Consider the following 144,179-nt stretch of genomic DNA (forward strand, 5'->3'; position numbering starts at 1 on the left):
ATGGTATTAAAATTAAATTTTGGTTAGCTAAGTAATTAATGAAAACCTTCTTTTTCTAGTTTCTTAAAGTAGGTTATTAGGTCACTAATTTTAATCTTTTCTTCTTTTCTAATGGAAGCAACTAAAGTTATACAAATAGAAACATGGTAGCTAAAGCTCAAGTCACCCTTAACCAAACACCGTACCTTGTACTTCCACCAATCCTGGTACTTGGCGCTTCTCAGAAGTTATCAGACGGGTGTGTTTTCTGCCAGTTTTATTTTTATGTATTTACATACCTGTGTATGTTTTTATAGAAAATACATAGTATTTTGTGTGAGTATTGTTAAAATATTATAAGGATCCACAACTTCTTTGATTTCCTCAAAAATACATCTTGAAGATCTACCCATATTGGTTTGTGTAAGTCTACTGCATTCTTCTATTTTTGAGGTTTTGCCTTCAAGTTTAATATTTACTGTAGTTTTCTAGTAGGTATACTTTATGAAGTTTTTTAAAGTTCTATTTTTGACTTTCCAAAAATTTTTATTGTTTTAAATTTTAAATGAATGATAAATATCAAATGCTTTTCTCTGCTTATTGAGATGACCATATAGTTTCTATTCATTTATTCATGTAGTGAATGATGACACATTGTCAAATGTTGACCCATCCTTGGATTTCTGACATACTACTCAGTTACGAGTACCTCTTTGGTCAGATCCTGTAGGTTTTAATATATGCTATTGTCATCCCACATTTATTTTGAAGTATGTTTTAAAATTTTTTAGATTGAATTTGCCTGTGAAAACATCTGGGCTTATAATTTTCTTTGATAATAAATTCAACTTATTTTAAAGATATAGGGCTATTCATAATGTCCATTTCATCTTGTGTTGTTTGGTAAGTTATATTTTTATGGAATTTGTTCATTTTGTCTAAGTTGTCAAATATCTTGGTATAAAGTTGTTTATAAATACTGTCTTACTAACCTTTTAATGTCTGTATGATCTGTTGTAATAGCCCATTTTTGTTCCTGATTTTGGTGATTTGTGTTCTCTTCTTCATCATTGTAATTGAGGGTTTGTCAATCTTTTCAAAGAAACAGCTTTTGGCTTTATTACTTTTCCGTGCTTATTTTTTATTTTGTTGACCTCTGTTCTTATCTTTTTTCTCTCTTTTTTTATTTTTAGTGATGGGGTCTCACTGTGTTGCCTGAACTGGTCCCCAAGTGACCCAACTGCCTATGCCTCCCAAATCATTGGAATTACAGGCATAAGTCACCGTGACCAGTCATATTCTTATCTTTATTATTTTATGTTTTCTACTTAAACATAAAGTAGTTTATTTTTCTCTTCTTTTTCTAGTTTCTTAGAATAGAATATTAAGTCGCTGATTTTGATCTTTCCTTCATTTCTATAGAAGCATCTAAAGTTATAACTATCCTTCCAAACATTACTGTAGCCAAATCTCAGGAATTTTGATATGTTGTATTTTCATTATCATTCAGTACAAAATATTTTTAAAATTTCTTTGTTATTTATGTTTTTAATCCATGAAATATTTAGAAATGTGTTTTTAATTTCCAAATATTTGGGATTTCTAGATATCTTATTGTAACTGGTGTTTAGTTTAATTCTGTTGTGTCAGAAAACATGAATGATTTCAATTCTTTTAAATTTATTGACTTGTTTTGTGTCCCAGCATGCACTCCATCTTGGTGAATATACCGTGTTCAGTTGAAAGGAATGTATATTCTGTAGTTGTTGGGTTTAGTGTTCTATAAATATTAAGTAGGTCGTTGGCTCATAGTGTCTTTTAAATCATCTGTCTTTATTGATTTACATAACATTTTAAATACAGATGAATGAAGAATGACAATTTGACAGACAGTTTTATAATATATCATAGATAGCAAACAAAAGATTGGCCACGATGGGCATGGAGATATGCTGCTATCCAAAATTACCCTCTTCTTCTGACTCTTTTTCCCACTTGCTGTTGTTTCCAGTTTCCCCAAATACTCTACCCAATTGAATATAAGAATGTATGTGCTGTGTTTTCCATTTAAAACCCATTTATGCTATGCATCACAAAACTACTGTGTAGGAAAAATGTTCTTTTTTGAGACAGGGTATAGCTCACTGCAGCCTCCAAACTCTTGGGTTCAAGCAATCCTCCCTCCTTATCCTCCCCAAGTAGCCAGGATTACAGGCAGGCACCACCATGCCTGGCTAATTTTTTAATTTTTAATTTTGTAGAGATGGGGTCTCACTATGTTGCCCAGGCTTGTCTTGAACTCCTGAGCTCAATCAGTCCTCCTGCCTTGGCCTCCCAAAGTGCTGAGATTACAGACGTGAGGCACTGCACCTGGCTGGTAAAATCATCTTTAACATCAGTGTCCTAAATATGTATAAATAAGGCATGTATGCCTGGACAGATTGTAACTTCCAGAGTTCAAAATGAGATTAACTTGATTTTTAAATAATTTATTGAACTTCTATTATGTCCCGAGCTCTAGTGCAGGAGACAGATACTAAGTAAACACATAAATAATGTCAGACAGTGATTAATGCCATAAAGAAAACAAGGCAGGATAATGAGAAGAGAGTGGGCTGGATATCTTATGTAGCCTGTCCAGATCCACTGTCCACACCCTGGGGATTGACTGGCTTGCACATCAACAAGGTCCCTCATCTTCCTGCTTCCAAGTGGATTCAACCAGTGGAGAGCACTGGCAGGAAACTGCAAGAAGAGAGAAGAGTGAGGTGCTGGTCTCTGTGTACTGGCTGTATTCCAACCTAAGGTCCTCTCCATGTAGTCTTCTGTGTTTCTGGGTTTCATTCAGGCCTATGGATGGTAACAGCACTCTATTATTGCCAACTCCACAGTTCTGTGTACTATCCTTGTGGTTTCCCTTCATTCTGTCCATGCTGTTACACAATTATTTTCAAATGTCTTAATTTGCGTGTGTTATCTGTTTTCTGCTGGGACCCCGCTCTCTTTATGTGGGTCACATGGTGTGGGATTAGGGGTATCAATTTTCGATAGGGTGATGACATGAATGGCTGAGACCTGAATGATAAGAAGGCAACGAACTTGAAAATATCCACGGGGAGATTCTCCCAATGGGAAATGCAAAGGCACTGAGGTAGTGATATGGTTTGGATGTTTTTATCCCTCCAAATCTCATGTTAAAATGTGACCTCCAGTGTTGGAGATGTGCCTAGTGGGAGGTGTTTGGGTCATGAGGGCAGATCCCTCACCTATGGCCTGGTGCTGTCCTCACCTCAATGAGTGAGTTCTTGCTGTGTGAGTTCATGCGAGAGCTGGTTGTTGAAAAGAGCCTGGCATCTCCTCTCTCCCTTGCTCCCTCTCTCTGTATGTGATACACCAGCTCCCCCTTTGCCTTTGGCTATGATTGGAAGCTTCCTGAGGGCTTACCAGGAGCAGATGCTCCAGCGTCACACTTCTCATACAGTTGGCAGAACTGTGAGGCAAAATAAACCTCTTTTCTTTATAAATTATTCAGTCTCAGGTATTCCTTATTGCAATGCAAATGGACAAGCATGGGTGGGGAGGAGCTTCACATGTTCAAGCAGGGAAAATAAGGTTATGGAACAGGGTAAGTAAGAAAAAGTGAAAGATGAAGTCAGGGAGAAAGAGAAGATGCCAAGTCCTGTAGGTCCTGGTGAGGAGTTGGGATTCTTAGTGTAATGGGAAGCCACTGGAGGGTTTTAAGCAGGAGGGTAATAGGATCTGATTCATGTTTTAAAAAGATCACTTTGGATATTATGTGGTGAAAAGGTGGGCAATCACCACACCGGTAAGGCCAAGTAGGAGGCGAATACAGTAGTTTAGGCAGAGATGATGGTAGCTTAGACTAGAATGGTAACTGTGGAGATGGAGAGGGTGGATGGATTAGGATTCTATTTTGGAGGAACTCACAGGACTTGCCAATGGATTGGATATGGGAAGGTGAAGTTTTGAAATGCCTCCAAGAAATGTCAAGTATCTAGTTGAATATTGTCACATCTGGAGCTCCGAAGCCATAGCTGGTGATAGAGTCTTTAGCCAGAGCCCTGGATGAGATCACCTAGGAAGAAAAGGGGTATGGCAAAGAACATAGATTGAGCAGTGACCATGAAGTCACCTGTCAATAAATGCAGACCCCTCATAACTTGGTCAAAAGCAGTTTTGGTGATAGGTTTGAGTGTGTTTGAGTGCGTTGAGAAGCAAATGTGAGGTGAGGAATGGGAAACAAGTGTGTGTGTCTCTTTCAGTAAATTTTATGGAAAGAGAGGAAGAGAAATGGAGCCAAAGGCAGAGAATAATTCAGTAAGATAAAAGATCTCATAGCGTATTTATGTGTTGATGGGAATGACCCAACACAGAGAAGGAAAATGTGTGTGTGTGTGTGTGTGTGTGTGTGTGTGTGTGTTTATTTGGTGTCAGGGGGACAGAGGAAGTAGCAGGCACAACTTTGATTTCACAATTCTGTGCTGGAAGAGAGATAATATTTAGAGATAGTGGATATTCTGTAGGCTATTTGAATAGCTATGTAGTCTAATGTGGGTAACATAACTGGCAAATATTTATTCATTGAAAACTGTATGCCTAGGTACAACTTTAAAAGATTACAGTCTATTTGGGAAAACATATAATTTCTAAAAATTAAATATTAATTACCATAGAATTTCAGTGTGAGCTACTGGAGTTGGGGAGTGCTTCAAGGAGAAATAAGTAGAAGAGAAGTGGAAGGGATTAACAGAAGCCAGCAATTCTCAAATGTGGCCTGGGGACCCTGGGGGTCCCTAGGATTTTTTCTGGGCTCTATGAGGTCAAAATTATTTTCTTAATCATACTAAGTTGTATTTGTCTTTACTCTCATTCTTTCTTGAGGGTACAGTGGAGTTTCCAGAGGTTACATGATGTGTGATAAAACAACAGATTGAATGCACAAGCAGATATGAGGATCCAACTGCCTTGTATTAAGTTAGAAATTATATAGATTTGGCCAGGCACAGTGGCTCACGCCTGTAATCCCAGCACTTTGGGAGGCCAAGGCGGGCGAATCCCTTGAGGTCAGGAGTTTGACACCAGCCTGGCCAACATGGTGAAAACCTGTCTCTATTAAAAATATAAAAATTAGCTGGGCATGATGGTGGGTGCCTGTAATCCCAGCTACTCGGGAGGCTGAGGCACGAGAATTGCTTGAACCCGGGAGGCAGAGGTTGCAGTGAGCTGAGATGGCGCCACTGCACTCTCGTCTGGGTGACAGAGTGAGACTCCCTCTCAAAAAAAAAAAAAAATTATATAGATTAGAAAAAAATATAAAACATGCCACTCTCCTATTTTTTGGGGGGTGAAATATAGCTATTTTCATAAAGATATGTTACCTGATTTAACATGTAATAAGTTTTAATAGTTATTTCTAGTGAATTAATGCATTTTTATGTATTTATCAATTTTAATATTGATACAGTAAATAGCAGCTATTAACCACATAAACAAAAGGTCCTTGGGGGCTTCTGATAATTTTTTAAAAGTGTAATGGGGTCTGAAGACAAAAATATTTGGGAAATTGAGTGTTAGAACCACATATTGTGATTCAAAATTTTGAGAAGGAAAGTATGTGACACTTCATTGAATGTTGTAGTTAATACCAATTCTATGAATTATAGTAGTATGTTACATATTGATGATATTAGACAAAGTATTTTAAAATAATTTTGTGCTGCAGGACCTAAAATACTGCATAAAAAGGAGGAGAAAATGATCTCTGCTAGTCTTTGTATGAATTAGCAAAAGGCACCTTTTCCTTTGGCCACTTTACTGCCATCGACTGTAAAAAAATGTAATAAATATACAAATCTATTAGGACTATACTGTGCAGCATGCCCCATATAGGTATGTAGTACACCAGCTAGTTTTGGCAGTGTTGGGAATCGACTGGAAGGTTCTGTGGCAGCACTTCTTGACTGCTCTGAGAACAAAAAGTTTGAAAACCACTGGTGTGAGGGAAGGTGCAGAGGTGGGGTGGAACACAATGGATTCAGAGAGCAGGAATGTAATGAAAGGAGTAGAACAGAAATTTTGTATTAAGGATAGTAGGAAATAAAGATTTAGGCAGAATAAGGTCAGACCATTAAAAAACATGGACATTTGAGGTAGTCAGCAGTAGATAGTCATTGAATGTTCTAGTAGCAGAGTACTAGCTGGAAATAGAGTTTGAAAAGCTCAGAGGAACAGTAGTTGGCAGGATGCATGGATGGATAGATGCATGGATGGATATGGATGGATGGATGGACAGATGGATGGATGGATGGATGGATGGATGGATGGATGGATGGATGAATGGATGGATGACCCTGCCAGCTGAGAGTAGAGTGGTTCTGAGAACAAGAGACCAGGAAAGGGCATCAAGTATCTTGCTACAGCCTCTCCTTTTGTTGTAGACTGTTAGAAGCGGGTAGAGGGACTAGGAACACCCTTTTATGCAATAGATAAGCATAGAATCTAGGTTTTAGAATGGAAAAATGCAACTCTTAGTGATAGTTTTGAGTTTTTTTCAGTATTCTAAGGGGGAACACTGAGATTTCTGCTCTATTCCTGAGGAAGGGGTGAGATAACCTTTGATTTTCAGATATCTGGCAGTCAGTGCAAATTAAAGAAAAGTTTTACTCTGCTGCCCTCTTCTGGATGTTGCATAATTGGCCAAATAATTCTTCCACATTGTTCCCTTCACTTTTGCTCCTAGACAGACTTCTGGACAAAGTAGGCTATGCACATCATCTCCATGACCATGCTTGCCCAGCTATGATCATGTTTCCTTCTAGTCGGCTTCACTGGAATGGTCCTTGCCATTCACCTTGTGAGACTTAAGTTCTTATCTTACCTGACGTCTGTGGCTTTTGAAATTACTGACCTTTCTTTAAAACATTCTCCTCTCTTGATTTCCCTGACCCTGTGCGTTTCTAGTTTCTGAAGATGAGCTCTTGTCTCCTTTATCTATTCTGCTTCTTGTCTATGCCTTAAATCTTGGTCTTCATCGGGGTTCTGGTCTTGGTTTTTTCTCACTGAACATATTCTCCCGAGTATTCTCCCCCGTTTCCCTTGTGACTCATTGTGGTAGATGCTGTAGAGTTGCCTGCTTGATGTCCATTCTTCTCAGACTTCCTTATAGCTAGGGAGTTCTAGTCAAACGAAATGTGAGTGAAAATCTCGTAAGCATTTTAAGGAAAGTTTCTGTCTTCCTGACACAGGCACTACCTTTTTATTCTCCTTTTTCTTTCCCTGATTGTAGATTGGAGATCAGAGTTGGAGCCTGAGGGTGAAAGCCTCCTGCTGAGTGGAGCGGGAAGATAAAGCATGGCAACATTGATGACACCCTAGGCCTAATACACCAGCCCTGACCTGCTTACCTTCTCTCATTTGTAGGCTATGTAGTCCAGTCACTTTTACGTGCAGCTGAGTACAACCCTAAATGATATATCAATCGCTTCAGTGACCATTTATATGTCAATAGCTTGCACATTTATTATTTGCAACCAAAGTATCTCTGGAGGTACTGATGTGCATATACAGTATTACTGGAAACTTCTACTTGGATATCCTCCAGGCAACTCGAATATTTTAACATGTCCAAAGCACATCTTGTCCTCCAACCTACTCCCCCTGTGATTTCCTTGTATCAGTAATGGCACCAGCGTTCACACAGGTGACCAAGCCTGGATAGCAGACGCATCCTCGATGTCATTCTCCATCCTCCGCATACCCTTCCCCCAAGATCATTTCTACAATCTTTCAATTCTGCTGTTTAATATCGCTCAGATTTGTCTCTTCCTCCTCATTCCCATGATGCTAACTTCACCTAGGTTCTGAATACTGCAATTGCCTTCTGACTTTCTCCCTGCCTTTTGTACTGGCCCATGTAATTCTTTCTTCAAGATACTGCAAGGGTGCTCTTTCTAACGCACAAATATCGTCATGCCACTCTCTGCCAAAGATTTTTCAGTATCTCCCCATCTTTTTATTTCTCCTCCTATCCTTTCTCTCCATTTCACCCTAGTTACAACCCTCATCCTCTCAGTATGTCTACATAGATGTTGAGAAATCTTATTAAGTAAATTGACCTTAAGGGAAGCTATCACTTAGTTATCTCAAAAATAAACTCTAACAGGAATCTCAGCATTGTGGGAAAAAGAATTTTGGGGCATGAAGGGTTTATCCCTTGCCACATCAGCTTAGGCTGGTTTTACCTCTACAGATGTAATAAGTTACAACCTAGGGCCATGAGGCATGGGGTATAGAGATGTCAGGTTGCATACCAACTAATGAGACTGGCTTCAGTCATCGATGGAGTTCTTTTGGTAACGGATTGTGCAGACAGTTATCTATTGCAAAATAAAACCTACAAAGTTAACTCTAACATCGACAACATATTTGAATGCTACATATGCATATTAATATTTTGTAACATGATACTTGAGCTGTAGTGGTAAGCATTTCACATTAGTGTGTGTAGTTAAGACATTAATTTTCTCTTCAGAGGTAAGCTGTCTAGCATCTATAATCAGCATCTCCACTTTTGTTCATCTCACATCTTGGAAGACAAAAGTCTTGGCCAGGAATGGTGGCTCACGCCTATAACCCCAGCACTTTGGGAGGCTGAGGCAGGCAGATCACAACATCAGGAGATCGAGACCATCCTGGCCAACATGGTGAAACCCCGTCTCTACTAAAAATACAAAAAAATTAGCTGGGCGTGGTGGCACGTGCCTGTAATCCTAGCTACTTGGGAGGCCGAGGCAGGAAAATCACTTAAATCAGGGAGTTGGAGGTTGCAGTGAGCCGAGATCACACCACTGCACTCCAGCCTGGTCACAGAGTGAGATTCTGTCTCAAAAAAAAAAAAAAAAAAAAAAAAAAGACAAAAGTCTTAGATCCAATTTCCCAAAGCTGAGATTCCCGTCTAATTTTCTACCTTTTTTGTTTTCTAAGCCTGGGCACAGATCAGAGGTCAAAAGGTAGTCAGCCACAGGACAGTAGTCTAGCCCAAATAGTTTTTATAGTTCTTAATAAGGAAATTAGTTTTTAATGTTTAAACATCAGGGAATTGCACCTAAAATCCAGATTTCCAGCTTCTCTTGAAAATTTAGAGGATTTGACAATACTGGGCTTTCATTCTGACATGGTAACTATGACCTCCCTTGTACATGAACTTGACGCAAACTCTTAGGTCCGCCACAAGCCTTGCTGGGGATCTAGTCCCATGGGTGGTTTGAGTCTGTGACCTTTGGGTCATTCATTCATAAAAACACATCTTGTGCATTCACTACATGCCAGATACTATTCTAGGCCATTTATATAGGCTCTCACTTCTCACGACACTGTCACTTTCATTTTATAGATGCAGAAATGGAGGTTCAGAAAGTCAAAATGGGGGTCACGTAGCAGGTAAGTGGCAGAACCAGATTTAACCCAGGTTGTATCTCAGGTCCTGTAGTCACTGCATCCGTCATTACCTACTTTAAGAGGCCCATCCTTTCCTTTTTAATCACAGCTCAACCTGGCATTTATGCTTATAATTTAAAACGGCCAAACCATGTCATGACATAGAAAGACAGCAATTTGTATAAGTTTCCATTAGTCACTGTTTTCCCTTACTGAACTTATTTCATGCATTGTTTTATAACAAATGACTTACATCAGCTCATAAATGCAATCACTGGCATTTCTATGAGCACAATACCCCAACATTTTTCTGGATTCTGACATGAAGACTGTCACCCATTTTATAAAATTATTAATATCATTTAAATAGAATTAAGGAGCAATAGAATTGATTCTATTACTTCATCCGGAAAAAAAACTTTTCTCCAACTTAATATTTTTAAGTGACAGAAATGTACCCTTTTGTAAAAATACCCAAAACCTATTTAAAAGACATACATTTAAAATCAAATTATACTTTGGGAGGCCGAGGCAGGTGGTTCACCTGAGGTCAGGAATTCGAGACCAGCCTGGCCAACACGGTGAAACCTTGTCTCTACTAAAAATACAAAAATTAGACGGGCATGGTGGTGTCCACCTGTAATCCCAGCTACTCGGGAGGCTGAGGCAGGAGCATCCTTTGAACCTGGGAGGCAGAGCCTTTAGTGAGCTGAGATTGTGCCAATACACTTCAACGTGGACAACAGAGTGAGACTGTCTCAAAAAAAAAAACAAAAAAACAAATCAAATTATACAGAAACTTGAAACCAATGTAGAGAAACAAAATGGCTTCTGAACTCAGCAACATTAACCATTTTGCATGGAGATCGGTTACATGGGGGAGGGACATGAGGAAGAATTAAGCAAGTCAGTCAATATGTTGGGAATAATCAGAGTCATGATTCTCACTGCCTGAGAAGAAAGTTACAAATTTGGAAAAAGGGAAAGCTTGAATGAACCCTGTTGGTGTTGGATTGCAGTTGGAAGGTTGGTGTGAGCTCATGGTTTTTATGTGTGTATGTAGGTAGGTATATGTATGCGTATTTTGCAAGTGTGTACCGAACTGTGTATATTCATATATACATTCTAGCTCTACCAAGAGAGCCAAGGAGTGGTGACACCTAGTAGAATTGAGCCTATCTAGCACCCAGATGTTGGTTTTAAACATACCATTCTCTATCAAAGGAATCAGGGCTCTTTGGGAAAATGGCTGATTCCAGGGCCAAAGGAGACACTGCGTAAGATGGGGCTGAAAGTATGGAAGTGTTCAAAGAATAATGGTGCTTGCCAAGGATAGAGAAGCTAGCTCTCAGACATTCCCACTGGGCAAATCCGCAACAAGTTGAGCAAATATATGATGATACATGATAAATAAATGGGAGAAGGGAAAGCTCTTCTTTGCAGCAAAATGTTGCAAAGAAAAAGTGAAGGAATTACGTCACCATTTGGCAACCATCAGAGTAATATATTCAGGCAAAAAAGCTAAGAGCAGAGAGTTAAAACTGGGCAAGAAACATCATATTTATGTAGTCTCAAATATCACCCCCAAAGAATACTTCCAATTATAAAGGTGGATTTTAATTATAAAAGGAAAGACTAACTATACAGTGTTACTATCAGTTATCACCAGTGACGGGGCAAACGACCTCTATGCCTCCTGACATGACACACCGAGAGGAGCACAGCATCACCTCTGTGATGTTCCTGCCAAAAGTGCATATTCTGAATCTAATCAAGAAGCAGCACCAGACAAACTCAATTTGAGGGGCTTCTATAAAACATTAATCTGAAATCTTTAAAAAATTAAGGCCATTAAGGTCAAGGAAGAACTAAGGAATGGCCCTGGATTCAATGAGACTGAAGAAACATGACAACTGAGAGCAACCTGTGATCCTGGTTTGGATCCTCTTGCTATAAAGGACATAAATGGGCAGCTGGTGAAACCTGACTGGGGTCTTTGGGTGAAGGGTATACAGAAGTTCTCTGTGGTATTCTTGCAACTTTTATATAAGTATGAAATTATTTCAAAATAAATAAAAGTAACAACATTTGTTCAAAAACTTTTATTTACTATAAAGACAAAAACACCAAAATAGGTACAAATACTATAAAATCGGTTCAATGGGGTAAAAATTTTAATTAAAATATCTCAATATATTTAAAATAACAAAGGATACATTTAAGCCAAATTTTCTTAACCCAGAGATTTTTTTTTTTTTTTGTAACATTTGCTTACACAGTAAGGTGCTAATAGAAGTTAGCCCTTAAGCCCTGGAAATCTTAGGAATCATAGTCACACAGCAAATATAATTTCATTGTGAAAGTGAACTTTGGTAGAAGAAAAATCTATAGGACACCTGAGGTAGTAGAAACTGGAATAAACAGTAGTAGACGTTATTTACAACTTGAGTACCAAATAACATTAAGAACACAAAAATAATTACACAATTTCCAGTCCAGCTTTGATCCAAAGAAAATAAGAATATTACATCACATTTGCATTGAAAACAAAACAAAAAACAAAACACCACAATTACCAGCAAGCTGAGGGAACTGCAAACAAACTCAAACACAATGGATTTTGAAATCTACAGATAGTTTGAGTTTGAAATGTGGTGGGCATGGTGATCTACAAAGTAATACTGATTAGCTGAGGTTCCTCAGTTTATACAGTTTACATTTTTGTCAGACACAGTATTCATCTGACCAATGATCTTCCAGTACATAAAATGGCAAGAGTGCATCCTTTAAAGCTTGCACATGAGAGACTTGGAAACAATCTTATTAGAATTGTGAAAATTCTAAGTAGTCAAAAAAAAAAAAAAAACAAAATAAAAAAGAAAGTCAAGTACAACACATTTAGAGCTACCAAACTTCACATTTCTGTACTATTTTTAACTCTTCAAATATCGCCAATCTTCCAAAACAAAGGAATGTAAAATTTCACTAAGAAACATATTCACATAAAAAACAAACTGCCTTTTAAAAATTATAAGCAATATATCCCTGTAAACTTATCTTGTAACTTATTTTATTTCCAATTTGTGTTGTACATTTTAAATGTACTCTATATATAGCTTATTTAGTTTATCCTGAGTCTTTGAGAATAACCAATTCTATTTCACACTGGCTTCTGAAGAGTTAAAACTAAAATCTCAAAGTTGTATTTAATAGTTAATCAGTACTTGATTTAAAAGACTCACACACACACAAAAAGATTAAAAAGCTACCATTTTCCTTCAGGATTCCATGCATCTGAATTTAACTCCAGACTAAAACCGTTAGGTAACTGTGCAAAATCCAAGGAATTAGTGTATAAATGAAATTCAATTCCATTTTTCTTTCTGAACACATTTTCCAAGTTCAAAGCAAATGTACTGTTTAAAAACATTACTGATTGGTAGTTGAATAATCTTTTAAAAAAATGATCTGCCAGGCCTACTGTAAAGAGATGATGCATGGTAAAAGGAAAATGGCAGCTCTATGTTATTACCAGTAGTGAAGGTGAATGATGGATTGTTACATACAGAGTAAGACTTAAATGTTGTGAAGTTTCCTACAGTTTGACAACCATCTAAAAAATTCAAAATAAATTTTAAGGTAATCTTGATCTTGGTTGTGAGTTGCACCAGAGAGGACAGTTTATTTTTAGTTAACTTGTACTTAACCTGCACAATAAGAGTGGTGACTGACTCAAATGTAGGTAGTACTTTATTGTATTCCAATTTAAAAAAACAAAATTAAGTCTATATTTTAAAAACTCTGACAACAGCAAGATATTTAATGAACTCTACTTCATATCTAGTTCATTTTTTTTTCTGGTTTGAAAAAAAGATCACCTTTCCCTGAATAAACAAAAATGAATGTAAATAAAAATGAAAATACAAAACCATAATTTCCAAAAACGAAATGAATGGGCCAACAGTAAAATGCACAATGAGCCACAATTGCCCTGGTATTTAAGAAAATAAAGGTCAACTGTAGGTCATAAAGAAGTATCAACTTTTAAAAATATATGTATGTATTGCTACTCATAGCATACTCTGACCTAAAAGAGGCAGATACTGATTTTATAGCCAGTGACAAAAAATTTGAACGGAATTGCAGAACCCCCTGCTTGTGATCACTATATGAAATGGAAGAATAATTGAAATATTAAAATAGATCCTGAGCCCCTCAGCCGCTAATATTGCTGAAAAAGTGCTCCAAAAAATAAAATTATGCTTCTGCAATTTAGTCATGCAAACTTCATTGTTTTCCTGTTCACCTAGGGCCAGTTCTTTGAAAGGCACGGTTTACAGTTTCTGCACTAGTTGTGGGCTTTTGCATACTGAGCTTAGGTACAGATCATGATTTGTCAATCACATACTTAGGTAAGGGTTCCCCACGGGCCTTGTTCATAGCTGTTCAGTGGCATCATGGCCAGTAGAATATCAATGTGGTTCCCCACAAGTTTTTTTCTCTTGTTGAGCATCCTGTTTCTATTGTAGTTGATCTGCATAATTGGCTACCATGTAGTACGAAAGACTGGATGCTTCAGTAGCTCTCTTGATGGAGGTCTGTCCTGAGGTTGAAGTTCTAAACAACGAAGAGCCACATCTCGTAAACCAGGAGACAAATGTGAAGGGATCGATGGAGCAGTAGTTGCACTAGCAATCTGTGGAGAAAAGGCCAGAGTGTTGAAGCTTTGCACAACTGTAACTTCTGATACAGAAACACATGTGCATAGACCTCATAACCCTTACATTTACATCCTGAACAGAGAGGAACTGAAGCAGAAGTGGGAGGATTTTCTGCTATCAAAAAGTCTATGAAAAAATTCATCCACTGGATGGGAGGTTTTCTCTAACAACCTTTCAAATTTTAGGATTTTAGGATTTGATCAAATATATCCTATTCCTTATTATTTACATCAACAAGGCTAAGTACATCAAAATGTTCAGGTAGATAAAGTATTCACTCAAATGAATTCTGCTGTCCTCATATTCAGTCTCCGAGATGGTTTGTTCTTACTGCACGTTTTCTATTTCTTCAGCATACAGAGCTATTTAGATGAAGAAAGACTAAAACTGAAGAGTCAATTTAATACATAGAAAACACAACTGCATTGTTTTTTTCCTTCCGTGTTGGACAAATTCTGATTCTTAGTATCAAATACACTATGAAGAATAACTTTTTTATAAAAAAATTGTTAAGTCTGAATACCTTCTTTTTTTAAAAAAGAAATTTTATTTGGTCTTATTTGTAGTTTTTCTAAAAAATTCAAAATCTGATAATTATTTTTAAATTGTGATACACTCTTTACATTCTAAAATTTGTGCTGCAATAACCATATTTTAATTTCAAGTCATATATAAAAAAAAGTATTAGTTTTCTAACAAACAATTTTTGAGCACCCATTATGAATCAGAGCTGACTCCAGGCAGAGATAGTGTCTTTCTTGCATATCTGCCTATTTGTGGTATCAATTTTCTTCTTCTTGAAATGCATTCCTAAAAATAATATTTTTCAGTGAGTGTCTGCTGAAGGTAAACTTCCACAATTCTCATGTGTCTGAAAATATCTCTATTTCATTCTTATTTTTTGATGATCATTTAGCTAGCTATGAAATCCTAGGTTAACTGTTATTTTATTTCAATCACTAGAAGGTACAATTTGTCTTTCGAATTCTCTTGTTGCTGCTGTATTCTGTTATCTATATAACTGTTATCAATTTTTTTTCTTGTAATTTGTCTTTTCTCTTTGGTTACTTCTTGTCTTTAGCATTCTTCAGTTTCATTAAGCTGATAAGCAACTTCAGCAAAGTCTCAGGATACAAAATCAATGTGCAAAAATCACAAGCATTCTTATACACCAATAACAGACAAACAGCCAAATCATGAGTGAACTCCCATTCACAACTGCTTCAAAGAGAATAAAATACCTAGGAATCCAACTTACAAGGGATGTGAAAGACCTCTTCAAGAACTACAAACCAGTGCTCAACGAAATAAAAGAGGACACAAACAAATGGAAGAACATTCCATGCTCATGGATAGGAAGAATCGATATCATGAAAATGGCCATACTGCCCAAGGTAATTCATAGATTGAATGCCGTCCCCATCAAGCTACCAATGACTTTCTTCACAGAATTGGAAAAAACTACTTAAGTTCATATGGAACCAAAAAAGAGCCCACATTGCCAAGTCAATCCTAAGCCAAAAGAACAAAGCTGGAGGCATCATGCTACCTGACTTCAAACTATACTACAAGGCTACAGTAACCAAACCAGCATGGTACTGGTGCCAAAACAGACATATAGACCAATGGAACAGAATACGGCCCTCAGAAATAATCCCACACATCTACAACCATCTGATCTTTGACAAACCTGACAAAAACAAGAAATGGGGAAAGGATTCCCTATTTAAGAAATGGTGCTGGGAAAACTGGCTAGCCATATGTAGAAAGCTGAAACTGGATCCCTTCCTTACACCTTATATAAAAATTAATTCAAGATGGATTAAAGACTTAAATGTTAGACCTAAAACCATAAAAACCCTAGAAGAAAACCTAGGCAATACCATTCAGGACATAGGCATGGGCAAGGACTTCATGTCTAAAACACTAAAAGCAATGGCAACAAAAGCCAAAATTGACAAATAGGATCTAATTAAACTAAAGCGCTTCTGCACAGCAAAAGAAACTACCATCAGAGTGAACAGTCAACCTACAGAATGGGAGAAAATTTTTGCAATCTACTCATCTGACAAAGGGCTAATATCAAGTCTGAATACTTTAAACTCACCTATCCACTCCTAATCACAAGAAAACTCTCTTTTCCCCACCCCAGTAATTTCATAAATGCTTTGGGTTAAAAAATGCAAAGTAATATAAAGAAAAATCCTCTAAGGTCTGTGATCCTATATCATGATATACTCAGCTGATATATACACATCTTACACACCACAAAAAGGAAAAATACAAAACAAAAAAAGTCCCTCTTCTTTTCCCCAAATGTAACTTACTGATGATTTGTGTGTGTGTGTGTGTGGGGGGGGGGTGTGTGTGTGGGTGTGTGTGTGTGTGGGTGTGTGTGTGTGTCTGTGTGTGTTTTGTGGAGGAAAAAAGGCCAATATATTCACAGACTTAAGATTTTCTAAAATGTCTACAAAAGAGAAAACTTAATTTAGAGACAGGGTCTCTCTCTCACTGTCACCCAGGCTGAAGTGCAGTGGTGTGAACATGGCTCACTGCAGCTTTGACCTCCTGGGCTCAAGCGATCCTCCCACCTCAACCTCCTGAGTACCTTGGAGCACAGGTGCGTGCCACTATGCCCAGCTAATTTTTTTTTTTTTTTTGGTAGAGATGGGGTCTTGCTATGCCCAGGCTGCTCTCCAACTCCTTGGTTCAAGTTTTGTTCTTGCCTCAGCCTCCCAAAGTGCTGGGATTACAGGCATGAGCCACTGTGCTTGGCCAGGATCACTTTATATACCTTGCTCTTTTCACTTATTAATGTATCTTGTAGCACTTTGTAAATCAACACCAACAGCTTTATACTCGTTTAATTTCTGTATAGTGTGGATAATTTAATTACTTTCTTGAGTAGAGTGAATAATCCTGAACTTGGCACTTGGTACTTCTGGAGGTAATCTTGAGTAAATTCCTAACAATGGGCATAGCTGAGTCAAAGAATAAGTGCATTAAAAATTCTGGCAGATATTGCCAAATCACTCTCTAAAAAAACATGCTACGGCAATTTATACTACCATAAACAGGGTATGGAAGTGTTTGAGAAAGCTTTGGGGTGCTTCCAAAAAACTCAAAGTATTTACTCCAAGTTAAGGAAACTGAAAATGTTACAGTACAATTCTCTTTAAACTCTACCTAGGAAGGAGAATGCAATGAAATCTGTTAAAATATGAACTGTGCCAATTTGAAAATTATTTACAATTGTTTCCTGGGTCTCACCAAAACTCTTAATTTAAAATAACATCAAACTTTCAAATTGATCCTAGCCATGAGTATTTATTGAGCAACTTCTGTATAAGACTCTGGGAAGAAAAAAATGAATCAGACATGAATGGACCTCAAGGAGAATTAGTTTGAAAAAGGAGGCAAGATAGGAACATAACTAGCAAACAAGAAACAAAGTGTCAGAAACAAGTATGTACTAAAATGCTATGAGAATCTGGAATGAGTAAAAAGGGGGTGCCCAAGCAGAAGCACAAAATGGGGGCCTTAAAGAGAATAAGAATTTGAACCACGTAGAGAACAGACATGGGACGTCTGAAAGAATAGAGGAAATGAGGTGATAATACGAAACAGGTATTGTCAGAGAGGTGACTGAGGAGGTTAGATAATAAGTGTGGGGAGCACTGGAGGAGGTTACGGCAGGTGGAGCTGACTGTGTGGGCTGAGTGCTTGACTAAGGCCTAGGTGTAATTTTGTTTATCTTCATACTAATCCCACAAAGTACATGCTTCATGGGGTTCTTGCACCAATTTTACGTATGAGAAAATGGAGGGTAGACACAAAAAATAATTTTCCTATGATTACATGGCCATTAAGGGGTAGAGCCAGAGTTTAAAACTAGGTCAGTGTGACTCCAAAGCCCATGATTTCAACCATCACATCTACTGAAAAGCTAAGAATCTCAACCATTACCTATTCTATGGTGGAAAATGAGAGAATGGATTTGTGAGTTATAAAAAGGTAGGAAAGGTAGACAGGACTGAACTGACTTGGGTGTGAATTTTTAAAATATACAAAATAGTAAATTAGGCCAGGTGTGGTGGCTCACGCCTGTAATCCCAGTACTTTGGGAGGCTGAGGTGGGCTTGAGGTCAGGAGTTCGAGACCAGCCTGGCCAATATGGTGAAACTCCATCTCTACTAAAAATACAAAAATTAGCTGGGCATGGTGGCGCGTGCCTGTAGTCTCAGCTAACTGGGAGGCTGAGGCAGGAGAACTGCCTGAAGCTGGGAAATGGAGGCTATAGTGAGCTGAGATCGTGCCATTGCACTCCAGCCTGGGCACTGCAGCGAGACTCTGTCTCAAAAACAAAAACAAAAACAAAAAACAAACGAACAAAAGAAAATGGTAAATTAGATTTTAAGATTTTTGAATTATGTAAAATGCATGAATTTCACATTTTTAAAGTGATGGATGGATATATATACACACATACATATACACATAAACACACTACATATTTCTTCTAGGAGCAGTGTTTTAGTATTTGCTAATTCAATATTTGTAGCAACTTAACAGAGCATAACTACCTCAAATAACAAGAAGTGACTATGTATGTCACTAACATTGACAACACCATTGACAATATCAACTCCTGGAAATACACACATACACAGATGCTCTTCAACTTACGCTGAGGTTATGTCGTGATAAACCCCTTTTAAGTTGATATTTTTTTAAGTTGAAAATGCAGTTAATACACCTAACCTACCAAACATTATAGCTTAGTCTGGCCTACCTTGAATGTGCTTATAATACCTACATTAGCCAACTGTTCAGCAAAATCATCTGACAACACAGTCCACTATAGAGTATTGGTTGTTCACTCTCGTGATTGTGTGGCTGACTGGGAGCTGTGACTCGCTGCCACTGCCTGGCATCATCAGAGTGTATCATAGTACATACTGCTAGCTCAGAAAAAAATCAAAATTCAAAGTATGGTTTTTACCAAATTTGTATTGCTTTTGCACCATCTTAAAGTAAAAAACTTGTATATCAAATCCTCTCTGAATAAATATACAGACTATTTATTTACCTTCATGCTAGATTGTTAGGGAGAACCCATCAAAATTTGCCTCCTGCCAAATTCTGCTGTACTCCTTTTAGCACAAAGAAGTAATTTTTATCTCACAATTACCTTAAATATCAAAGCAAGATGATTGGAGTGTTTTTCTGCATTCCATGGTGGTTTTGCACAAGCCATTTCTATAATAGCACAGCCAACACTCCATACATCACAGCTCCTTCCATACTGTTGACCTCTTAGTACCTAAAATAAATCAGAGTTAATTTGGAAATAGGACTCATTTGAAAAAGAGAAGGCCATTTTGTAGTTATAGATTCTACTTTCTTACTTTAGGGAGAAAACTGGTACAAACAGCAATTCTGTGGACTACCTAATATCTAATTTATTTCATTAATGAGCTTAATTTTCTAGGTAGCACAAAAATATTTTGGAGAATTGTGAGATTCTGAAGCAGAGTCCCATCACAGAATTTTGCTCTTAGCAAACTATGTGGCAAGAGGACAACAGATCATTACTACATATGAACATGAAGAATTATGAACACGACAGAAGAGGCTGAGTCAGAAGAACAATGCTTAAACTCCTTCCACTACAGACAGGACCTGCCTCTGTACGCTCATCTCCTTTTAGAATAGAGAGAGGATATTTTTAAAAATTTGTTATGTGCACTTTGAGTTTATTACAAAACAACTGCTATAAATTACCCCAAAATTCTTTATTAGTAACAGCCGTTAAGCAAATCTATTAAAACCTATTTTTTGAATATTGCCAAGGCAAAGAAAGGTCGAGAATAAGGGTCTGAAACATATTATTAAAACCGTATTTTAAGGGCCATGGACTTCTAGTTGGTAAGTACATACTGGATACCACTGCAAGATAATTTAGTATAATGCTGTTACACAGAGTTCCAAAATATTTTCTGTCATCACACTCAAAGATGCTTCTCACCTCAGGTGCCATAAATGCAATTGTCCCCAGTAATTGTCCCTGAAACTCTCCTGCACCAGTTCCTTTTGATGCCAACCTGGCTGCAGCTCCAAAATCTGCAATTCTTAGTCTCTGACCAGTGCTGTCAATTAGCAAATTGGCACCTGTCAACAAACACAGCAAATGACCTTGTATGTTAAAAACAAAAATAAGGACAGATAAAAGCCCAGTACAATACTAATGAACTAGGACAATGACAAAAGAAAGAAGTGAACTACATGCCAGAGGTGCAAACAGTTATTCTCTTTTCCTTCCACTTCATTCTTGCTAAAGGCACACAGCTCTCTCTAGCGTACGCTAAATTTGTAATTAGAGCTTAATTTAAAAAGTTATAAAATTACTTCAACACATTATGTCAAATACTAGCTAAAAAGACTAATGACAGAAAACCAAATTTGCTCTTGAGAAAAATAAACTGAGGCCAGGTACGGTGGCTCACGCCTGTAATCTCAGCACTGTGGGAGGCTGAGGCAAGTGGGTCGCTTGAGCCCAGGAGTTCAAGACCAGCCTGGGGGCAACATGGCAAAACCCCATCTCTACAAAAAATATAAAAAATTAGCCAGGCATGGTGGTGCACACCTGTTGTCCTAGCTACTTGGGAGGCTGAGGTGGGAGGATCACTTGAGCCCAGGAAATGAGTTACAGTGTGCCAAGTTTGCAACACTACACTCCAGCCTGAGTGACAGAGAACCTGTCTCCAAAAAAAAGAAAAGGATAAGAAAAATAATGGGACCTACAAAGGATTTGAAGGAATTTTTCTTAAAAGAAGTTGATGATATCCCAATATCCCAATTATTCTAAATAAAACCAGGAAAAGGAACTTTCTGGGAGTCAGCATATCATGAGGCCAAGACAGGGAATCTGGAGACCTGTGTTGTATACTTTCTGCCATTAACTAGCAATAAAACTGTAGAAAAGGCACAGCCTCTCTTGTATTCAATGTACTTTTCTATTAAACGAGGAAGGCAGATTAAATGACCCCTAAGGCTCATTTCAGTTCTAATATTCTGAATTACTCAGAGAAAAAATCCCACAGTTAGAAACTATCAACAAAGGTCCATTTTTTTTTTCTTCTTTGAGACAGAGTCTCGCTCTGTCACCCAGGCTAGAGTGCAGTGGTGTAATCTCAGCTCACTTCAACCTCTGCCTTCTGGGTTCAAGCGATTCTCCTGTCTCAGCCTCCCAAATAGCCAGGATTACAGGCATGCGCCACCTTACCCTGTTAATTTTTGTATTTTTAGTAGAGACGGGGTTTCACCATGTTGGCCAGGCTGGTCTCGAGCTCCTGACCTCAAGTGATCCACCTGCCTTCACCTGCCAAAGTACTGGGATTACAGGTGTGAGCCACTGTGCCTGGCCCCAAATTTTAAAATTAATTTTTTTATTGTCACTAGATAATAATTAGAAGAATTCTCACCTTTGACATCTCTGTGAATGATTTGGTTTTCATGGAGATACGAAAGGCCACGGAGTAACTGTTCAGTGTAGTTAATAACTACTGATTCTTTGAAGGCTCCATATTTACTCAGCAAATGAGCCACCGATCCCCCTATAAGACAATAGAAATAATTATCATAAACTTAAGACAGAATTAAAAGTATTTATTACACTTTGGTTTCTAAAGTTTTCACTGCATGAACTCACATTCACATCTGAAACAGAAGAAAAACATTTCAAAACTAACATATTCCTGTACCATCTCAAAAACCTACTAATTAGGAGACATTTTCACAGAACCCACAGGGAACCAGTTTATTGGAGAGTCAAGATTTCAGAAAGCTGTAAAAGTTAACAATTTCGGATTAAACTATTTCTGAAACGTACAATTCAATTCTCTGTCTTCTCAAAACACACAAAACAACTTTATTAATGACTAAAGTAAACAATGTTAACATATTATGTAGTAAAAGGTGGAAAGAATGGGAGGAGGAACAGAAAACCCAGAGTTAGGCGTCATATTCTACCATTTACTAGCTCTGACCTGGAACATGTCTCAAATTTAGTCGCTTTTAAAAGTGTTTATAGTAGTCAACCTATCTACTGTAGTGTAAATCTTTATTAAGACCAACAACAGATAACGTACATAAGAACTGACTGGTAAAGAGAAATGCACTCTTAAATACACACACAAATCTAAGAAGTTAAACCAAACAATCTGTTCATCACATCAGGTCATTAATTTTATTGTATACATTGTATAATACAAAATAAAACTCAGTCTTCATTTATTTCAGCAGATGACAAGGTTCAACTTTATGCTTCAGTGCTAGTTTACTTGTAGTAAGTTTTCAAGTTATATGTTAATTTTGTTTGTATATTGTTATGTTAAAACACTTCCTCATCTGTCCAATTTATCATGGCTACCTGGAAATATATATATCTTATACATATCAAGTATTAAAAACAACGCTACACAATCATTTAAAAACACACTGGAAAAATTTAAAAGGTAGAGGTAGTCAATATTTCATTTATAGTAAATGAAATACAAAACGAAGTATTTGTGGTTCATACTAATATATTGGGGTGATTTGTTTTTAGAAACCCAAACTATTTGATAAAAATAAATTTTAATTAAACCGGTTTTTCCTAAATTGCAGAAAGTTAAATCCACGTACTACTATTTTGTAATTTAAAACATTAATATACCTGCCATCCATTCAATGAAGAGATTGTAATTGCTCTTCTCACACGTGGCTCCCAACATCCTAATGATGTTTGGATGATTCAGATGGCTCATCATTCTTATCTCTTCTCTTAGTGCTTCTACTACTTCTTCTTGCTCAGAAGATGTGTTTCTGACATAAGTCACCTGTTTCAAATAAACACGTTCACAAAGTTTTGCATATTTTCACTAGCAATCTGATCTAAAATGAACAAATGCAAACTAGCATTTTATTAGCAGCAGATGGCATTTATGCTTATGGATGCAATGTACTTTAAACAAACCCAAGTCAAACTCTTTTAAACACTAAGAATCTAGCTTAAGCAGCAGTAAACATCAGAAAAATGACAAAAATATTGGGATATAGTCAATATTCCAATAGTCTCAGAGTAAAGATGAGAAAAGCCCAAATATGGGAGAAGAATCAACATGATTTAAAAATGAAAGTTTGATAATTTTCCTATCCTGATTAAGTATGCTCGTTATAATAAAAAGTAAACCACTGAAACCCCAAGATGGCACTGCACAAGTACACTGTTGAAAGAAGTACCTGAAAACCACCTCTACTACCTACGAAAAGCAAAACCAAAAAACCTTTGTAAGGCCCATCTTGATACTGTAGTCTTACAATAATCATACTTCAACTTTTATTTTTTTTTTGAGACAGTCTTGCCCTGTCGCTCAGGCTGGAGTACAGTGGTGCGATCTCGGCTCACTGCAACCTCTACCTCCTGAGATCAAGCAATTCTTCTGTCTCAGCCTCCTGAGTAGCTGGGACTACAGGTGCCTACCACCCTGCCCAGCCAATTTTTGTATTTTTAGTAGAGGTAGGGTTTCACCATGCTGGCCAGGCTGGTCTTGAACTGCTGGCCTCAAATGATCCAACCACCTTGGCCTCCCAAAGTGCTGGGATTACAGGTGTGAGCCACCACGCATGGCCTCAACTTTTAACAATAACAGAATTCATGATGTTTCTGGTGCTTTAGAAACATCTACTTTGAAACGTAAGTTTCTCAAAGTTTAAAGAACTAAAGTATACACATGTGGACATATCCTTTATTCTTTTTACTGAACATGCTTCATTTTGTGATTTGAGTCACTTCATTTATATGCTCACTAGATATTTACCTGTTTAACAGCCATTAAAGTTCCAGTTCCCACATCTTGAGCCTGATAACAAGAAGAAAATGCTCCAAGGCCTATCTGTTGACCTTTCAGCCATTCAGTGTCTTCTCTATACGGTTGTTTTGCTTTGGTATGTCCTGGTAGAGTCTCTGGTGTCTACATATTAAACGAAAGCAATCTTTTTACCGTTAAAGGAGTAAGATTTTGTGAAATTAGTCTGCAAGATATTATTCTTATTCAGTCTGGCTTCCCAAACCACCTATAAATGTGACCTCTGAATGGAAGGTATTTGTGACCGACAGCAAATGCAAAAGTGATCACCATTATACAATTAACAGGAAGTGCCCATAGGCAAGAATTATTGCTGTTTAAACAGTACAAACATTATTGTTGTGTAAGTAATAATTTTATGTGGAAAACTCTGCTTCTGAATGTTAGAAGCAGCATTTCTGAATTAGGTTTATTTTAGTATGGTCCAAGGAAGCTCTCTGTGAGAGAGTGTCTTGCTCTGTCATTCAGGCTAGAGTGCAATGGTGTAATCACAGCTCACTGCAGCCTCAAACTCCCAGGTTCAAGTGACCCTCCCCACCTCAGCTTCCTGAGTAGCTGGGACCCCAGGTGTACACTATCATGCCTGGCCAATTTTTAAAAGTTTTTGTAGAGACAGGGTCTTGCTTTGTTGACCAGGCTAGTTTCGAACTCCTGTGCTCAAGCAATCCTTCGGCCTCAGCCTCCCAAAGTGCTGGAATTCCAGGTATGAGTCACTGTGCCCAGCCCCAAGTAAGTTTTCTAACCTCTTAAAGAATCTATACTTACATCCTGTTGAATAATGATGATATCTTCTCCATTTTCAACCTGCAGCTGAGGAACTATGGGGAGGGCATCCTGAGACGCTGACATTGCCATGGCAATTGCTAAAGCTTCTTCTTCTTCAGCTTCCATCTTCTCTTTGCACTTTTGATTATGATTCACATCATCTTTGTAGGTATCATCATTTTCAGCCTTTTCAGGAGACAGGACAGCAACTTCTGACTTAAAAGTTACTGTTGTATCACTTGAAGGCATAGATGCTTCAAGAAGGTCCTCAATACTGGAGTTGAGCTCTGTATTGACATCTAATCTGCATTTCTCCTCCACTGGGGTGAACACTGTCTCGTCACTGGGTATAACAGCATTACTACTATTGCTGCTACAGCCAAAGCTGTCATCACATTTGGAACTACTGTTCAGATCAAGTGTCATGCTATTTTTTGAGGGATCTCCCTGTTTACTTGTATTACCTGGGGTAGGTCGAGATGGCTTTGGCCTGTGTATGTTACTGGAGGGCAAGGGTCTCGACTGAGTAAAGACTGGGGAAAGTTTATCTGAGTCTTTGTTTTCAGGACAGTTTCTGTGGAATTGTAGAGAAAACTTGCGCTGTGTTTGAGGAGATGCAGAAGGTATTCTGCAGGGAATGAATCCCTGAAGTCTATGCTTAGAGACATCTGTTGCAGTGCCAGCTGGTACAGATGGGGTCGAAGAAGAAGGGGTTGACAAGGCTGGAAACATTAATTGGGAATGATGAGATAAAGGAGAGGAGTTCAAACACTGACTGTGGGGTCTGCCTTTTGTTTGAACCATTGGCTTTGGTTGCTCTGTTGTTGTTGAACTAGAAGGTCCTACTGAAATGCTGGCCAGTCTCTCAGAAATGTCCTCTGAACTGGCACTCAATTTTGTAGCACATAATCCTTTTCCAGTTTTCTCTAAATGGATTGTGCACTCAGGGGTACTGTTCTCTGTGGTTTCCAGATAGTTGTTGGGAATAGATGCCTGCAAGAAGCTGTCCTGTTGACCATCCAAAGTGTCTTCTACGCCCAACTGGATGGCTTCGGCAATTTCCACCTCATCTGCAATAGCCATCAAACGGCGACGCATCCTGGTGAAGTGAGTGGAACTGGAAACACTCAGCATTTCTAACAGTTTTGAAAACACATGGGGTACTGTAGTAACCATTCTTGCAGAACTCAAGTAGATCCTTCTGGAAAGTTTGCCAACCATTGAGTGGGAATTATCAATGGACTGCAAAGCAAAGGTTAAGAGGGACAGCAGCTTCTTATACCTGAAAGAAAAAAACATTCATTACCATATAAGTTCCAATTACTGAAAAATACATGAAAACTTAAAAAATGGTAGTAATTTACAGCATGTATACTTCAAAAACCATTTCAGCATAAAGTATCTATAAATTTTTAATTAAAGAGCCCAGACTTTGGGTTTTCATATGTCAATCAAATATTAAGGTATCAGCAACCTATTCATGCTCTGTATTTTCTGAGTCTTTCAAAAATCTAAAATGTGTCATTCTTGAGGAGGGTGTAGGGAGGGTAGGAAGATACAAGTAATACATTTTCAGAAGAAAAATTACCTGATTTCAACAGGCTCAGCTTGTGAAACATCAGTACTGACAATATGAGGATAAAATTCAGCAGGAAATTCCAACAACAGTCTATCTATAAGACAAAGGCGGCCAAGAAGTTCTTGCCAATTGTTTGATTCAGTTTGGTTTCCAAGAATACAATTTAAGACATAATCAACACCACCAATACCAATGGATCCTACAAAAAGGAAAGTAAAAATAAATGATTAAAAAATAGTGATATTAAAATCTAAAACAAGACATGATTAAATGGTGCAAGGCCAACAAAAATATTCTGAACTATTTTAAAGAATTTCTCTCTCAGAGTAATTCACATTTCTAACTGTAACAATTTTGAAGTAATTTATAAAATTACTTCAAAATCCTGTAAACTGCCTCATGAGAGATTATGAGATTAGACAAGGCTGCTCAGGAACATGATAAAATATGCTATATTCATTTTAAGTGAAAAGTTATTACCAGCTTTTAGTATTTCTCTGCCAATTGCCAACTCTCCTGCTTGGCCTTTGCACAGTTCCAACAGTGTTGATATGGACAGCTGACTTGTGCGGCTAAAAGCAAAGGAAAAGCAACATCAATCCCGGATCTTGGCTAAAATACTATACAGTATTAGAGGAGTAATGTAATGCCTTGTGAAAAAGTGGAGAAATAATGTTTTCAGGAGTGTTTACTTTTCCACCACTAAAATCACATTAACAATGTCACCATAAGTAGTAATATTCATTTATGAGGTCTAATTTCGTAAATTTAACATATCCCCTATGTTAAGCACAGAATTTTCAACAATGGCTCTTTGCAAGTATTGATTTAAATACCAAATCAGATAAAAGTCTTATATTTTGTTAAAAGAAAAAACAAGGACCTTGATATTTTGATTTCTGAACTTTCACTAAGAAGCTCTTGAATTAAAAACAAAACCTTCCTATCCAAAAACCCTCCATTTCCTTACATAGCCAAAATGAGGTCTGAATATTATAAAATCTCTCTACAGTATTTCTTATGTTCAGTCATTCAGGTGACCAGGTAAACAACCTAAGTTTAGAGTTTCAAAAAGTGAGCAGCATGACAAATACCATGAGAACCCTGAATTCTCAGAAATATACCTATTCTAATATTTAAAAATGACATTTTTCCTATGCATTTTGCAAATTACTTGTTAATTTGCAATATTTTACAGATATACAATGTTTTCTCTAAGCAACAAGGAAACATCCAATATTTTCAATCTATAGAGAAAACAACAGAGGCAAAAGACAGACTTCATGATATGAGAAATTCGTTAAAGGTAGGTACCTAATTTTTGAGATCCTGTGCAAACTAAGTCATTATGACTTGCAGAGGAAGAGAAAGGCTGTACTGAGAGAGTTCTAAATGGGTGAAATGGAAGAGGCAACAGAAGGGAGATTCAACACTTCTTGCTAACCAAGATCTGCTGGGATAGAAAGAAATAGGAACTACCAAATAACTGTTCACAGTAGCTGTGATTATTAAATGAAAATTGATCTTTTCCTCCTATTTTATGGAAGGGGAAAATAAAAGAGAACCACTGGTCTGAAAAAAGCATGGCTTGTACTCATCTTTACTGTCATTGTACCTCAATTCTCTACTTCATATTTTTCTTTCCAGTTAGGGTTATTCTTGTTCCCTGTCAATTTTTAAGGATATTGCAGGAATACATAAAATCTAAAAATTTTTTGACAAAACTGTCATAAGTAGAGTAAAATTCCACTACACTGAAAATGAGATGGATTTGTTAATTTTTTATCCTGATAATAAGGCATATGCAGGTGTAATGATCTTACTGGTTCCTATCCTGTGTAACCCATACTCTAATATGAGATTATAACTTACAGATATAAATGTCAACTACTGTTCTTATCGACTGGTCTTCAGATTATGAATGTTACTAAAGAGAGTAAATCACAATACAATAATGTGGAGATCCATGCAGTCTGTTTGCCTGGCTTTTACCTGCCAGTAGTTCTTTCCGCCAGTCCTTAAGAGCTTTAAGTACTGCATTTTCATTTTAAATTTCACATTAAAAGACAATGTTCAAAGACTCATTTAATAAAATGTATCAGATATTCACACTAGGTGTGAGGCTTGCTGTGAGGCACTTTTAAGACAAGAGGGTTTGAAGTGGTTCATCAATAAAGCCTTACCTATTGGCATCTGCACATTTGACTAGGATGGTGTCTACAACTGGCTGCAGAAGTCTCTGAAGTTTGATTCTTTCCGCTAAACTGTGGCAAGGAGTATATACCAGCATGGCTCTCAATGTTTTCTAAGGAAAAAAATCTGAAGGTCAGTTTATGTACACTTAAAAAGCATCAGAGATAATGGCCTAATTTGAGACAATTTGAGCAATAAAATAAGTAGACAGGAATGGATTATAACCCATAGAATAAAATAAGAATTCCATGCTTCTGTAATAATACAACTAACTAACGAAATAAATGAATGGGGCAGGAAGGAATTTTCTGAGCTCTTTTCTCTGCAATTTTTAAAAGTCTGAATTCATTTCAAGATGAAAAGTTAAAAAAAATTATTTTAAAAAAGAAAATGAGAACAGGGGCCAACCTGAAAGAGCTCCCAATGGTCAAGGCTGGAATAATTAGAGCAACAAAACAAATGATGGTAGTATTGGGTTGCAACCCACAGAACAAAATGAATACCCAGGAGCCTACACCAATACAAATTAAAAATTGAATAGGTATATAAATGGAGAAGCTCTTCTTTATAGAATAATTCCAATTAATTAATGTAGAAGGAATGAGGAAAATAGAAAATCACCACTAGAACACCATTTTTTTAAATTATACTTTAGTTGTGGGGTACATGTGCAGAACACGCAGGTTTGTTACACAGGTACACACATGCCATGGTGGTTTGCTGCATCCATCGACCTGTCATCTACATTAGGTATTTCTCGTAATGCTATCCCTCCCCTACCTCCCGACCCCCGACAGACTCCGGTGTGTGATGCTCCCCTCCCTGTGCCCAAGAGAGCACCATTTTTAATGGTGTAGTAATAACTGCTATAGGCAAGATCCACAAATGCTTTTAAAATCAGTGGACAAAATTTTGAGGTGAAATAGGGTATTTGCATAATCTCAAAGTAACTCTCACAAGATATTTAGGAATATTAACTTTACAGCAGGGAAACTTGGTAGACATTACCTTAACTGACAGCATCACCAATAATAAAAGCCATGGGCATATGTACCCACTGATATGATGCACTAAGAAAGGCCTTTCACCTCTGTGGCATTCTTGTGAAAAATACGTAACTTCCATCTAATCATGAGAAAACATCAGATAAACCCAAATTGAGGGATATTCTACAAAATAACTGGCCAGTAAACTTTGAAAGTATCTGTCAAGGTCATTGAAAACTAGGAAAGGCTGAGGAACTGTCATGGATGAGAAGACATTAAGGGGACATGGTGACTAAATGCACTGTGGGATCCTGGATTGGATCCTGGAACAGAAAAAAGACAACAGCAGAAAAACTGGTGAAATCTGAATAAAGTCTGCAGTTTAGCTATGAAGGGCACTGTTGGGCAACTGAAGAGATTTGAGTATGAACTTTATAGTACAAAACAGTATTGTGATTAATGTTAATGTGCTGACTGTATATGGAAGAATAAATGGAATTATGTATTTGGTTTTAAGAGACACATATTTAAGTGTCATGATGCCTGCAAAAAACTCTCAAATGGCTCAGCAAAAAAAAAAAAAAAAAAAAATTATATATGCAGAGGGAGGGAGAGGAAAAAAAGGAAGAGACAGAGGAAGGGGAGATAAGAGAAAGGGAAAGGGTGAGCTTTAACAGCAGGAGCCATTTCTGCCTCATGGAGCCTGGTATCCTTTATACAATCTTTGTGCTCTAGGAACTCATAAGCTAGTTGGGAAACAGTCTGAACTTAAGAAGAAACAACCACAACAGTAAGGCAGTTACGGTGTGTACAAAAAGAGTAACACAGCAAAGGCTTTGCAGAAAAGGAACTAGCAAAAAGAGGATTTTATTTAGTCAAGTATGCCTGAAGGTTTGTGTTGGAAAATACTAAGTAAGAGGCAAAATATTGGGCCAACTGGTCTTTATTCTATAGTATGCTGGTCCCTCCAGATGCTACATGAAAAAACAGGGTGTAGCAAAATAACTCTGGGAAACAATGCATTCTATCCTTTGATCCTTTAGGTTCACAATGTACATTAGGTTACTGAAGGATCCTAGAAGCCTTTCAGTCAACAGACCTAGTTAACCTTGTGTAATCCAGTGTTCACCAATCTTAACTGAATACGGGATTCTTTCTTCAGGGAACTTTTCACAACCCTGCCAAACTTCCACAGAATATGCTTTAGGAATGTCAAAGAAACAGAAACCTCTAAAGGTTTCTAAATGATTTGGGGGATAATCCAAGTTGTGTTTAAGAAATAATGATAACTATTACATAATATTAAATGTTCTTACAATGTGCCAGGCATATGGTTGAAAGTTTCTACATAATCTAATTTCAAATCTAAGAGTTATTTTCATTATTTTATGGGTGAGAAAACTGAAGTTTATTTAAGAGAGGTTAAGTAACCTTCGTAAAGCCATCGTGCTAGTAAAAGGGAGAACCAGAATTTGAATCCAGGTCTGTCTCTATGATCTTGATCATGTGTTCAGATTGCCTAGGCTAGTCCAACTTTAACCAGCACATTATGCAAGCATTGTGGTTGGAATGATAAATTATGAGATCACTCAATTGTGACTCCAAACTCATGTTCGTAACTGTCATGCTGTATTACCTGTCAAGATGATTCATTAGGCCCAATCGGTAGAGGATGCATTAGAAAAAGACTGAGGGAGGAAGCCTACAGACTGCTCATGAATTTTAAAAACAGACTAGATAAGAATTAAAGTAGTGATTCTGAATTGGGGGCAGTTTTGACCACTGGAGACATCTGGCAATGCCTGGAGACATTCTTGGTTGTCATAACTGGGGGCATGATCGGGTGGGGGTGGGTTTGCTCCTGGTATCTAATGGGTAGAGGCCAGGGATGCTGCCACAGTACACACAGGACAACATCCCTGGCCCTCCCCCCACCCTCCAACAAATAATTATCTAACAAATGTTAATAGTACTGCGGTTGAGAAGCCCTAAAGAGACATATACGCAGAATGGAGAAAGTCCAGCTAGTCTCCTAAATCACCTCCTTGCCACTCTATTCCACCCATGAAAGAACTTTTAACAGGCTAAACTGGAAAACAACTCAATGATCTATGTCATGGAACCCTTTTCTTTGAAAAGGCTTTTGAATCTCCACATGACAATGTTTATTAAAAATCAATCAAAATGTTTATTAAAAACATATCTTCCTTAATATCTGATAAATTTTTAAAAAAATCAGAATAACGTTGATGACTCTGCCATCTCAAAAAGCATTTTTAATTTGGTCATGTATAAGGTATCTGCTCAGAAAAATGTACAGATATGAACAGCAAGACATTAAAAAAATCTTTAAAAATTAGCAAGCTTGTCTAGCTCACCCTATTTGTTGTTGTTCTGTTTTGTTTTGTTTTAGGCTTTAGCAGCCTGAAGCCATGGTTTTTAGTCTGTCTCTAGTGGTAAGTGGAAAAGGAGGATGAGGAAGGAGCTTTACTGGGCCCAAACAGAAACAGAAACTAAGAAACCATGACTATATTCTCTCCCTTGGATACCCCTGCAAAGCCTTTAAAACAATGAAACTAAACAGTAAAACAGTTATATAAGAAACCTTGGACATCATAAAAATCAGTAAAATTCAAATAAACAAAAGAAAAGCTGTAATTTCCTGGAATTATGGAATAAAAATAAAATTTGGATTTTCCAAAATTAGGTAAAGTAGCTTTATTGTATCTTAAAAACACTATCTACAAACCATCAAAAAACCCCAAACCCATAATGATATGATTATGGAATAAAGCTACTTACTAAAGCAGCAACGTACACTTTGTAGACAGGGTCAGCACAGACCATTGACAGAACGCTGCAGCATGCCTCCACCACATCTCCTGAGATACTGGTCTGGGAAGACCCACTGGTGGCTCCCCCACTCGGGCTGCTTCCACTGCTGCCCCCAGAATTTCCAGTGCTCTCCCCATTTGCCAACAGCAGGGCCCCACTGACATCATGGGAAAGACGCCTGAGGGCCATCTCTCTCACATTCCAGTTTCTAGAAAATAAGCAGCCAACGAGTTCCATTCCAAACACCTGTATCAAACACACACGATGAATTCAATGTAAAGAAAAGCTTATGGACCCAGAGTATTTTGAGTTTAGCATCATTTTTGATTACTACGTAAAAACTGGACATTTCTGAAATCTTTACCATCCTTCACAACTTCAAATATATCCAGCCAGTTAAGCATCATCAGGAAGAATTTTATACTCAAGTTTAACTGGTAATTATCCAAAGTCATTAATATTTATTAGCTCAGGTAAAATTAATAATAAGCTCCATTAAGTCACTAGATGGCTATAGATACATTCTATGCCTCTATTGTCCCACATGCTTACCAAAACGCCAAAAAACTGTGAAAACCTCAACTCTGTATTCATATTAAGGTAGTTTAAAGAGAAAAACTGGAGCAAGATTAAGAAAACAAACAAACAAACAAACAAATCAAAAAAGGCACCAGGAGAAGGTTTCAAGAGATATAGAGTATTTCTCTTACAGACAAGAGCAATAAGCAAAACACATTTAATTTGTTTTTGTCTGTATAAAAAGGTTTAAAAAACTAGACAAAACAGGTAGGACTGTAAAACGAACGGAGTGGACAAATCAAACAAATGAAGAAAAAATTCTTGTGTTCGAGTAAGCAAAGGATAATTGTAGATGTAGAATTATAGTATATGCTGTTATTGTCATCAATACCATGCCCCAAAAGCCAGAGTCCCTACAGTGAGTAAAGGGTGAATGGTCTTGACATTATGGGCCAATTAGCTAAAAGTAAGCTTAATACCTAAGATAATTCATTATGTGAAAAATGTCTAAATATTAAAGATGAATAAACACAATTTTTGGAAAAACATCATAACATACTTATTTACACGTTTTGTTATAAAGGGATATTATGGGAGAATGAACCAACTAGAATATAGTGAGCTTCTGGTACTGTTAAGTAGTGTACCACTACCTATGTTTTAACTGTCTTACCTAACATGCTTAATAAAAAGCTAGGAATGTAGAGCCTAGTCTGACCTAAAAAGCTTAGGCAAAACAAACTAGACCATATGCTTGAAAGAATGAACTCTAACAGCTCAGAATCAACTTGAGAGTTCTTTGATGGGTCATGAAAGGGCAGGTGAGGGCCTATGTTCATTAATAGTTCATTAAATTTCATTAATGAACTAGGTACAAGAATGTGTTTAATATTTTTGCAGATTTTATTAGATTCATAAATGGGTTGCTAATATGCTAAGAGAATTCCAAAGCTGCAGGACTGTAATGGTCACAAAAGAAAAATGTAACAAATCCTAATGATATATAAGCTCAATGTGTTAATGCACCTGTTCACAAATTTAATTCAACAGAATTTGACAGATTATTGAAAATAATTATTTTACTTTATTATTGTCTACTGGAGACCCGTCTGGTTTTAGATCCTACATTTAAAAAATAATAGACTGAGCATTCAACAATCAAGAAAATCATTACAAACCAACTGACAAAAAAGCCCTGCTTACTGAGGATGAAAAAACATTCAATCAGAAGAGATGGTAAAGGGATGGGAAACTGTTCTTACAAATAAAAATGATGAACTCAAGGTAACCATCACACATTTTTTTCTTATTCATCTCCTCTGCAATTATTAAGCACCCATTGTATGCCATTAGGATATGAAAAGAGAAATTAATTTTAAATGGCAGCAAATAAGAAACATGATAAAAATTCTTGGCAGGCATGGGGATTAAACATTGGGAAAAGTTAGCATTGAAGGGTTCTGGTTTCTATCCTTCTATCCTTGAATAACCCCGTATGTCCGTTAGTTCAGGAAGAGATGTTTCTAGATATGTGAAGTGAAATCACAAGAAGTTCTGAAGTTGAAGCTGTACAATAAGCAGTATAGTATTAATACCAAAAGTAACATTAAAATTTCCAGTGGAATAAAGGTCATGATGGAGGCAAGTAAAAGTGTTTTTTTAAATTATAAACAACTGAGGGAAGGAGACAAATACATTAATTGATCTATAAATATTTCTTTGAGAAATGAAAAACAAAGAACTACTTACCTGAATCCATGGCTCAGCTAAATCTTTGTAAGCAGGAGGGATTTGCTGAGTTCCATAATGAGTAAGGTTAAAATTGCTCTCTTGATTCCTTCTTTGTGATCCAGCCAAAGGCTGCTGCTGTATGGTTTGCTGCTGTGCAGCTCTGAGGGAAGAAGGGGAATCCACAGGACTGGACAACTCGTGGCTAAAATGAAAAATAACAAAACTTGCTTTAAAAAAATTAAGACTTAAACCACACTTTGAGAAATTTTTAAAAATTAAACATATCCGTATCATTTCAAAATTATTACCTGTAGAAATCATGAGATCTCCACTTAGATCTACAAAGGGGACATATTAAAGGTTCTCTATTTCTTCTACACTCTTCTGCCCCTGAAAAATTACAGCAACAAAATCTTACAAAAATGTAAATGCTTAACATTATTATTATTTCATAACTGTTTATAATTATAGAATTTATATAGAAGGAACTTCAAAAATAATCTAATTAAATGTTTATCTGAAAGCAAGTAAACACAGCAGGTTAAATGATTTTGATTTGCAAATGCTATTTTATTAATTCTGATAACATGTACTCTGCTTACTATTTTTCAAAACATTCTGCCCTGTTTGACTACCAGGTAAAGTCCTTCCAAACCTTACTTTGATGCTAGCCCTTTCCGTAATGCCTGCCCAGGTCTTCTTCCACCTCCTTCCCTTCATGTATACCTTCCAGATTGAAATTGTTTCTAATTCTGTGCACTTCTTCCATTATCACATATGTCACACACACTTTATTGCATTTCTTTGCTCACACAGGTCATCTCCTAAAGATCCTACATTCCTATTTGTTGAAAACTTTTCACATAGGACTTAGGACTTAGATATACTTTTTTTATTCTCTCACCAATTTCCCCTCAAGCCATGTTACACTCTTAAATAACGTAGTTAGCTCAGAGAGCAACTGTGTTGAGTAAGCATAGGGAGAAAAAGAGCCACATACAAATTGACATGCAGTGGTGGTGCAGCTTGTTCCTGCAGCCGTCTTCACAAACTGTAAGACTTTCTTCATCAAGCATGCCCAACAAGCAAATAGGACACATCTGTTCCTCTTCATCCTTTATGCTATAGAAAAGGGGAAGAAAAAGTATTAAGCATAAAAGAATATAAAGTAGAACGGATATGCTAAAAACACTTTCTGCTTGCTTAGAATATAAATACATTAGAAATTCTTGTTTAAGAGCATCTTATATAACTAAGAGATACATATTTATGCTATTAATATACAGTAATTTAAAATCAGATTAACACACGAGTACTTATAGATTGTAGGTGTGAGTTAACTTTCTTTGCTATGAAAACAATTCAATACACAGACTGCAATCTTAGAAAGAAACATTTGTATCCCCCAAATTCTGCTACTTTACCTTTTGAATAGACCAACAGGTTTGACTATGTATAAAAATACACTACATGGTACCAGTTTCAAGATTTTAAGTACTGGCAGACCTTAGAGCTCAAAGATTCCACATCCTAAATTTAAATGCCTATTTCAGAAATTTCTGGTGGCAGTATGAACTGATCCAACTTTCCTAGAAATGAATCTAGGAACACATCACATTTTAAGTGTACACAATCTTTCACCTAGACTTCTAGGAATATATCATAAGAAAATAAAAAGATAAATATATAGAGATATATGTATGAAAATGTCCACTGCAATATTATTTAGAATAATGAAAAGAAATCAAAACAACCAAATGAATGCCAAAAAGAGGCTAAACAAATTATGGCAAACCCAGACACCTTGAAGCCTTTAAAACGGAACAGAGAGATCCATAAATGAGGTCAAAATAAAACTACCATGTATAGGATGATTCCATTTATGGCAAAATCGCAACATGATGGTTAATTATATTGCATATACTTGAGTATTTCTAACATACAAAGTACTTTTAAAAATCAGTTAGAAAAATACTAATAAATAGTACAATGGACAAAGGAAATAAAATAGATTGGTAACATCTGGCCCTGATAATGGCACAGAAAACCAGGTTCTCATATAGACTGCTGGTAGGAGTAAAAACTAAAATCTCTGGAAGGAAATTTTGTTAGTATTTCTTAAAATACTACATGGTATATATTCATGACCTAAAAATCCTATTTTCTAGGATGTCATCGCTACATATTTTAAGCATGTAAACCAAAAAGTGGAGGTGTACTTAATGTACATTAATTAAGACAATGGCTAAATATATTATGGTGTACCAACATAATCTTATACAGCTATGAAAAGAAAAAAGTATGTAATTTGGTGATGATGTGGAAAAATATTCTTGATATATAAAGTAAAAGTAAAAGAAAATTGCACACCAGAACATATGGCATGACTTCGTATTTGTTTAAAAACAGAAAGAAAGTTGAGAGAAACATGGATGGGGGAACGTGCGTGCATGTGTTTGCTGAAGTACGAAGTGTGCAAAGAAGAGTTTCATTCCTTGATTTATGTAATTTTTAAAAGTTGTATTAAATAGTTAACAGTAGTTATTTTGTGTGCAGCCAGGCTAAAGAGGGCTTTAGTTTTCTATTTCATAAATGTTTTTATTTAAACCTTCATGATGTGAGGGATGGCTTTTAAAATCAATAGCCGTATTTCCATTATAATATAAAGACAAGGCTCTGGGATGTTAAATAAGTTGCCTCAAATCATAAAATCAGTTTGTGGCAGATCTATCATTACACTTTTATCTGAGAAGAATATGCCATAAACTTACAACATCTATAAGTTTCAGAGTCTGCTAAGCTAGGCCCAATATTGCACTTCTACTATCTTAAACTATTAGGTTGGTGTAAAAGTAATTGCGGTTTTTGCCATTACTTCTAATTTTTTTAATTCTAATTTTGCCATTAGAAGTAATGGCAAAAACAGCAACTACTTTTCCCTGAAAAACAGATCTGAGTAACTACCAGCAAAATAACCAGCTCCCCAAATGCACAAAAAGCTTTCCAAAAAGCTAGTCAAACAAGTCAGCAAAGTCATAATGCGTGATTCCTATGATGAAGGCACACTTACTAGTCTGTCCCTCCTGATGTACCTGCCCATCTCTTTTCCTAATTATGGAGCTACTTAGGATGGGGAAAAACTGTCAAGATTATGCATGCATTAGTAACAAAGAATTAACAGCAGCATTACAGAAATGATGTATACAACTACCTATAATAAAAATATTCATGGCAAAAATAATCCAAGGTCAACTAACCCTTCAAATAATTACACCAAAATTAAGCTTATTCATAGGGGAAAATAAAGTTTCACAATTTAGTCAAATTATAAGTGCAACTTATTAAATACTTCTCTGACAACAAAAAGAATACCATTCCGGGGTATTTCCTGCCCATCTTTTTTCCAAGTACATATTTTGTAAGCATTGTTCAGATCATTTATGTATATATATGCACCATTTCATATTTTAAAAATTTTTATTATAAAATTGCACTTAAACTCTTCATATACATAATTCTTTTTTTTGTTGTGGCAACATATGCATAACATAAAATTTACCATCTTAACCATTTTTAAGTGTACAGGTGAGTGGTATTAAATGCCTTCACGCTGTGCAACCATCACCACTATGTGTCTCCAGTATCCTTTTCATCTTGTAAAACTGAAACCCTATACCCATTAAACACCATTTTCCATGATCTCCTTCCTCCAGCCTCTGGCAACCACCATTCTACATTTTTTTGAGACAGGATCTTGCTCTGTCACCCAGACTGTAGTACAGCGGCACAAGTATAGCTCACTGCAGCCTTGAACTTCTGGGCTCAAGAGATCCTCCTGCCTCAGCCTCCTGAGTAGCTGGGACCACAGGGGCATGCCACCCATGCCTGGCTAATTTTTCTTTCCTTTCTTTTCTCTGTTTTTTTTTTTTTTGGTACAGACAGGGTCACACTATGTTGCCCAGGCTGGTCAACATATCCTCCCACCTAGGCTCATTCTACTTTCTGTCTCTATGGTTTTGACTATCTCATGTAAGTGCAATTATACAATATTTGTCTTTTTGTGACTGGCTTATTTTGCTTAGCATAATGTTCTAAAGGTTCATCCATGTTGTAGCACACTTCCTTCCTTTGTAAAGCTGAGTAATATTCCACTACGTGTATATACCACATTTTATCCATTCATTTACTGATGGACACCTGGGTTGCTTCCACCACATAATTTTTAATGCCATCATAATTTTCCACTGACTAGATAGATCCTGTTTTAAGTATCCATTAATGTTGGACATATAAGCTGTTTCCATATTTTTACATTTTAAGAAACCATTACGGCCGGGCACGGTGGCTCACGCCTGTAATCCCAGCACTTTGGGAGGCTGAGACGGGCAGATCATGAGGTCAGGAGATCGAGACTATCCTGGTTAACATGGTGAAACCCTGTCACTACTAAAAATACAAAAAATTAGCTGCGCATGGTGGTGGGCGCCTGTAGTCCCAGCTACTCGGGAGGCTGAGGCAGTAGAATGGCATGAACCCGGGAGGCAGAGCTTGCAGTGAGCCAAGATCACGCCACTGCACTCCAGCCTGGGTGACAGAGAGAGACTCCGTCTAAAAAAAAAGAAAAGAAAGAAAGAAACCATTACAAACATCTTTGTACTCATTTTTTTTGACGTTTCAGATTTTTTTTAGCATAGTTTTTTCTGAAGCAAAATTACAAGTATAGAGCAGGGAGTAATGAACTTATAAGGAAAACAAATCAGCCTGTGGACTACTTGTGTAAATAGTTTTACTGAACATAGCCATCCCATTCATTTATATATCGTCTTTGGCTATTTTCAGGATATAAGGGCAGAGCTGAGTAGTTTTAAAAGAGACCAAATGGACCACAAAATATTTAAAGTTTAAAAAAAGTTACCCATAATAGCACCTCCTATTAATAACCAGTGAAGTTTTTATTCCTTCCGATTTTTACATACTTGTAATACCTTTTCTATATAAAACTGGGTTCATGCATAATATATTATTATAACCTAGATTTGGTTTTACTTATCGACATTTTCCCAGGCCATTCAATGTTCTCCAAAAGCATAATTTTAATGCCTACATGACATTCGTAACATGGGCATATGCTAATTTAATCATTCAATTGCTGTTGGATATTTAAACTGTTTCTACTTTTTCACCATAATACTATGAGAAACAGTCATATATGATATATGTGAGGCTTTTGCATTTCTCAGATTAAACTTTTACTTAAGAAGAACATTTACTGGATCAATGAATATAAATGTTTTTAAAAGCCATATTCCTTTTTTCTTCAAAAGGCTATATGGCTTTACATACGATCAAGCACATGCTTACAATAACTGAATTACATCATTTAAAAGGTCTTCATTATTTTGGTAAATAAAAACTGGTATCTTTTTTTAAAAAATGAACATTTCTTCGGTTATTAGGTTGACTGAACAGTTTTTGTGTTTCTTAGCCCCTTAAAATTCTTTTTTGGTGGATATTCTCTTTATGCCCTTCATTTTCAATTGAATTTTAAATTTGTTTATCCTAATTCTTTTATTATTGTTTTGGGCATAACATTTAAAATTGTATGTAATCAGACCTCCAGATAAATTTCCTCTGTATTTTCTTTTTATTGATCTTAGATATAAAAATAGTGGTTATACGAAACAAAAATCTATCTATGTATGTACAGTACAATCTCAGTTACCAAGATAACTTTTGTGATTCCCCCCATGGATATGCAAATCCAAATATATATATTTAACCTCAGAGAGAAACTTCCTATTTTGACTACTTGGTTTTAAGCATCTGTTATTTTTCTCCACAGTAAAAAGTTACAGAAATGTCACTCAAAAGGAAAAAGGAGCTGGGTGTGGTGGCTCACACTTGTAATCCCAGCACTTTGGGACGCTGAGGTGGGAGGAATGCTTGGGGCTAGGAGTTCAGGAGGCTGGAGAAATAAAGCTCATTTTTTTCATTTTATTTAGAAGAGATGAGGGGTAAAACAAAGATACCCAGGTTCTGGCTATACCTTTCCTCAAATGAGCTGCATAACCTCTTGGCTTCACTGATCGCTGTGTCACTGAGACATGCCAACTAGAAAATCTTCAATGTCTAAAAACTCGTAAAACTCTAGGATTCTAAAATTATTTCATTTAATCAAAATTAAGAAAATTCTTCAAACATTTACTTTTTCCACAGATGAAGAAAACCTCTCTTCTCTTCACTGCACCCTTGTTACAACCCTGTCACTTTTTCATTCTTCATGAATTTGGAGGTAGTTACAATACTTAACAGATTAATAGGATGAAGACAGGATTTAACCTCTCAGAACAATGCTTCTCAAACTGGGCACTTCGGGAATAACATAGAAGGTGCCCTGGTAAGAGAAGCAGCACTCCTTTGTGGATTAATTTTTAAAAATCTAATTTTTACACTAAAACCAATAAAGCAATATACAGAACAGAAAGAAGATTCACATGAATACTGTAGTTTTTAGCACAAAACGTCTATATACACACACACTCTCACATGACCTTTAACATACATACATACATACAGACATACATACATACACACACCCACATATTTTTTAAGAGACAGGGTCTTGTTCTGTCACCTAGGCAGTGATGCGATCATAGGTCACTGGAGACTTGAACTCCTGGGTTCAAGTGATCCTCCTGCCTTGGCCTCTCGAGTAACTGGGACTACAGGTATCACCACTCCCAGCTAATTATTTTACTTCTGTAGAATTGGGGTATCCCTACTATCTACCAGCCCAGGCTGGTCTTGAACTCCTGGGCTCAAGCAATCCTTCTGTCTCAGTCTCCCAAGGTGCTGGGATTACAGGCACGAGCCACCATGTCCAGAGAACTTTTAGTATCTTCACCCTTGATTTTAACTTGAAAGCCAAGATTCAATAATTAAATCATTTTAGAGCAACTTAACAAGTAGATATAAAAAATTACCCCTAAAATTAAAAGTAACACTGGATTAATGTTTGAAATCCTTAAAAAGTACTAACCTGTTTTCTGAACTAGATGTAGAAGTACTAGATGATGACAATGTATGAGAATTTGACATGCGTGAAACAAACTTCTGGATGGTGTTACGAGATGGAGCTTTGATCCTTGAGCTACGCCTACTGTGATATTTCTGGAACAAACTCTCAACCTAACATTGGAAAAAGACAGTAACAGTGATATTTGTGCCATAATTATACATATGAAGAGTTCTAGAGGCTGAATTATTTATCTTTTATTTGCATGTTTTTCATAAAGTTGATTTAAGAGCTTCAAAAATAAGAACACATTATAGTTTTTACTAAGGACAACATTCTTACAGCAGGTCAGTGTTTGTTTTTTTCAAGCTAGAAGAAAAAGTTTAGTAAATATCTCATGAGAACTATTTATAAGCATCAACTAATTCTTACATACCTTCACACCTTTAAAATGGTCACTGCCTAAATTTAGTGAAGGATAAATTTTAAGAATATATCCTAAGAATATGCTAACAATTTTACTCTAAGCATTTATTAAAAACTACCTCAAAATTCTTTAAAGTTTTTCTCCATAACATTGGGTCTGAAGGTTCTAGTTGAAACACCCGGAGCATCACAAATAGCAGATGAATACAGAATGTTCCACGTGCACAGCTGCAGTTCTAAAGAGTTAAAAAAGAAAACCTATAGGTTAATACTTCTGTGGTTCACAAGAACTTCTAAATTTATCACTTTTACAATATTTCCAACTTTTTATACTAAAGTTTCTATTAATTCATATTCTTCATTATCTTTATATATAAGAAAAATCTACAGCTATTTCCATGATTTAATCTTTCATTTTCACTGAATTTATTAAATAGATCAAATTTCTATTCTATGGTATATTAAGATAGTAAAACCTCATAAATACATTAAAGAAAAATATTAGCCTAAAATACATTTTAAGTTTACCTTTGTTTACTATAGGGAATTAATTGATCTAAATTTAAGAACATTATAGTATATAAATTTGAGGTAGAACCATATACTACTACTAATAAAGTATAAAATGGTGATGAATCCTACCTGAGGCCCAATAAACACCCGGTATTTATTGTCTGGGCTGTCTCCTCCAATCAGGAAAGAGTTAGGCCCTATCTGCTGCAGTAAGTATAGTCTGGCCCGCATCACTTTGTTAACACGGCGATTTGTTTCCTCAGGGCTATATGGTGAGAAGCCATCTGGTGAAGGGGCTCTTCGGGGTGGTGTGATTCTGCCACTCTGAAACTTCACAACATTTTTTTTTTATTAGGTACGTTTCTCATTTCTTAATTAAGAAACTATTATCCGGTCAGGAATGGTGGCTCACGCCTGTAATCCCAGCACTTTGGGAGGCCGAGGAGGGCGGATCATGAGGTCAGGAGATCCAGACCATCCGGGTTAACATGGTGAAACCCATCTCTACTAAAAATACAAAAAATCAGCTGGGTGTGATGGCACATGCCTGTAATCCCAGCTACTCCGAGGCTGAAGCAGGAGAATCACTTGAACCTGGGATGGAGGTTGCAGTAAGCCGAGATTGTGCCACTGCACTCCAGCCTGGGCAACAGAGCGAGGCTCCATCTCAAAAAAAAAAAAAAAAGAAACTATTATCCAAAGAAGATCATACAAGACAGTCATGTGGCAGATTATAGTCTGAAAAAATGTCAGATTTAAAATATTATGGAACAAAGGCTAAATGATTTTGTCTGACATACTCATCTCAGGTGAACTTTTAAAAATGTTGATAAATATCTGGCTGAGAGAGACAACCATGTGGTAATTTTATAAATTATTCTATAAACATTTGAGTTCTTCGAAACATCTAATATAAACCAAAACAAAAAGCATAAAAAGTATATATCATAAGCAGGCAGAATGCTGTGTCTAGTAGTAAAAACTAAAAATCCAACTTCCTGGGATCTATTGAAGGCTTTATTAATCTTCTTTAACAGGAAATTTACAAACGCTGCCATGGAATGCCTCCCAACATACACTCTGCAGACTCTTCCTCAGTAAAAACAAATTAGTGGAAGCTGACAAAAACGCTCCTAGGGTGAGGATAATATATAACACTCTCACTATACTAATTTTCCTAGAACTTGGTCTTTCCATCAATGTCCAGTGGAAATTCCAGTTTTTTTGGATCCCTAATTAAATAGTTGAGGGTGATAAATGTTGGCAAGACCACAAAGCAATTAGAATTCTCATATAGCGCTGGCAGAATGTAAAATGTGCAGCTGGTTTGGAAAACAGTATAGCAGTTCCTCAAAATGTTAAACATATTACCCAGCAATTCCATTCCTAGGTATAAACTCAAGAGAAATGAGAATATATGTCCACATGAAAACTTGCACACAAATGTTCACAGTACCATTATTCATAATAGCCACCAAACAGGAGCAGCTCAAATGTCCATCAACTAACAGATAAACGAAGTATGGTATATCCATACAATATTGCTCTGCAATTAAAAATGGAGTACTAACACATGCTATAGCGTGGATGAACCTTGAAAATATGATACTAAGTGAAAGAAGCCAGTCATAAAAGATCACCTATTAAGTGATCCCATTTATATGAAATGTCCAGAATAGGCAAATTATATATACAGAGAAAATAGATTAGTGGTTGCCTAGGGTTGGGAGAGACTGTTGTTGAATGGAAAACTTTAGACAAAATAAATTTAACGGAGTTTATTTGAGCAAAGAATGATTCATGAACCAAGTGGTACTCAAAACCGCAAGTTCAGAGATCTTGAACAGCCAGCTTTTATAGGCTGAACACAAAGCAAAGCAAAGCAAAGCAAAGGAATTAGCTGATTGGCTACAGCTAGGTGTTTGCCTTACTTGGGCATGGCATTATGCGAAGTCCCTAGTTAAATAACAAATACGCTGGCTGGCTGTTTGTGATTGGCTAAAGCTTGGTTTCATTTCCAGGTGTCGAAACAACCCCAGGCTACCTACTACCTATTTTGCTTTAATACTGCTAATAGGTCTAGGATATCTTATTGGGGTAATAAAGATGTTTAAAAACCGACCGTAATAATGGCTACACAACCCTGTGAATATACTATAAAACACTGAATTGTACAATCTAAACAGGTGAATTGTACAGTAGATGAATTACACATCAATAAAGCCATTATTTTTAAAAAAGCAGTTACTAAAAAGTAAAAACAAACAAAAAAAGCCAATTATGCATGCACACGTCATTTTGACCTGCTAGGTATCCAGCCTATGGATATGTTCACAGATACATGCTCACAGATGTACAAGATGACATACGTATAAAAATACTTTTGAAGCACTGTTTTCAGTAACAAAAGGTTAAAAAGATTATAAATGTTCATTAGTATATCATTCATTAAATAAACCATGATTTATCCAGCTAATGAAAGGCTATGTAACTGTTAAAAAGAATGAGGGGGTAACTTTGTCTAGCATATATGCCCAAAGTGGGTTTTGGGGGTGGGGTGTGGGGAAGGAAGACAGTTCTGTTTATACTTGTTGTAAACTTTCATTTTGATGGCCCCCATGAACCATACCTCCCAGTATTTACATTCTTGTGTAGTTCCCTATCACATCAATTCTGGGTTTGGGCATGCAACTAGCTTTGGACAATAAGGCATTAGCAAACACAATGAAGTGGAGGCTTGAGAAGAGCCTGCATGTTGAGACTTGCCTCTCGAAACAATACTCGTTGCAATCCAGTCTTCGTGCTAGGAGGAAGAGATGCCAACAGCCCCCCAAGTGTTCTAGTATCTCAGCTGAAGCAATAGGCATGTGAGTGAAGAAGCAGTCTTGGACCTTTCATCTTCAGAGAATGTCACGAGGAACAGAGATAAGCCACCCCTGCTGAGCCCTGCCCAATCTGCAGATTCCTGAGCTAGTAACTGATAATTGTTTTAAGTTAACAAAAATTAATAGTTAATTTAAAGGTATTTTAACATAGAGCCAACAACTACTGCTGGGCATCAGGTTTTACTGTAAAATGTTTTTGCTTTAAATGTACTTTTTAATGAATTTATGTACCTTAATAACTCCAGATCTTAAAAAAAACCCAAACTCCTCTTGTGGTCACTATCTCAACCACCTTTCCATTCAATCATTTGTTCTTCAAAGTTAGAAAGTGAGTCTTAACACATGCATTTCCACTACCAGAAGTCTCTCTCTCACATGAATTTACCACCTATCTTTTTGCAAATTTCTTTGATGTTTAGCTTAATATACAAGACAGCTAAGATTCTCATAGCTGCTTCTGCATTCAATCTGCTGTGATATGATGTTTTGATTAAAGTATATGAAAGAAAGTTTGGCCTCATGCAGATACGTAGATGTAAAAGGAAGGAGTATTTTAATAGCCTTTTTTTTTTTTTTTTTTTTTAGGAGTCTCACTCTGTCGCCCAGGCTGGAGTGCAGTGGCGTGATCTCGGCTCACTGCAACCTCTGCCTCCCGGGTTCAAGCAATTCTCTCTGCCTCAGCCTCCAAAGTAGCTGGGATTGCAGGTGCCTGCCACCACGCCTGACTAATTTTTGTATTTTTAGTAGAGACGGGGTTTCGCCACGTTGGCCAGGCTGGTCTTGAACTCCTGACCTCCAGTGATCCGCCCACCTTGGCCTCCCAAAGTGCTAGGATTATAGGTGTGAGCCACTGCCTGTTCAAATAATGATGAATATTCTTTGGTACTATACCAAAGCTCAAAAAATGGTTTCTTAAAGGCAGTTGTAATGTGGAATCTGAAACCACATCAACAAACTTTTCCTACTGGCACATTAAAAATCCAAATGGTGTATTTTACACTTTGAATGTATCTTTTACCTATGAATAATTTTGTTATTATCATACACTGATCACGTGGAAAATATTGGTTCCTTAAGTTACGCAGATCTTCCAAATGTTCACGTATTTCATTATACAGCATGAAAATAATCACATTTGTTATCACCAATCTTATCAGAAAAGTCTAAGCACTGGGAGGCTGTCAAGCTCATAGTGGTGGATAGTAGCTTTCTAAAATTCTAATTTTTGTTTTGACATCTCAACTTTTAACACTAGTGAAAAAATACTTAAGTTGCTTTTCTTTTTTTCTTTTTTTTTTTGAGATGGAGTTTCGCTGTTGTCGCCCAGGCTGAAGTGCAATGGTGTAATCTATGCTCACTGCAACCTCTGCCTCCTGGGTTCAAGTGATTCTCCTGCCTCAGCCCCCCGAGTAGCTGGGATTACAGGCATCTGCCACCATGCCTGGCTAATTTCTGTATTTTTAGTAGAGATGAGGTTTCACCATGTTGGCCAAGCTGGTCTCGAACTCCTGACCTCAGGTGATCCACCCACCTCGGCCTCCCAAAGTGGTGGGATTATAGGTGTGAGCCACTGCTCCCAGCCTTAAGTTGCTTTTCTTGAAGTGACAGTCTCATTTAATTCACCTTAAGAAAAATGTCTTCCAAATACCCAAATCTAAATAATCATAGTTTGTTGGTCACTCATTTCATGTTCCATGAAAGAAATAACTAGTTCAGCTTGCAACTCTAACAACCGCACAAATACTTCTCCTTTAGAAACTACTGGATTTTGGTATGTAGAAGTGCTTTATGCATGCATCCCATTTCATCACACACAATATTACAAAGGCACGTATTTACTAAGAGTCAAGATTTAATAAAATTAATTTATATTTCCTTGTCAAAGGCATTGTCAAGTGTAACTGGCATTTTTTTCTTTAATGGTTGATACATAGCAATAATGAATATAGTTTCTACAGTTGTAGCCTTAAATTGGGAAAAGGCACCAGTAGCTTTACCCACCACTGCAAATATCAATGCAGGGAAAGAGGCAAACAACATCCCAGTTTTATCACAAAATTAGTTTTGACCTAATAGACCCCAGAAAGGGTCTCAGGAACCACCCCCCCATCCTCAGGGGTCTGCAGATCATATTTTGAAAACTGATGTTCTAACAGATGGCTGGCCAGTCTTTTCTTTGTTATAAATGAAGCTAAAAATTATAAAAACTAACATATTTGTTGTAACATTAACTTACAGGCACTGGGGAAACTCTTTTTCTCCTTACTCCTGGAGATTCTGATTTCACTGTGCGACCTGATGGGGAGTTGCCAGGAGAAGGACTGCGTCGGCCTTTGGAAGCTGGTGAAGCCGCACTTGCCTGGGCCTCTCCTGGAGACTCAGCTGCTAAGTGATTCATTTCAGATCCATCTCCTTTAACTGGGATTGGTTTTACCACCTGAATCAAAGTATTCCAATATTTTGATTACTTAAAAATATAAAAGTAAGTAAATGTAAATATCATAGACTAGGAAATACACTTAATGAGTTTTTGTTATGAAATATTATACCAGTATACCAGACAATATCAAATTTTATTATTACTTTAAGCTATTAATGTAAAAGACTATTTTTACCTGCACAAATTTCAGTCATTTAGGATTTAACACTAGCTAAAACGCAACCTCCTCCATTACAATTTTGTAATGCATACAAAACTGTAGAAATGGTATTATTTGTTATTATATACCCTAACTCATTTAACACTCAAAAGCAACAATCAAAGGTGATTAAACAAATGTGAAAAATAAGCACTCATAACTTCTACAGTCAACTTATTCAACTACTAGATCAAAGATCTAGGTACGTTTTTATTTGTTCTGACAAAATGCAGGACCTTGAAACAACACTGGGCATAATTTCAAATAGTTTGATGACTATGCAATCATTTTGCCCTGCTTTGTGTGTGTGTTTCTTTACAATGTTATATTACAATAATAGGTTAGATGTGTATCTCAGAAAACCAAAAGAGACTAGAAGTTTAAAGATCAATTTCTCAAGCAGAAATGCAGTTTACAAGACCTGCCTTTTTTTTTTTTTTTTTTTTTTTTTTTTTAAATTAAGGCTTTCAGACCTAATCTAGCCATGACCAAAGGCCAAACTCCACAGCCTTGTACAACTGAAGCTCAGCAGACCTTTCTGGACTTTCTCCCACTGCTCCTGTTCTATAGCCAGTTGCTGTGTTCACCAAACTTGCCTGACCCTTCCTCCTCCTGTGCTTTCACTCACTCTCCTCCTATTTTAATACTCATCTCCAGCCTGCAGCACCCCAGGCAGTACACCTTCACATGAGGAAAACTTACCCATCTTTCTAGGCTCAGTTAAAATTATTCCTTTTATGAAACTTCCCTGAAGTCTACCAGCATGACATTCTTTCTCTTTCCTAAGTCCCTATTGCTCTTCTGCCCATCCCACACATTTGGCACCTAGTCACAAGTTGCTTTGTGATATTTCATGTATTACTCTATTTATTATGTATAAGTCTAATTTTCCCATTTGGAGATATTTACACTTTATCTTTCAAGAATGATTTGACACAACTTACTTAAAGTATAAAAACAAATAAAATCAGACCTCCCAAGTAAACAGTAAACTTCCTAAGGATAATACGAAATCCGTAAATCATAAAATGTAGGGTGGCATAATTACGCTTAAGGACTATGTGTTATGCATCTTATTCCACACATCTCCTCCCTCTTCACTCATGTCTTATATACAGACAAGATACTTTGGTACTTGCTAGAAAGTGAACAGTATAAAAACCAAAATTTTGTCTTAGAGAACTGGATATTCTTAGTTCATGTATAATAAAGAACAAATAGCTGGCTCATTTTTAAAAAGTTGTGATTTATGCCCTACGGTATTCTCAAAAGATTTAGGCTCTGTTTGAACACCTCCATCTAAAGGAGCTCAGAAAGCAGCACATTCAAACTTCAGATGGCTCTGCTTGTTCAAAAGTTCTTTATATTGATTGAGTAGTAATACGCCCTTTTAACTGCCAACCTTCTACAAGATGTTTCAATAGCACTTTCTCTTCTCTAAGATAAATCCTTAATTTCTTCATATTCATCTTCTGGCACGAATAGCTAAAATGGTGAGGGGTTCCCACCATACCACCTCACGTGAGTAATAAATGGAAGAAATGTAGAAACTTAGCTGTAAAGACAAGGACTCATGGGCCCATAATAACTTAAAGTGCTGGTATGGAAAGGAACAATTAGATTTATTCTGTATAATTCCATCAGTTAGAATGAGAACCAGTGGGTAAAATATTCCTGACAGACTACAGCTCAGTGATGAGGATATCGAAAGCCACAGGGATTATTGAGTTATTTAAGTCAGACACGAGTCAGTACTACACATCTAAGAGAGCTTTCTGAGGCAGTGAAAATGTGCTAAAACTGCACTGCCTAAAAGGTAGCCATTGGCCACATGTGGTTACTGAGCATTTGAAATGTAGTTGGTGAGACTGAGGAACTAAAGTTTTACTTTTATTTATATCTGATTAATTTAAATGTAAACTTAAATAGGCATATGGGATGAATGTAGGGCAGACAATCACTTGGCAGGGGTGTATTTAGACCCTTGTCAAAGCTTAGATGAATTTTAAGTTGCCATATCTGTTTCAAAAGAACAAAATAAAAACTTGCTGAGAGAGATTAGTGCTAGGATACTGTAATACTTCTTCCTTTGTAAGAATGAAGACACACATTTCATGATGGTATTCTTGTAAGAATATATATTCTTATACCTATAGCAAAGGACAGAGTATCCCTGCTTTTTAAAATCTAGGACTCTAGATTTTCTTTCATCAAACCCCACACATTTTTAATTTATCTTAATCCCCATAGGTCTATTAAACATTTTTTCATGTCAAATGAGGATAACATGCTGACACTGTAACAAAGTTGGAGAAACGCACATCTTATGCATGCATGTGAAAACCCAATCATTACACTTATGAATTACTGCAATTAAATGTTTTCTTTCCTAGAAGATTTCTGAAATTAAGATCCTTGGATCCTGTCTTAGAGATAAAACATCTAAAATAAACTGGAAAAATTCTTTTTAAAATTTACAAGTACAGTATAAAACTCCAATGAAAGGATTTTAGATACTGACATGAGAGGGCAGTCTTGGTTTAAGCATTTACCCCTCCACCAAACACAACAGTTAAGTTCCCAGAATAGTTTAAGTTGTTTAATGAGCATAGTTTTAATTATGGTTTCTTCCAAATGACCACAATATCAAGTAAAGAAAACTACTACATTTAAAATGAAGAAGAAAAGCTTACAAGAGGATCTATTTATGCTTACTTTTCCATTTCCTCCTATGCTTTCTTCCTTATAGCTGGTAACCCATAGCCACTTACCACAGGCCCTCGCCTATTTCTCCTTTCCAACCATTCGTGCTTCCAGGCTGGCATACAGGTTGCCTTCAGTTTCTCCCTGATCATTCGTTCCTCTGGACGATCATCCATCTTGTGCAACCCTTTGAGAGTTTCTTTATTCTCCATCTCACGACTAAAATGCAGGGAGAAACAAATAAAATGAGAAATTTATATATGAAAAATAATTTCCAAGAACAAACAGAACGGATGGTTCTATTTTATACTTCCAACGGACATGTAATAAAAAAGATAACTGCTAAAAACCCCAAATGACTTAAAGCTTGAAAAGATTCTGAATTATATACTACTGCCATATATCATGCAGACCTATGTTCCACTGTAGTTAACAAAATGAATCCCAAGACATTAAGCACTATATTAACAAATATATTCACTAAGACTGCATTGTTTTTAATTCTACCACCCAAATAACAAATATTTAGAAGGGTGTATTACTACACTTTTATCCCAGGATTTCCAATAAATTAAGTCAATACAGACAGAATCTGGTGGATATGCTGATTTATCTGAAATAAGCTCAATAAATATTTAATAAGTGAAGTGAAACTTAACTACATCATCTATGATCCCAAAACAATTTTTCATAGCCTACATGATTAAATTTTTATTTTCATAGAACAGTGACTTCATGACAAAGCACTTGGGGTACTCTATAAAGAATAAAAATTATCCAGTACAAACATTCGATCTTTACTCCATAAAATGGTGTGGATTTACCAGAATAAAACAATCTCTAAACTAAGAACGTTTGAGAATTAACTCTACAAAGCCTAACAGGCAAAGCATCAAGCTCACGAAAATCACTAATTTTAAAATATACCCATATCCACATGAGCATACATGCATACACGATATGCATAGATTTGAAAACCTGATTTATAAGGATGCAGTTAAAGCAACTGCACCTTGGGATTAGTAACAACTTTAAAAATACTAAGCTAATTTCAGTAACTATTTTGAAAAGTCTTTAAAGCTAGAGAACAGTTTTTCTACACTGATAGGAAAAGGAAATACTCAAGGAAATACCAAAGACAAGAACCTCAAGTTTACTAAAAAGACAAATTCAAACTCCTCTAGGAATTTTTCAGCTAATCACAACTATGAAGTATGATCTTCAGAGAATCAGCCAAAGGAAGAAGAAACTACTTAAAAATAAATATTCACTAGAAAGGAAACGGTTAACCCGTTTCACTGAAGCATCAAGACTGTGAGGAAAGTAGAAGGCAACATACTAAACATCTTTGTATCAGCAACTGGCCTAGACATTTTTAGAAATACAAAGAATACATAACATTTGGTTTGAAACTTGCAAACAGGCATTAAGACCACAGCGTAAAATATTTCCTTACACACACATACACACACACACACACACACACACACACAAATACTGTTATATAGAAGCAATATGAGATTTTCAAAAAGTATGAAAAAAGGAGGATTATCTAATTTACTTATATGTGCTTGGCTGCTTTTTATGCTGATTATAAAATATAAATATTAGGGGATGTGTAGAAGAAAGTAAGAGAGGGAGGGAGGAGAAAGAAGGAAAGAGGAAGGGGGGATGGAGAGAAGGGAAAAAGGCAGAGAAGAAAGGAGGAGGAGAAAAAGGAGGAGAGAGAGAAAGGCAGAGAAAGAGAGGTAGGGGTGAAGAACACAGGGGATAAAGTGTCTTCCAAAAAAATCCATCCTGCTCAGTTGGTATTCCAGGAGGCTCAGCTTTGTAGGCAACTGAATTTATGTGGTGACTGCATACTAAAAATTCACTTCCAAGTCTCTAGTATTAAAAGCACTTTCCCCCTCCAGTAACAATGTTGCAAGAGGTGGTCTGGTTCCCAGGCTAGTTCCAAAAAATAAGCCTCACAGTGGAACTGCAGTGCATTTTTATACCAGAAACTCCTGCACTCCTGGACCAAGGTGCTTGATAGTCTTTCCTCTGGTCCTAGCTATCTCTCTTCCCCCAAATCTGTTTCAGGAGTATCTCTTCTCTGCTATGGATTTTCAGTTTCTGTTCCTGGCCCCGAGTCAAACACACAAAGGACATTCCTTGTCTAAAGAAATCTTCCTGGATGGCATGGCCTCCTTAAAGTCTAATCTGTCTCTTTCCTTTCCACTTGTTTGAAAATACTGTCATCTTTTAGACCGATTTCTTTTATCATAAATAATAGGGATGAGCATTCTAGTAGCTGAACTTTTACACACATCTGAGATTCTTTTTTAAATTTCGTTTTACCTTATTTATGTTTAAGGACTATGAGATTATTTTTTTCTTTTTTCTTTTTTTTTGAGATGGAGTTTAGCTCTTGTTGCCCAGACTGGAGTGCAATGGTGCAATAGGCTCACTGCAACCTCCGCCTCCCAGGTTCAAGTGATTCTCCTGCCTCAGCCTTCCAAGTAGCTAGTATTACAGGCATGTGCCACCACGCCTGGCTAATTTTGTGTTTTTAGTAGAGACGAGGTTTCACCATGTTGGTCAGGCTGGTCTCGAACTCCTGACCTCAGGTGATCCACCCACCTCGGCCTCCCAAAGTGCTGGGATTACACCACATTCGGCCTAAATTATTTCTTTAGAATTAAACACCCAGAAATGGAAATGCTGGGTAAACAATGTACACAAATGAAGACTTTTGATAATACTGGCAAATAATCTTCTAAAAAATACGTCTTCCATTCACACACCCATCCAGGTCAAGCTGCTCTTAAACCTGGTCTGAACTAGCAACAGGCTCCTAATGAGGCTTCTTTAACTTTGAATCTTACCCAGATTTCACAGTGCAGCCAGGGTTACTTCCTCCATTAAAATGCTCTAGTGGTTCCCTCCGGGCTTAGACTAAAATCCAAAATGTTTAGCCCAACCTAAGTGGCCCTGCACCACGTGGTCTCACCTCAATTCCTGTCATCAGACCTGCAACCCCCCTTCTTCACTGCCTCAATAACCCCAAGATCTTTCCTACTCAGGGCTTCTGGACAGGCTGCTTCCTTCTCTGTCTACTTTTTACCTAATTTCTACCCACTCTCTAGATTTTCCTCAACTCCTCAGAGACTTTCCCAATTTCAATTAAGAACTCCCAGTTCCATTCTTTCACAGCACTTGTATTTTTCCTTTAACATGGTTAATGCAGTTTGCAAACTGTTCCTCTCTTATGAACTGTAAGCTCCATGAGTGAGGGGACCACGTGTTATCGCCATCTATACACCTAACATCTAAGCATGTCTGGCTCATAATAAGTATGAACATACATTAAGTGAATGATCACTTATTAACTCCGGCAGTCCTACAGCCTTCCCAGTTTTAAATTTTAAAGACTATTCTTATTATTAACTTTTTTTATAATTCTGTATTTAATTAAGACTAAATTTGCAATTTAGATGTTGTTCAGAACAATTTTCACTGTTCCTAAATTAATCTGCAAATACAAACCAAAGTGTTTTTCCTAGTCTCTTCGTAATAATTATGTCATTAATTCTAAAATGTGTATTTTTTTCACATTTTAATATCTGAAATATGAATGCCTCTTGCAATCAAAAGTTATTATAATTTAACTGGCAGGTGTTATTTCCTTCATAGTATATAAAATAATGGTACAACTTACAACCACTGGGATCTTTCAATCAATGAAATATATAGTAAATCCTATTGTATTTGCCACGAATAAATCACATCTACTCTGTTTAATTTCTCTCTGAAACAGAACCAAACTGTGAAAAATTTTTTTACATACTTGTATTGTTTTTGTTATAATCCTAACATATAATCTTCCATAAGCCAGGCATATGTAGGGTTTTCATTTTTACTAGATGAGTGTGTGTGTGTATGTACGTATGTACATAGCAGTGATTTATCATCCAATCAAGACATCACAGCCATAGCAGGAAAAAAATCTTTTTTTAACCAAAGCTAATCTAAACAGATAGCTGTGAAGTCACTGGGAGATGAGAGCCATCTCCAACTCATGTTGGTTAAACGTGAATGTTTCGGGGAGTTATTTTTGCCAAACATTACCCAGAAACATACCTATTTTAAATAATAGTGTATACACTTTTGACCTTAAAAAAATAACAGATTTTAGCTAAACAATGTGTTTTGAGAAACTACCTTGAAGACTTAAAAATAAATAAAATTGTGGTCAGAAAAATAAGAGAAACTTAAGCACTATTACAGATCAAGCTTTATCTTCATTTCCTGTTTATTTAGGAAACATGAGGTTTCTTGGTTTTGGTTTCTAGACATTCCTAAGAATGAATTTGTGACTGACACAGAACTTCAAGAACGCTTACTCCCTGAGGTTAGGTTTCTAGTCCTAGACTCTTCCTAGACCTACAAAACTCACCTGCTAAAAACCAAGATGCTTCAAGGGTCCCTTCTCAGGGAAACTGTCGTCAGTCCTCCCTTCATAATGTGGTGTCAGCCACTGTTGATTGTGCTAACTCTCTTGTAGGTCTCTCCTCTACTCTTCTATGAGGTCTTTTTCTCCTGGTTCTATGTCTAATCATCTTCATCAGTACCATAAATTAGACCTTCTTCCTGGAGCCCCTTAAATACCAACTACGGCCCTCTTCTCATAGCACAAAAAAACTTCATAAATATACCATGATATTTTACTCCCGTCTCTGCAGATGACTTTTTTTTTTTCCCCTGCCAGGAATACCCTTTGCCATCTCAATATGGCTTCAATGAAGAATTTCCTACCACCATTCTATGGCAGTTAGCTGCTCTCCCCCTGCATGGTAAATATTAACTACAATATATCATAAAATTAAGTATATGTTTAAGTATCTGCTTCCCTCTCCACATTGTGAGCTCTTCCAGGACAAGTTCCCTCTTATTCATTGTTCTATCACACTGCCCAGTGACCTGACACACTGCCCCTTTCTGGGAAGCCAAGGGTCTGCCCAGTCCTAAGGGTGGTGGCTAATGCTTAAGGTGCTTTATACATCTGAATCCATCCCAGCTTCCACTGCTGCCTGGTCCAGGAATGTTCCTTGGTCCAAAGACCTTCTGTACTGAACGGTATTGTATGCCTGAGTCAGCTCTCTCCCTGAGAGTTTGAAAGTAAAACACACAAATAGTGTTACTGCAGGAAGAGTGGCACTTAACACGGAAACAGAGCAAGGTAATAAGTAGAAACACTGAGACAGAAATAAGGGAGAAGAGAGAGAAATTAGAAGAAAGACAGGGATGCAGAAGCAACAAAAGTCAACCTAACAAGTTGTACACGGGTCCCCTGATAAGCTGTTAGATGATGACAGCCACTTTTATACCACCCCTGGATAATGAATGACTAGTTCTCCAGGGGCCAAGTGTACATGCTGCAATGAAGGAAACTTCTTGGTGGATTCTTTAATTTGGAATGAAATAAATTTTAACCCATCTCTGTTCCCTGCAACCTCAAAGAGTCTGACTAAAACACTAGTTCTGCACAAGGACTGGCACACGGGACATTTCATAAACACTCAAAAATAGAATCCTGGCTGGGCATGGTGGCTCACGCCTGTAATCCCAGCACTTTGAGAGGCCGAGGCAGGCAGATCAACTGAGGTTGGGAGTTCGAGACCAGCCTGACCAACATGGAGAAACCCCATCTCTACTAAAAATACAAAATTAGCCGGGCATAGTGGTGCATGCCTGTAATCCCAGCTACTAGGGAGGTTGAGGCAGGAGAATCACTTGAACCCAGGAGGCTGAGGTTGCGGTGAGCTGAGATCGCGCCATTGCACTCCAGCCTGGGCAACAAGAGCAAAACTCCATGTCCAAAAAAATAAACAAAAAGAATCCTACCAGTCTACTGTAATTTTTAAGTTATTTATTAAATGGCTCATCCTTAGGAAGGAAATATTATGTTTGTCAACAACCAGCGATATGGAGAAATAACTGCCAGAGTGTCATCACAGAAAAATTACATTACATGCCAGACAATGGATTAGGTGCTTTACATGTATGAATTTACTGCACCCTTCCAGCAACCCTGTGAGGTCTTTTCCATCGGAGGCTTGGGGAGGCTGGGTTATGCCCAGGGTAACACAGTTTGTAAGTGAGTGGCAGGGCCAGATTCAAACCCCCACAGGTTTGATTCAAAAGCTGTGCTCTTTGCTGCTATGAGTGTTCACTGCCCAATCTGAGTTTGTTTTTACAAGAAGTCAGCACCTGTGCTGATACCTATTTGATAATAATCCAAACAAGTTTTGTAAGTTTTTACAACAGTGACTATTTGATTAATTATAATAATTAAAGAAGCATATTAATTCTCTTCATTATTAGAGCATTTCACTGCAATTGAGGCAACTAAGACTATAACGATCGTAGAAAACCTTTCTGGAAATTAATGAGATTTAACCTTAGGTATAAATTAAGATTTCCGTATCTTGATTCTCTTGGTGTCCAAAGAACTTCAAGGAACCCTAGAAAATACATTATTTGGGACAGGCACAATTCAGAGCTAACTAATTAAGGTCCACCTGTGAAGCCTTCCTAGCAGAAGAAATTCACACACTACCAAACTCATAAGCCATATTACTGAGGAAGAGGACAGCAAGGGAGGAACGACCTTCCGAAACAATCCTAGTCCATTGTGGGACACTTAAAGTGTAAGGTTCCAGGTAAAGGACAAGAGCAGGAATGACTTAAACTGAGGATAGGGAGAGCATAATGAAACAGAAAGGCTGACAATTCCTTCCCAAGGATAGGGCTAACAGTCACATGGGTTACTCAGTCAATTCTCTTGAGACGCGGCTCTTACTACTCCATTTTACAGATGAGACAAAGGATATGGGAGGTTCAGTTACATGTTCAAGGTGACAAAGTCTATATGTAAAAAACACTATGACTTACACTCAGATGAGAGTGATTTCACAGTCCGTGTCTTCCAAGAACAAAAGGAAAATGAATATTTACAAGTACTTTTAATCTGTTGACCTAGATCTGAGGCATTTGCAAACAAAACCAAAACCAAAACCAAACCATCTTTATCTCAATACTAGGACAATTCTATTTTCCAGTAAGATAGTTTCTCCAGAGACATACTGTCTTTGCCAACTGTTGGCCTATTCCTTCTAAGCAAGGAAGATTAAATAAACCATTGGAAGTGCAAATCTTCCATCTTTATATGATACAACATTTATAACATAGGTAGGTTTACGTAAGAAGTAACAATGTATAAAAATGGCTCACATTCTGAAAATTAGTTCCCACATGATTTTATTACAGATTTTATTCAGTAAAGTTTGACCCTGAGGACTAAAGACGGCACAACTGCTATTTATTTATAACAAGTAACAGGCACTACTACTTTTATCCCCCCATAGGGTAAATATCCTCTCTTTAGCACAACAAAGGATTGATTCTTTTTTTTTTTTTTTTTTTTTTTTTTAAAAGACAGAGAGGGTTTGGCTCTGACCCCCAGGCTGGAGTGCAGTGGCGCAATCTTGGCTCACTGCAACCTCCACTTCCCAACTCAAGCAATCCTCCAGCGTCAGCCTCCCAAGTAGCTGGGACCACAGGCACAAGCCACCATACCTTGCTCATTTTTTTGTACTTTTTGTACAGATGAGGTTTCTCCATGTTGTCCGGGCTGGCCTTGAACTCCTGAGCTCAAAGCAATTTGCCCACCCTGGCCTCCCAAAGTGCTAGAACTACAGGCATGAGCCACTGCACCCGGTTGAAATCAGTTTTATAGTATGATGAATCTGTATCAGAAATCTTTATTAGTGGAAAAACTATTTTAAGTATTGTGTGCAAACCTTCCTATTTAGGCCTTTGAGAGATATGGGCATAGAATTCACCCTCAAAAAGCTCATCTTCTGATTAACCACATCAACAGTTAAGTAATATGGAAGTCAAGTAACAAAGACAATAACACAACTAATTATAAACAAGACATATAAGCAGTTTAATACCGCCTTAGTGATTCTGATTGACTCATATTGATAACATATTCCACATGGTCATGCACAACAAATCCATTTACCCTAAATCACGGATTAGTTTCCATCAAAACACCACTCCATTTGAGTTTTAAAATTAAAAGTATTCTCCAGCACAATTACAGGATTTTGAAAACCAGAACACAGTATAGAAACATAAAATATATATAAAATTAACCAAAATTAAAATAAGACAATGTATTAATAGATAATCATACTACAAACACACAATCACTGGCTGAACTAGACAAGGAAAGAGTAAATTCTTTGAGGGCAGGGCCTTTTCCTTGTCCTGCAGCTAGGAACAAAGCACCCAGAACAACAGATGTCATGGGCTTGATAAACACTCCCTGATTCAGAGTCAGAGTAGCTGATTATCACTTCTAATCAACAAAGATCTAAGAAGTAACACCATGCAGATGTTACACCATCATTCATAATGGACAAACACAGCCCTTAACAACTTCTACCATAAATTAGTGCCTCTAGGGATATGTAAGTAACTTCAAAGAGAAAAGGTAAAGAACTTCAATGAGAAAAGGAAGAATATTCGAAAGTTTTTATTACTTCCAAATTAGTAAATTTGTGACAATCATCAGGCAACTAACTATAATAAGAGGGAATTTACAAAAGACAGAGAGCTACTAGTCAGTATCAAATCATTCTTAAAAGTGGCAACTCTGTATGAATTTTTTTTTTGCAGTCAATTACCTTTGACTCAGTCTATAAAGTACATGCCCAAATCTCCCTTTAGAGAAGAAAAGTGAATCAAAAAGAAAAATGTATATTAACTGTACAGTTCTCCTATACTAAATGTTCTTACACGCTCAAAATGTATGAATATATTTAAAGCAACTGATCCTCTATTGAATACTGAATAAACTTGAAGGGATTTCTAAGTAAATTATTACTGGTAACTCAAACTCAGTGTGCTATAAATTTCAGACACCACTGGAACATATAAAATAACGTCAGCATAAAATACTGACAACTGTAGACCAGGGCATTATTATGAGCAGAGAATACATTATTAAGTGAAGGAAAAGATTCTCATTTGTCTTCTTGCATGAAGTACATTTTTTAAAAACTCTATTCAAGATTATTTTATGATTAAAAGGCATCTTTCTTGACCACAAATAGTCATAAGAATATTCAAATATGAATTTGAGAAAACTGCCTTGCAGGAAAAGTGTTACTTTTTTGTTGAGATCCAGTGTTACTCTGTCACCCAGGCTGGAGTATAGTGGCAGGATCTCAGCTCACTGCAGCCTCCACCTCCCAGGTTCAAGCGATTCTGCAGCCTCAGCCTCCCTAGTAGCTGGGATTACAGACGCCCAACACAATGCCCAGCTAATTTTTGTATTTTTAGTAGAGATGGGGTTTCACCATGTTGCCCAGGCTGGTCTCAAACTCCTGACCTCAAGTGATCCACCCACTTCAGCCTCCCGAAGTACTGGGATTACAGGCATGAGCCACCATGCCCGACCAAGTCTTTTTTACTTTTAAACTAACATACAAACATTATGGATGTACTTCAACAGTCTCCAAAGTCACTGACATATTTAAGGTAAAACACTAAGGCTAAACTTTCAGGTGGCCATGTTTAAATATGGATAAACATCATCAAACGAAAGGGGCTATATTCCTTGCAGCTGAAACCCAGATAAACACTAAGAAAAAGATAAAATGCTAAAAGGTTTTCTAAATCATCTCTTTATGCCTGCCTAGTTCCTTAAAGAAAATAAGGCAGTAGTGTAAAAGCTTGGTTATGGTGTTTCTTTGGCACACTCATGTCTCTCAGAAATGTAGCTGGCAGATTCCATTAAAAACTACCACATTCAAGTTATTAATGTACCACAATAAATCAATCCAATACACATTACTAAGCACATCACTAACAGAATTGAGATGTTCTGTTCAAATTTGGAAAAAGAACAGTTCTTTCTTCTAAATGTGTTAATAGATGAACAGAAAAATCAACAAATTTATACAATAATGAAACTAAATATGTACACTTTGTTAAGCCATGGAAACAATCATGAGCACTGACAGGTCAAGAAAACGTCAAACTGCAACAGAAGTCAAAACTTGCCAGGAGGAAATATAATCCAGACAAGTCAAATACACATCAGAATTCGGAGAGGGGGACATGGAGATATAGCCATGCAGAAATAATCAAGAATATGCAGTGACTCTTAAAATTGGTAGGGATTTTAAATAAATCTAAAAGAGATAAGACAAATCAAGTTAGTAAGCAAGTTAACTTGGTAGCAAATGAAAATTCTAGAAGACTAGCAATTTGAGTTAGTGAATGAAAATCCTAGAAGACTATCAATTTGAGTCAGGTACAATTATTTTTTAAAGAGCAGGTGAGGAGAAAAAGCAGGAGGTGAAGGAAGACTTGTTTTCAAGCGAACACCCTTGGTGTATAGGCATAAAAGAAAACAAATTGGACTAGAATGCAGCCAATATGTTGTTAGTTCTATTGTGACCTAAGACTCAAGTTCAATGAAATCTGCTGACATATCACAAATTATGAACTATAATATGTGGGTAATATTTACATAGGCAAGTGAAAATTGTAAAAATGGTCAGACCTGAACAGAAATATGAGTTTGGTGATTCTGTATGATTCATCATCTTAGAAAACATATAAAAACGTTAGTGACAGAAAAACAACATTGTTCTGCCATTTAAGACAGACAAAACAAATGAATTGTAAAGTTACTGTCTGTCTTAGGAATATTTACTACTTAGACTAAATATTGCTTTAAAACACTTATATCACTCATCAGAGTAATCAGCTTTGTAACAGTACTTCTAAATACTAGGACTCTTTCACCCATCTTCCGGGGGGAGAAACTCAGAACATCCATCAGGCTTAATGTAAACTATTTTCTGAGCACCCAACAGAGGGAGTTTAAAATTAATATGGTCCCATTTCCCACTTGTTCCTTTCCAACAAAAACCCACAAAACCTTGTATTCTTTTGACATTCTGCGCTAAAAATTCCACTGTTTATTCTTTCCTTTGTTGTGTCCTTGGTACTTGAGGAAAAATCTTTAGAAACCTTTGGAGAAAAATGAAACATTGTGAGTATCCTCTTCCCTAATTGTTGAACACAGATCAGTAAGTAAGAAGGATGTTTTAAAAAACAAAACAAAACAGTTTTTGGCTAAACGTGTTTTTCCTTTTAAGAATCCCCCTTTGCTACTTGACAAATCTAGGGCTGGGAATGTCTACAAGACAACTGATGCATAAACCTAGTGAGACGTTACACTAGAGAAGTAGGTTGGAACTTCCTACACTACTACTGTCGGGGGAGGGGTGTTCTCAGCAAGGCCATGCATCCTGCCCTTATCTGGGAGCACTGGTACAGAATGCATGGCACAGTGAAATGAAAACCTCTGTTCCTTCACCATTTGGGTTTTCATTAAAAAGATCCCAAGTCAGTGTTACATGAAGGCTGCAGTGTATGTTTTCTCCTATGTTTACTTGTTATCTTTGGGGAAATGTGGCAGTGCAGTTTGAGTATACTTCTAAGTGGTCAACTCAACAGGGCTAGTACATACTTAGGAAAGTGGTCTGTTAGTATATATAGGTTATGGCATAATACAACTTACTATAATTCTTAGCCCACTAACAAAATTTAAAGCTTCTGTATTTTAAGAAGTTTTAGATATGTAATATTTTGAGTGAATACCTTCTATTTTAAAAAAGCCCTTAATTGTTTTTAATGCTCTGAGATTAAAGGAGAAGAGGGGATAACCCCGAATTAGCATACAAAGCCCTCTTACAGTCTTTGCTAGGAGAAGGATTTCTTTCAAAATTCTACAGAACAGCTGGTACTATATACTATTTCCTTCCACCTGGTAAAAAGGCATGTTAACTGGGATGCTCAGAATGAGGAAGAATGACTTCCTGACAAATGCAGCTTTTCTTCTTTATGCTTTGAATGCTAGCAAACCACTCTGTTCAATGAATGCTGGCACACCTACCACAGATAAGCACTGGCCAGGCAGCAAAGAAGAAAAATTAAAAAACGAAAGATAAATAAAACAGGGTCTGTGTTCCTCCAATCATTCTGTCTCACAGAAGCAAGAAAACACAATGTCATCTCTGCTGTAATAAAAGTATTTAACATCCCACAAACAGTTGCGAAGGTGGAGTGATCTCCATCCTTAATTTTATCTAGGAGAGTCCTGAAAAGATCCACAGAGGAGGTGATGCCTGAATAATTTTAAAGAACAGAACTGGCAGAGAGAGTTGGTGAAGGCCAAAAGATGTTCCAAACAGAAGACATAGCTTTGGCAAAATAATATCCTAGGCCGGGCATGGTGGCTCACACCTGTAATCCCAGCACTTTGGGAGGCCAAGGCGGGCGGATCACGAGGTCAGGAGATCGAGACCATCCTGGCTAACACGGTGAAGCCCCGTCTCTACTAAAAACACAAAAAAATAGCCGGGCATGGTGGCAGGCACCTGTAGTCCCAGCTACTCGGGAGGCTGAGGCTGGAGAATGGCATGAACCCAGGAGGCGGAGCTTGCAGTGAGCTGAGATCCCTCCAGCCTGGGCGACAGAGCGAGACTCCGTCTCAAAAAAAAAAAAAAAAAAACAATCCTATAATACTAAACATCTAATGATTCTGCAGATCAGGGAACACTTGATAAAAACAAGTTAGTTGGCTTTATTTATCACAGGACAGCACAGAGCCTCTAATAAGACCTACATGTGCCATTAATCTCCAAGGGGAAAAAGAAGGTATGTAGCATTCCTCACATTCACTTGCCATGGAAGTCCTTTTTTGCAGAGCATCTTTGATAGCGCAGTGTTCCTTGGAACATACTCTGAGAAACCTGTACTGGCTCATCTCTACAGGCCCTCTGGCTCCAGTAAGTCAATATTTCTAAGAAAATTGCAGAGAAAAAACTAACACCAGGAATCTTAATGTCTTAATACTACTTAAGCTATCACAAAATTTAGCATGTCTGTAGTGCAATTAAGGCTCCAATAATTCAAAATGAATATGGGGAGAAAAGATTATTTAGACAGCCAGCGAGATGGGTAGTCTCGTTGTATGAACCCACCCTAAGAGAAGGGGGCATCAGAAATTCAAGCCTGGCCCAATCCAACCACTAGCAGAGGCCAGAGTCTGTCACAAAGATTTGCCCCTGGTCCAGTCCACTCATTCTCTGCCAAGCTCTTAGGTCTGGGGTGAAAGCAAAAAAGCCATGAGAAACCAAACCAAACCAAACCAAAAAACCTTGGTAATTTATTTTCTCTAAAGGTCTCTGTATGGTTACAAGTAAGTCCGAGAATACAAAATAAAATAAATGGGCCTGGGGAATGGTTCTCATTTCATTGCAAAGACCCTGGAACTCTGCACAGTGGGAACATTGTGCATCTTCAGCACTGATGGTGGTGTTACTGGCAGGACTGGTGGGTGAAGCAGGTCCGAGGGGGCGAGGCCAATGTGGCTGAAGGAGGTGATGGCAATGGCCAGAAAGCAGTGCTGACCAGAGACAGCTACTGGGTCACTGGCCAAATTCAGCACATGTAAGACCCACACTGGGAACTTCAGGAAGAACTGGTGGGTGGGGGGTGAAGAGACTGTTAAAGGTACTTATGGAGCAACAGCCACCCAAACGAATCAAATCCAGGTAGCTTCTATCAAAATGACCCCATTTTAACAGGCTGGGGTCACATGAGGAAACGTGTTGCATCTACAACAAAACCAGGAAGGAATTCTTAGTCAACAGAGATCATACCACCTGAAAGATATGTTCCTAGGATTGGATAGATAAGGTAAGAAGCCATACCACATACAGAAGAAGTATGGCACAGCGATCAGGGGCATGAGTTCTGGAGCGAGACTGCCTGGGTTAAGATATAAGCTCTGACACTAGCTGTGCAATCTTGGTAGAAGTGCTTCTTTGTGCCTCAATTTCCTCACTATAAAATAGGGATAATAGTATCTACCATATAAAGTAGCGACCAGGATTAAATAAATTAATATATATGTAAAGTGCTTAGAAGAAAGTTAACTTCTTAGAGTTCCTCCCATTAATTTATTCTCCTATAAATGGGGATAATAATAATAGCTAATACTTATGACCCACCTACTACCTGCCACACCTTGTTCTAAGTCTTTTACATACAGTTAATTCTTACCTCACTTTTTAAATGAACATGGATGAAGTACTTGCAATGGCACCAAGTGCATGGTAGCCCACAATAAACTGAATTACTACTATCACTACTACTACTATTAAAGCTAGCCTCTGCAGTGCCTCCTCTGTTCTAAGTACTACGCTAGGTATTGTCCATACAGTGGCTTTACATCTCACCAAAGCTACAAGGTAAGACTCCTCATCTTCATTGGGCAGATAAAGAAACCTGCAGAAAGATTAAGTAGTTTGATTAACTCTCCATAGTCATGACAATTCTGAGTTTCAAAACCAGCTCTCTACGACTTTAAAGTCCTGTCCTCCTCCACTATGCTGTTATTATAACTTCTTTTAACAAGTTATTTGAAAAACAGATGACAGTAGCAAAATAAAACTTTTTTTCTGGTTTCAGAAGGTAACAATGTTGACTAGCAACATCTAGAATATGAAGACTGCTGTACAAGGCTGCTTCTGCTGGTAATGAGGGAGGGAAGAAGCTCTAGCCAGAAGACAAAGGAGGCTTCAACTGTTTCTTTAATATTAGTTCCTTTAAAAAATACACATCCAACTGCACTGCAGCAAGTACAATAAAATATTAACATTTATTAAATACAGGTGAAGGTTTTCTGGCTGTTTATTATACTATTATCTAATGTATTCCATCTGTATTTTTCTGTATGCTTGAAATATTTCCTTAAAAATAAACATGCACCACTGAACTACTACTCCACACTGTGGGGAGCTTCACGGAACTAAAGCAAAACGACAGGATTCAGGGGTCTGGAAATTCATAATCAACTCCTGATTGTGCCATTAGCCATGACATGCTCTTAAGAAATTCACAACCTTTTTGGAACTTAAGAACCTATGAAATCACATCAGACTACAAGATGATAGCTTAGGGGCATTCAGTGTGAACATACAATTCATTTATCACCACTGCCACATCAATATTATTCCTGTCAGGCAGATAGACACCATCAGAAGATAGAAAGCTCAATAGGACCACAAATTCCTTTTAATTGTTAAATCTGGAGAGTACTTCCCAAAATTTTTTTGAGTAAAATATTCTTTGTCATTCTATAATCCAGTGGCTCTCCATGTTTTTCAATGTGAAAATCCTTTCTTAAGGTATCATCACCATCTACGTGGTAGCTAAGTGGATCTGCAGACCCCTTGTACTAACTCAGGCAGTATATCAGTATGGGTGACATACTGTTACGAACTTTTAGACTCCTCCAATATTCACTATCATAGCAATTCAAACTTTATTACTAAGAGAGGCAGGTATTATGTATAAGACTCTATCAAAGCTCTCAGAAAGTTCAGACAACTGTCAAGCAGAACATTCGAGAAAGTAGAGAGCACAAAGACTTTAAGATCGTTTTACATGAAAAATATTAACCTGTCTAGTTTTTTTTTTTTTTTTAATGAATAAGCCATACATTTCTCTTCCTTAAAAGGCTTAACAATTTTGACCTCAGATGATCTGCCTGCCTTGGCCTCCCAAAGGGCTGGGATTACAGGTGTGAAACACCTTGCCCAGCCAATATGGCAAAATCCCGTCTCTACTAAACACACACACAAATTAGCTGGGCGTGGTGGTGCATGCCTGTAATCCCAGCTACTCGGGAGGCTGAGGCAGGAGAATCGCTTGAACTCGGGAAGCGGAGGTTACAGTGAGCTGAGAACGCGCCACTGCACTCCAGCCTGGGTGACAGACAGAACAAGACTCCACCTTTTAAAAAAAAAAAAAAAACCTTAACAATTTTGCATTTGCATATTTAAGTGCTATAAGTCAAAAAGATGCAAAGTAGTAGCCTGAAATGAGACATGAAACATGGCGGCTCTCAGACCAAGTTTCAGTTCCAGTTGTTTTTACGTCCCAATGTGAATTCTATTAATAACTACTTCAGGCCAGAGCTCTCTGTAGCCACACAGCTGACTTTTCTCATAATCTGGGATAATGGTATCAGATATGCTTAATCTGCGTCAAGTTACAGAAGTTAGGGTTTTCTGTTTTTAAAAAGGAGAAAAGCTGGGATACAATATTAAAAGTCATACTTGTTTTCTGAGTGCAAATCTGAAAACACAGTTATTGCTAAAATATTTAAAAGTTTTGTATTATTAAATAATGTTTTCAGAGAATACTTGCTATTCAGCCAATTAATACTCATTATTTGGCTGGACGCAGTGGCTCACGCCTGTAATCCCAGCACTTTAGGAGGCCGAGGCGGGTAGAACACCTCAAGTCTGGAGTTCAAGACCAGCCTGGCCAACATGGTGAAACCCTGCCTCTACTAAAAATACAAAAATTAGCCAGGCGTGGTGGCATGTGCCTGTAATCCCAGCTAACTGGGAGGCTGAGGCAGGAGAATCGTTTGAACTTGGGAGGCAGAGGTTGCAGTGAGCGGAGATCAGGGCACTGTACTCCGGCCTGGGTGACAGAGCAAGGCTCCATCTCAAAAAAACAAAAACCAAACAAACAAACAAAACACTTATTTAAGTAACATGAGTAGATGTCAATGGCAAGTTACACAATAAGAGAAACTTTGACTTTAAAACCAACTTTACCATAGGCCAATTGATGTAAACAAGTGGGAAAGTTCCTATGGCATATTTCTGGTCACAAAAACATCACCAAACTTCTAGAGACCCCAAACACTTCTAACACTAAACACTGAAAAAATGTGAGCTGTTAACATACATTTAAGAAACATTAATAACAAGATGATTATTTACCCACTTATTCCAGTTCAGGGTCACAGGTGGCCAGAGCCTGTCCCAACAATTCAGGGTGCCAGACTTGAACTAGCCCTGGGTAGGATGTCATCCCGTTGCAGGGTGCATTAACAAACACCCACATTCTCTCAGTCTGGGTCCTTGCAGACATGACAATGAACCTAACGTGCACATCTTTGGGGTGTCAGGGGGAAACCGGAGTACTGAGAGAAAATCCACCCAGAGATGGGGGGAATATACAAACTCCATACAGACAGTAGCCTCTGCCAGAAGAGATTTTTTTCCCCATCAACTTTTTAGCAAAATTGTCCACAATGTTCAACTAAATGACATTATTGAAGGATCTGCTATACTTTACACTGGAAAAATAAAAGGCAACTAACCATTGGTTAATATACCTGACACTATATATGTATTTTTTCACTTCAGGATCTTAATCTATCACCCCTCATGGATTATACCATTAATCTGTACACACAAGCAAGGATAAATCAATTTAGCATACAGTCCACCTCCTTTAAATACCACTCATTACTTGCATAATCCAATCGACAAGTGGAAAAAGCTGGAGATGGCTGATGCCTAGTAGTCAATTAAGCCACAACATCAAAAATGTCCCAATAGGCCGGGCGCGGTGGCTCACGCCTGTAATCCCAGCACTTTGGGAGGCCGAGGTGGGCGGATCACGAGGTCAGGAGATCGAGACCACGGTGAAACCCCATCTCTACTAAAAAAAAATACAAAAAATTAGCCGGGCGCAGTGGCGGGCGCCTGTAGTCCCAGCTACTCGGGAGGCTGAGGCAGGAGAATGGCATGAACCCGGGAGGCGGAGCTTGCAGTGAGCCGAGATTGCACCACTGCACTATAGCCTGGGCGACAGAGCGAGACTCCGTCTCAAAAAAAAAAAAAAAAAAAAAAAAAGTCCCAATATACTAAAAATAATGACTATGCGAAATTCTCAAATGATGTCCTTTAATTCTGATACTTGTGTGTTTGCTGCTGTTCATGTACTCAACCTTTCGCTAATGAGATACTATTGTTAGGAACTACAAAAAGAGCACCATATGGATTACTCTGAAGTAGGCCTTTGGATTCGCAACTTGACCTCAGGAATCCCTCCACTGACCTATGGCCAAGTTGTGATCAAGCAATCTCTGTACTAATATTATTCCCTAGGAAAACGAAGTCTCCCCAGAAGATCTCGACCAATGTCATATGCTCTTCAATCCCCTTCAATTATTTTTTGGAATAGTTCATTTCCTCCCAGCCATTTGCTCCTAGCTCAAAACAAAACAAAACAAAAAACCTTCTGGGCCAGTGAGTACATTAACATGATGGTAAGGTTTTAAGACTTGCCAAGTGCTGAATCATGTTTATGCTAAGGTTTTGTTTCTACACCTGGTTTTGGGGGCATAAACTCCCTCTAAGAATCCTAGCTACCCTAGTCAATCCACTGGAAGACGGGATCACTGCCCAGCAAATGCCACCCACTAAGGATTCAAAGTGAAACAAGATTCTTCGAATTGAATGGAAGAAAACAAAAGCTCTTCATTCAGTAGGTGGCACTCTTTCCTTAAAAATGTTAACTCAGGCAATCATTAATACCAAAGATGTCATCTGCCCACTAATCACTTGAAAGAGAAGGCACATGAACTCTAACATCCTGTCCTAAATATAGTCTGAATCATTACTGTCTTCCTAAATAATGTCTTCCTCATTTCAATGAGATCCTGGAGTTGTTCATAAATATGCCAATTTCTTTTCACTATAGCAAAAGCTACAATTTCATAGAACCAAATAATTGCATTTACTTTAAACTGGCAGGTTTTGACTTATGACTTTTCCTGCTATATGCTGCAAAAGACATTCATCATAACTGTTCTAATTTTAACGATTTCAGATATAAATGACAATTTGAATGGAAATGGGGCAAAGAACTGTACTTGTAACACAGAAATTGTATTACTCCATTTTAAAACAAGACAGCTCTTTTTCATAGGCATGCATATGAATATTCTTTTTAAAAGAACAGCTTTGACTCAATTCATCATCACTCTGACTGATACCGGACCAAAGTTATCAACCTGAAAACTTTTAAACTGAAAAATGAAAACAGACTGACAGCTAATAAAATGTGAGTTTGCCTAGCATACAGAAGAAGCAAAAAATAAAAATAAAACCCTAGTTTATCTAGTTTTCCTTAGGCATATTTCTTGGTGTCAGTACTCTGTAGGGTTCATTCACCTCATTAACTGAAGCTCTAGGGTCCCCCTTGGAGAAACCATCCCAGGTGCTGCCTTCAGCCTCCCCCACTGGCGACATCCCCTAAAACTCAGTGTGAAGAAATCTTCCTCAGTCCTCACTCAGCAAAGAGCACTGCTATAATGGCCTCTTATCTGTTTCCCACTCTTGACTTTGAGATCCGTGAGGACGGAAATGGGTCTCAAGCTTATGTCTCCTGCCCCAGCAGAAAGCTTGGCACAAGGGTGGTAGTCAATAAATATGTACTGAATAAAATAATGGATTAATCTTTTCCCCTTGGACTTTTAGTTGAGAACAAAGCCTTTGTCTTACTCATCTTTCATCCAGACTCCCAAATGCCCAGTATTTGTACATAGGAGGCTGTGAGGAAGCAATGCCTTTCCAATATGAACTTCTACGCCAGAAAGATCTCCAAGATGTAAATAAGCTTCACTGAGGCCTTTGTATATGCCAAGTATCCACTGTTAGTCCTGGGGCACTGCAGAAAGAGAGAAGAGCTCCCACACCACTCTTGGGAAAAATGACAGCTTTCAACCCCAGGAAAAGACTAAGAGATGGTCAGTAAAGAAGCTAAGAACCGTGAGTCTAGACTCATATATATTTCAGTGAAAACCTAACTTACGAACTTACCCATGTCTATAATTTTGTTAACGGCTGTTGATTTTTCCTGTGGTAAGTAGGAATAAAATGCCTTGAAGAAAACCCTCAGAGATTCAAAGATCTTGTGGCTGGAAAGGGAGATGCAAAAGCCATGAAGTGCATCCTATTAGGGAAGCAACCCAAGAGGAAGAAAGGGAACTAGCTCAGGGGGTCAGTGAATGGGCATGTCTGGGGGGCAGTGCTGGAATTCCGAATCCAAATTCCTCACACCTAGATTCTCCTAGCTTAAGGTGGGGGGATACTGCTGGCAGGATACATTTGAAACCACAGCATAAGCATAAAAAATGGAGCATCTATTTTCTAGAGTGTCAATTTTATTCCAAGATTTCTGAAAGGAGTACCCTGTGATGGTTTTATGTCAAAGATACAAAGGTGGCTAAAATACAAAATTCAAATGGATTAAGGTAAATCAAAAGACTTGAGACTTGAATCGATTGTGTTCACTGTTCCAAGTAAGCATTACTAGGATGACAGTCTGCACGGACACTCCTGGGTCCCTTTCCTTCAGTCCCCTAAAAGAAGTATGCTGGATGGATGGGGCCAAAATGTTTGACAATAGGCTGAAGCAGCTGTTCTCAACAACTCTGCCATCATAATATGACAGTCACATACACAAGACAAAACTTCAATAAACTGTTTAGGGAGTGCCACACAACTAGCCTCATGTAAACAGTAACAAGTCACCCCCGACCCGAAGCAGAGACAAGATAAACCGCACAAATGCCCAAAGCGTTAATCACATCTCTACCACTTTCCCCATCCAAGAAAGCCTATCAGTATGCAAGAGAATAAGTAATATCTATATGGGTATTTCTAAATAGGCCCGAAATTATTTCTCTAAAAACTAATCACTTTAACACTCTGACATGATTACCAAAAAAAAGGTAATTCCTGAATTACCTTCCCACGTGCACTGCCACACCCATGTCGTCAGCACCAAAATTTGATTGGCTGCTAGTCAGGTACACATGCTGACCAAGTTGAAATACGGAGAGAGAGTATTTCCATGAGGTATTTAAAAGCGACAATTAGGAAGAGGGTAGACAAACACAAGAGCCACTCAGAGGGCTCGGACAGAAAACAATTCTCTGAACAACCTGGGATAGGGATGGTCCTTTACAGGAACTGCTCACATCAACCTCAGTCGAGTCCACAAACCAAGCAGAAATCATGAAATGGGTTCTGAGCACACTTACAAACACGTTTTTGTTAGAATATTATCTCTCTGAGAGCAGGGATTTGTGTCTGTTTCATTACTGCCATCTTCCTAGTATCTGCATATAGCCAATTCTTTACAAAATTTGTTGAGTGAATGTTTTGTTATACCACAAGCTACAATTTAAACAAAGAGAACACAAACATTTCTAACTACAAATTTCCTATTTCAAAGGTATAGCTAGCTTTTCATTAGACTGGCTTCCTATTAACCATCAACTGACCCCCTCCAAGCCGCCATCTCCTTGAGAAATGACATTTCAGAAAAGCATGCTCACTACTTTAACCACAAATAAAACTTTTTCCTCTCTGTGCCATCTCTTCAGCTTGTAAAATTCCCCCCCTTTTATCTTAAAACAAAAAACCACCAAACCCCAAAATGCTTCATCTTTGCAAACATTCTAGCTTCTATTTCTCTCCCATCTCCCTCCTTCTCCAGGTTTCTCCAGAGTAGCCTATGATTCCGCACCTCCCCTTCATCCCTCAGTAAAGTACGTCCCACTCCCATCACTCCATTAACCCACGTCCTCTGTAGCCCTCAACCAGCAGCATCCCTACTGCGGACCACTGGCTCCTTGGAAAAAGTCCTCTTCCTACCTTCCTGTCTCCTCTTCCCTGCCTTCCTGTCAACTCTTCCCTGCCTCCTTGTCTCTTCTTCCCTGCCTTCCTGTCTCCTCTTCCCTGCCTTCCTGTCTCCTCTTCCCTGCCTTCCTGTCTCCTAACCTGCAGTGGTCTCAGGCTCCTCCGTAGGATCCTCTTCAGCTCTTTTCCAGGAAATACTGGCATTCTTCAGGGAGGAAGCTGAGCTAGTATTTCCCTGCTACCCTTTCTAAGGTATGGATGTGATCCTGGGCCTGCCCATCAAGGAATTAAGATTGCCAACAGAACTATCATTCACTTCTCAACCCTTAGCATCTGTGCCAGATTCTAAGCCTGGATCCAAAGTTCAACGGAGCAAAGGTTCCACTGGAGAGAAACACTGGAGGCCATGAAACTTCAAGCCTGCAGGTGGAATTACCACTAATAAGTAATTAACTTGTATAAAATAAGATACTTAATTTTATATCTTATTACTTGTTAAGACTTATTATAATAATATCTAAAATTAAGTATCTTATTTTATACAAGTTATTCTCTTAAAAGCTGTATATAAGTAAAATATACACAATAAAATCATTTTCAGGAGCCTGACACCATCACCCTTATTCTGGCTGGGGTGTCAACTCACATTTTAAGTTAAAAGGCTTTCTTAAAGCACAACAATATTTCTCTCATCTTTTTTCTTTCTTTGTTTTGAGATGGAGTCTTGCTCTGTTGCCCAGGCTGGAGTGCAGTGGCATCATCTCAGCTCACTGCAACCTCCGCCTCTTGGGTTCAAGTGATTATCCTGCCTCAGCCTCCCGAGTAGCTGGGATTACAGGCACCTGCCACCATGCCCAGCTAATTTTTTGTACAGTACAGACGGGGTTTTACCATGTTGGCCAGGCTGGTCTTGAACTCCTGACCTCGTGATCTACCCAAAAGCAAATTAACAGGCAGTATTCAACAAACTGTCCTCATATCCAGGCATACACATAGAATCCTGTCATATCCAGGTAGAACCTACAACTACTCTTCAGTTTCCTCCAAGAGTTTCTTATGAAATTAGCTACAAGTAATCAATAACTAGCTAGAGAACACAAGAATTAAACTCTCTTTTTATCTCCCCTGGCTCCAGCATTTACCTAGGGCTCACTCAGTTCCTAGCACAGTACATACACATAGGAAAGTATGTCAATAAACAAGTGCTGAGCTGAAGTGACAGTGTTTAAGTTTCCAACCATAAGCAGTTCACATAAAAGACTTATGGGCCAGCAAACTATTATTATTAAAGAAAAAATAATGGCATGTCAGAGACACAGTTAAGGATAAAGATATTTATCTTGCCTTGAAGGAGATTTCAGTTTTACCTGAGTGACCTTTCTATAAACTAAAAGATAATCTCCTTTGTTGGGAAGGCATAGGGGTCAGGAAGATTACTGAATTCTCTCAGTCACTAAGCTCTTTTATAATTATCAAAGAAGGTGCCTGCTGAACACAAAATAAAGGCCCCACATGTGACAGGCAGGCATTCGTTAACTTATTTCACTAGTAAAGAACAACCACTAGTAACAGAATAAATGAACAGAAGTCCATCTAGGCATAACTTAATACTAGATGCTGGCCTTAGATATCATCTTTACTCAAATTAGAGGGCATTACCAACCAAGAATAATTAATTCTTTTAATTAAAGCACATTAATTAAAAGAATGCTGAAGTGTGAAATAAGCCTAAATTTAAAATAACTGGAAATGAAAACCAGCTTTCCCCGCCCCCGCCAAGGCTCATTTGTAAAGAGCTTTAACAAGTGTGTCTTGTTGTAAAGACACACATTTCAGAATGCCTAAGGTACTGCAGGAAGCTCCCTGGGAGCATGCACAGAGATACTCAGGTGTGAGCTGAGGCGCTGTGGGGGAGGGAGTGTGTGCATAGACAGCAGGAGGTCATGAGTGTTCACTCTCCCCTTACTACTGTGCAAGGCTGCGTAGGCACCAAATGTGAAGCATGTCAGACAGTCTGGGCAGGCACTCTGTGAAGTACTCCAAAAGTGTTAACAATTACTGCTTTTAATGTATGTGCACACCAAGCATATCTCCAATTTTGCTGGCAAAAAAATGTATGTATTAACAAAGTTCAACCATATTTTTCCCTGAAGCTGCGTCTCTTCCCTGGCATAGTAAAAACACTGAAATTTAAATGTATTTGTGTTTATAACTTGCTTTATTTTAGAAGAACTTCATATAAAAACAAAAAAATGATGGCAGAGCACGGTGGCTCACGCCTGTAATCCCAGCACTTTGGGAGGCTGAGGCAGGCGGATCACAAGGTCAGGAGATCAAGACCATCCTAGCCAACATGGTGAAACCCCATCTCTACTAAAAACACAAAAATTATCTGGGTGCGGTGGTGCATGCCTGTAATCCCAGCTACTAGGGAGGCTGAGGCAGGAGAATCACTTGAACCCAGGAGGTGGAGGTTTCAGGGAGCTGAGATAGCCCCACTGCACTCCAGCCTGGTGACAGAGCGAGACTCCGTCTCAAAACAAAAACAAAACAAAACAAAAACTTAAAATGCTTCACTAATGTTTTCTGTATTCTTGGAAGACCTAAATAGATAATTTAATTTAAAAAGTCATCATTACATATGATTTTGACTTCATAATACACTATGTGAAGAATGAATAAAAGCTAAGACAAAGAAATGAATAATTTTTCCAAGATAATAAAATTTGTGCTCTGATTAAACAAACTTACCTCTTGATTTAAAAAAAAAATATGCAAAGATAATCATAAAGGTTAAGAAAGCAGGCTTGAAGTCAAACTGCTAAGGTTCAGTTTCAGGCTTTGCCACCCACTAGCTGTGCTACCACCTTGCCAGGATACCTCACCTCTCACAGTCTCTGAGATTTCTCATATGTAAAATGGGAATCAAAATTCACGAGGATGATGTAAGACTTAAATGAGACAATTTATATAAGGCATCCAGTGTACCAAGCACAGAGGAAGTTAACTATTATTGCCATTTCATGTAAGTACAGCAGGAGAGTGACAGTGAACTAGGATGATTGAGGCTGGATCCCAGACCCAGCACTGTACTGAAGTAGGAAATCTCTCAACAATGGCTGAACCCCCTTTGCTTGCCACTTTTACTGCTTAGAGTCAGGAGGTTGTCCTTCCGAATTCTAAAATGCTATGACCATAAATCCTAGTATTTTATTTTTACCCTTCTGAAAGGTAGGTTTTTATATTCATCATCTCATTTGCTCTTCCCAAATTCTGTAAGTATGAAGAGTACCATTATTTCTAATTCATAGATGAGGTCAAACTCAAAAGAGGTTAAATAAAGTAACTTTACTCAAAATCCTGCCAAAGTGTTAGGACAGTAATGGGGAACGGTCTCACAAGCCTGAGCCAGTGCTAACACTTCATCTACCACAATAAGCAGTCAGACAGCAGGTTAAATATCTTTCCACTAAAGACACCTGGCAATTCCCTCTCCAACAGCTAAAAGGGGAAAGAGGAAATCAAATATGCCCACAAGGAATGTCTAGACTCTTGAATTTCAACTGCAATTCAGTTAGGTTTTTTACTTTAACAGACACAGTAAACTGTTTAGTATCAGAGTAATTTAGGTTTTCAAAGTATTATCTATAAAAATCTCACTTTCACATAAAGTAGGTCTCCTTAACTCTTGTGAGGTCAAAAAAGAATTCTCATGGAATTCATTTAATTTTTGCATTAGTCCTACATAAGCAATCATAAGTACCTTGAAATACATGAGAATACTCAAAAGGATTAATGTTTAATGTTCTAAAAGAAAAAGGAAATGATTCTGGATATCATTTAATAAATGCGTAAGTTTCAATTTTTGAAAGTGCAAACTAAATGCCTGCCTGATAGTTGGTCTGATTAAACTCGAATTACAAAATGAACAAATAGATTAACATTAGAAATCATGGGTTAAAAAAAAATTAGGGCTAGGTTTTTTGTGGTCTGTCTTCATCTCTCATAGAATCTGCCTAGAAAGAAGCCTGATTAGGTTTTGGAGTTCACTGGTTTGCGATGGATTCTGCCACCTTCCCTTTTCTACTCCCTGCTCTCCCTCCCATTCCTAATCCTGCAGGTGGGAATCACAGGGGACACATATAATCACAGAGGACAGACAGTAATGGCTTTCAGGTCTCTGCAGTGACTGCAGTCTCTGAACCTCAAATTCACACACATGATCCTTAAAAAAAAAAAAAAAAAAAAAAACCCAACATTTTATCCCATTTTCACGGGTTAAAAAAAAGTTATAGAAGACAGAACTGGAATGCAGAAATAAAATTTCTAGGCTATTTTAATGCAAGAACACTGTACTTGAAAAGATCTGACACACATGACTACCTAAGCATATGGGAAAGAATGAATTAACATTTTAAATATATTATATTCCTTACGCAGAAACTTCTTACAAAACATTTAAGTGCTGTTACCAATGCTTTTAATGTAGGCAATCTCTCATAGTGCATTACAAAAAAAAAATAAATCCTAGATTAGGTATTTAAAAAAAAAACAGTAAATGACAACATAAAATTTTCTGTGTCTTTGGGCAAAATTTTGTGACAGATTTTTAAACTCTTTAACCAATATAAGATTTAGCTCATGTGCTCTAAATACACACAAAATGATACAGCTGGGGCAGAAGTAACCCAACAGTATAAGGACAGGAAATCAGACTAGGTGTAAAAAGTACAGTACAGGTAATCCAAAGTATCAAGCAGAAGGATAGCATTTGATTACAAACACAAACCCTATCAATGCTCAATAAATGATTTATAAAATATTTATTTTTAAATAAAGAACTGAGAAATTTACAGGAGAATGTGTGTGTACCAGCACTATAGCAACTTTTCTATAGCACAGAACCCAGTGTAAGAGGCTTACTGAACCTGGAACACCAAGTCCCAAAACAACTTGGTCATGTGCAGTGAAAAGGCAGTAATTTAGCAAGACCTGTATATGCATGGGGGTGGGGTAGGTAGTATATGTATGTGTTTAAGAAAGAGAGAGGGAAAGTAAAACAAGAAAGAGAGACGGAACTTGGGGAAAAGTTTTTAGTAATTAAAAAAAGATTTTAGTAATTAAAATCTATGACATTTTAAATTTACAATTATAATCTGCAAAATCTGTGACATCTATCGGTATTCTGGGGGCATCTTCAACAAGAAGAAAGCATTATATTACACAATATAATTCTGATAACATTTCTTTAGAAGGCTGCTGGATTCAGAGGTACTTCAGACACCAACAGTTTTGTATCTTATCACCAACACTTAGTCCAAGAAGTAAGAGGGAGAAGAAAAAGCAAGAAGTTCTTGAGCATAAACCTTTTCTCTTTAATGCCAAAACTGCTTTTTTGGACCTGAACTCAAAAAGGGAAGGCTTTGTTCTCGTGTGTCTTCAGCACTATTTAAAACTCTCCTAGCAAATCATCTTGCAATGGAGGGAATGTCCTACTATCCACTTAAAAAACTGCAGGATGATTTCAGTTTGCATTGTGCAGATGACAGCTTAGCTGCCTTATTTACTGGTAACAAAACCTACAGCCAGTTATCACCATCAGTCACAACTACCTAGAGAATGGTGCTGAGGTGACCAAGATTCAAAAGACTTTGCTCTATTCCTGATCACAGCCTTATCTGGAAATCACGTGCTAGCAGCACAGAGTAAGTGCCCCAAATAAATATCTAATAACTGATCACAACAATAAGAACTAGCATGGGTTGGGGTAGAAGCAGGAAGGATCAAGCATTCTTTACTACCAGGAATCCAAGACAAAAAATAATGACTGCTGAATGTCTGTGTGCTCTGCAATGAATTATGAACAGTTTCAGTTCAGTGTATAAAAAACAGCAATGCGGGCTCGGCATGGTGGCTCACACCTGTAAGCCTGGCATTCTGGGAGGCCAAGGCGGGTGGACTGCTTGAGCCCAGGAGTTGGAGACCGGCTTAGGCAACATGGCGAAACTCTGTCACTACAAAAAAAAAAAAAAATTTGCCGGACACAGTGGCATGCACCTGTGGTCCCAGCTACGCAGGAGGCTGAAGTGAGAGGATCAACTGAGCCCGCTAAGGTTGACGCTGCAGTGAGTCATGATCATGTCACTGCACTTCAGCCTGGGTGAAGGAGTGAGACCCTGTCTCAGAAAAAAAGAGGAAAAAAAAAAAAAAAGAAAAACAGCAATAGGCAAGGTGGTTTCTGTGAATACGATTCAAGTTGGTGCAATTACAATGATTAAATCAGTTAAACAGTCTTATTCCAAGTCTATTTGAAAGTCATAATTTTTTAGAACTTGAGCCCAAAATAATAGGATTAATAGTGAAATGCAGTTGCACTTTCTAGTAGCTGTCAACTCTATCCAAATTACATGAAAAAACTCCCAAAATATAATTAAATGTAAATTTTCACAATTAGGAAGCAATATGATTGTTATCAAGCGATGCATTTTTAACTTAAAAAAAGATGCATACATGTTTATTTACAAAAAGGTCTTTATAAATAAACACAGGAAGAAGTCAAAGAAGAAGCTTTTTTAGAGGTTATATCCAAAAATGTCCCTTCTTTATACAATTAACATTAAGAAGAAAAAGATAGCTTTTAATAGCAAAGTTGTCAAAAAATTAAAGTTACTCTAAAAACTGCCCCCTAAGTAAGGTAGTATTTGCTAAACACAAACATGCTAATGACTTTGACCTAATTTATTTTCTCCAATTTGCAAAATAATATTCTCCTAGCAGTTATTAAGCTTTTTTAAAAACAGATTTTCTCATCACTTAATGTTGCTTGACAAACATGATTTCTTTTTTCTAAGCTTTTGTTGCTTTTCATTTGCATTTCTCTTTATAGTTGTTACCCAGGTTTAAAATTCCAAGAGTTTCTAAGTTCAAAAAACTAATTGTTGTTTCAATAATTACAGCTAAATTTAGCCACAAGAAGTAATTTCCAAGTTAAATTTTTGGAGAGTTGCTAGAGCTTGAATGGAACTGAGAGATTATGTAAACCAACCTTTTCTTTTCACAGATGAGAAAACAAGACCAAGAAACCTGCATTAGGTCACAGAGATGAGAACCCTGAGGAGATGCTTTATCCCATATCACAGAATTTTGAAAGTTGCCATTTTCTATTTTTCTAGTAAATCATTTCAAAATAACAGGGGAAAATGTATTGTTATCAAGATGATGTATTATCTACACAAACTGCCTTTGCTAACCTAGTGATAAGCAGCACAGCAACCTTGGGGGAGGGTCTTAACCTCATTCTAAAAGGTTAAAGGTTTAAGTAGTGCGCATAGACAGTTACTTGCAAGAGTATTATCTACAGTTAGTATTAACTGAATACTTTTCTGGATCAAGAATGGTGCTTCATTATACCACCAACGACCCCATTTTAGAGACAAGAAATTCAAGGTTCAGAGAAGTGACTTCCCTGGGGTCCAAGTAGCTAACAGGTCTAATTCCTAGGGCCCAGGTTCTTTTTTTTTTTTGAGATGGAGTTTTCGTCATGTCACCCAGGCTGGAGAGCAGTGGCACGATCTCAGCTCACTGCAACCTCTGCTTTCCAGTTTCAAGTGATTCTCCTGCCTCAGCCTCCCGAGAAGCTGGGATTACAGGCACACGCCATCAAGCCCGGCTAATTTTTGTATTTTTAGTAGAGACGGGGTTTCACCATGTTGGCCCGGCTGGTCTCGAACTCCTGACTTCAGGTGATCCACCTGCCTCAGCCTCCCAAAGTGCTGGGATTACGGGCGTGAGCCACGGCACCCAGCAAGGCCCAGGTTCTTAATCACTACAGTGCATGGTCTCTGAAATGGAAACATGTAGTTCCAAAACCAAATTCAGGACCACAGTGGATGGAATTCATTTTGCCATGAGAACACTTCCCAATCTGTGAACCTCTGAAACTACATGGAGCTACTGAAGTACAAAAGCCACAGCTCCCAGATTTGTGACCCCAGACTGTCTTGTCTCAGCTCTGATGTAAATCCTTCTTGGGGCCTCCTGACCCACTTCCTAACACTCTGTGGTTACCTGTCAAATTACAAAGGCTTTTTTATTTTGTCCTAAGCTCTGAGATTCAAGGATTGGCCAGTGGGGGCAATACAAGGCAGAGAGCTCTGCGTGGCTCTCTCTCTGGCCAGAGCCAGAAATCGTGTCCCAGCTTGGTCCCTGCACCCTGCCTCCACTCTGACTGAGTTACCTGAACTACACTTGCAGTCCTCCATGCCATCCTAAGACTGCTGATTTTTGGGCCTGTGTGTTCTCCACCCACCCCTAGGCCACAAAACCTCCTTGCAAGTTCCTTTCACCTGGTTCATTCCTCCACATTTATCGGGACTTGGCTTGGTGCTCCACCTCACATTTCCCAAAAAAGCCTCCTGATGCCTCTCCTACTCACAGTGGACGGGGGCCTGCACTGTCTGTCATCAGGTAAGCTCCTCCACAGGCAAGTGATGGAGACTTCCCTCCTGCTGTGTCCCCAGCACCTTGGTGCTGGCTGGCAGCTCTGAGTGTTTCTTGAAGGCATGGACATCTCCTCAGGAGTGACAGCAGGACTGAAGACACATGCTCTAGCATGCTTACTGATCTGCCCTTTCATTTCTCAGGAAAGAACATCCATAGATCCCACAAAAAGGGATGTGAGTGACCTGCACATCTAACGTGCTTGCTCACCTACAACCTGTCAGCTTGCTGGGACCCTGTCTGTGGAGGTCCAGCAGCTGACATAAACCTTGTGATGCTTACATCGTCATCAAGCTCTCTGCTTGAAGTATCTGAGCATATCTGTTGTCTGACCTGTGAAGGTCTCGGATTATTCTCAAGGACAGTAATATGTAGGTTGGCAGCAACATTTTTTCCCTGAGACCACACCTCTGAGCTTTTAACACAAAATAAGAAAATCTGATTCACTTTACAATAATGTGTGCTTTACAAACATCTCTTTGTAAACACTGTCGTTCAGAAAGACCTGACTACATGTACAATGATAGAGAAAAAAACTAAAAAGGCTTAAAAGTAGCAAATCTAACTCAGATATCGAGGAACCTGTTAAACCAGAGTTCGGCAGAATTCACAGTACAGCACTGATTTCTACAAAGCCACATTTATTTTTTAGTGGAATACCAATAATTCTTTATTGCAAAGAGAATAAAAACAAAACAAACAAAACCTCACCACGGAGCTGGAAGGAGTATTCTAGATAGAAGTAAGAGCATTGGGCACGCTGAGAAAGAAGGGTGATCAGCTGCAGGACAGAGCTGGAATTCAGCTGGTCAGCAGTCCAACCAGAGAAGCCATTTCAAATGCCTTATCTATGTATTCATGCCAATACTTCTTATAAAATAAATTTTTAAATAAAAATTGTTTTCTTTAAAAAAAAAAAAAAAAAAAGAAGGGTCAGTTGAGAGACTAAAACCGAGCACGATGCCGAATGGCGGGAGCAGACCATTCTGAGGGGCTGCTGAAAGTGAGCAGAAGCCTGAGCCCTAAGGGTTTCTGAACTGCGTTATGGAGTCTGGACTTCATTCTGAGGGTGAAGAAAAGGTTGACAGTGAGTTGACAGTGGCCTGACCCTGGGTTAGCAGTCATGGCAGTGGAGAAAGTTGGATGGATTCTCAGGCTACTAGGAGAGTGGCAATAACAAGAACTGGTGACTGACTGAAAGTTGAAGGTGTGAAAGCCAGAAGAGTAAGAGCACAGCAATTAAAGAGACAATGGCAGTGTTTACCCTGATGGGCACCCTAAACCACATGGAGATCTGAATGCAAGGATGAAGAGGCTGAGCAGGGCAGAGATGCAGCCTGGACATGTGACTGCCACAGTGCCTGGCAGAGGGGTCCCTCCTGGAGGAACTATCCTGGAGAAAGTTGTATGCAGGATTCTGTCACAAAAGCCAAGATGTCTTAGGCACCACAGTATCAATGAGTCAGCAAAGATACGGCTGATAATCTCTTAACAAATCCTTTTCTTTCTGATTAAAGACTAGCTTTCCTTCAATCTTTGTACAAAACTTGAAATTTGGTTATTTAAGAATCTAGACCTGGCCGGGCGTGGTGGCTCACACCTGTAATCCCAGCACTTTGGGAAGCTGAGGCGGGTGGATTACCTGAGGTCAGGAGTTCAAGACCAGCCTGGCCAACATGGGGAAACCCTGTCTCTACTAAAAATACAAAATTTTAAAAAGTTGGAAGTGGTGGCAGGCGCCTGTAATCCCAGCTACTCAAGAGGCTGAGGCAGGAGAATTGCCTGAACCTGGGAGGCGGAGGTTGTGGTGAACCAAGATTGTGCCATTGCACTCCAGCCTGGGCAACAAGAGCGAAACTCCATCTCAACAACAACAGAAAAAGAAGAATCTAGACCCTTGGAGCAAGAAAAATATCTTTAAGACTCCGTCTCAAAAAAAAAATGAAAAATTTTTTTAAAAAAATGGAAAAGATCAGTATATTAGTGGTAGTGGTGATTATTATGCATTTTAAAGAAACTGCAAGGTATAAAATGACTCAGGTCAACAATAACAAAAAAGATTTCTCCACACAGATAACAGATAAGACATTTGGTAAGCAGCATCCATTTTTATGTAATCCTAAAGTACATATTTATTCAGTTATCAAGGCTACAGAAACACATCTTACAGAAAAGTTAGAGGTTTACCACTTCAAAGATCAAGACACTTTCTATAACTATCTTGGATAGTAATTTTCCTTAATCTATATTACAAGCTTTCCAACTTCACTTCACTGAGTATATTTTTAAATGGCAGAGGCTACTCTAGATGGAACTAATTGTACCAATGCTAGGTGGCCCCCGACTGCAATGTTTTGAGTCCTATTCTCCCTCTCTCCTCTCACTGTCAGGTATGCCAACACTGCTGCCTTTGGGGAACCTGCCTCTTGCAGGACTCACACCGCCACCCCTTCTAACTGGCTGCTTCTAATTGCTGCATGTTAGGAACACCACATGAACAACACTGCATGAACAACATCTGAAATAAGTATCAATCCTGAGCAAATGCCCTGGGAACTCTACTAAGTATAAAATCAAAGTACTTCAAAGCACATATTTTGTTACAGGTCCTTTGGCTGCTTAGAGTATTTTTTCTTACTTCTTAGTGCTAACCCATGTTCTAGATAAGAGAGGCTGCTGGGTTTACTTACCAACAGTAAACTTTAAAATGTTTTGTTACATGGGTTCTTGGCTTCTGCAATCTCATGGAGTACTTGCCTAACAAATATTTTCTTCAATGGAAATGTGAACTTTTATTTATCCCAAGTTGAATTATGATCAAATTAATGAATTTTGGATGAAGTAGGGTTATCAGAGAAGAATTCTAAAAATGATATCTTAAGTTTAGATGACATTCTGAGAACTTTAAAAATAAGAATAATTATATTAATGCATGACACCTTTATGTGTATATTTATTCACAGATGTATGTGTGAATATATAAATGCATATATATACACACACGCACTCTTAACTCCCTATTAAGTACACAATAATTATATACACATAGCAGACTCTTCTTACCTATAAAGTTGTCATGCAGTATAGCTATTGCTCTCTACTACATTAAGCTGTCCTATTTCACTCGAGCCACCAGGCACGTCTACAAGTCCAGGTACCTCTGAATGAGTCTATCACAAATCTACAGTGTTGAAACACCACAGTCTAGACTTTTGCCATTTAACACCTTTTCAGCTATGTCCTAAACTACGTCTGACTAAACAGGAAAAACAGTGGATCCACTAATTTGAACATGCCATGCCATTATCCCTCTCATTCATTTATTCAACAAATATTTATGCAGTGTCTACCCTATGCCAGGCATCCTGCTAGGTGCTAGGGCGAAGGCAGTCATTCACCAAATGAGATAACAAATGTAAAAGCACAACACTGACAGTAGGGACACCCTGCTACAAAGCCAGTCTGGGCGGATCAGGGAAAGCTTCCCTGAGAAGTGTCAATGAGTTAAGATTTTAAAAACGAGGAGCTGACTTTATGGAAAAACAGTGTTCCTGGCAGAGGGAGCATGTGAGGGCCCTATAGCAGAAGGCAGTGAGTGAGTCTGAGGAAATGAAAGCACGCAACCCTGCCATGGAACAAGGGCAAGTGTGAGCTGAGATGGGCCTGGAGAAGCAGACAGGGGCCCAACCGGGCAGGGACTCGGTCAGGCATGTTAAAGATTTCCTGGTCTTTATCCAAATGGAAGCCATCTGAACATCTTAAAATTAAATTACATTTACTTTTCTGGAGGGAGGAAGTTATGATCAGATTTACATTTGGAAATGATCACTCTGGCCACCTAATACAGATTGGAACGGACAGCAAAGGAGAAAGGACACAGGGATCAGGCAAGGAGGCCACTAAGTTAGTGGAAATGAGAGACAACGGGCACCTGGCTAGGGGTGTGGTAACAGGTCAAACTGCCAGCACCTAAGGATGGACTGAATCTGACGAGGTGAGAGGAGGAGGTGTCAAGGGTGACTCCTGGGTTCTGGTTCTGCCATTTAATGAGCAGGGAACATGTTAGGAAAAGGTTTAGGGAAGATCTTTAATTTGGTTTTAGACATCTGACTGCGCAGATGTCATGTAGCCAGGTGTAGGTCTGGACTTTAGAAGAGGTCATGGTTAGGACAATAAACTCTGCAATCATTTGTAAATGGTCCATAACTGATCTAAGGGCATTAATAAGACTGGGGTGGGGATGGACAAGACAGAATGACAGAAGGCCTAGGACCACCCTGGGAATCTTCCAGTATCAATGTTCAAGAGAATGAAGATGGGCGCCATGGAAGAAGTGTCATGGTTAAGCAGAAAATCAGGAGGGGCTTACCAATTAACTCAAATAATTAGACACTTTCAAATACCAGGAATTCAGTTTTCTCAATATTTGACAGTTTGAGCATGGCTCCAATTATTTTGTAACTACACTAATTATTAGAAGGCTCACATTATATAAAATTGGTCAATATTATCAATGACTGCTTGCTAAATGCCAACTACTGCTATTAAACATCAAGCAATGGTTTGGCCGCAGTGGCTCATTCCTGTAATCCCAGCACTTTGGGAGGCCAAGGTGGGTGGATCACTTGAGGTCAGGAGTTCAAGACCAGCCTGGCCAACATGGTGAAACCCTGTCTCTACAAAAAAATACAAAAATTAACTGGGCATGGTGGGGCATGCCTGTAATCCCAGCAAGCTACTCGGGAGGCTAGGCAGGAGAATTGCTTGAACCTAGGAGGCAGAGGCTGCAGTGAGCAAAGACTGCGCCACTGCACTCCAGCCTGGGCAACAGAGCAAGACTCCGTCTCAAAAATAAATAAATAAATACCAAACGATATACAAAAACTCCTAAAAAAAGACAGTTCTTGCCTTCAAAACTCGTCTTAAGCTAGATCATGATTAAAATCACACTACAGTAAGTTAATCTTCAGATATACTAATTTAACCACTTTTGGTAAATTAATTCATGTTAACATTTCTGGGCACCTAATATTCATGGGTGCCAGACACTAGTCTAGATGCTGGGAGATGGTGCAAAGAATCAGATAAAGTTCCTGGTCTGTTAACAACTGATGTTTAGTATTCAGAATACCATAAGACCAGTTTGAAGATTATGTGTTAACATATAACTTAAATTATTGTTTAGGCAATGAAGAAAAGTAAAGCCAGACACAGTGGCTTGCACCCATAGTTCCAGCTATGTGGAAAGATCACCTGAGCCCAGGAGTTCGATTCCAGCCTGGGCAACATAGTGAGAACCCATTTCTAATTTAAAAATAAAAAAAGAAAAGTAATGATAACATCTGTCAAGAGCAAAGCTTCCACCTACACCCCAGTACTGACCTTGTTCTCACTCCACATCTATCCATCATTATGCTTACAGGTGATGAACTTAGTTAACGCACTAACTACAGTACTGTGTAGGCTGTACCATGTGGCTCCAAGCACTTCCTCCAGTCTTCAAGAGGTCTGGTGGCTTAGTAATTCCCAGGTGACAGATGTGTACTTGCAGAATTATACACTTGGTGAGTTTTAACAATTCCCCTTAGTATTCTACAACATCTCGACACCTCGATCAAATTAACATCTGCATCAAACCAGCCTGGTATTCCAAAGGACTCAATCACTAACAACACAGAACTCCCTTCCATACCAAACATAACTCAATCACCTATGACGTGCCATAGAGTAAATAAAGACAAGGCTATCTTCTTGATCATCTTATGCCCTAAAGAATATTTTATATTTCTCCATGTTGTTTTCGTAACTAGTAGAGTTGCTGTTACTAATAATAAAGACAGAATTTCAGAACTAGCAGTAGCAGACGTTGAATTTCTTGCTCCCCGTATCTCCTTTTTAATTTTCTCTTGGAAGAAAAAAAAAAACATGCCTGAACATGCGGTTTTGTATATACTCTTCTTATCAGAAAATAGGCAGAAATAGTTTGAAACTAATATGTTGTATCCCCTCTGTATCCCCATCTCTCTTATAGCATTTAACACGGTATTGTGAAACATGTTCATACTACAACCTACCGACAGAAACAGCTTGTGCACTCATGATCTTTTTCTCCACCACCCAAGACCACCACCTTGCAGAAGTTCATAAATGTTGAATGGATGAAATCTAAAACAATAACAAAGGGGTGGGGTCTAGCAATACTAAAAGTTTATCTTCCTGTGTGATTACCATGAATGAACCATATTAATTTCAGCTTATCTCCTTTCACTTATGATTTAATACAGCACAAATCAATAAACCTAAGAAACATTCAACACTAATGACTAACCCTCTTTGGCTGACATGATAGGGTGATCCAAATACAGTTTACTTGTATTACATATACAAGGCCAGGTTACAGAAACATACCTATTATATACATTAACAGGCAAACTTAGCACAGGGTAGAGACCTAGCTCATGGTCTATTAGAATGCCTGCAAAACAAATTTCTCCTTAAAAATAATCAATTAATTTGATTATTAATTTGAAAACAGAAAATGGAAGAAGCAGAGTAGTGGAAAGAAATGGACTGTGGAGTCAGACTGACTTGGGATTGAATCCTAGCTGTCTTCTAGTTGTGTAATCATGAGGCTTTACCATCTCAGATGAGTTTGCACCTACAGAAAACAGAAATTACACTATCTTAGGGAGCTGCAGTGATGATCAAATGAGATTATATATAAACATATATATAATACATATAATAGATATCATACACACACACAGAAGGCAAAAGAGTTGACTATGTAAAAGGTATCTAGGCATATCTATATGCTCAATGAGTATGTTTTAAGCCACAGATAAAATCCTAATATATTTTTGCAAACTGAAAAGAGTATCTGACTAATCTCATGCTTTGCAATGAACCATTTACTAATTCCGGCCCTGATTATTTCTTTCATGATTAAACATGTTCTTAAATAATTTCTTAAAGACAACTTTGGGTTACTCCTAATCTTACACATTTCCTCACATTAATAGTCTACCATTTACATGTTTAAGTTGCTTTAGCTTTTAACTTAGGATATAGAAAGAGGCGAGGACTAAGGAAAACAACCAAGTCTATACTTCATATATTTGATAGAAGCAAAGAATTCCAAGATTAGAGGTGTAATATACACGCAGTTCCTAAGCAGCCTCTAGAGACTACTACTTTTCCATGACACATTTTCCCATCGCCTTCTGTATAACAGACAGCCCTCAACCCAAGAAGATGACTGGAGTACAAAATGCAAAAGAGGTGCTTTCTACCTGAGAGCATTTCTGAATGCCCCATATTTTTCCTCATGGTAATCCATTCCCCATTAACTACCTTGCCACCCCCTCATTTCTTCCTTTGGGATGCACACAGCCAGTGTCAAGGACTGATAAGCCGACTCAGCCTAGGCAAGCTGTAGCTGGTTTTTTTTCGCTCTTGTTGAAAGCAAAAAAATACTCCTTTCTTCCCACATTTTGAAATCTGCAAGTTGACAAGTCAGTGGCCATTTCTAAAATATGCAACATATTATGCTCGAGGTACTATGGAAGTTGTAAAAGAATATCAATGAACAGGGCTACTTCCTGTTTTTCGTATCTAACAAAATGGAGTTTTAGTGTATTGGAAATCGTATATTAAGGAATGTTGGTTAACCAGTCACTCTTGCCAAAATCAGATATGAAAAGAAAAGAAAAGTTGGCAACAATTCTAGCTCTGATATTTCTCTTCCAGAATTATATTAAGGTTCATCTTTGAAGAATGCATTAATTTTCTTATCTGATTTAAAATGAAACTGAGACCATTCTTAACTAAAAACTTACAAATTCACGGAAGACTAACTTATGAGACTACCTTTATTTTTATAAAGTCACCCACTTAATATTTTAAGAGTAATTTTTAGGTAATAATGCTCTTATACCTCCTCTTTAGTAAAAGGTCACTAAATTATATTTTTAGCCTAATAGCTTTAAAAAGGAAGTGAAATCTGAGGGCTATATGAGGATATAAAAGCAGCCTGTGAAATACCTTTAGTTTTAAACAAAAACTAACATTAACAAGTACAGCATATCTTGTTCTTTCACAGGGCCAGCAAATTGATAGTTTGGTTTTTTAAGTTACAAAAATAGGATGGGGTAATTATATCTACCAAACTCACAATAGGCTGTTCAATGGAGAGTAACACTGTAATTTTTCTTCAAAGACAGTAAATAGGAAGAAAAAGCCCCTAAATTCTGTAATATAAGGAAAAATTCCAAACCCTTGGGCGCCACTTACAGGCACTTTCACTGATTTCAGCTATCACCCTGAAAAAGAGGGACAAACTTAAAATCTTCTATTTAAATACGAGTATTATTTATTTATATAACTTCTAATTCAAAGTATATTTTCTACATTCAAAGATCAGAAGCAAATTCTAAAATTAAAAAAAGATCACAGAACTCTCAAATATTTCAAAATCCTAGATTTTCCTCTTGGAAGTATGAATGTAACAACTGTCAAAAAAAAGTAAAACATAAAGTTCAATTGATATTTTATTGAGTTGGCTATAATTAAGGGTTTTTTTTCCTAAAACTTTAATTTAAATGGTAAGTAATAGTGTAGCATAACCAACATGCAATACAAAATACACACACACATAAGATACAAGCCCTTTCCCCACAAAGTTTTATACGAACAGATTCAAATGAATTTCAACCCAATTGTTAAGAAAAAATAATTCACTATATTTCATAAGGTTAGGGAATCAACATTTTACTATAAATGAAATCTTTACGTATGACATTTGGGATAAACCAACAGCATTCTGACTAGTAAAAATAATTTCTTTAAAAAAGATTATCCTTACTAGCCCATTATTTTCTTATACTGTGCAATTATAATCTACACCTTAAGCAAAAGGGAAAAAACCTCGGTTACAAAACGCAAATACTAAGCATGGATTACTTAGTCCCTAAATTCTATCTGCCTCCACCTTAGTCCTCTTATTTTGTGTCAAGAGACAACATTAAACAATTTCAGTACATTATTTTTACAGTGGATGCTCTTCTACTATATTCACAGCTCATTAAGAGTACTAGAATGCTGACGTTTGCTAAATTATTTATTGTATCCAAAAAGTTAGGTCTCAATAGATACAATTTCTTAAATTTGGGGTTAAAAATTTTTATCTGGAATTCATTTAAAGTAGAAGTTGCCTTCAAAGAATTATTCTAGTTAAGTTTTAATACAATCTGCACAGAAACAGGAAAACTATAGAGGTACACAACTCTTGTAAGAATAAATTACATGTACAAGTGCACACAAAACTGTATCAGTCACAAATCTCCTTTGGTCTCAGTAGTGCCATGGTACAGTGCGAAGCATATTTTTTAGTTCTTGGGGGGAGGAAGAGGACTTCCAAATACTAAATGGATCGTGATTTTAAGCAAATAATCAAATGCACAAAAAATGCCAGATCACTTTAGATAATTAATCCAAACCAAGGACTCCTACTGTCAAATTCGTCTCACAAAATGACACGCTTTATTCTCATAATAAAGGTCAGGGAATTCTACAGGGCCACGAGGGACTATCACAAAAACATTTCCAGCAACTCAAAATACCCATCAAGACTTTGTGCTTTGCATACGTTAATCAGGTTTTTAAAGAACAAACAAACAAGGATGTAGCTGTCACACTTAAAAGAATTTCCTTTAACATAAAAATTTCCAGTAGCCAAAAATGGGCGAGGCCAATAAACCGCTGGTCTAAATTACCTTACACATACTGTACTTCATATGCACCAGAAGACGCATCTGAGCCGAAGCCCACCGCACTGTGGCTCCTGGAATTCAGCGGGCGGCCCGCGACAGGGCACCGAGCAGGAAGCACTGCACCCGCGCCGCGGTCCCCGGGCCAAGCCGGAGGGGCTGCGGGGAGCAGTCACCACTGCTTTGAAACTGAATGGCTGACACATCCGGTCCTGGCTCTTACACCACTCCGCCAAATGCAAACTTCAAAGGCCAAATTCAAACTCCAAACAGAAGTCACTCAAATGACTTAGCAGTGCAGTTCGCATTCCCAGGAACACTCAAAGCCCCTTGGGGGCTGCAGTTAGACAAACCGCACTTCCTAAAAGACTGCAAGCCTCCGCGAGTGTGCAGCCTCCCGCCGCACCGCTTTGACAGGCGTTACCGAGCCGTCCTCCTGGAGCCCTGCGGCCGGCGCTGGGGGCGCGCCGCCTGCGTCCGGGCCCAGTCCGCGGTACCTGCCTAGCGACTCGAGTCCTGGGCGGGCCGAGGGGTTCTGCCTGTCACGGCCGCTGGGACCTGCTACTTTCTCTTCGGCCCTCTCAGTTTCCCACCCGACCTCGGGCTTCCCACCCACCCCGCCCCTCTTCCGACCACCGCCCGCCTCAGGCTCGGGCCTCGCCCCCCAGTGCCTTTGCCCCGGGGACACCCGTCCGGGGGCGCCGCCGTAGGGCCGTGCCCCGCCCCCGGGCTCCTCGGAGAGCCCCGATTCCAGGAGTCCCACAAAGCCAGCCGTGGCCCCCTACACCTTTTCGCAACGGTTCCCCGCAGAGAGGCTCGCACGCCTGTCACATGTCTGCAAACAATAACAAACTCTTCCGCACGTCCCCGTCCGGTCCCCCAGGCTGGGTCCGGGGCGCCGCCCGACTCCGAAGGGGTCGGGGGGTGCTCAGGGGCGTAGGTCCCGGCGAGCGGCGCGTAGCCTCGCTGCGCTGAACCCCTGGACGCCGTGCATGGTGCCCGGGGTTCATTCATTGCCCTCTGCCCGCTCTCCAAGTCCCCGCCGCGACCCCGGCCGCGCTGCTCACCCGGCGGGGGCCGCTGCAGGAGACGGCTCGGCGGCGGGCGCCCGCTTCTCCCCGGGCTCGGCCGCTGCGGGACTCGAGGCGCCGCTGTCCGTCGCCGCCACCGACTCGGCAAGGTGGGCGCCGCCGCGGCTCGCGGCTCCGTGGGGCGGCGGCACCGCCACAGGCTGGAAGCCGGTCCCACTCCCCGCTGCGTCCGCGGGCTCCGGCGACGGGGAAGTCGAGGAGGACGGCGGTGAGGCGGCAAGGAAGAGCGGCTGCTCAGGCAGCTGGTCCAGCTCCACACTCCGCACTTTGCGCAGCTGCCGCCGCCGCCACTCCGCCCGCTCGCGGCCCCCGCTGCCCGCCTCCCGCAGCAGTCCCGCGGCAGCCGCGGGCGCGCTGCTCGCCTTGAGGGCTCCTCCGCCGCCGCCCGCCTCAGGGCTCGCAGCCCCGGCGCCCGGGAATCCCGACGACGAGGCGCGATTCCCCGCCGCCGCCGCCATTTTCTCTCGCGGGCTACATTCGCTCGGCCCCTGCGAGGGAGGGAGGGGGCGGGGAGAGCGCAGGGGGCGGGCACTGCGCCGCCAGCGTAAGGCCTCCTGCGCCAACTGCGTGAGCGTGGCCCGCCGGGCGCCTGGCCTGGACTGACCGACGGGCGGGCGCACCGGGTCCGGCCTGCGACAGAGGTGTGGGTGGAGGGCGGCCCGGCGGCCGCAGGTGGGAGGGAGTGGGCTGTGCTCTCCGCTGGGCGAGAGGGCGGGCGGGCGAGGTGGACTGGGAGGCGGAGGGGGCGGGGGCGGAGGCGTGGGCGCCCTGGACTCTGCGCGCTGCACGCGCCGCGCCGCCAGGTAGTCCCGGCCGCACCGGCGACAGGAGGAGCCTTGGCGGCAGCGCTGCGCCGCTTCCTCTCGGCAATCTCGGCCCGGCTCCGCGGGAGCTCGCGGGAGGGGAGTTGCACCTTCCGAAAGAAAGAATTAGTTCCAACTTGGGTTTCTGGTGCTTGAAGGGGACGCAGGCGAGAGGGTTTACAGTCTGTCATTCGCACTGCCCTTTGCAGTGGGCGTCGGGGGACCCGGGCGTGGCCCAGCCTCCCACCGACGCGCAGGTGGCGCCCGGGACCGTCGCCTGCTGCAAAGCGAAAGCAAGTCAACGTTCAGCAGACAGGCTGCCGCGGACCAGAAAAATAAAGTTTTGTTTGTGTTTTCTTTTGAAAGGAAAACATTCCTTCTCTATTGTCCCACCCCTGTCCCTGTGCTACAGATAACAAAACTTCAAAGTTTTCTGTAATACCTTACATCCTGAAGCTGCTGATTTGGGACAACTACCCCCTACCCGCACCAAGTCCCCACAGCCTCTGAGAAACCGTGGGGGCGAGGAAGGGAGGCGGGTGTCCCCGTCGATCTTTAGTTTTTCCTTGGCTGTCTTTGGGAAAGGCAGTCCCGTACAGAACCACATATAGCGCGTTTGGGGAGGGGACCAGCGCTGTGCCAGGAAGTGCTCGGTAATGTCATCCTCGGCCAGGTCCCGGCCCTCCCCGAATCCGATGCTTCTCGCCGCACGTCCTTCTTCCCTGCAGGGTCGGGCCACCGGCCGGGTTCCCTCTGTCCCCACTCCTGCAGGGCCTGGCTGCCCATCGCTGCGTTGTGAGTCCTCCTAGTCCCTGGACTCTACGTGAGAAGGTGCTTTGGGATGGAAAAAGCAACATTTACACGTTAATGATTTTTGACCTTTTGTCAACTGAGGAGAACGTCTGTGTTGCGTTTATTTCTTCCTTCCTTTCCTTTCCTCCAGCTGGTTTGTTTAGGATGGGGAATCTCCCAAAACCCAGGAGGAGCGTCTATAGATTTATTTTGTGAAACATGATTAAGGAGGGGGGAGGTTGGGGTGGGGGGGGGGTGCGGATTCTCACGGAGATAGTCTTGTCAGTCTTCACATATTTAGACAAAAGCCTGAACTATTTACAGAATAATTCCATTGACTTCTGGAGACTAGGTAAAATGAAAGCCCCTTTCCCAGATACAATGTTAACTGCGTAACCAGGTTAGATCAGAGGGGTTTTAAAAAGTCCAGATTTCATATTAGCTCAATGATTTGAAAACTGCTGTAACATCTCCCATAAGATAGTTTTAGATCGTTACACCCAACGGTACAAATTTTGAAAGTTCAGATAAATCTGTTAAAAATTAAGTCTACATTTAGGCTATAATTATATGCTCTTTTAATGGCAGTCAAATGTATCATTCAAACCAAACTGGTTATTTCTCAGGTCTTCCTGGGTTGCCACACCCACCAAATCCTAAAGTGAAACGGATAAACTTTCCTTGTTCCTATTTTGATCTAAAGACTTTTACATTTGCACGCACATATTCAGGTACCTGTAAGTGAGAAAAGTAAGTGGAAGACTAGCCAGAGTAGCAGAGTAAAAAGGAGATTCCAGCAAAACTGATTTTTGACTGTTTGTACAGTGGTTGAAACTGGGGATCAAAGGGAGAGGGCTACCCAGCGCAGCACTATCAACTAGCTACAATTCTCTCACTTCCTCCGTCCACCACATACTACCATGGAGAAACCTAAGTGTTGGTATTTTCCCACAGTTTTTGTTGCTTTGAGTCATTTTTTTCTTTGTTTACGTAAATATTCAGGTTGTCATTATGCATCTGCATATGGACACACTGATTTCTTAAAGAGAGAATCAAAGGACATGCTTAACTGAAAAGGGTGTTCTCCCTCTGCCATATGTTAATAGAAGTTTCTGAGTCTAATGCGTGATTAAGACTCTAGCTGGTTTTGGTGCTGTTCAACCCTGCTATGTTACTGCAGAGAGGTGGATGTCAAATATCAAGTACTGTAGGCTCTGAATTCTCTTAATATGATTTATTTAATAACATTCAGGAGACTTGTATTTCTTCCAAGGTTGTTTCTAGACTGAAAGCTCCAATTCATTTTTCCAAGCTCTTCATTTCCATCCTCACTGGGACGTAAACCTTGCAATGATTTCACGCATGCAATTTCATGGCAATTTCATGTCAATTTCAGTAACCTTAATACCAGTGCATTACAGATCACTGCCTCCACATAGTGCTTCTGGAAACTGCCTACATCACACTTCAGTTCCTACAGCATATTCACGTTGAGGATCCACTTTGACACTGGGCATTTCCTCACTGTACATAAATATCACAAATATTAGAATGAGCAGACATAATATACATTGGGAGAAATATTTCAGCCTGTACATCATTCATCATATATTTAGTAAGCACCTACTGTGCATATGCAGGAATTTTTCTTCTCTGAGGATATTGTTTGTTGTTTTTCATTTCTACAAAAATGAATAAACAAAATATTCCAATCTACAGATATTTTTATTAGTGGGTATTTATCAGGCTGACTGGTAGAATTCCAGATCCATCAGTATGTGAATGTATTCACATATTCATGGCTGTTTGTGAGATCTATACCTCAGATAAACATAAAAGAATAATATAACCTTGAGAATAGGGTAAAAGCTGGTGTTCTTTCAAGCTTACAAATATTTATTATGGAATACTTGCAGGAGTGCTGGGGCTAGAATTTGGTTTCTGCATGCTCTTTCCAGACAACATACTTCCCAGGTGTTTTCAGATGTTCTAAGTCAGAAAATCCTGTCGTCAGTGGGATAATTGGTTCCCTACAAGGGCACTGTAAATGACATTATAGTAGAAGGTCTCTTAACCAGCCTCCATTTAGCTGACTCATCCAGTAACAGATACCAGCCATTACTGTGTGGTGTACAACATGCAGAGGGATGATACAGCACAATAAATGCTCAGGCCAGCGGCTGGTGTGCACCTGCATACTTCTGTTCCCACTAGGTGAGTTATGGGTCCCATGAGAATCCATTGTGCTTGTTCCCAAACTTGATTCCACCTATTACAATGTTCCTTGTGAAATTTAATTAAATATTACACAATTGATTATTAAATTTAAAAACATGAGTATGTGTGTGCGAAAAGAAAGTTGTTCCAGTGAAAATGAAGTGAAATGCTTTGAGAGAAAAATGATTGAAACTGGGGATCAAAGTGAGGCGGTACCCAGTGCAACACTTATCAACTAGTTAACAATTCTCTAACTTCTTCCCAGCCACCACATACCACCACGGGGAAACCTAAGTGGCGGTCTTTCCAATAGTTTTTGATGCTTCTAGTCATTTTTATTTTAATCACTTATGTGAATATTCAGGTTGTCATTATGCATTTGCATATGGACACACTGATTTTTTAAGAGAAAAATGATCAGAGGACATGCTTAATTGAAAGGGTGTTCTTCCTTTACCATATGTTAATAGGAAGTATTTGAGGCGAGGCACTGAAAAAATCTGTCAAATTAGTTGTGGGTATGACCATTATGAAAGATTGGGAAGAATTTACTTTGCAGGTATCTATCAGTAGTCACTTTAAAGAAACTAAAACTGAAAATTGTAGATGATGTGAAAGATACATGGAACTCTAAACAGTGAACCCACATTTTAAAGACTAAAGCCCTACAGCCAAATATTGACCAAAAAAGCCCCAAACCAACCAAAACAAAACACTGTTGTTTATATGTTTTAAGCTAAAGTAAAATACTTAAGAGATACATATGATTCCCTTTTATTAATAAACCTTCTAAACATTTTGCATGTATTTGCATATTCTTAAAATCAGAAATTAATTTTTGTAATAAATAATGAAAAGTACTTGGGATTTTATATTTAAGAACACAACTGCAACTTATTAAATTTAATTTGCCTCAATAAGCAAAATTCTTCTCACTCTACAATCTTGCACTGATTCTCTGAATTCTTTGAATGGCCATCGTAGTTGCTGTTTTTTGATGCATGCTGAGATACTCTTTTTCCATTTGACCTTTGTGGCTTAATGAGGGCTATCATTTTTGCAAACAATATTTGAAGGGTTCATACATTTTCCCAAGATCCTCCTGTGATACTCAATTGCTTTTTTTAGACTAGTGTCCTTGTCAGTTTTTTCTTCCTTTTACCAACTTCCTGGTCCAGCTCTGCTGAATCCTGCATTCACAAGGCTTTGCATGTGACCTGAGCAGTTCAGGACCACTTTCATTGGCTCTGTTCACTTCTGCATCTTTTGCAACATTTGCATCTTCACTTTGCAATTGATTTCCATTGTTTTGTGGCCAAAGCTGCTATAAAGAGGTATACAAAGTTGGCATGGGGTTGGGCACAGTGGCTCACGCCTGTAATCCCAGCACTTTGGAAAGCCGAGACAGTAGGATTACTTGAGGCCTGGAGTTTGAGGCCAGCCTGGGTGACATAGTGAGACCCTCATCTCTACAAAAATTAAAAAAAAATTAGCTGGGCATGGTGGCACACGCCTGTAGTCTCAGGTACTCAGGAAGCTGAGATGGGACGATGGATTATGCCCCGGAGTTCCAGACTGCAGTGAACCATAATCACACCACTGCACTCCAGCCTGGGCCACAGAGCAACACCCTGTCTCTAAAAATAAATAAATAAATAAAAATTTTCAAAAATTATCATGCACTAGAAGAGTGCTGTCTAACAAAATATAGTGCAAGCCACATATATAATATTAAATTTTCTAGTAGATACATTTAAAACCAGGTGAAATTAATTTCAATAATGTATTTTATTTTACATAACGTATCCAAAAAATTATTTCCACGAGTAATCAATCAATGTATAACGTATTATGAATGAGATAGTTTCTCTTTTTTGGCGCTTTGAAATCTGGTGTGTGTTTTACACTGACCATTTCTGATATCTTAATTCAGGTTAGCCACATTTTGAGTGCTCAAAGGTCACAGGTAGCTGACGTATTGGACAGTGCAGACCTAGAACTATAGTACCTAACACCAGTGAGTTTTACGGATTGTTAAATGCTTGATTAGCTCAGGATTAATATATAAGAAAAATAATCCACATGTGTATGTTCAGGAAATAAAGAAGAAATGCAATGGATATAAATTATAGTCATGTGCTGCATAATGAGGGACCACATATATGATGGTGGTCCCAGAAGATTATAATGCCATGTTTTTACTGTACATTTTCTATGTTTAGATATATTTGGATACCCAAATACTTACCATTGTGTTACACTGCCTACAGTATTCAGCACAGTCACATGCTATATAGGTTTGTAGCCTAGGAGCAGTAAGCTATACCGTATAGCTTATGTGTGTAGTAGGCTATACTATCCAGATTTGTGTACATACACTCTATGATGTTCACACAATGACAAAATCACCTAATGATGCATTTCTTGGAATGTATCAAATGTATCCCAGTCATTAAGTGGTGCATGACTGTAGTGACATATAACTAAGAAAATTAGTCTTTCCACCTCTCCTAACTACCTTTTCAAATACATTTTAGCCACTATTGTTGGAGTTACCTTTCTCAACTACATTTCTGATTCTGTCCTCTCTCCTGAAACCCTTTAATGGTTCCACATTGCATAGAGTATGGAATCTACATTCTTTGATTCATTCAACAAATATCAAGTGGATTACCTCCTATGTGCTAGACACCGTGCATACCCTAGAGATCAAAGTAGATATGACCTTTTACCCTCATGGAACTCTCAGTCTATCATCTCCCTTACTTTCCACCATTGACAGTTCAGTTCTCACCATAGTACATCCTGTCCTGAGGCCTGGGCTCCAGCCAAAAATATCTGTTGCCCCTAGTTAGGAATATATCGTGCTCTCTTTCCTCTTCTCCTGAAAACACTTCCTTAAATCCACTTCACTCCTAAAACCCTCACTACACTACCCCTGGGCCAATCCCTTTCCTAACATTTTCAGGGTTGGGGTGAGAATACAGATAGAGGCCCCTTACAACATTTTTAATTATTTAAAAGTTAAAATGTAAGCCAACAGTAAGTAAAATATGTTCTAGGTTCCCACTTTGATAAGTAAACTTTAATAAAGACAAAATTGAATATTATATATAAAGTTATGGCTTTCATATGACTGATATGACAAAATATCAAAGACAGTTGTATTTAACTGCAGCCCATTAATGGGCTGACAATGTTTGGATGAGGAATAAAGACACGTAATTTGCAATTTTTTTATGAAATTAATTTTCTAGCTTTAATTTCAACAAAATTACTAATTATGTCGTTATATTAAGATATTTCACATAATTTGTGTTCAGTCACTTGAAACAATCCAATGATCTATCATTATTAAAAGGTAAAAATCAATTCAAAATACAAATTTGACAAACATCAAAATTTTAAATAAAAATGATTTAAATAAAGCTGAACTTCTAAAACTTTTGAAAATTTGATTATCAAATATTTTATTAAAATAAAACTATTGGAACTTCTAGCATTCAAGAGCCACATAGTTGCTAATGTATGGACAACATACTTTAAATGTTTTGTCAAATCTATATAAATACAAATCTAAGTCACACATAATGCTTAATACTGCAAAATATTCCTTAGTGTTCGTGTGCAAATGTTGTTAATATTGCCCATATATTGTGAGTAGTTAGGGATCCATGAAATGGAACACAAAGGGAAACAAGAGCATGGACTCTCAGACAACCAGGACATGACATGTTATTCAGGAATCCCTTGCGTTTCTGTTATGTGAGGGAAGACATTTGACAAGTTAGCGGATTTCTCTCTTCTCTTACTGAACGCTTCTACCAGTGAGGTCCTCCCTGTGTCCAAAGTGGTGTTGTTTCCAACATCAGTGGCAGCATCAACATCCACAAAACTTTTTGACATTTGAAGGCCCTGGGGCAAGGCATGTGAAGCTGCGCTTCCCTGGGGCTCACTAGTGTTGATCGCCAGAGCAGATGTTTGCCCAGCCACCACTGTGCACTAGATCCCAGTGATCAGGGCAGCTGTGTGTTCTTGAGTCTATTTCTATTTCCAAATTTGTGACACATCATGTACTCTAAAACACAGGGCCAGGGGTAGTCTCCTGCCCAGGTCCGAGGGAGGTACTGCTAAGCACCTGCTAAGGGGCAGGCCCTTTTCTGGGAGGCATAAGAGGTGCTGGGAGCAGAGAAAACAAGACAATGCCCTTTTCCTCTGGATATTTACAAAGCCTGCCTTGCATTGGAGCCACTTGTGTCTGTGTGCACATTTTCCAATTCCTATGAGACCCTGGAGCAGAGAGCATTTCGTTTTCATCATCTCACCTCCACAGGGTCCCTACCTCGGTGCCTTGCATGCAGTAGATGCTCAGTGAACAGGAGTTGATTTAGATGATTACGAAACACCAACTGTCTGAGTTCTTAGGATTTGACCTTTAATCACAACACTCCCTCCCTAACAGGGAGTTCCCCTTCCTTGAAATAAAACTACCTCATCTGCGAATTCAACTGTGCATTCATTTTAGAAAAAGGTAAGAATTTATCTCTATCTATATTCTGAGTCTCTTACTGGGGGCAATTGGCGGGAATAGGGCATCAGGGAAACTGGGAATCTAAAAGGCAGAAAAATAGAATGGCAGAAAAGAAGCAGAAAGTTTGGCAACGAAGACTCAGGAAAGTTTAAGGAAAATGAGGGGTAGTAAACTCAGGTCTTAAAAGTGCACTTCAGGGGCCTCTGTGAGGGGAAGGGATTGTTGGTAGAGTGAGGGAAGAGGTGGACCCTTGAGAAGTAGACTGTCGTCAGGGTGGAGCTGGGGGTCATACAATTGAAAGGCATTGAATATTAGGATAGAAGCCCATAAAAGGAAAGAAAAATGTCTCTAGGTGTGTGTACCACCTGCAACACAAAACAAACCTGAAAGGTTTGGGGAAGAGGATCCTGGAAGTTTCTGGAGAACAAAAGGTGTTTAAAATTATCATTAAATATAAACATGTATTAAACATTACTATTTGCCATTACAGTGATAAGTGCCTCATGTATATTAACTTATTTAATCAACACAATAACCCTGTGAGGTAGGCACTGTCGCCATCGCCATTTTCCAAGTGAAGAAACTGAAGCAGAGAGGTTAAGTAACTTAACCAAGACTATTCAGAGTCAGTGGGGGTGAGATTTGAACTTAGATATTCTGGGCCCACAGCCCATTCTTTTAACCTCAAAGCTGCAATGTGTATCCGTTATGATAACATAATATATGTAAAATATCTTTGTTGTTTTTCTATGGTTAGCTGCTATTTTCTTAGTGAGAAACCTATTTATGAGTTCTTTCAGTGTTCTTGCTTCAATACAGCTTTCATTCTCTAATGCCTTAAGCTTCTCAAGTGAAAATATTACCATGAAATGGTCTTCACCAGTACATACCCCTTTGAATGGAGAAAGGGATACTACACTCTGCATTATTTTTGTAACTCAAAGTAGCAAGCTGTTTCAAATTTTATTTTTGAAAAATCTTCATAAACTAGACATAAAAATTTACCTTTGAATTACTATAGATATTAAAATTCATTATACAAAGAAATGGAAAACAATAATATCCTAAAGACTCTATGGGAAACTGTGATAGAGATGGTTAGCTGTCAACCAAAGTCCTTATCCCCAGCCATTGCCATGCAGCTGTAGTGGGGAAGCACTTGCCTAGCCAGTGGCTAAGTTTTCCAGCCTGCCTTGCAGCTACATATGGCCATGCGAGTAGTTCTCATCAACAGCATGTGAGCCATAGATTTCAAGAAATGGCACAGCTGAATACAGATGACTATCATGGCCCAGAGGATGGCAGAGAAACAGAGTGAAAGGGTCCCTGAATGACTGGATGGAGGACAGTCCCCTAGATAATTCGAGTTCCCACCCACAAATATAATTCCTTTGTCTTAAGCCATTGCCTATTTAGATCTACTTGTTAGAGCAGAATAATTGACCCTAAGTAACACAATACAGTTTTATTTGTTCACTAAGGCATTGTGAGATGTACAGCTTTCTATAGGAGGAACAGCATGACACAGACTAGAAGGCTTTGCTATCAGCCAGGCCTGTGTTTGAATCTCAGCTCTTCCATGATTGTGTGACTTTTGGCAAGCCGTACACACTTTAGTCATCATTAATACGGGGATGTAGTAGTCACTGTTGGGGCCTTGCCCTTTTCCTTTCACCTTACCACTACCTTGGTGCACATAAGCCAGATTTCCACGGCAGCACCTGTATCTGTCTGGCTTGCGACACTCAATTTGCTGAGTATATGGCCGGCTAGAAGTGGGCTCTGCTCCTGATCCTAAGCAGTCCTTAGCCAATGATGTGAGTTGCAGATGGTGTGCTGGAGGTGGCTTCCATCAACTTGAGAGCCTAGAGTGCATCCCTCTTCCAAACTCTAAGTTCAATGATGTCACATTGGTGCTTGAAATTGGCCATGGTGGGAGCATTTACACTACAGAAACTGGCAAATGCTACAAATCAGAGCTCTCCCATCTTCTTCCAGAGCTGGCTGCTAAAAACTGACCAACATACTACCTCTCTTGCCCTTTGGGTAGGACAACTCGGATATGTTCTACAAAGGCTTCTGGATTTTATTTTCCAGCAGGGTTAGGCTGTAGTCACCCACAGTAGTAGCCAGTTTGGAAAAACACCTTTACTGGCTGCCTTCTCTGTCTCACTTTCCCACTCCCATGCAGTGTTTCCTTCACCTCCTGAGTCAACTATTTGAACTGGAATCCCATCTGAAGGTCCCCTTTTGGAGGAACTCAAAGTAGGACAGGGGATAGCAATAAATAAAGTTGAAATTATCTAAAATGCATAGAATTTAGTAGATTCCTTGCAAATATTAGCTCTTCTCTAGCTGAAATAATATATGGCTGAAACAAACTCAACAGAGTTATTATAGGTTAACTAACCATAATAGGAGTTTAAATTATGCATTTAAAAGTCACTTGTCCTAAATATATGAATCACCTTCAATGACTTTTAACTTTCATTATTTTAAACAGTTTTATTATAATAAGTAAAAACTGTACATGTGAAAACTTAAGGTAAATCTCTAACATATCCAAAGAGACTAAGTTAACTCTGTAATGTAGTCTTGTGAGATCTAGATGTCCAGGCTCCCTTATGCTGCTGGTAGGTATAGGCTTCTAAAAAATTTAAGATCTCTGACACTTTTTATTAATTGATTTTTTTTTTTTTTTTTGAGATGGAGTCTCACTCTGTCACCCAAGCTGGAATGCAGTGGTGGGATCTTGGCTCACTGCAATCTCTGCTTCCCGGGTTCAAGCTGTTCTCATGCCTCAGCCACCCAAGTAGCTGGGATTACAAGCAAGCGCCACCACACCCAGATCATTTTTGTATTTTTAGTAGAGATGGGGTTTCACCATGTTGGCCAAGCTGGTCTTGAACTCTTGATCTCAAGTGATCTGCTGCCTCGGCCTCCCAAAGTGCTGGGATTACAGAAATGAGCCACTGTGCCTGGCCTATTTATTGGTCTTGATTTTGTGTTAGCAACTCTCAGTTTTGTTTTGTGTATTTTAGATACTCATGCTGACCTCATATTTTATGTCACCTTTGAACTAGGATCCCAGTATTCCAGTAATAAATTGCAGTTTGGGACACTTCAGAAAGCTCTCTCCGGAGCTCACCATAATAATGTTTCCTACAAAGATATCATGTCTCTGGATATTTTTCTTTAAAAAATCGTTCTTTGTGATGCCTTTATGGTGAAATTATAACATTTCTTATTTCAATAGTAAATGTGGTCTTATAAGATACCACAAGTGAGGATGTTGTGGGAAAGCCAAATGATCAATTTCTGAAGAAAGGACAACATGGCTTAGCAGGAAAAGCACCAAAGAGTCAGGAGTTCCAGGCCAGGGCTACCCTTGTCTGTGTCACAGGTGGCAAGTCTCTCCATTACTTCTCTTCACTGGGTCTTAGTGTCTCCATTTTTCTAAGCCGGAATACTCAACTTGGTGATATTTAACATCTAGTCCGTCTCTAACAGTTTATGAAAGTCCGTCACATATAGTCAAAGGCCCAAATTCAAATAATACGCATCATTTCCTGGTCCTGTCCTAACATTTCAAGAGCTACAAGGTAGTAGGAAAAGACTTCTGGTATGTTGTTTCCTTGGCACCATATTTGTCATGTGAAAATCAGAAAGTAATACCTTCATCTGGGTTGGGGGAAGAGGCAACAAAGTGTTGGTTTTTATCTTAGGAGAAACTACTGATTTTTTTATTGTGGTTTACTTGTGATTTTAAAAAGTGTTTTCTCTTTCACTTACTAATAATCACACATGCAGATGAAAACAGTGAGATTTATTTCCTGCCAGACTGAAAACACTTTAAAAAGTGGATAATGTCTGGTATTTGCTAAGGACAAAAAGAAACAGTCACCATTGGTAGGAGTTTAATCTGTGTCCCTTGAAAGCAGATCCTGAGATGAGGAAACAGGAGTGAGGGAGGTGAAAACCAGGCCTGGGGGGCCTTATCCGGTTGATTTCCACCGTCATGGACAGTTGGGGCTCAGTCCCTCTGGGCCCATCTGGGGAGCTGTGTGGAAGGTGCCTCACATTATACACTGGAGAAATGGGAGAGGGTAGGGTAACATTTACCCATCAGCTCCTGTCTTCAGTGGACAAGCTCTGGGCCAGGAGGTGTTACCCTTCCACGTTTCAAGCTTTGTGCCTGTGCAGAAGGTAATCGGCTTACCACTGGAACCTTCACCTGGGGCAGAAGTGAGACATAACAGGGTGGGGCTAGAGTGAGATGCTGTGAGGCCACAGCGAGCTGCCGCCAGAGCAGAAGTGAAAGGTAGACCAAGAAATGTGAGGTGCTAAGCTCAAAAAACAAACTGAAAACAACACATGAGATGAGAGAATCTTGGTTTTTGGTTTTAATTTAGTACTGCTCTGCACATCCTAAGACGATACTCATCATTGACTTCCATCTCAAATTACAAAGAAAAATAATTTCTAAGATGAAAAACTAAAAGTATCATTGCAGCAAAAGCTCTAAAACACAGGAAATCTCTGCAGAAAGCCTCCCCCTTCACAAATATTTATTGGCAATTGTGGGATCCATCTGTTGCTTCAGATGATTTAGTGGGCAGAGAATCTGCTGTGCCAACCGTAGTAGAACATGGTAATCTGTGGAAGCTGAGACAGAAGCTCTTCACTCTGTTTCGTGGGCTACAGAGCAAGTCATATCCTATCCCAGTCTGAGAGAGGCAAAATAAACTAAGAATGATTTTTCTTTGAGGAGTGCTTCAAATGCTGGTAAAATCACAAGGCTATCTTCTTTATTTCTAAATAGATTTGTATAAAATACATGAGTATTGTTGTTAGCTCATTAGTATATGTGAAAACATTGGGATGCCAACTCGTTTAAAGGGAAGAAACCATTGGGTTAGGCAAAGTAAGACCATGGAAATACAATTTTTCATGTCATTTTAAATCACTTTTGATATCTCAGAGGTTCCCTAAATTTTGTCTTAATGATTCACCTCCTCCATTAGAAGTAGGATGTTGGCAAAATGAGTAGAACCTAATTCCAGGAAGATTTAGGTTTTTAAAATTTTTTCAAATATTAACATGTTCAGGGGTGATATTCTATAGAAATGTTATTGGAAATAAAAAGCTTCTGAAATATAAGAACAATCCTAAGCTGATTTGTACATGGCTATCTTTTTCTAAAAGCAGTTCTTTATCTTCCTGAAACAGCTAACTATATACCAGTACTTAGATTCTGAATTGATGGCTGAGGAGACCTAGGACATTTGCATTTTTCTATTCTCCAACAGCTTTGCAGGCTTGTTGGCTGGGACCAGTGCCCCTCCCTGCAGTTTCAGGCCCAGGCCCAGCTATTCCTATTCATGTGTCAGTTGCTAATCATCATCTGGTCTGGCAGAAGGAAGGGGCAGCTCCCAAACTGCCTGGCCCATCACATACTGGAGCTGTCAGTCTCCTGAGAGGCTGAGCATCTGTTTAGAGTGGCCCCTGCTAACTCAGCTGATTTTTGACCTCTTCGCTTGTATTTCTTCCTTATTCCTTGGATGCTGTTTTCATCTTATTTGAAGGGAAGTATCTCAGCACTTGTCATCCTTCTCATATTAATTTAATCAAGGATGATAATATGAGCTTAGGTAACTGTCAAGAGGCCATCTTAATAAGAGGATGGCATAAAATTACAATGGGTTGGGTTCTCTCTGAAAGTCTGCAGTTGCCCTTACATACATAGGGAAGTTATTAACATTATTGGATTCGCTGCCTTCCTTGACAATGTACACCAAAAAGTCTGGGCTGCTCCGTGAGCTTATTGATATCGCAAAGATTTTAATTCTTTTTATTGCTGTTGCAATATTTAATATTCCTTTTATTCTTACTTGCTTCTGTACTTTGCCCAAAATGAGTTGATTATTTTTGAAGGGAGGAGGACTACTCAATAATCCAGAAAACAAAATAAACGTATCAAATTTATTGATGGAAAGACTAAAATTAGAGACGAACTCCTTCCCAAGAATGAGTAATCTAGAATTCAATTCAACTAGCATTTGCTGAGAACTCTTGTGTGTCAGGCATTTTGCATACTGTCACCCCATTTAATTCCCCCACAACTCTTCTTCAAGGTAGACATAATTCTTCCCATTTTACAGACTTGAAAATAGAACCTTAGATTTTAAAAATATTTTCCCAAATCACTTAGCTGGCAAATTGGTAGGGTAGGCTTCTAATTCTAAATTCAGTATTTTGTCACTACACACTGCTGCTTCCAGGAGGAATAAGTATATCCTTTGTACTATAATCAGGCACTGCTTAATCAGTCAATAAATATTTATCAAGTGCCTATCAGGTACCATGCAGTTGAAGGTCTTTTGGATAGCGATAGTGTAGTAATCACCCACAGTCTTCGACCAGTCCTATTTCAAGGAGTAGCATAAAATTTCCCAGCAGTTTGCTAGGGTTAGAAGGTTAGTTGGTGGCAAAAGTGAATTTCTCTGAATGATCCTGAATAACTCAAACAGGGACCACAACTGCCATCTCTCCTCATTAGAATTATGTTTTAACGGGGCACTGGAGTTTCAACACAGATTTTTACCTATTTCACTAGAATTATTCAACATGTATAGTGGGTATTCAGGGTACTCAAATACTGATATAATACTTTCATTTTTATATTTTCTCAGCTTTGCAAACTAAGTTCTTCACATCCACCTTCTTAGTAAATCTGTTTCAAAGTTTGGCTCCATCCTTTCCTCCTCCTTCTTCTAAAAATACTTGCATGGATAAGGAAGGAAAAAAAATCTAACAAAGGTGCCAAGAAAACACTGCTTTATAAAGGCCTCGTAACTGAAGGAATGTTAATCAAACTTTCTCCCTAAATTAAATTTTGGGCTGACTCCAATATGGAGAGCTCCAGCTGCAAAGGATATAATCCCAGAAATTGTGAATACCTGAAAACAGGCAAGGGTTTTACTTATTCTTTGTCTTTGATGCTAATCTTTGCTATTAGTTTCCAGTAGGGCTGATACAAGTGCTTCGGAGATGGACAAATGGTCAAAACTGAAAAAATATGGGAACAAAATGAGCTCATAAAAAAGCATTGTTTCATCATTAGTGAACAGTAGCAGATGAAAATCTCATTGTTCTTCAACTCTTAATTTTGGGAAAATCCTTGGTGAAATGTCACCTCTTCTTCCCCATGTGTCTCCTTTCACTGAGTAATTAAAAATTTAATTGAACTCAAAAGGACAGAATAGGCCTTCAGCATTTTACACTTGAAGTACAATCAGTATCTAACTTGTTTAAATGCATGGTGAAATGGAGAGATATACAATAGCACTTGGCATATGTTTTTTAAATCATTTTCCCCTCAGATACTTAACATGTTACTGAATTAGAAATTACATCATAAAATAGTGGTTCTAGCCAGATGACCCAAAAGCCAAGTCAGTACATCCCAAGTCTGGCTTTTCTTGAAATGATGATGAATCAACTTTACAGCACTTGAAAACCCACCATCAGAATCCATGTACAATTCTGTCTTTTCCTCCAGGGTCCCAGGGGGGAAAAAAGGGATAATGCAAACACAGCAAAAAATTTAAGAAACCTCAAAGGATTGGTGACTTGATTCCAGGACAGGAGAGGAAGTGAGAAGCTTAAGATGGTGTTTGGTTTATTAGTTCAATAAGGAAAAGTGCAGCTCCTAAAGGTGGCAGATAGCAAGTTCTAGCAGTGGAGAGTGAAACAGGTAGATTTGGTAGAAAAGGAAAAGGACAATTAGTGAGGTATCTTAGGATCAAGGTATGTCCCTCCTAGCTCCTTAACCAGCCACCCGTCGGGCCATGGAAGGCATACCAGGGATCTGGAGCTGCAAGATCTCCCCACAGTCCCACAGCAGAATTTAGAGCAGCGCAGCACATTGCAGTGGAGAATTGTATCACAGAACACGAAATTGGAATTGCAATCATTGTTTTCTCCAAAAGTGTGAAACATATGTGTTTGGTTCTATAGGAATATTGGCCTTCCACTATATAATCAAGTTTAAACAAGTTTGCTGTTATAAGGTTTTCTAAACTGCAGGTTTAAGCCAGTATTTTTTTTAAGAAAAGAAGAAAAGAAATACAATAGAAAGTATCAGAGTGCATTGTCTGAAGTAAGGACAATGTGATTCTTTTGTTTCGTGTGTGTGTGTGTGTGTGTACACGCGTGCATGTGTGCATAGTTATGGTGTAAAGTGTATTCCTTACTGCAGGTTGCAGTAAAAAAGGATTCAAGATCATTGGGTTGGGGGCTGCAGAATGGAATCAGTGTTTACACATTTCAGTTCTAGATGTTGAAGCAGGCCCACATAGCAAAAATCAATTCATTGGCAGTGAGTTTGCCACAAGCCAGTTTACCAAAAATCAATTCCACAAACTGATTTGCTGAGGCATCAATTTATCACATTAAGTGGAGACTTTCCCCACATTTTAGTTTCCTTAAAGCTTTATTATAGCACAGTAGCTAGAGATTTGTTAGACTCCTCAAATATCTATCAATCTGGGCTACCAATCTCACAGTTTAGACACCTGTGTCCCTTTCTGCTCCTGGCTATGTGGATGTCTCTTGGGGTGACACTGCTACAAATGAATTTTCTGACAAATTTTAGCAAATTTGTCATTTGGCAAATTATTTGATAAATTGACTGTTAAACAGACATATTGCCTGCTCATATTCTCTTTCCTTTGGAATTATTTCCCAATCATTTTCATTCATAGTGACTCTTTTCTAATCCCGTTCACATTCTCTCTCTGAACTGCACTGTCCATTGTGGTATGCTGTGCTATTCGCCAATTATGGATACTACATAATGATCATGTTTATGATGTAGTTCATGAAAATGATAGCCCTGTACAAATAAAGTGCTAAATTCTACAGTTACACAATTAGAAAACAATGTAGTATATGATGCGCTAATTGCATGAGATTGTCAATTTGTGTGATATGTTAGTTTATTTTTCTCTAAATATATCTTATTCTCCCAAAAAACTGACTTGAGACTTCAACCATCTCAGCATCTCTCCTCCACATTCAAGCACTAAATCTTTTCTGTGTTTCCTAAGAAACTCCTTTCAGTTCCATTTTTCCCCATTCCATCCTTTTACCAGAGTTTAGTTGTTCCTGGATTATTCAGATAGTTTACTCATCTGTTGTCTCAATTCCTCTCCCCTCCCCTCTTGTTCTTCCTCCTTCTCCTTTTAAAAAGTTTTATCAATTAAAGTAGTTTAAGAACTCAAATGGTTCTGTAAGTTTTGATATAAAAAGTAGTGGTCTTCTGCTTCCCTTCCCACATTCCCACCTCACACCCCTACCAAAGAGATGACTGCTGTCGTCTGCTCTCCCTTGGCTGCTTATTTTTAATGTTTATTTTTACGTATCTATTAATGTACAGTGTTACCACTTATTATTTCATTCCAGTCATTCTCTGTTGTCTTCTCACTAGAGTAGAAGAGGATCTAGTCCCCTTTCCTCCCTCCCTCCCTCCCTCCCTCCCTCCTCAAAATATTACCCCCATCCTCCCAGTAGAATTAAATTGTAATTTGAGTTGCATAAGGGATCAGCGTTTACATGTTTATGGCCACTATTCATCCATCAAAACAATTTTTTTCCCTAAAATGTTAGCTGTGATATTGCTGTTTTCCATTTCTAAATGTCTTCATCCAGTTCTGCTCCTCTGTGGTTATTAATTCACTCCATAGAAGCCAGGGTTTATTCCTAAACCCTCTATACACAGCAGGAGTTTTGTTGTTGGGAATGTGTATTTATCAAGGTTACCCCTGTATCATAACATATCCTTTCCAATATTCATGACTGGCACTTTACACTGTTCTAAAGTGTCAAGTAAGTTAGTGACTTCATCTGTGCATTTGTACACTCAGAATTCCCAGGTGGTCTATATCTGTAAATGTCCTTCTTTGTCCGTTGGTGAAACCTATGGGGTGCTTTGCAAATCACAATGGCCCTGCCATCAGACAACCCCTTGAATGTGCTCTTCTTGGCCCTTCCATAAACCTGGAACAACTGCTCTCCGCAACATGCCTCGGTGGTTACCTTCTGAAAATCTCGGCTTGTGTTCACACTGGGTCCCTATCCAAACTTCTTCAGACCCTTTTGCAGCTCCTCTGATGGGAGATGGAAAATTTGAGGAAGGTTATCTTGGACTGAAATGTGTGGGATTCTCAGGCAGGCTAGTAATTCAGCACTTTCCCAACAGGTATTATCTAAATATTTGGTCAATGCTCATCTAGTGAGCATGTAAAAAAAAAAAATCAATGTTATACTAATAAAAACTGAATACCTCAATTTATTTTCAAAATACTAGAAGGGCATTCATAAGTGGTATAAGGCAAGTTATTTATTATGGGCATAAATAGCATGTCTCTTGTTTAGACTGTTGTCATGTCATGTCAGTTTTCTGTCACTGTTACCTGAAGAGCCTTGGCCACTCCCATTCACCAAAGATAGAGGTGACTTGCATTGACACTGTTACTCTGTTCAAAATAGGCAGAGGGAGCCTCTCCAAACACCACGATTTTTATGTGAGCAAAGTGTTACTCACTTTTTTTCAGTTTTTTGGAAAGTATTTTTACTACTTTTTAAAAACATAATTTCTTGAGATATATATTGGATAGTTTAAAATTTTAGAAAACAACAAAGTCTCTCATTCCGGGTAAATCCACTCACCGCACGTTACTTTGCTTTCAGAATTTTAGCTGACAATCACAAATGGTACCAGGCAACAGCTGGCCACTAGTCTCAGGGTTGGTGGCATAGCCTTTGTGGTAGCACCAGGGAACCTGTGCTCCACAAGACACAAAAATAGTCAATAGAGATAACCTAGTGCCAAAAAACAGGTAAGGGACTGTTTGTTTGAAATTAAAATGTACACTCTGTGGGCGATTGAAATCAAATTTACGTTTTGCCAGTTATGAAAGGAGTTGTATGTGGAAAACACATATACACACATATATATGTTTATGTCTCTCACAATATTATTTGCATAAATTAAATGTATATGTACATAGCAATATCATGATTTGTGCTCTTGTCTCTGTGTGCATTATATATATATATATATAAATTTTTTTTTTGAGACAGAGTCTCTATCTGTCACCCAGGCTGGAGTGCAGTGCCATGATCTCAGCTCACTGCAACCTCTGTCTCCTGGGTTCAAGCGATTCTCGTCCCTCAGCCTCCTGAGCAACTGGGATTACAGACGAGCACCACCATGACTGGGTAATTTTTGTATTTTTAGTAGAGGTGGGGTTTTGCCATGTTGCCCAGCCTGGTCTCAAACTCCTGGCCTCAAGCGATCTGCCCGCCTTGGCCTCCCAAAGTGCTGGGATTACAGTCATGAGCCACCATGCCTGGCCATATATACATATAATTTTAATATATTCCAAAAAAGTCTATTATTAAGGCATTCACTGAGTTTCAGTTTGAGCAGTTCAAATGGAATGATCAGAGACACAGCAATTGTCCCGAAGTTCTCAAGAGGTTTAACAAAATTCTATGTCTAAGATTTTAAAAAATTAAAAGTAAAAAAAACAATGCCAAGAGAAGGGACCTGGTTTAAGAACAGACTCTGAGGAAGAAGGAAGAACTGCCACCATTGCAGAAAGGGTTTGTTGAAGAGTGTTGCCTCAGTCAGCTCTAGCAAGGGGACCTTTGGGTCTATGTCAATCCCGGAAAGAAAATGGCCAGAATATCTCTACAAAGAAGACAAGGTGGTTTTTAAATACAATTATTACAGGGACTTTGATTTAAATCAACTGTAAAAAACACATGTGGTTAAAAAATAAAATATGTTATAAATCAAAATATATGCACCCAAACTATCTTGAAAAAGAAGAAAAATGTAGAAGATTCACACTTTCTGATTTCAAATCTTATGGTCTTTCAAAGCAGTAATTAAGACAGGGTGGTACTGGCATAAAAACAGACATATAGATCAATAGAATTGGGAATCCAGAAATAAACCTATATCTGACACTAAAGCCACAAGCAACAACAACAAAATAGACAAATTAGACTTCATCAGAATTTTAATAATTTGTGTTTCAAAGGACACTATTTGGAGATTGAAAAGACAATCCTGATAAAAGACTTCTATCTAGAATATATGAAGAATTCTTACAACTCAATAATAAAAAGATACAAACTCAATTTATAAATGGGCAAAAGATTGAAATGGACATTTTTCCAAAGAAGATGTACAAATGGAAATGAGCATGTGAAAAGATGCCCGACATTGTTACCTATCAGGCAAATACAAACCAAAAGCACAATGCAATACCATTCCATACCCACTATGATGGCTAGAAAAAAATGGACAGATAGTAAGTGTCCATCTCAGTGAGATTGTAAAGAAATTGCTGGTGTAAATCATCTAGCCCCTTTGGAAAACAGTTTGATGATTACTCAAATTATTAAATATAGAGTTAACATAGGGCCCAGAAATTCCACTCCTAGGTATACACCCATGAGAATTGAAAACATATGCCTACACAAAAACTCGTATATGAATGTTAATAGAAGCATTATTCATAATAGTCCAAAGGTAAAACAACTCAAATGTCCATTAACTGATGAATGGATAAAGTAAAATATGATAAATATATACAATAAAATATTATTCAGCCATAAAAAGGAATGAAGTACTGATAAATGCTATAACATGGATTAACCTTGAAAACTTGCTAAGTGAAAGGAGACAGACAGAAAAGACCACATGATATATGATTCCACTGATATGAAATGTCCAGAATAAGCAAATCCATAGAGCCAGAAAGCAGATTAGTGGTTGCCAGAGTTTAGGCAGAGGGGGGAATGGGGAGTGGCTCCTTAGTGAACACAATGGTTTTTATTTTTGCGATGATATAAATATTGTAAAATTGATTGTGGTGATGGTTGTGCAATTCTGGGAATACTGAATTATACACTTTTTAATTTAATTTAATTAAACTGTACTGAATTGTACACTTTTTAATTTAACTTAATTTAATTTTGGAAACAGGGTCTCACTCTGTCACCCAGGCTAGAGTGCAGTGGCTCGATCACAGCTCACTGCAACCTTGACCTCCTGGGGTCAAAGGATCTTCCCTCCCTAGCCTCCTGAATATCTGGGACTACAGGCACCCACCACCATACCTGGCTAATTTTTTTTTTTTTTTTTAAAGATGGCAGCTTGCTCTTTTGCCCAGGGTGGTCTCAAACTCCTGGGCTCAAGTGAGCCTCATACCTTGGCCTCCCAAAATGCTGGGATTACAGGTGAGCATGCCTGGCCTGAACTTTACACTTTAAATGAGTGAATTAGGTAGTATGTAAATGATATCTTCATGAAGCTGCTACAAAAAATACAGGCAAAACAATAATATGCATTTTGTAAGAACATGGAAATGTCACCATACATATTAAACACGGCAGAATGGCTGTCCATGAGGAAAGGGGGAACAGTGAGTGACACATGGGGATAAAAGGGAATAAGTAAATGAATACATAGAGAAACAAGGGCTCTTCCACCGTCTGAGGACTGTGTGGTGAGCTGAGGTGCGTGATTAGCTCAGCTCTTGACACCTGTATTTAAAAAGCGAGGAAATAAATGTAAAACATTGAGTTCAATGTCACCGTATTGTCAATATTTCGAATGATAGGTATTTTAGGTTCCCAAGAAACTGATTCTCTGATGTACCCCTTAATCTGCTCTAAGTTTTCATCTGTGTTGTTCTTCCTCCCATCTCCTGTTCTCAGGAAGGTGTGCAAGGTGCTCTCTGCATTTTGGTTTTTCAAGCATAGCTTGTTTACCCCAATCATTCTTCAATTCATGATCTTAATTCGCTATCTGAAAGACGTGTAAATACCCAATAGTTTTGACCTACAAATTTGGCCATAACATTGGAGCAAGGGAACACTCTTGCCAAACTGTTGTGAGGCTGCTGTGTCTGCCTCTTTCAGTGTTTCTTGGTTAAATAATGAAACTTTCACATACACAGTTTTGCTCTGCAATGATTTCTCTTCTGAAAGCATTATTTTTGTTTGTTTGTTTTTGAGACAGGGTCTTACTCTGTCACCCAGGCTGGAGTGTGGAGGCACAATCTCTGCTTACTGCAACCTTGACCTCCTGGATTCAAGCGATCCTCCCCACTCAACCTCCCAAGTAGTTGGGAATATAGGCACATACCACCACACCCAGCTAATTTTTGTATTTTTTGTAGAGACAGGGTTTCATCATGTTGCCCGGCCTGGTCTCAAACTCCTGAGATAAAGATATCCACCTGCCTCAGCCTCCCAAAGTGCTGGGATTATAGGCCTGAACCACCGTGCCCGGCCACATTATGTTCACTTAGTGTTTATATTACTGATTTGACCACTGGTCATCCATTTCTTCTGTCTGCTTTTGTGTTGCTTTTCTATGTTGCAATTTATGTTTTAATGTACTTAAGCATTTCTTCCTGACCAAATTACAAACTAAGGGCAAAACCTATACCTTATGCTTTTTAATATTCTACTCAGCTGGGTGTGGTGGCTCACGCCTGTAATCCCAGCACTTTGGGAGGCCAAGGTGGGGGTACTGCCTGAGGTCGGGAGTTCAAGACCAGCCTGACAAACATGGAGAAACCCCATCTCTACTAAAAATACAAAAAATTAGCTGGGCGTGGTGGCGCATGCCTATAATCCCAGTTACTCAGGAGGCTGAGGCAGGAGAATTGCTTGAACCCGGGAGGCCAAAGTTGCGGTGAGCTGAGATCATGCCATGGCACTCCAGCCTGAGCAACAAGAGTGAAACTCCGTCTCAAAAAAAAAAAAAAAATATATATATATACATATATATATTCTCCTCGGTAACTGTCATGATTCTTTTCATAAACAGTAGTTCCTTCTCATCTGCGCTTTTGCTTTTTGTGTGTGTGTGCTTTTTTTAATCCACAGTAAACTGCAGTCCAAAAATATTAAATGAAAAATACCAGAAACCATTGACAGGTTTTCACTTGCATACCATTCTGAGTATCACAATGAAATCTCAAGCTGTCCTGCTCTATCTTATGTGGGATGTTTCACCTGTAGAGGCCCACCTGTTAGTCAGTTAGGAGCTGTTTCACTGATCAGATCTGCTGTTTCAGTATTACAGTGTTTCTTGTGTTCAAGTCACCTTTATTTTACTTCATAATGGCCCCAAAGCTCAAGAGCAGTAACGCTGATATATTCCTATAATTGCTCTATTTTATTATTAGTTATTGTTGTTAATCTCTTACTGTGCCTGATTTATAAGTTAAACTTTATCATAGGTATGTATGTATATGAAAAAGCAGTATATACTGCATAGGGTACTATTTGGTACTATCCATGGTTTCAGGCATTTACTGGGGGTCTTGAAATGCATCCCTCAAGGATATGGGGGGACTACTGCAACAGGGATTGAAAACACAGATTGATAAATTGATTGATTGACAGTTCATGGATTTATCAAACAATCTTGGAGGCTCAAAATACTTTTGTAAAAAAGGCCTCAGCAAATATTTTTCATTTGGTATAATGTGATTCGTTTTTAAAAAAATCAGCATATTGACCTTTTAGAATTATATAATTTTAACTCATATACTTTTTTTTTTTTTTTTTTTGGAGATGGAGTTTTGCTCTTCTTGCCCAGGATGGAGTGCAATGGCACAGTCTTGGCTCACCGCAACCTCCACCTCCCGAGTTCAAGCGATTCTCCTGCCTCATCCTCCCAAGTAGCTGGGATTAAAGGCATGCGCCACCACGCCTAGCTAATTTTGTATTTTTAGTAGAGACCAGGTTTCTCCATGTTGGTCAGGCTGGTCTCAAACTCTTGACCTGAGGTGATCCGCCTGCCTCGCCCTCGCAAAGTGCTGGGATTACAGGCATGAGCCACTGTGCCCGGCCAGCTCATTTACTTTTGAACGTTTTTACCTGACTTGAAAACAAGTGACTTGTTATGATGTGCAATGTAACAACCGAATATTTATCTTGCCACCTCCTTGGGTTCTATATTCATCTATTTGTGGTGCTACAACAACATACCTAAGACTAGGTAATTTATAAAGAATAGGAATGTATTTTCTCACAGTTCTGGAGACTGGGAAGTTCAAGATAAAGATGCCAGCATCTGGTAGGGGCCTTTTTGCCCCATCCTTCTATGCAGAAGGCAAGACAGGGCTGAATGCTGTGTGAAGCCTCTTTTATAAGCACCTTAATCCCATTCTTGAGGGAGGATCTATCACCTCTTAAAGGCCCCACCCCTTTTTAAAACAGGTTTTTGGGGAACACGTGGCGTTCAGTTACACAGATAAGTTCTTTAGTGGTGATTTCTGAGATTTTGGTACACCCATCACCCCAGCAGTGTACACTGTACCCAATGTGTAGTCTTTTATGCCTTGCCCCCTTCCCACCCTTCTCCACTAAGTACCCAAAGTCCATTGTATCACTCTTACGCCTTTGCATATTCATAGCTTAAGTCCCACTTATAAGTGAGAACATACGATGTTTTGTCTTCCATTCTTGAGTTACTTCACTTAGAAAAATGGTCTCGATTCCATCCAGGTTGCTGTGAATGCCATTATTTCTTTCCTTTTTATGGCTGAACAGTATTCCATGGTGTGTGTGTGTGTGTGTGTGTGTGTATATATACATATATATATATATATACACACACACACATATATATATACACACATAAATGTGGTATGTGTATATATATATACATATATACACACATAAATGTGGTGTGTGTATACATATATATATATATATACACATATATGTTGACTTTATCCATTCATTGACTAATGGGCATTTGGGCTGATTCCATATTTTTGCAATGGCAAATTGTGCTGCTATAAACATGCATGTGCAAGTATCTTTTTCGTATAATGACTTCTTTTCTTCTGGGTAGATAACCAGTAGTGGGATTGCTGGATCAAATGGCAGATCTACTTTTAGTTCTTTAAGGAATCTCTGCACTGTTTTCCATAGTGGTTGTACTAGTTTACATTCCCACCAGCAGTGTAAAGGTGTTCCCTTTTCACCACATACTATTTTTTTATTTTTAAATTATGGTAAAGGCCCCACGTCTTAATACTGTTACATTGGCAACACTTGAATTTTGGAGGAGACACATTCAAACCATAGCAGGTATTGCATAGAATATCATAGAAAGACAGTTTCTGCCTGCAACAAGTTTGCTAAAACAAGTTCATAAAAATAGCCCTTTGGTAAGATTGCATAGACTTAAAATTAATTGGTTTAAAGCTATACCCACTGGTACAACTAACTTTATTTCTGAAACATAAATGTTCATATTCTTACATGACCTTTATTTGCAAAGATATCTGTAGCATTGGCTGGGAAAAGTATTTCAGCAATTTTCTTTTAGTAACTGCATTTTATCAAACATAACAAAGACAGTCCTGAGGCTGTATGGTCTCTTTTAAAAAAGGGTTCGTGTAGCATATTCAGAAGGTCACAGTTCGAAATTCCACTGATGTTGGCCAGGTGCTGTGGCTTATGCCTGTAATCCCAGTACTTTGGGAGGCCGAGGCGGGTGGATCACCTGAGGTCAGGAGTTCAAGACCAGCCTGGTCAACATGGTGAAACCCTATCTCTACTAAAAATATAAAAATTATTTGGGCATGGTGTCACACACCTGTAGTCCCAGCTACTTGGGAGGCTGAGGCAGGAGAATCGCTTGAAACTGGGAGGCAGAGGTTGCAGTGAGCTGAGAGTGTGCCACTGCATTCTAGCCTGGGGGACAGACCAAGACTCCGTCTCAAAAAAGAAAGAAAACAAAATTCCACTGATGTCTTACATTCTAGTCTTGTGACAAAGAGTGGAAGAGTGTGAATGAACATTTCAGTGGTAGGCTTCAGCTCTGTAGTATTACTCAATTACTTGGATGTTTGCTGCTTCAGACTAGAATCTGAGTCTTGAAACCAGTGAGAAAACTTAGCAACCTTTAGTAGTCTTTCCTAGTCACCTGGTAGGTTTAAAATTATGGATTGCTTTAAAGAGCCCTTTAGCTCCCTAATTGATAGCTGAGCCAGTGCAAGATGCCCAACAGATTATGACATGTTCAGGGCACCAGCAAAGCAGGGGCACCCCCACCCTAAAAATAAACAAGTTAGCTTTGACAGATTTGTTCAGAACTTTGCACAAAAAATGTTGGAAGAAACTCTATTGATTTCAGCATGCATGGAAATTTTGCATCATAATAAAATGTTGAATTACCACTGGTGGGATGGTAGGACTCCATAATCTTTTCAATGTTTAGGGCCTCCCAAGGGTCTGGCTACAAGAAGCCACACACTATATGTATGAAGTCACATGAAAATTCTTTAGCTCTCAATACACAAATTGAATCCAACTTTTGCAGGTATTATCTAAAATTAAGATAATGTTTTAGAGGCTGAAAGGAACTATGAGAAGTATACATGTGGAGAACTTTTCCTACCAGAAAGAAATCAATTGGAATTAGGGCCCAGATGTTTCTGAAAGCTGAACAACCACTTCTGTCTTTATTCAAGAAGTGCCTCCTACATGGATTTTTGGGGGATAAATTACTGACCTCTTTTGTTCCTTTATAGCCTTTAAATCCATTTCTACACCCCTCACCCCCCACCCCCCAAAAATACAGGAAATCCTCTTCTTTTGTGTTTACCCTGCTCCATAATCAGCTAAAAGGTTCTGTTTGTACATTTTTTTGTTTTCATTTTCTTCATAATTTTATAGATATTTCATATCACAATGAAAGTTGAGAAAAATAAAGTTTTCTACTTTTTAAATTACTTTTTAAAGAATGCTTTTCTTGGCCAGGTGCAGTGGCTCACGCCTGTAATCCCAGCACTTTGGGAGGCCGAGGCAGGTGGATCACTTGAAGTCAGGAGTTTGAGACCAGCCTGGCCAACATGGTGAAACTGTGTCTCTACTAAAAATATAAAAATCACCCAGGCGTGGTGGTGCACACCTGTAATGCCAGCTACTCAGGAGGCTGAGGCATGAGAATCGCTTGAATCCAGGAGGTGGAGGTTGCAGTGAGCCGAGATCGTGCCATCGCACTCCTGCCTGGGTGACAGAGTGAGTCTCCGTCTCAAAAAAAAAGAAAAAAAAAGCTTTTCTCATATGTGCTTAAGGAAATGTACATTTAGTTGACTACTTGAAACAAAATTTTAGGAACACAGAAATAAATGAAACTTTTTTTTTTTTTTTGAGATGGAGTCTTGCTCTATATCACCCAGGCTGGAGTGCAGTGGCACAATCTCAGCTCAGGCAACCTCCGCCTCCCGAGTTCAAGTGATTCTCCTGCCTCAGCCTCCCGAGTAGCTGGGATTACAGGTGTGTACCACCAAGCCCAGCTAAGTTTTGTAATTTTAGTAGAGATGGTGTTTCACTATGTTGGCCAGGATGGTCTTGATCTCTTGACCTCATGATTCACCAGCCTCAGCCTTACAAAGTGTGGGATTACAGGCGTGAGCCATGGTACCTGGCCAGTATTTTATTTTTAATATTTTAAAATTATATAAAATTACAAAAAGCGGTGGCAGTAGTAGAGAGTTTGATACCAACTAGTTTTATTTTTATTTTATTTGATTTATCCAACTAGTTTTAATATGTGCTAATATTTTGCCACTCTTTGCTTCAAAATTTTTTTGAATAAATAAAATAGATATAGATGAAGACCTCCCTTTCCTATTATCTATCAGATACCCAATGGTAATTGCCAGCCTGAGGTTGGTGTATATGCTTCTTGTCCACATCTTTTATGCTCTGACTATATTATGCTCCCAATAAAAAGGTTGCTACTGGGGAAGATCCTCAGATAGCTTTCCTATGATGATGCCCACAGGGACTCTAGCTCAGTTCCTAGGAGTAGAATTGCTAGTTTGTAGGGAATGCAAATTTATTTGACTAGATATTGCCAAGTTTTACAATTGACATTGGGGATGCTCATTTCTGTACACACTCCTCCATCAGACTTTAATTTTTCTGCCAGTCGTTGAAGTATCAAATAGTGTTTCATGTCGTTTTCATTTGCATTTCCCTGATTGCCGATGAGAAACAATCTTTTCACATACCATTCTTATGTGAACTATCTGTTCTTACTCTTTGCCTATTTTTAAAAAATAGTTGTCTTCATGTTGATTTGTAGGATTTTAAGAAATTTATGCTAGGGATACTAGATTTTGAGAACTTTACATTGCATGTGTGTTCTCTTAGTATGTGATTTGTCTTTTAATTTTTTGTATGATGTCTCTTGTTGCCTAAACACTTAATTTTAGTGCAGTCAAATGTTTTATGTTTATTATTTATATTTATATATCTTTTTTTGTTGTTGTTTTTTGAGACAGAGTCTTGCTTTGTCACTCAGGCTGGAGTGCAGTGGTGCAATCTCAGCTCACTGCAACTTTTGCTTCCCAGGTTCAAACGATTCTGGTGCCTCAGCCTACCGAGTAGCTGGGATTACAGGCGCCCGCCATCTCGCCTGGCTAATTTTTGTATTTTTAGTAGAGATGGGGTTCCACCATGCTGGCCAGGCTGGTCTCCAACTCCAGACCGCAAATGATCTGCCCGCCTTGGCCTCCCAAAGTGCTGGGATTACAGGCGTGAGCCACTGCTCCTGGCCCTATTTATACTTACATTTTTAATCAGCATAGATTTAAACGTGTAATGTTGTGAGGTAAGCCCTAATTTATTGTTCCTGATTTAATACGGCCTAATTTACTGTTCTATATGGATTGCTAGTTAGAATAGTATACCCCTTCCTCCACTGATTGAGAGTTATCGTTACTGTGCTCTATAGAGACTGCAGTGGTTCTAACATTGTAACATATATCAGAATCACCTGAGGACTTGTTAAAAATGTAGATTTCTTGCCTCCACCCCAAGTTTTTGATTCAGTAGGTCTTGGGCTTGGGTGTGGTCTGAAAATTTGTTTCTCCAATAAATTCCCAGGGATGCTGATGCTGCTTGTCCTAGGACCACACTTTCAGAACCACTTACATAGAGGAACCAACATGTTTTGTTAGTATCTCTTGACATCAATGCCTTGAGGAAACTTAAATTTAAGCTTATTTTATAGATGAGGAACCTGGTGAGGAAATCAATTAGGTGATTTTCCAAGGTTTGTACTAACAAGTTAGAATTGGAGACTGCTGGCCGGGCACGGTGGTGCACACCTGTAATCCCAGAACTTTGGGAGGCTGAGGAGGGCAAATCACCAGGTCAGGAGTTCAAGACGAGCCTGAACAACATGGTGAAATCCCGTCTCTACTAAAAATACAAAAATTAGCCAGGCGCGGTCGCACACGCTTGTAGTCCCAGCTATTCAGGAGGCTGAGGCAGGAGAATCACTTGAAACTGGGAGGCAGAGGTTGCAGTGAGCTGAGATGCACCACTGCACTCCAGCCTGGGTGACAAAGAGAGACTCCGTCTCAAAATAAATAAATAAATAAATAAATAAATAATTGGAGACTGCTGTAATTTCTTTACTTGGTTTTGTTTCCTACAACATGTAACTAGTATTAAATCATAACAAGATTTAAATTTTTTAAGAAAACACCAGTTTTTTCTTTACTTGAAAATTATATCTTTACATATTTGGTTCTATCTCTTAAAAATAACTATTTCAAATGACAGTTGTCTGGCCTTAGGTAACATGACAAATAGAATGCATAAAATGAATACAAAGGTCGAATGTAAACATTATTGGAAAACAAATTGAAGTACTATGTTCATTAAATAGAAAAGGATAATAAACGGAAGTCTTATGGTCTATCTAAAGTCAAATAACTCAATCATAAAAGGATTAGTCATAGACTATGTGCTAAGTAAATCTTTATTTAACAACTACTTATCTTATTAAATCTCTTTGTTTTAGTCAGATATGTGGTAAGTGCGATATCATCATGGGCTCTTTCCCTAGGTCTTGCTACTCAGGAGGTGGCTTGAGGACTAGCTGTATAGACATCACCTGTGAGCTCATCAAACTGCAGAATCTCGGGCCCCACCCCAGACCTCCTGAATCAGAATCTGCTTTTTAACATCCCCAGTTGGTTCAAATGCACATTAAAGTCTGAAAGTTCTGAGATTCTGCATTTCTAAGATGCTCTTAGGTGATGTCGATGCTGTGTTGAGGGTCCTCTTAACTACAATTAATGTGGCAGAACTCTGCCCTCCTCTCTACTCATTAAAACAAACAATATCTTTAAAGAATACTACCTTTGCTAAGTAGTTTAATAGTGAATTCCTTCAGTAAAGATTTATGGACACTACAGTGGATATTATCCCGAAGAGAGAAAAATAAAGACAAGACAGGCACAGCTCTCAGAGTAAAATAACAAGTTTGGTAGTCAGTGTTATAGAACAATGGTAATTGTATCTGATTGCTAAAAGAAAGTCCCAAAGAACAACACTAATCAGCTGAAACATAGTTATAACAAAGGAAGTCCAGAATTTGACTTCTATAGAACAGTTTTCCATTTGAGAGAATATAAAGCAATGGAAAACAGACAAAATTATACATTATTTACATGAAACCTATCACATTACATTGAGTACATCATTAGACTTGTAAAAGCAATTCTGCAGTTACTGTTTTGATTCAGAGGCTTTTGTATCTTAAGCTACACTAAGTACAGAAGTAATTGGTATGAAATATATACACTTTTTTTTTTTTGAGACAAGGTTTTGCTCTATTGCCCAGGCTGGAGTGCTAGAGTGCAGTGGCATGATCTTTGCTTACTGCAACCTCCACCTCCTGGGCTTAAGCAAGATACACATTTTAATAGAATGTGTATTTGAATCAAAGTGCCTTGAAGTTTTTCCAGCTTCAAATATAGGAGGAAACTTTTCAAGGTTTAGTTCCCATATCTCAGCGCTGATTTGTGCCATTCAAAATGAATAAAACATAGACTCTTGGTTTGAGTATAAACGTCCAACAGTCTTACAGTCTGGGTAGTTTGTGTTGTGACAAAGCATATTACTAATGCAACTGTTACCACATACAGTGGATTAAGACTGGATTAAAACCTGGATTCCACTTTAGAAAAGGCAAGTCTATTATCCATTCATTCACTCATCTTTTTTTTCCCCTGGAGGTATCCAGGCTACATTTGTAATGAACTAGGTTTCCTGTTGATGCCAGAGCATAAGGCAGATTCTCTTTTTGTTTTGTTCTTTCTATGAGATAAAACACAAATTTCTGACAAGACATATTATTTCCATAAACAACATTCCTTTCTTTTTCACCTTTTTTGGTTTCTGCAGGGTTTGAAATGCTCATGAGTGGGATAGTATTTCCTCCCTGAAAAGGCTTGGATAACATCAGAGATAATTTTTTTTCTATATGTTGGTTAGCAAGAGAGAATTATCTCATTAAGACAAAAGTCTGTGAATATTTTTATTGGCAGGTGAGATTTTCATCCCTATTTCAAGGACATTCAAATTCCAATGGCTATCTAGTAAGTTGGGATAAATCCATCTATCCATCCATCCATTTTTAAAAATTGTTTTTTCTTTCATCCAACTATCCATCCAACAATTGCCTACCACATACTTTTTAGGTACCAGGCACTGTGCTCAATACTGTTATGTAAATACAAAACTACTTCAGTCCTTGTTCTAAAGCAGTTTTCAGTTTAACAGGGGAGACAAGTATTCAAAACAACAATTACAATATGGTAAGATACATGTGAGTATGCAGGTGTTATGGAAGCTAATGCATAGGCATCCTGATTACTTACTGATTAGTATGATAATACCTTGCCAGGCCTTCAGGTTTTAGATGAGCTAGAGTCTAGCTCCAGACTGCCTAGGTTTAAATCCTATCCCTGATACTTGGTAATTGTGTAGCCGTGGACAAGTTAGGTGATCAGTCTGTACCTCAATTTCATCATCTGTGAAGAGGAGATAATAATTATACCTGTTGCATAAGGCTGATACCAAGGTAAAACAAGTTAATATATGTAAAGAACTGGAATTAGTAATATTTAGCAGTATTTACATACACTATGTAAATGTTAATTATAGAGGAGGTTCCAAGATGGCCGAATAGGAACAGTTCCAGTCTGCAGCTCCCAGCGTGAGCGACGCAGAAGACTGGTGATTTCTGCATTTCCAACTGAGGTACCGGGTTCATCTCACTGGGGTTTGTCAGACAGTGCAGCCCACGGAGCAGGGCAGGGCATCGCCTCACCCAGGAAGTACAAGGGATTGGGGAATTCCCTTTCCTGGTGAAGAGAAGCCGTGACAGACGGTACCTGGAAAATCAGGACACTCCCACCCTAATACTGAGCTTTTCCAACGGCCTTAGCAAATGGCACACCAGGAGATTATATCCCACGCATGACTTGGAGGGTCCCACGCCCATGGAGCCTCGCTCACTGCTAGCACAGCAGTCTGAGATTGAACTGCAAGGTGGCAGTGAGGCTAGGGGAGGGGCATCCACCATTGCTGAGGCTTGAGTAGGTAAATAAAGCAGCTGGGAAGCTCGAACTAGGTGGAGCCCACCGCAGCTCAAGGACGCCTGCCTGCCTCTGTAGACTCCACCTCTGGGGGCAGGGCATAGCTGAACAAAAGGCAGCAGAAACTTCTGCAGATTTAAACGTCCCTGTCCGACAGCTTTGAAGAGAGTAGTGGTTCTCCCAGCACAGAGTTTGAGATCTGAGAAAGGATAGACTGCCTCCTCAAGTGGGTCCCTGACCCCTGAGTAGCCTAACTGGGAGAAGCCTCCCAGTAGGGGCCGACTGACACCTCATACAGCCTGTGCCCCTCTGAGATGAAGCTTCCAGAGGAAGGATCGGGCAGCAACATTCACCATTCTGCAATATTTGCTGTTCGGCTACCTCGGCTGGTGATACCCAGGCAAACAGGGTCTGGAGTGGACCTCCAGCAAACTCCAACAGACCTGCAGCTGAGGGTCCTGATTGTTAAAAGGAAAACTAAGAAATAGAAAGGACATCCACACCAAAACCCCATCTGTACATCACCACCATCAAAGACCAAAGGTAGATAAAACCACAAAGATGGGGAGAAACCAGAGCAGAAAAGCTGAAAATTCTAAAAATCGGAGTGCCTCTTCTCCTCCAAAGGAACACAGCTCCTCACCAGCAACGGAACAAAGCTTGACAGAGAATGACTTTGACGAGTTAAGAGAAGAAGGCTTCAGACGATCGGTAATAAGAAACTTCTCCGAGCTAAAGGAAGATGTTCAAACCCATCACAAAGAAGCTAAAAACCTTGAAAAATGTTTAGACAAATGGCTAACTAGAATAAACAGTGGAGAGAAGTCCTTAAAGGACCTGATGGAGCTGAAAACCATGGCACAAGAACTACGTGACGCATGTACAAGCTTCAGTAGCTTATTTGATCAAGTGGAAGAAAGGGTATCAGTGATTGAAGATCAAATGAATGAAATAAAGTGAGAAGAGAAGTTTAGAGAAAAAAGAGTAAAAAGAAATGAACAAAGTCTCCAAGAAATACGGGACTATGTGAAAAGACCAAATCTACGTCTGATTGGCATACCTGAAAGTGACAGGGAGAATGCAAACAAGTTGGAAAACACTCTTCAGGATATTATCGAGGAGAACTTCCCCAACCTAGTGAGGCAGGGCAACATTCAAATTCAGGAAACACAGAGAATGCCACAAAGATACTCCTTGAGAAGAGCAACTCCAAGACACATAATTGTCAGATTCACCAAAGTTGAAATGAAGGAAAAAATGTTAAGGGCAGCCAGAAAGAAAGGTCAGGTTACCCACAAAGGGAAGCCCATCAGACTAACAGCAGATCTCTCAGCAGAAACTCTACAAGCCAGAAGAGAGTGGGGGCCAATATTCAACATTCTTAAAGAAAAGAATTTTCAACCCAGAATTTCACATCCAGCCAAACTAAGCTTCATAAGTGAAGGAGAAATAAAATCCTTTACAGACAAACAAATGCTGAGAGATTTTGTCACCACCTGGCCTGCCTTACAAGAGCTCCTGAAGGAAGCACTAAACATGGAAAGGAACAACCAGTACCAGCCACTGCAAAAACATGCCAAATTGTAAAGACTTTCGATGCTAGGAAGAAACTAACGAGCAAAACAACCAGCTAACATCATGACAGGATCAAATTCACACGTAACAATATTAACCTTAAATGTAAATGGGCCAAATGCTCCAATTAAAAGACACAGACTGGCAAATTGGAGAGAGTCAAGACCCATCAGTGTGCTGTATTCAGGAGACCCATCTCATGTGCAGAGACACACATAGACTCAAAATAAAGGGGTGGAGGAAGATCTACCAAGCAAATGGAAAACCAAAAAAAAAAAAAAAAAAAAAAAGCAGGGGTAGCAATCCTAGTCTCTGATAAAACAGACTTTAAACCAACAAAGATCAAAAGAGGCAGAGGAGGCCATTACATAACGGTAAAGGGATCAACTTAACAAGAAGAGCTAACTATCCTAAATATATATGCACCCAATACAGGAGCACCCAGATTCATAAAGCAAGTCCTTAGAGACCTACAAAGAGACTTAGGTTCCCACACAATAATAATGGAGGACACACCCCACTGTCAACATTAGACAGACTGATGAGACAGAAAGTTAACAAAGATATCCAGGAATTGAACTCAGCTCTGCATGAAGCAGACCTAATAGACATCTACAGAACTCTCCACCCCAAATCAACAGAATATACATTCTTCTCAGCACCACACCACACTTATTCCAAAATTGATCACATTGTTGGAAGTAAAGAACTCCTCAGCAAATGTAAAAGAACAGAAATTATAACAAACTGTCTCTCAGACCACAGGGCAATCAAACTAGAACTCAGGATTAAGAAACTTACTCAAAACCACACAACTACATGGAAACTGAACAATCTGCTCCTGAATGACTACTGGGTAAATAATGAAATGAAGGCAGAAATAAAGATGTTCTTTGAAACCAATGAGAACAAAGACACAACATACCAGAATCTCTGGGACACATTTAAAGCAGTGTGTAGAGGGAAATTTATAGCACTAAATGCCCACAAGAGAAAGCAGGAAAGATCTAAAATGGACACCCAAACATCACAATTAAAAGAACTACAGAAGCAAGAGCAAACACATTCAAAAGCTAGCAGAAGGCAAGAAATAACTAAGATCAGAGAAGAACTGAAGGAGATACAGACACAAAAAACCCTTCAAAAAATCAATGAATCCAGGACCTGGTTTTTTGAAAAGATCAACAAAATTGATAGACCACTAGCAAGACTAATAAAGAAGAAAAGAGAGAAGAATCAAATAGCTGCAATAAAAAATGATGAAGGGGATATCACCACTGATCCCACAGAAATACATACTACCATCAGAGAATACTATAAACACCTCTAAGCAAATAAACTAGAAAATCTGGAAGAAATCGATAAATTCCTGGACACATACACCCTCCCAAGACTAAACCAGGAAGAAGTTGAATCCCTGAATAGACCAATAAGAGGTTCTGAATTTGAGGCAATAATTAATAGCCTACCAACCAAAAAAAGTCCAGGACCAGATGGATTCACAGCCCAATTCTACCAGAGATACAAAAAGGAGCTGGTACCATTCCTTCTGAAATGATTCCAATCAATAGAAAAAGAGGGAATCCTCACTAATTCATTTTATGAGGCCAGCATCATCCTGATACCAAAGCCTGGCAGAGACACAACAAAAAAAGAGAATTTTAGACCAATATCCCTGATGAACAACAATGCAAAAATCCTCAATAAAATACTGGCAAACCGAATCCAGCAGCACATCAAAAAGCTTATCCACTATGATCAAGTTGGCTTCATCTCTGGGATGCAAGGCTGGTTCAACATACGCAAATGAGTAAACATAATTCATCATATAAACAGAACCAAAGACAAAAACCACATGATTATCTCAATAGATGCAGAAAAGGCCTTTGACAAAATTCAACAGCCCTTCATGTTAAAAACTGTCAATAAACTAGGTATTGATGGGATGTATCTGAAAATAATAAGAGCTATTTATGACAGACCCACAGCCAATATCATACTGAATGGACAAAAACTGGAAGCATTCCCTTTGAAAACTGGCACAAGACAGGGATGCCCTCTCTCACCACTCCTATTCAATATAGTGTTGGAAGTTCTGGCCAGGGCAATCAGGCAAGAGAAAGAAATAAAAGGTATTCAATTAGGAAAAGAGGAAGTCAAATTGTCCCTGTTTGCAGATGACATGGTTGTATACTTAGAAAACCCCATCGTCTCAGCCCAAAATCTCCTTAAGCTGATAAGCAACTTCAGCAAAGCCTCAGGATACAAAATCAATGTGCAAAAATCACAAGCATTCTTATACACCAATAACAGACAAACAGCCAACTCATGAGTGAACTCCCATTCACAATTGCTTCAAAGAGAACAAAATACCTAGGAATCCAACTTAAAAGGGATGTGAAAGACCTCTTCAAGGAGAACGACAAATCACTGCTCAACGAAATAAAAGAGGACACAAACAAATGGAAGAACATTCCATGCTCATGGATAGGAAGAATCGATATCGTGAAAATGGCCATACTGCCCAAGGTAATTTGTAGATTCAATGTCATCCCCATCAAGCTACCAATGACTTTCTTCACAGAATTGGAAAAAACTACTTTAAACTTCATATGGAACCAAAAAAGAGCCCACATTGCCAAGTCAATCCTAAGCCAAAAGAACAAAGCTGGAGGCATCATGCTACCTGACTTCAAACTATACTACAAGGCTATAGTAACCAAAACAGCATGATACTGGTACCACAACAGAGATATGGACCAATGGAACAGAATAGAGCCCTCTGAAATAATCCCACACATCTACAACCATCTGATCTTTGACAAACCTGACAAAAACAAGAAATGGGGAAAGGATTCCCTATTTAATGAATGGTGCTAGGAAAACTGGCTAGCCATATGTAGAAAGCTGAAACTGGATCCCTTCCTTACACCTTATATGAAACTTAATTCAAGATGGATTAAAGACTTAAATGTTAGACCTAAAACCATAAAAACCCTAGAGGAAAACCTAGGCAATACCATTCAGGCCATAGGCATGGGCAAGGACTTCATGACTAAAACACCAAAAGCAATGGCAACAAAAGCCAAAATTGACAAATGGGATCTAATTAAACTAAAGCGCTTCTGCACAGCAAAAGAAACTACCATCAGAGTGAACTGGCAACCTATGGAATGGGAGAAAATTTTTACAATCTACCCATCTGACAAAGAGCTAATATCCAGAATCTACAAAGAACTTAAACAAATTTACAAGAAAAAAATCAAACAACCCCATCGAAAAGTGAGCAAAGGATATGAACAGACACTTCTCAAAAGAAGACATTTATACAGCCAACAGACACATGAAAAAATGCTCATCATCACTGGCCATCAGAGAAATGTAAATCGAAACCACAATGAGATACCATCTCACACCACTTAGAATGGCAATCATTAAAAAGTCAGGAAACAACAGGTGCTGGAGAGGATGTGGAGAAATAGGAACACTTACACTGTTGGTGGGACTGTAAATTAGTTCAACCATTGTGGAAGAAAGTGTGGGAATTCCTCAAGGATCTAGAATTAGCAATACCATTTGACCCAGCCATCCCATTACTGGGCATATACCCAAAGGATTATAAATCATGCTGCTATAAAGACACATGCACACGTATGTTTATTGCGGCACTATTCACAATAGCAAAGACTTGGAACCAACCCAAATGTCCATCAATGATAGACTGGATTAAGAAAACGTGGCACATATACACCATGGAATACTACGCAGCCATTAAAAAGGATGAGTTCATGTTCTTTGTAGGGACATGGATGAATCTGGAAACCATCATTCTGAGCAAACTATTGCAAGGACAGAAAACCGAACACCGCATGTTCTCACTCATAGGTGGGAATTGAACAATGAGAACACTTGGACACAGGGTGGGGAACATCACACACACCCCTGTCGAGGGGTGTGGGAAGGGGGAAGGGATAGCATTAGGAGATATACCTAATGTAAATGATGAGTTAATGGGTGCAGCACACCAACATGACACATGTATACATATGTAACAAACCTGCAGGTTGTGCACATGTACCCTAGAACTTAAAGCATAATTAAAAAAATGTTAATTATAATTATCACCCCTACTTTTCAAAATGAACTTATCCATTAAAGCAGTAGTCTCCTAAGATGATCTGCTGGGAGCAGGAAAAAAATAGTAGAAATGCTAGAAAATGAATTCCTACTTAGTTTTCTTTTTCTTTTTCTTTTTTTTTTGTGACGGAATCTCATTCTGTTGCCCAGGCTGGAGTGCAGTGGCTGGATCTTGGCTCACTGCAAGCTCAGCTTCCTGGGTTCATGCCATTCTCCTGCCTCAGCCTCCCCAGTAGCTGGGACTACAGGTGCCCGCCACCATGCCTGGCTAATTTTTTGTATTTTTAATAGAGATGGGGTTTCACCATGTTAGCCAGGATGGTCTCGATCTCCTGACCTTGTGATCTGCCTGCCTCTGCCTCCCAAAGTGCTGGGATTACAGGCGTGAGCCACCACGCCCGGCCCCTCGTATTTAATTTTCATATCCTTTTTCAATCTCCATTTTTAGGTATCTTATATGTATATATATGTGCATCTCATTAATATATATGTATATTAGTATACATATGTAGTTTATTAATGAATAAACCCATATGTAGACATTGGGGTAAAATGTTAATTTATTTTATTTTATTTTTTACTGTTAGGGCACTCAACAAAAAACTTAAAGATTATTGCATTAAATAAATATGTGATACCCTACCCACAGAAAGGACTTGCAATTTATAGTTTATGAAACACCTTTATGTATATTATCCCAAGTCTAAGAAGACACTGAGCATATTATCAACTATATACTTTTCATCTGCTTCTGATTCTTACCACATCTAAATGGACAGAGCTGAATGGTGAGGATACAGGCATACTAGAGTCAATGACTTGAGCAGTCAATGCTTCCTTCTTCCCTGATGAGGCACTTGATAGGTTTTGCAGGGCCTCAGAGAAGTTGGCTCATATTCTGCGAGCATGCATTTTCATCGTACACACTCAGCTGTAGCTTGGCAGCGACACATGAAATATAAAATCTATTGAAATATAAGCTGAACATATCATTGGCCAACATTTTCTCCAGTGTGATGGTTGATGAATGGTCTTTTTTGGTGTTTACTTTTCAACATCCTATGAGACGAGCATACAAAAACGTTTACTGTAGAGTGCAATCAGGTCTCTCCTGTCTGCATGATTCATTTTCAGATTTTCTTGTGTAAATGAAGCTGAAGATGCTAACAAAACAACAGCTGCTTAGCTATAAATTAGTAAAACAAGCTTCTCATCCAAGATTATTATTGAGGTTTTATTTAAAGCAATTTACAAATTCATGAAGGATTTTACTTAACACATTCACACTTGAAGCCATTTAGGGAAGGCCTGGGGATTAGATGGGAGCTGCCCCCTTTCCTCTTGCTGAGAATTTGGAGATTAATTTATTTAAACAAAAAGGAAAGCCACATTTGCTAGAAATTCCATAAGCTCACTACATATTTAATTGGGGTTCCATAAGAACCTGCTCATTAAAAAGCAAAGAATATAAGCTCAAAAAAGAGTTATCATCAACCTCTTATTGATTAGAAAAATAACACAGACGAGGTAGGAATAATTAGTGGGAACCTTAGGCACACGAATTATTAGCTTTTAAAGAATTCTGTTCTCAACTTAAAAAAAAAAACCTATTCCTATTCCTTTTCCTTTTACCAAAGCTTGTCTTCCTAAATTGAATTATTTTACCCTTTGCTTTTGTTTTGTATTTCTTCGTATTTAAGGAACAAAAACCCAAAGGAATTGTCTTAACATAGAATCTATTCTGCACGGACAACTGACTCAGCCCTGCCATGGGCAGGTCATTACTTACTTTTTCCTCTGTTTCCCCATCCACAAAACAAGGATAATCACACCTACCTCATAAGCTTGTTTCACTAACGTTAACTAAAGAATTTACACAGCAGGCTTTCTAAGGATGGACTGTTCTGATTACCATTACTTATGGTGTACTTATTTACATAATTTGGGACATTGAATTTCTTAATGAGAATAAATAAACCTCAAGTTTAGAGAAACTAAACTTTTTTTTTTTTTTTTTTTGAGACAGAGTCTCACTCTGTTGTCTAGGCTGGAGTGCAGTGGCGCGATCTTGGCTCACTGCAACCTCTGCCTCCCTGGCTTAAGTGATTCCCCTGTTTCAGCCTCCTGAGTAGCAGGGATTACAGGTGCACACTACCACGCCTGGCTAATTTTTGTATTTTTAGTAGAGACGGGGTTTCGCCATGTTGGTCAGGCTGCTCTCGAACTGCTGACCTTGTGATCCGCCCGCCTTGGCCTCTCAAAGTGGAGAAACTAAACTTTTATTGTACGTGTCAATGTGATTTGGTCTTTTAAGAAAAGCAAATATTGTGAAGTGCAGGTTAATTTGTTAATGAAGGATGCCTTACTCTGTATGTTTAATTGACAGATTATCCCTACACTATATTTATATATAATATGCTCATAATAATTTGCTAAGTGTTAGGAAACATGAAGAAGACTATATTGGCTTCTCGTATATGTTATTTTTTGAAGATCTTGATTTGTACTCTCTGAAAAGAAAACAAAAGAATGTTGGGAGCATGAATCCCAAATGCTACTTTTCTTATGTGGGTACTTCCCACATAAGAATCCGGTATTTTCAGATTTAGTGAATTTCATCCTTTTAACCTGAAGGAGTTTTGTTTGTTTGTTTGTTTGTTTCTGTTTAAAAAAATTTCAGAACCACAAACACACTAAGTATAGTGTATTATCAATGAATCAAAATACACTTATTGGGCATCTTCTATGTACTAGTTACGGCATAAGTAATGTGGATGAGTGATTTTCAAAGTGGTCTCAGAACCAGCATTATCAGCATCACCTGGCAACTTGCTGGAGAGGTAAATTCTCGGACCTCATTTAAGACCTACTGAATCAGAAACTCTGGGAATGGGGCCTAGCAATCTATGTCTTAACAAATGCTCTAGGTGATTTCTGGTGTTAGCTAAAGTCTAAGAACACAAAGGTGAGTTAAATGGAGTGTTTGTAACTTGCAAACTGTGCATACTTGTCCTTGTTTCCAGCATTTGGACCAACACAGTCTGTCAGAGCGTGTCTTCCACATAAGTGCATCTATTCACTAATTATGTACTTGTGTTTTCGAGGTTGCATTTGAGAAACACAATCTGTATTATCACTTCTTGCACCTCCATTCTGTAAACGGGAGTTGGTATTGAAGTTGTTCTGGGAGTGGGAGTTTCTCTCACCCAAATTTAATTTCTCTTGACTGCGTGATCAGCTCCAAGCTGTGGGGGTTAGAATAGGGCCTACACCTGGGCACGTGGATATTTAAAGACAGCGAAGGGGAAGCCCCGCTTCTGAGAGCAGGTATGATGGAGGGTGGCTGTGGGAGAAGTGGCAGCTCCTGGCTCATTCCTGGGCTCTTGGCTCTGGGTCTTTGGTGCGTGTGTTTGAGCTCAGTAGAGACGTTTGACTGTCCCAACCCGATGCTGCCTTCCCACATAAATGAGATCTTTTCTGCCAGGCGACATGGTTTTACCCTCACATTCAAAAGTGAGTAGCTGGAGCGCTGGTCTTTGCCAGGGAAGGAGTGATCCAGAAGCTGCCTGGCAGCATTTTGTGGGGCTGGTCAGGGAATGGGGTGTAAATGACAACAGATATTAAGGGCTCTTGTGAGTAGAGCAAGGAGTTGGGTACAGAATATTCTTCAGCTGGTCTAGCAGAAAAGGAATCTGCTTCCTGGTTTCAGCTCTGCAGGCTTGGTATGTAGGATGTCTTTAAGCTTTATGGCTGATGCCCTAAAGTTCTGTGTGTAAGGATGCTCTAAAGTGTGAAGTACACAGTTGCTGGGCTGGGCAACTATAGTGTTTTGGGAGATAAACAGGGCAAGTGGCTTGTCTTAGGTCATGGTGACTGGAATGGTTTTCAGTACTAGGGCAATCATTCTGACTTAATTCCAGGGGTAGGGTGATGGGAGTTGAGGAACCTCAGTCCATCCCTGGCTGCTGTGGACTAAGCACTGGCTTTGACAAGCTGAGACTGCTAAGTCTTTGTCCTGTCCTGCCAGGCTGGGTAGTGGGGAGTAAGAAGCTGAAAGGGAGGTGGGACTTTCCATGATAGTGGCCTCCTGGAGCTTCCCCTCTTCTTTCCCTACAGGCTCATAGTTCCTACACAGCTACTGGCTTCTCTGTTTTGAGGCAGTTTCCTTCTTGGGGGTTTCCTTGAGAAAGTTGTGGGCTTGGGTGCCCATTGTCCCCCATACCACTGAGCTTGTTCTAGAGTTCGAGGACCATAGAAGGGGCCTCCAAAGATTCCTGCTGGGATCTTTCCCCATTATCTTTTCATCCTACCAGTCAGAGGGAGGGTCATTATTGGATATCTACTGTTTACTCACATATTGGATGGAGGTGGTGCCCACCCTCTTGGCAGAGACAAAGATTCCAGCCACTGATGTCGCTGATGCCAGCCTGAATGAAAGTTCCAGTACCGAAAGGAAACGAGACGTAGTGTTGCTGTTCGTGACCTTGTCCCACACACAGCCACCTCTGTTTCACCTGCCTTATGTCCAGAAACCCTTAATCTCTAATGTGGAGCAGCTGATCCTGGGCCAGAATCGCTGGGAGATAGGCCATGGCCAGGATATGTTTCCAGCAGAGAAGCTCTGCCATCTGCAGGATCGCAAGGTGAACCTTCACACAGCTGCCTGGGGTGAGTGTATTGTTGCACCCAAGACTCTCAGCTTCTCTTACTGTCAGAGGAACTGCCCAGCCCTCAACAGTGAGCTCTGTCATTCCAGCTTTGAGTGCTATAAGGTAAGACACGGAGCCTCATTCTTTCTCTTCTGGGGGTCATATTGGGATAGCACTAAGTGCTCAACTCTCTAGGCCTGGCTCCTTTTGAGTCAAGGAAGCCATTGAAGTTGGTAATTACGTAATCTAGCACTGATGCAGTGTGTAGCATCTTCCCCGCCCTGTGACCTTATCCCTTATCTTTATTCATAAGAAACATCAGCTTCCTAAAGATTGTTCTGAAACAGCCCTGATCCAGCAGCTTCTCCCCAGGCCCTCCTTCTCCCTTCCCATGTATCCCTGACAAGTCTACTGATGCCCTTAGATATGAGGCTGTGGCTATGAGGCACTCACCATTCTGCCATTTGTTTCTGCAGAGGGCAGTACCTACCTGTCCCTGGCTCTTCCAGACCTGCCGTCCCACCACAGTCAGACTCTTCTCCCTGATGGTCCAGGATGACGAACACAAGATGAGTGTGCACTATGTGAACACTTTCTTGGTGGAGAAGTGTGGCTGCTCTTGAGATACCCCAAAGCCTCCTACTGGCCTCAGGGCCACCTAAGTCTCAGGACTTTAGTAGGGGGTGGGATTACTTTTCATAGCAACTAGAGCTCTTTGAAGGGAGGTGGGATTTGGTTTGTTTCTCAAAGCACAGCAAGAAGGTTGGCATTATGGCAGTAACCCCTCATAGATGCTTCTCTTTGATGTGGCAGGGGCCCCCTAGTGCTGTTCTCAGTCACTCCTACTACTGGGAAGCTGGGCCCATTGAGATGTCTGACTATCGCTGTCCTAGATTGTGAGTGGGCTGGGCTTAGTGCCACCTCTGGGATCATTTAGGTGGGGAAAGAGGAACTGGAATTGGACGCATGTCAGCTCTTGGGGGTAGGGGTAAAATTGTTACCGGTGTTAAGCTGGCTTCAGACTCTTCTGAGCCATTCAGCTGCTATCATCCTTCTCTGTACCATTGGCCTGGGGCTGGTCCAGAACTGACCTCAGCATGTACATTCCTCCTCACCTAACACTCCTGGCCTCTTTAGAGGGAGTGAGGACTCTGTGGAAGAAAGCATTCTGTCATGGGCTAGTCATGGGTAAAGGGCCCCAAGGCCTTCACAACCTGGTGTCAGATGGGAGCCTGAGAGTAGAGGATGTTGCTTGACTGACAGAGGGGGCCTCTGGCCTCATGGAAAGTTTGTCTCACTATCATTTAAGGAACTTGATATTAGCTTTTCTACTATCTTTAATAAAACTATAGGACCATTGTTGTGGGTCTCTTATGTTGGATATCTATTACTTAATGCCCTTGAGCCTCTGAATCAGAATGAGTAGATAGATGTTGGGTTTCAAATCCTATCGTCAAGGATCGCAGGAAAGAAGCAACGCAATGCACTTTGAAACAAATATTCAGTCATTATAGCACTCACTCAATGACTCCTAGTTTTAGGTTCCAAAACGTACGTCCAAAGTAAGATATAAGGAAGTACTCCAACGCAGATATTAATACCAAAACTACTTGTTAGATTTCTTGAGGCAGAAGAGAAACAAAGTTAGATGACACTCAGAACCTTAGTAACATGCTATCTGTCCTAGTGGGAGGAGGAGTATATCAGTTAAATTTACAATTTTAAAATGTGACTTTCTCAGTGGACATTCATAGTTCACATTAGCCTGCACCTTGCAGAGTATCCCTGTAGAATGATGGTCAGGGTGAGGGCTGAGCATAGAGGAGGCAGAGAGCCATCCCTGGCTCTTGACTTTCCCAAGCTCGGTCTTGGCTGTGTGGTGGATTTCAAGAAATAAGGATGAACTACTGTCTTTTTTGATTCCTTTCTTTATATCTCTGCAACGGAAGTTCTGACAAATTTATGCAAGTGGTTTGTGCTTTTAAGTTTAATAGCAATGTATGCAATATGAGAAGCTGACTTTCCAGCCCCAATCCTAAACAAAGGTAGTGACTGTCAGGTTTGACATGTACTCTGCCAGACTGCTTTCTTTGTATATTAACATAGCCTTAAAACGACCCTATAGCTCCTTAACAAGGTGTTGTGGAGACATTTCAAGATCCTAACACTTTTTTTTTTCCCCATGGACATTAGCTTGTATACAGTATTTAAATAGTTCAATACCCATTTAACTGATTCCCTTATTGATGGACATTCAAAGAGGGCATTTTAAAGTTACCCATTATTACAGTGCTGTGATCATCTTTGAATATAGATTCTTATATGCAGGTAGAATTGCTAAGAAAATGTCAGATGCAATTTGGTCTCCCCAAAAACTATGCCAGTTTACATTTCCCTCAACTGTGAGACCGTTTTCCTCACACAGGGCAAGTCCTTTTGATGAGGGATACATTTCATTGTTAAGTTGCATCTTTAAAAATGAAAATTTGAACATATCAAATTAGCCAGTTGAATTCTTTGAGCTTATCAAGCATTTTTTGTCTTATAGAAACTCTTAATATAACAAAATGTGACAAACATATGTAAGTTTCTTTTCTACATGGGGGTATTATATGGATAAGTCAATCTCTGACTTTATTGGTTCTAGGTTTCATATTTGGTCAACCCCATAAAAAGATCATACACACTCTGCCTCTTGTAGTTCTTGTGTTCATGGTCTTATTTATACATTAATACTTCTGGGTAGGGAGAGCTGGAGGTGCCCAGGCCACTTGTGTCTAGGCCTGGCAGTGCCAATCTCTGGCCAGTCAAATGTAAGTGGGAGTCTGCATGGTTTCCAGGAAGGCTTCTACTTTGGAGTTGAGGGCCTAGTTTACAGTAATAAAGCACTACATTACTGGGGGCAATGTAACAAAGATGGCAAAGCTGGAAAGAGTACGGGTTCCTTAGGGCAGGGATTGGCAAGTTTTTTCTGTAAAGGGACAGATAGTAAATATCTTGGGCTTTGTAGGCCATACAACCTCTGTCTACTCAACTCTGGTGTTGAAGCATAGAAATGGCCATTGAGGAAATGTAAATGAGCATCTTTGCATTCCAATAAAACTTTATTCACGGGCCCTAATATTTAAACTTAATGTAACTTGTCACAAAATATTCTTTTTTCCAACCATTTAAAATAGGTAAAGACCATTCTTCATTTTTGAGTTGTACAAAAGTATAATGATTGGCCTGTGGGCTGTAGACTGTCAACTCACCTTAGGATATCATTGAGCAGGTGGGCCAATACTAGCAGAGACTTCTAATTTATGAGAAATTGTATCTCTAATTAAGCCACTGTTCGTTTGGCTTTTTGATTACTTGCAGTCAAATACATTCTTATCTGATACGGGTCTTTTTTTTTTTTTTTAATAGCCCGCTGTTCTAACCTTTTATTGACTATTCGAACTTTCCTCCACCTTGATTTGGGCACTATTTTTTAAATCACATGTTAAATTTCCTTAAGCCTAATAAGTTTTTTCTAACATTCTATTCTAATCCACTAATCTTTGTTCATTTTCATGTCCATATTAACTTAATTCCTATAGTTTTAATGTATGCTTAGGATTCTGAAAGAATGTGTACCATACACTAAGTTGTTTTTCTCATGGAAGACGTCTGAATGTCTATATCTTCCCACCCATGAACATGATATAACTTTATATTTAATGGAGAAAAAGATCTGAATGAGTTCCCTCACTTTTATTTCATTTAAGCCATGGCAATTTCTACTTGGATTATTTCTTGGTGATCTAGTTTACTGTTGTTAGTGTAAATGGAACTGTTAACTGGAATTACTTTTATGGCATCAGTCCACGTTACTCTTCCAATTCTGTAATGAAACCATGTAGATTCAGAGCATTGTTTTTTGTCCAACATGGAAGACCAACTCAGAGTTGAGTGCTTTCTGTCATTGTACTTAGTCTTTGGAAGGTGCTACTGGGCAGTTTTTTGTTCTGTTTGAATTAGGTGTTATTAAATGCTAGTGAGTCCTTAGACTTGACATCATCTGGAACAGTAAAATGGTGTTATGTACAACTATTGGAAAGTGGATTGAACCTGGTTGCTGATACCGATCTAAGTGGTTTGGATTTGTGTATATTCTAAGCATCATGTTTTATGTCAATGGGAACCCAGAATGGAGGCTCAAAATAAGTTTAATCTGCATGTGCAGACAACTCCTAAAAGATAAAGAAACAGAGGTAGTAAGTGGCAAGACCTGGGCAAGAGGAGAATGCCAGAGCCTCATCTTCAGACTTACATTCCAACAAGAATGGACTCATGATGACATGCATTTTGAGGAAGCATACTTTGTGCTTTGGTACTAGTTCTCAAAGGGGCTGAGGTCTGAGAGATAAACAGCCACCAAACCAGGTGGAAAGACGGTGCAGGCTGAGTGAAGCAGCACCCATAATGGCCTAGGGAGGAAAGAGTAGGAGAGGGCTGTTCAGCTAAGCAGAGAAAGCTCAATAGAGCTGGCATGTGGGGTTTGCGGTGGGAGGAGTTGAGTGGGTGGGCAGTTTTACTCTTCTGGGCAGAGTCCACAGCATCATGTGAATTCAAATACGTAAATTGCTTTCCTTCATGTAAGATGAAAGATCACTTCTCTTTGGTGACTCGAATGTATTAATAAAAAGTAACGGGAATATCTACTAAAGCTGAATACATGCATACCCTATGTTCTGGCAATTTCATTTCTAGCCACATATTTTACCAAAAGATATAGCAGCACTACATGTAAAAACCCCAAATTGAAAACTACCCAAATGCCCATCACCAGTAGAATACATTGTGGCATACTCACATAGGAGAGTACTATTTAACGAGGAGAAACAAAGTAGAACTCTAAATGAACTGATAAATCCCACAGACATGTTGAGGGAAAGAAGCTAGATACAGGGTAAAACATAGCTGTATGATTCTACTTATGTAGAGAACAAAAATTGGCAAAAGTAGAACGAACACTTCAATTCCATTTATATTAAAGAATCCAGAGTGGTAAGATTCATAAAGACAAAGTAAAATGGTGGTTGCCAGGAGCTAGAGGGAGAGAGGAATAGGGAGATATTGCTGAATGGGTATTGAGTCTCAGTTATGTGAGATGAAAAGAGTTTTGGAGACGGATGCTGGTGATGGTTGTACAACAATGGGATTGCACTTAGTACGCTACTGAACTGTACACTTAAAAATGGTTAAGATGGGCTGGGCGTGGTGGCTCCTGCCTGTAATCCCAGCACTCAGAGAGGCCAAGGCGGGTGGATCACTAGGTTGAGATGGAGACCATCCTGGCCAACATGGTGAAACCCCGTCTCTACTAAAAATACAAAAATTAGCTGGGCGTGGTGGTGCACGCCTGTAGTCCCAGCTACTTGGGAGACTGAGGCAGGAGAATCACTTGAACCCAGGAGGCGGAGGTCGCAGTGAGCCAAGATCGTGCCATGGTACTCCAGCCTGGCAAGAGAGCGACTCCGCCTAAAAATAAAAAGATTCTAAGTTTTAGATATATTTTACCACAATAAATGTTTTACAAATGGCAAAGCAAATGTTGTTAGATTAACATTAGTGTTAGCTGAGGGTAGGGTGTGGGGTGCAAGTATAAAAGGAGCTCTTAAGTGTGGGGGATGTTCTGACTCTTAATCTGGGCAGAGGCCTCAAGGGTATGTTGAGTTTGTGAAAATTCATCAAACCGTATACTTACGTGCATGTCTGCATGTATTTATATTTCAATAAAAGTTATCCTGGAAGGAAAAAGCAATGGGAAGCTTTAAAGTGAATTAATTTGTAATAGGTTACACTACTGAGTGTCTGGTGCAAGGCATTCTTCTATGCTCTTACTATCAGGAAGGTGCTGTCTTACGAAAGAGGAAACCGAGGAACAGTGGTTTATTGAGGTAAAAAGTAGCCATCTACAGATTCCTAGTAGGAGAAATCTCAAATGCTTCTATATACATCTCTAGAGAAACATTACCTACTCAGTTTACAATTTTTCCATCTTTAAAATAGAAGAATTCTAATTCTTAAAACTAGGCCCTGGCATTAAATTGCATGTCTCTTGGCTGGAAGGAAAAAAAAGACATTCTCTAATTTGAACTGGAATAATGAATTTTCTCACTTATGTTAATTTAAAGGTAAACTGAGATCATAGGATGGGTGTTAACTCTGGATAGTTCAAATGCAACCATGATAGGCTTATTTTTATCTTGGAAGTAAATTTTTAAAAGAAAATTTAGGCTGGGTGCGGTGGCTCACGCCTGTAATCCCAGCACTTTGGGAGGCCGAGGAGGGCAGATCACGAGGTCAGGAGTTCGAGATCAGTCTGGCCAACACAGTGAAACCCCATCTCTACTAAAAATACAAAAAATTAGCTGGGTGTGGTGGTGTGAACCTGTAATCCCAGCTACTCGGGAGGCTGAGGCAGGAGAATCACTTGAACCCGGGAGGCGGAGGTCGCAGTGAGCCGAGATTGCACCATTGCACTCCAGCCCGGGTGACAGAGTGAGACTCCACCTCAAAAAAAAAAAAAAAAAAAAAAAATTTATCATAGCTTTAAAACTTAAGGTGTGGGAATCAAACTAGCAATGCATTTGAAATTTTTCAGTGTCCCAAATCATATTTCACACAGTTTTGGAAAAAATACATTTTTAAAATGCACTAAACATACTCTTTCCCTTTTCTTTTTCTTTTTTTTTTTGAGAGAGTCTCACTCTGTTCCCCAGGCTGGAGTGCAGTGGTGTGATCTCGGCTCACTGCAACCTCTGCCTCCGGGTTCAAGTGATTCTCCTGCCTCAGCTTCCTGAGTTGCTGGTATTACAAGCATGTGTCACCATGCCTGGCTAATTTTTGTATTTTTAGTAGAGATGCAGTTTTACCATGTTGGCTAGGTGATCCTCCTGCCTCAGCCTCCCAAAATGCTGGGATTATAGGCATGAGACATTGTGCCTGGCCACTAAACGTACTATTTTCTATCAAAATATGACCTTTTCTTTTCTTCATCTCTATTTATTTTACTGAGTGAAGAAACATTCTGCTAAATCTTTCCTGATGGATCCCTGCTCCCCTGTGCCTTTCTTTTGTGCTGCTGTCTTTATTCCCACATTTGTGTCTCTCACGCATGTTATCCTTCCTTGTTTAGTCTTATTGAGCTTTGTGACAATACCTGCATCCACCTTCAACCTCCACCACATCTAGTTGTCTCTGGCTGGCTGGTCAGAACTCAGAGCAGCCGTGGGTGGATCTGCTGCAGTACAGAGAGGCCTGTGGCCATGGCTGGCTGCCCAGAGCCCTGTTCTCTGTCACACCTGATCAGATTTTTGAGATACCACCTCGCCCCAGGGACTGGTTCTGGTTAAAATAAGATGCTCGGGAACACTCTTTCATAGAGAGTGGTTGTCAACGAGGTTGTGCAAGAAGGAGAGTCATCCTGGAAAAGATAAAGGGAAACAACAGGAAATGGAGAAGAAATGGGGTAAGGGATTAGTTCTTATCACAGTTAAACTAGTGCATCTTGCCACTGTATCATCAAAAATATCTCCTGTGACCAGCACTTTACAGGACATCTGCTGGTAACTGCCACTTATTTCACAATCCTGAATTCAAGGGTGCCCATGAGAGAAGAATACAGTATCTGTTGAAATAGCCTCCCACATGAAGCCCGTTGTGCTGTCCCCATAATTTTCACTCGAGTCCAGGGCATGCTGACATATTTTAAATGGGAGATCTGTGTGCAACCTCATTCACTGCAGACTGCAGACAAGTCATTCTCCTGCTATGTGGAAATCTCTCATTTCCCTTCCCTACTGTGTCTTTGGTCAACAGTTATAAACTCTCCCTCAGACAGCTGGTTGTGTATTAAAGTCTATTTATAACAGTCAATGGACAACTGATTGTTTATGGGGAGTCGTGGCAATTTTTGCTTAGGAAAGACAATTGGGGCATTTCTTCTGTAGCAGAGCGGGTTCAGCCGCTGGACTCCACAAACATTGCCTCACTTGTCTCCTTACATTCTGTGGACTGAGGTTACCCCAGGTGCTAATGGTGAATTCAAACCCAGCAGACTGCTGGCTGGGTCTTCAGTCAAGGGTCTTGGGGGTTAGACAATAGAAAAAAATGAAACAGTAATACCTTGTGAGGAACAAAAAAATGCAAAAGTACCCATATCTATGAGGAACAGTATACCATACTCAAAATTTTCAGTAGTTTATGAAACTGTAGATTTCTATCCCCCTAACCACAGTTCTGGATTATGGGCTTTCTTGTTTTGTTTTTGAGACAGAGCCTTGCTCTGTTGCCCAGGCTGGAGTGCAGTGGTGCAAAGTTGGCTCACTGCAACCTCTGCCTCCCGGGTTCAAGGGACTCTCCGGCCTCAGCCTCCCAAGTAGCTGAGATTACAAGTGTGTGCCATCATGCCCAGCTAATTTTTATATTTTTAGTAGGATGGGGGTTTTGCCATGTTGGCCAGGCTGCTCTGGAACTCCTGACCTCACCTGATTCTCCTGCCTCGCCTCCCAAAGTGCTAGGACTACAGGCATGAACCACCGTGCCTGGATGCCCCCTAACCACAGTTCTAACTAAAATATGATCATATGACAACTTTTTAGCATTGAGAAAACTTCCTATTCTGATGGGTCTTGAGGTGCTTTTTATTTTTCTTTGTAATTTCAAAACTTTTTTTTTCAACTAGGACAAAAACAGACAAAACTAATTTAAATCTCATTAATCGATAGTGAAATAAAAATGCTAATGGGAAAAAGTCTGGATTTCTAGAAAATGTCTTGCACAATATTTTCCTACTAGCTCTGACTTCAGTAAGATGGTTTTGAACTCTTCCTTAATTTTTGGAAAAATAGAATGGGTGATATTTAATTTTTAAGTGATGTATTAGGTTTTTTAATATAAAAAAGAATATAGAAAAAATTAAAATGGTTTATACCCTCCCTGACTAGGTAACACTTGTCATGTTAGTTACTTGCTTATGATTAATAAGCTTAACTGAGCACAACATAAAAACTAAACATAATCATTATTCATATTACTAACCCAGAAAAAATTGTGTGCA

The 144,179-nt window shown here is 39.0% G+C and overlaps 1 protein-coding gene, 1 non-coding gene and 1 pseudogene across 3 annotated transcripts; 1 reads left to right on the forward strand and 2 right to left on the reverse strand.

Annotated features, from left to right (window-relative positions):
* Nucleotides 1–11,522: 11,522 nt before the first annotated feature.
* MAP3K1 (mitogen-activated protein kinase kinase kinase 1) lies at nucleotides 11,523–92,361 on the reverse strand. Of its 2 annotated transcripts, none has more exons than XM_031003502.3 (20): nucleotides 91,843–92,361; nucleotides 50,922–51,072; nucleotides 47,748–47,948; nucleotides 42,756–42,956; nucleotides 42,233–42,349; nucleotides 41,712–41,860; nucleotides 35,673–35,794; nucleotides 34,981–35,062; nucleotides 34,691–34,874; nucleotides 32,390–32,668; nucleotides 28,592–28,713; nucleotides 26,889–26,980; nucleotides 26,418–26,607; nucleotides 24,830–26,111; nucleotides 24,017–24,169; nucleotides 22,873–23,035; nucleotides 21,641–21,772; nucleotides 20,185–20,327; nucleotides 19,348–19,479; nucleotides 11,523–14,131 (listed from the first exon to the last, which is right to left on the reverse strand). In XM_031003502.3, the coding sequence occupies exons 1-20, from the start codon at nucleotides 92,322–92,324 to the stop codon at nucleotides 13,982–13,984; spliced, it is 4,527 nt and encodes a 1,508-aa protein (XP_030859362.1). In that variant the 5' UTR covers nucleotides 92,325–92,361; the 3' UTR covers nucleotides 11,523–13,981. The 2 variants fall into 2 exon arrangements, with proteins under 2 accessions (XP_030859362.1, XP_063556809.1); XM_063700739.1 differs by lacking the exon at nucleotides 91,843–92,361 and adding an exon at nucleotides 90,782–91,363.
* LOC115931363 (uncharacterized) lies at nucleotides 50,421–50,532 on the reverse strand (annotated as a pseudogene).
* Nucleotides 92,362–133,850: 41,489 nt separating the features above from the next.
* Nucleotides 133,851–140,325, forward strand: LOC115931224 (uncharacterized). The gene is made up of 3 exons (XR_008672965.2): nucleotides 133,851–133,952; nucleotides 134,969–135,211; nucleotides 135,565–140,325. It is a non-coding gene; the product is annotated as an uncharacterized protein (transcript).
* Nucleotides 140,326–144,179: the final 3,854 nt, after the last annotated feature.

Source organism: Gorilla gorilla, chromosome 19 (assembly GCF_029281585.2).
Source record: "Gorilla gorilla gorilla isolate KB3781 chromosome 19, NHGRI_mGorGor1-v2.1_pri, whole genome shotgun sequence".
NCBI lineage: Eukaryota > Metazoa > Chordata > Mammalia > Primates > Hominidae > Gorilla > Gorilla gorilla.

Excerpts from the sequence above, each read along its gene's own strand:
- MAP3K1 (XM_031003502.3), bottom strand. The coding sequence starts at position 92,324 with ATGGCGGCGGCGGCGGGGAATCGCGCCTCGTCGTCGGGATTCCCGGGC. Across the intron at positions 20,328-21,640 it reads CATTCACAGAGATGTCAAAG|GTGCCAATTTGCTAATTGAC; the intron begins GTGAGAATTCTT and ends GTTTGTTGACAG. Across the intron at positions 14,132-19,347 it reads ATCTTGCTTTGATATTTAAG|ATTGCTAGTGCAACTACTGC; the intron begins GTAATTGTGAGA and ends TTTTCTCCACAG.